Below are 140,260 nucleotides of genomic sequence, written 5' to 3'. Positions count from 1 at the left end.
GCAGGGTCCCAAGGATTTGGACCATCCTCAACTGCTTCAGGCCACAAGCAGGGAGCTAGATGGAAGCGGGGCCACCAGGATTAGAACTGGCGCCCACATGGGATCCCAACGCACCTTCAAGGAGAGGACTTTAGCTGCTAGTCCACTACGCCAGGCCCTTAGCTCCACTTTTTTATAGTCAAATGTACACCTAAATATTAGGAAATAGAAAATGTGCACAAAGAGTTTATACTTACATCAGAACCAAAACAAGTTATAATCAAGAATTATTATGTGCAGCATATAATATTTTTACAAATTTGACAGCACACTGAAATCAAGAGAAACATGAATATTTGGAAAGCTAAACTTGAATGCTATTTGGGAAGGCAGAATGTAGTACAGATAAAAATAAGTTTTTAAAAAAGAGTCAATTCAGTATCAATTAAAATGTTCACTTTATTTTTATGGAAGTGACATGTTGGATACAGGAGTAATCAGGCAAGCATATCAGAGGTTAGGGCCCCCGTTGTGGCTTAGCAAGTAAAGCTACTGAGACGCTGCATTCTGGAAGGGCACTAGTTTGTGCTCCAGCTGCTTCACCTCCAACCCAGTGCCTGCTAATGCTCTAGGAAAGGCAGTGAAGGCTAGCCCAAGAACTTTCGTCCCCAGCCACTTACTTAGGAGACTTGGATGGAATTCTTGGCTCCTGACTTCTGTCTAGTACAGCCCTGGTCACGTGGCTATTTGGGAAATGAACCAGCAGATGAAAGATTTCTCTCTCTCTACCTCCCACTCTCTTTCTGTGTGTGTGTGTGTGTGTGTGTGTGTGTGTGTGTGTGTGTCTATCTCTTTTTGCCCTCTCTCTGTAATCCTAGGTCTTTCAAATAAATACACAGACATTTAAAAAATATCAGTAGGGTTTTATAAAAAGTTATGAAGCAAACGAAGAGCTAATACCATTGTATTTACCCCAAATAATTTTTTAAAACATCAGACCCAAGTAGCAATTTTCAAAAGGTTAAGATAGAATCTGAAAACCCATCACTCACCTGACACCAATTTAGGGATTGTTAGTGCTCCAGTCTCTCTGTGCAGACGAGGTTCCAGGTCACAGTCACGCACAAGCCAGCAAATATTCCAGGGGCTGATGCCACAGCCATGCACAAGTCAGCTAAGGTTCCACGGCTGGTGCCAATAGCCATGCACAAATCAGCTAAGGTCCAGGGACTGAGGCCACAGCCATGCACAAGCCAGCAAAGGGTCTAGAGACCGAGGAACAAAGTCACAGACCAATGGACAGGGTAGTCTTGGGGGTTTCATGGGAGGGAGGCAAGACTTGGAGGGACTGCTTAGGGTTTGACCATCAGAGAAGGGTTTTCTAAGGAAGTGAACTTTTGAGCTAAGATATGTTGAACAGAATGAGTTTCTGGAAAAAAATTTTGGTTGATGTTTTTTCCAAAAAGTTGCTTTTGGGGACCTCCCATGGACTAGGCAGATCCAAGTGTAGTAGTCACATAAATGAGGCATGGATGAATTTAACAGCCATAATTTTACTTGAAACGTTACTTTATGGAGTTTAAGATCTACACTAAATGCAAAGACTGAGAGAAAACATTTACAATGTGTAAGACACAGGTTCCTACAAATCAGCAGGAAGACATGGGAAGTTGGGCAAATGATAAGAATGGCAACTCACAAAAATAAAGATGAAATATAGAAAGACCATAAATATAAGAGAAAATGCTGACATGGACAATACAGAAATATTATGTAAAATCGTAAGTCACCAAATCTCATCGATTACAAAAAAAAAAAAGATCAGGGTCATTGGTGGATCAAAGGCGAGGAGCAAGAATGTTCTTGCATTTTTGTTGCTGGGATATAGCTAGGTAAGGCCCTTTTAAAGAGCAATTGGCAGAATATTTTAAGATTTTAAATGAGTGCGCGCTATGATTCAGCAACAGGAATTGATTCTACAGAAATAGAAGCTCAGAGGCCTGAAGATACCTACAGAGATACCACTGTGGCAGGGGTTTGAATGGTGGAAACAGCAAATGGGAAAGTAGCCTATAAACGCATTAGTGGGCGGAATGCTTGACTACAACATGGTCAATGCAGAAAGCGGGATGCCCTGCAGCCACTGGACAAACGCGGCTTCAGTAAGAGACAGGTCACAGGTGAGAGTGGAGTGATGGGTAAAAGCCTAGGATGCACCTCCTGCCAGAGATCTATTTGTATCTACATAGAAAGAAGACCAGAAGGACTGCCGCACGTTAGCAGCAGTGCCTGCAACAGAAGGGAGTAGGACGTTCACTTTAATACATTTTTAATATAACAGAGAAATCCATTACATTAAAGAGATAGATTCACTTACCCAGATGAGAAGAGAACATTTCTATTTCTGAATATTGACGAAGGATCACATCAGCACCAGGACAAGTAGTCAGAGGCAGTGACGTTTTTAAGAAGCATGACCAGCCAAAATCAAACAACTGCAAGGGACAATGTGCAGGATGTGCACAAATGAAAAGTAAATGATGGATAGAAATACAGAGAGGCGTGTAGCCTAGTGACTAAAGTCCTCCCCTTGCATGCGCCAGGATCCCATATGGATACCGATTTGAGTCCCGGCTGCTCAACTTCATCTCCGGCTCTCTGCCTGTGGGAAAGCAGTGGAGGACGGCCCAAAGACTTGGGATTTTGCATCCAGTGTGGGAGACTCAAAAGAAGCTCCTGGCTCCTGGCTTTGGATCAGCTCAGCTTTGGCCGTTGCAGTCACTTGGGGAGTGAACCAGTGGATGGAAGATCTTGCTCTATGCCTCTTATCTTCTTTGTATATCTGCCTTTCCAATGGGGGAAAAAATAAATCTTAAAACAAAATAAAACAAAAACAGAACTGATTCCAAAAGTCCAATCTCTCTCTATTTTTTAATCATTTAAAAATTTTTTATGATATAATTCCATAGGCTCTGGGATTTCTCTTCTCCTCTTTCCAACCCTCCTCCCAGCCAACTGATTTCCCCTTTTTTTATCACAATAGCATAGTTCTTCTTAAGCAGTCCTAAGTCCATCATTCTGCTATTTAAGTGCATCCTGACATTATGGGTGTGGACAATGGCAGAAAGTCCAGCACCTTATTATCAAGATATATTTAACAGTTTGGGAGTCTATCCTTGATTTGGAAGTCGAGACGCATGCTGTATTTTATCTTCACATCTGGATATAATAGTCTCTATTACATACTTACTATATATTCCCTTAAATGAAAAGCCATAAAACAAAATCAACAACAGGAATAAAACTAAAAAAATATTTACAATGCCACGAAGTTAAATAACATGCTCCTGAGTGACTAATATGTTGCTGAAGAAATGAAAAAGAAAATAAAAAAACCTCTTCTTAGAGAAAATGATACTACTGTATGACCTATGAGTCAGTGAAGACTTAATAACAGAAAAGAAACTATTTTGAAGAAATGAAAATAAAAACAAAAATATCAAAACCCATGAGATGCAGCAAAAGCAACACTGAAAAGGCTGTTGATCTTGTATTTTGCAAGGAGGCTGCTTTATATCAGAGAAAACATATGATATTTGTCCTTTTGGGATTGACTTATTTCACTGAGCCAAACGGTCTCTAGTTGGGACAATTTTGTTGCAAATAGTAGAATTTCATTCTTTCTAATGGCTGAATGATATCCCATTAAATAGATGTACCACAGTTCCTTTATCCACACCTCTTTTGACAGGCATCCTGGTTGTTTCCATGTCTTTGCAATTGTAGATTATGCTGCTATAAATACAGAATTACAGATTCCGTTCTCCTATGCAGCCTTCACTTCCTTTGGATGTATTCCTAGAAGGGGGATAGCTGGGTCATATGGGAGATCTATTTTCTCTTAGCTCTCTCCATACTGACTTCCATAGTGGTTGTATTAGCCTACACTCTCAACAATAGCAAAGAAGGGTAACTTTCTCCCCACAACCAGCAGGTGTTGTTAGTAGAGTTCTAAACGCAGGCCAACCTCACTAAAGTTAGGTGGAACCTCAATGTGCTTTTTGTTTGTATTTCTCTGACAGCTAGGGAGCCTGAGCATTTTTTTTCATCTATTAGCCTTTTGAATTTATTCTTTTGAAAAATATCTGTTCATTTCCTTCACCATTTCTTCATAGTGTTGTTTGTTTTGCTGTCATTGAGTTTCTGAAGCTCTTTATAAATCCTGGATATTAGTCCCCTATCACTTGTGTAGTATGCAAAGATTTTCTCCCATTCCATTGATTGCTTCTTCACTTTATTGCTTCCTTTGTTGTACAGAAACCTCTTAGTTGGTTGTAGTCCCATTTGTTTATTTTGGCTCTGACTACCTGTGCTTTTGGTGTCTCTTCTGAGAAGCCTTATCCCATTCCTATATCTTAGAGAGTGCTTTCTACACTTTCCACTAGTAGTTTGCTGGTTTCTGGGTGCAGATTTAGGTCCCTGATCCATTTAGAGCTTATTTTTGTATAAGGTGACAGATGGGGTCTTGCTTCTCATCTTTACAGATTGCTAGCCAATTGCCCCCATAGCATTTGTTGAAGAGACTGGGCTTTTCCCCTGAAGGCCAGTATCTTATCTATTCAGCTGCTTGATCTCCTAAAATTATAAGATGAAACTCAATACTGCCCAAGAAGTGTGCCTCTCTGAAAAGCACACACACACACACACACAGAGTACCTGTTTTAGGTTTTGAGTCAGCCACCAGGGAGCCTTCTTGGCATCAAAGGAACCATACAAAGCATCATTCTAGTTCCACTCTTAGGCATTTATTCTGCAACAGAACCTGCCCCAGGCACCTGCAGATGCCAAGACTGAGACTGCCGGGTTCTCAGATGGAATTTTCCAGAGGCTTTTGTGATGTCAGACCAGGGCCATTGCTGTGGTATCCACGAGGCCTGGGGTGGGGACTCGTGGTGGCCTCCCTGTTCCCACTGAGTTTCCTACCTGCTGAGCACTGCGTGGCATCCTCACTGCCTGGGCACCTTCTCACCCCGTTCCCCAAGGCCCCCCTTCTTCATTCACTTCACTGTTCCTCTTCATTCTTTCGGCTTTCTCCTTAATTTCCCACCTTACACTCCTGACACTTCCTCCTGCCTTTCCCACAGTCCTCTGCTTCCTCATGCCTCTTCCCCTTAATAAGCCCCCTCACTCACCACCTCCAGCTGTCCCTTTCCTTCTCTCCACACTGCTCATCTCTCATTGCCCTCTCACCCTCACCTCTTTCTCTCTCCCCTCACTCTCTTCGCTTTCTTTCTATCGGTTGAGCCGGGTCAGCTGTATCTAGAGATAACTATGGGACTTGGAGGGAAGAAAGGAACTGTGACTCCTCATGAACGGAGTCCAAGCCCAAGACCTAAAAGGAGGCTAAAACCTACTCAGAAAAAGCAAGTGAAGAGGAAAAAAAGGAGGAAAGACTTAGAGGAACTGAAGAAGGAAGTGGTTCTGGTGAGAACATCCAACACAGACTGACCTCTAAATACATCGTCCAACCTTGATCCCTTTGACCCTTTTCTCAAGAGTTCACACTCCCACTCTCCACAAGCCAGAGCTGGCTCTTTTCCCCCAAAGTGTTCCATCATCTCCCACCCCCACTCCGTGGGAATGACCCAGCTCATGGTATCTCCTTCAATAATACTTCTGTCCTCTCAGGATGATCACAAATTAACCCTGGAACAACTGAGTGCCAAGTATTCCGTGGACCTGACAAAGGTGAGTCAGAAACTCCCTGGGGGAGGCGGGTGGTACCCACGCCAACTGTGGGGGTACCCAAAAGCAGAACCAGAAATCAGGCTTCCAAGTTCAAGCTCAATGTTCTGAACTCTTACCCTCCACCTGGTTAAGCCCCCACAGCACTTAAAAAAAAAATACAGTGATGGAATTAAGGACCCTAAGAGCAGTGTTTCCCAATTTTCTGTGCCCAGGAGGCCTGGACATGCCAATAATTTTTCAAAGACACTAAGAAGTATCCCACATAAGCAATGATCTATCTTCACATCTGTCTATATTTTAAAAAGAAGTTTTTTTTAAGTATTTAATGTATTGAAAAACAGCAAGAGTAAGCCCAGCATATATTATCATATTTGATGGATAATTCTATGTTCTAAGAGACCTACTATCTTTGTAAAGCTCTTTGCTATAGAAAGCTGGTGGCTTCGCATCTCTCTGGTGTGCTGCACCTGTTGTGAAATCCTACATCGCCGAGCCTTTGGGAAATCCCACTGCACACCCTTAGGAGGATGAGTATGTAACAAACACAGTGATTTGGTATCGTTAGGAAGATTGGCCTTATAAATGCCCCATCCTTTGGGCTCCTCACCCTTTGCACCCAGGTTTTCAGAGGGAGTTTTGGAGTGATTGGTGGGGACTCATAGCTTCTATTACTATTTGAAGGAACACGCAAGTAAGCTTATGCACAAGGTTAGAGTGAGAATCTAGGCGGATGTATCTTCAGGTGGTGTTTTTGCCTCTTCCTAAGGTACAGAGTGTGGGTGTATGCTATCAACATCACATATTCTAACTCATTGTTACACTGCACATTATCCTATAATTATCTGCATGCATTTCTCAACGAGCTCCTTAAGAGTAGGGACCCTTCTTGGTTCTATTGTTATACTCAGCAGCTAGTATAGTAAAAGGCTCTGGAACAGGGGTTCATGTTCTAAAGGCTTGTGAATCATTCCATAAACCAAAGCCCTTCTTATGCAAGCTTGGTAAATGATAGCCCTTCAAGACTGAGAATTTCTGAACCCTACCTTATCCAAGAAGAACTTCTGGACTGGCCCCCAGAGAACCTCGTCATCCCCTTCACAGCAGCTGCTTCTCTCTTCCCAGCATTCTAGCCCTGCTTTTCCTTCTCCATGCAGGGACATACTCCTGAACGGGCAAGAGAACTTCTGATACAAAATGGACCCAATATGCTGACTCCACCCCCCTCAACTCCAAAATGGGTCAAGTTCTGTAAACAGCTCTTTGGTGGCTTCTCCCTCCTGCTGTGGACCGGTTCCATTCTCTGCTTCGTGGCCTATGGCATTCAGGTGTACTTCAAGGAGGAGTCTAGCAAAGACAATGTGAGTCTGCTCGGTCAATACTCGCCCCTGATCTCCCTCTGGCTTAGCAGCCGGGCACTCTGGAGTCCTCCCACCCAAATCCCCCACACTCCCAGCACTTTCTAGGGAGGCTTTACACACACACACACACACACACACACACACACACACACACACAGAGTTTTACTTTATTTATTTGAAAGCTAGAGTTTAGAGAAAAGGGTAGAAATCAAAATCTTCTACCCCACTACCCAAATGTCTGCAATGATCAGATTTATAACAATCTGAAGCCAGCAGCTATTGCAGTCTCCTGCATAAGAGGCAGGAGCCCCAACACTTGGTCCATCTTCTGTTGCTTTCCCAGGTGCATTAGCAAGGAGATGAATCAGAAGCAGAGCAAGTGGCACTTGAACTGGTGGTGAAATAGGATGCCGTGTTGTAAACAAAGGCTTAACCTGCTGCACCACAGCTGTAACCGCTGCAGTTGCCCTGGAATTTAGGGTCTTCATCTCCTCTCCCTTCACCAGTACCCTCACCATTCCCCGTTCTCTGCAGCCCCTCTGATCTGCAACTCAGTCCATTGTTTTCTCTCACTGGGAGAAATGACTTATTCTGCTGTAGCAGAGGAGACGTACACACTGACAAACCATTTCTTTCTCACCTGCAGCTGTACCTGGGCATTGTGCTAGCCATTGTGGTCTTCATCACTGGCTGCTTCTCCTATTATCAGGAAGCCAAGAGTTCCAAGATCATGGAGTCTTTTAAGAACATGGTGCCACAGGTAGGACTGCTGAGTGAAGCTCTAATGAGAGGAGTTACAGAAGTACATGGTTATTAAAAGCTCTTTGGAGAATCGCATCCTGTGACAAGTGAGCTAAGAAGGCTGGTGATGTGGGGGCCAGGATACTGTATCAGGCTTCCAGAGCAGCTGGAAAGCTGTGAAATCCTGAGAAAGACGCAGCAGCCTCTATGAAGCAGTTCAGGCTATGAAGCACTGAATCTAATGCAGAAGCAGCATAAACACCTCAAATAGAACAAAAAGAAAAAGCAGGGACTGGTCGGGAGCCTGGATTGCTAATGTCAGTGCCATTAAAGACAGCAGCTCTGGAAATGCTTCCGACCAGCTAAAAAGGCACAACAAGTGGATGCAATGCTTAGTCCCAACCTAATCCTCCACTAGAGAAGAAACTAATGCTTTAAAGGATATTTTTGGTCAGTTGATGAAACTGAAATACAGGCAATGGAGTAAAATATCACCATAAAATTTAACTAAAATCAATAACTGTACTGCAGCTATAAAAGAGAATATCCCAGTTCTTGGGCAATGCATGCAGAAGTATTTAGGATAAAAGATCACGATGCATGTAACTTGCCAAAATACAATTAAGGGGAAAAATCGCACGCACACACACACACGTGAAATAAAGGACAATAAAAACTTGCAAAAATATAAATAGATGAATGTGGATAAAGACTACATTGATATTTTTCTTCCTGCAACCTTTTCTGAACATGCTAAATTATTTTCAAACAAAATGTTTTTTCAAGTTATCTGGAAATAGCATGACATAAACAGAGTCCTAGGCATGGGGCTGAAAGTTGTAAAGGAATGCACTCCAAAATTTTCCCACAAATGGATCCTGCTCTAACACTGTAGCTCAAAATCTTCCTTTCCCTTTGGCATCAACATGACTTAGTTTCGCCACACAAGCCTGTTATGTCTCAGCATATCATAGATGCTCTGTACCGGTCTGGCTGACCTCAGCTAATCCTGGATGGTCTAAGATGACCTCATTCACTTGTATGAGCCCTCAGCTGGGGTGACTGGGACAGCTGGGGCCTTTCTCCTCATAATCCTCGACCTGCTGGGAGTCTAGCTTGTGCTTAGGCACAGGCTGGCTGAGGACCTAATCCAATAGAACAAATTCCAGTATGATACACATTTTCAGCCTTTGCTGCTTGACTCCTACTTGCCAACGTGCTGTGGGCCAAACCTAGGTTTAAGGGTGAAAATTACGTGCCATCTTATAGTGGGAAGAGCAGTGGGTCACTTTGCCAAAAGCTCCCCAGAGAGCAATGACAGGAATTTGCAATCTACTAGAGACGCCTTCAAGAACATTGTGACTGGTGGCACAGTAAGAAAGGAGTCAGCAAGAAGGAGACCAGGAATATTTGTAGGCTAGAGGCAGGACAAAGGAAGAGGATAACTTCCTTTTTCTGTAAGGTTTTTCTTTATTTGGAAGGCAGAATTACAGATACAGCATGTGCACACATCAGAGACCTTCAGCCCCTGAGTTCACTCCCTAGTTGACGGCAACAGCCAGGACTGGGCCAGAAGCTTCATCCAGGTCTCCCATGTGGGTGTTGGGGCCCAAATACTTGGGCTATCTACTTTTTACATATATATGTAAACTTAATCTTTTTAAGATTTATTTATTTATTTTTATTGGAAAGTCAGATTTACAGACAGAAGGAGACAAAGATCTTCCATCCTCGGGTTCACTCCCTTACTGGCTACAACAGCCGGAGCTGAGCTGATCCGAAACCAGGAGCTTCTTCCAGGTCTCCCACATGGGTACAGGGTCCCAAGACTTTGGACCATCTTCAACTGTTTTCCCAAGCCACAGGCAGGGAGCTGGATGGGAAGTGGAGCAGCTGGGACACGAACCGGCTCCCATATGGGATGCTAGAGTTACAGGCAGTGGCTTTACCCACTACACCACAACGCCGGCTCCAGTGACAAACTGAAGACCACCCTGTACTGTCTTCCTTTAGAAAGCTATGGTCATTCGAGGTGGAGAGAAGATGCAAATTCATGTCGAAGATGTGGTATTGGGAGATCTTGTGGAAGTGAAAGGGGGAGACCGAATACCTGCTGATCTGCGACTTATCTCTGCCCAAGGATGCAAGGTGAGGGGTGTGGAGAGCCATGGGAGGGGGTTACCCAGGCCCTTTGAGACAGTGGGGACCTGGGCTCAGGGAAAGTGAGATTTTATCACTCTGAACCTAGAGATGTTACAAGTGTGAATTCACATTGGAGACCATGAGATGCTAGTGGGCAAATTCACTTTGGTATCAGTGCCAGTGTTGTTAGTGACTGATAAAGGCAGGTTGTCTTTACAAATGAATTTGCCTTTTGTCCTGTGCTCAGGACCTTCGTCCTGATGACCCATCCTCCCTCCCATGCCAGGTGGACAACTCGTCCTTGACCGGGGAATCTGAGCCCCAGTCCCGCTCCCCTGACTTCACCCATGAGAACCCTCTGGAGACCCGCAACATCTGCTTCTTCTCCACCAACTGTGTAGAAGGTGAATATCGTATCCCGGGTAGCACAGACTCAAAAGCACAAACCACAACAGAAAGACTTGAAGAGCTCTCCAGCGTCTAAGGATATGGGGCAGGTCAGAGCCAGGAAGCAGTCCAGTTCTCCATCACTCACAAGTTACATGATCTTCAGTGAAAAGTCAAAGGCACACAACAATAATACTCAAAGTTACTGCCCCATAGATTTTTTAGTAGATTAAATGAGTTAAGCGGTTTAAAACACTTAGCACAAGCCCTAATGCACTCTAAGTGCCCCATAATTATTAGGTAGCCCTCTAGCCAGAGAATAGACTGTTCTGTGTGCTGAAAATGGCACTGAAGGAACAAAATCTTTTTTTTTTTTTGAGGTCATTCTTTTCGTAAGTGAAGACCTAATGTCTGTTTGCCATTCACCTCCCTACGAGGAGGCTAGATATTGGTTGGCATTGGAAATGGGAGTTGCCATGGATGCTATCCAGACCCTGCCACTCAGATTTTGGCTTTGCTCCTAAAATCTAGGACATCTGCAATCTGGGAGCTGCTACTGGCCAAAGTGGCAACAAAGAGACTCAACATTATTTGTATTAACCTTTCTTTGCCCTGAGAGCATGAGTCAAGTGCTCTGGATACCGTTTCTGATTGCCTCAAGGTGATACAGCAGATATTATTCCCATTTAACGCACCAAAGACTAAGATCCAAAGAAATGAAGCACCAGATCCAACAACACAGCCCAACAGTAAAGAAGAGGATCAAGTAATCCAGTGGAGCCTGTCTGCAAATCCCGTTCATTCCCTGTCCACAGACTGTGCTCTGCACTCAACAATGGCCAGTGTTCTCACCCGAAACCAAACAAGTTAACTTAGAAGTCCCTTCCAGAATGAGTGATATAAAGATGAAATACAGACTGTGGAAGGCTCCACCAAAAAATACAATGTAGTGAAATTAAATTGCTGAAAAAATGAAGAGACAGAAAACCACAAGTTAGCAAGCTTTCCTCAAAACCACTAGAGTCCAGAGATGTGGGAAAGACATTTGTACAGATTTGCCCTTCCAAAGTAGGTTTCTCATTAGCCAAGCATAGACGTCAGGGAAGAGGAATGGGGAAAAGCTGGTGTGCTGTCTACTTGGAAAAAACCACGGTCTGTTCGGGTAGAAAGCCATGCAAGAAAAGACTGGTAAACCTGAGATGTGGCCAAGAGAGTGGAGCTAGAGTGAGGAAGCTTTTGACTTAGCACGGAGGAATCCCTGTAGCACTTATCTATAACCAAACTGACCATTAGACTTTACTGGAGATCAGTTTGCAAGTAGTAGTTGAATTTTAATGTTCATCTTTGCCCCTCAGCCCTCATCACTTTGGATTTATTTTGTTTTTATTTTTTTTAGAGGAATTGATTTGTCACCATTCTGGAGGTTGGGAAATCCAAGGTTAAGATGTTGGTGATTGAGTTCTAGATGTGAGGTCATTTCCTGCCTTGTGGACAACTGCCTTGTTCCTTGTCCTAACACAGAATAGAGAGAAGGGCCTTTGCACCTCCGCTTCCTTCAAAGATACCAGTCCCATCGATGGGACCCCATTACTTTGATGCAGCAGTGATGTCTTGGGCATCTTGCAGTGTGCCTGACCTCATTCTCTGATGAGATACAGAGGTAAATGAGGGAGCCAGCCTGCTTGAAGAATGGGATATTTGGCTATTTCCACCTTTCCCAAGTTTGATGTCAACCGACTCAATCTCTAGACCCATTGGGATGAGTTATTAAATCTTATCTCCCCAAGCACAGGGAAAGCATAACAAACAATTGGACTACACTGAAACACAAAATAAGTATAGAAGATACCATCCTCCACCCTCCACCCTTCATCTCCAAAATAAGAAACCATTTCAATAATTCTCTTGTATTTCAGTACCTTCTTTCCACAACACTCAATGAATACTTCAGTCAACCAGTTTTATGCTCATCTGTAGAGTACTTCATAACATTCCTCCCCAGGATGAGCATTTGCTTAACCCATGTGCCGTATGAGAAGAACCCTACTATCAGGCCATAGAGCTGACGGTGATCCTAGAAATCGGGACTGCCAACTGCTCTATGCTACCAGAATTTTGCAAGCTGCTAAGTGAGAGACACCACTACTATTTCACATGCAGTATTTTCTGTTAGTCCATCCCAAGACCCTAAAACCATCTGAATGAATGGGGATGGGGAAATCAAGAATCAAGAAACTAGTATGTGCCCAATCCTGTTGTGGCCTCTCTTAAAAGCATTTAATTCTCACAATTTGTAGGAATTTGCACCCTGTTTTAAACATGAGGAAACCCAGTCTCAGAGAAGTTATGTAACAAGCCCAGGGAAAAGAGTTAGTAATTGGGGAAGTTGAACTTCCTGCATGGAGTCTTTCAGCTTCTGAAGTAAGTGCTGTTGCTATACTATGTTTCTTTTCTGAGTACTACTGACTGTGACTTTGATGGTAGGCGTGTCAGTCGTTATGATAAAGCAGGAAGAATGATATTAAGAACCCTGCCATGCCCCTCATTTCAAGCCATGTGGGTAAGTGACTTGCGTCACATATGTATAAAATCAAACGCAATGTGTCCTCCTGACTCAGACTAGAGTTGATGACAAAGATTTGGAAGCAGGGAAGCCAAGCTGTCATGGCCCCTGCTACCCAGCAGAGGTCAGACCAACTCCAGCTGGTAAAGCAGGGAGGGGCCAGGATGGATCAGGATTTCTTGAGACATTAGGGGCAGGATCATTCTTTGTTGGCGTTAGGGGAGAAGAGAGCTTCGGGACATTTAGCACTAGCTGCCAGTACAGCCCCCATTCCCAACCTACTAGGCATTGCCAAACTCCCCAAGGAGGAGGAGACTGTCTGCAGTCGAAAACCACTGGGTTCCAGGCTAAGAGGTTGTTGGACACAACTCTGCAACTATTCCTGGGAATCTGGAAATGATTCATCTGTTGAGAGTAAAACAAGAAACACACAGGTACTGGAAGATATTTAGATGGAGAGCAACAATGACCTTGACAGTGAAGATAATTAGGCAATAAAATTGGGACTCTCTGGAGAGAACTATGAGACTTCAGAGCTTTTGGACCCAGAGATCTTTTAAAAAAATTTATTCATTTTTTGTATTGGAAAGGCGGATCTACAGAGAGATGGAGAGATAAAAATCTCAAACCATTATGAGTATAAATTAAATATGAAGAGAATGAGACATCACGGCCTCTCATAGGGCCTTGCATTTGCAACCTGTCTATGATCATTGCGAGCATTTTCTTTATGGAAACCAAGTCCAAGAGTCTTTTTAATTCAGGCTTGGCATATTCTGAGTGACCATGTGCAACAACAAATCAGAAAACCTAGTTTTCATTAAACGCAGAATAGTTCTGTGTCCAAAATGTGTAGGGATTTCTCCCTACCGACAACCACTTCTCCAGGACAGCAACTGATTGTCCCAGAATTTGGCTCGCACATCTTCTACCTGGAGACGGTGCCAGAGGCCACAAGCTGGGGACTCAGGTCCAGAAGATCACCTCCACTCAGGCGCCAATTACAAGCAATAGGTTGTCACCTATGCTGCTGACAAAACAGCTGTAAACCTGGGTTCTCATGACACCCCCTCTTTTGTTTGATTACTTTGCTAAGACAGTTCAAAGAACTCAGGATCTATTTATTTCAAAGGGCACAGATGAAGAGCCAGAAAGAGATCGGCAAAGGGCAAAGTAGGTGAGCAGGGGCACAAAGCTTCTGACCTATATGGTCAACAATGCTGAGGCTTTTGGGCCAACACAGTCCTTTTGGATCTTTATGGAAGGTTCACTATGTAAGCATAGTTTACATGACTGACTCTTTGGCAATCTACTCAACCTACCTCCAACCCCCTAATCATGTGGATGGTTACCATGGCAACCAGCCCAAATCATGCAGCAATCCAGGCATCCACCCAGAGTCACCTGTTAGACCTAAGATCTTGCTATCACACAGGAAATTCCAAGGATTTTGGAGTCCTGTGTCAGACATTCCATTCACTCAGGAACTCACAAAGGTCTTAGGAGCTGTGTCAGGAACTGAGTCCAGAGACCAGTATACGCATTTTGTACTGTATCACATCCGCCTTCTTGCCCTTGTTCCCCAGGGACAGCCCGGGGCATCGTGATTGCTACAGGAGACTCCACCGTGATGGGCAGAATTGCCTCCCTGACATCAGGGCTGGCAGTTGGCCAGACCCCCATTGCAGCTGAGATTGAACACTTCATCCATCTGATCACGATGGTGGCCGTCTTCCTTGGTGTCACTTTTTTCGGGCTCTCGCTCATCTTGGGCTACAGCTGGCTGGAGGCTGTCATTTTCCTTATTGGCATCATTGTGGCCAATGTACCTGAGGGACTACTGGCCACTGTCACTGTGAGTAGAAAGGGTGGAGGGTGGCCCCAGGGTAACCTAGTCACCCTAAGGAAATGAAGTCACTCATTTTCTTCTGTTGCGGATTGTCTCAAAGGACAGAGTATTTCTGACATGTAGATAGGAGTCAGAAATAACTTGGCTTCCCTCCACCCACAGTTTCTGCTGCCTTTTCTTTATCATCAGTAAGACAGATCTCTACTTCCAGGGGAGAAAACATTGTATTATAAATCCCAAAGACAGGGTCAGAGCTGTAGAGGGTTAAGCCACTACCTGCAACACCAACATCCCTATGGGCAGCAGTTCGAGTCCTGGCTGCTCCACTTCAGATCCAGCTCCATGTTAACACACCTGGGAAAGCAATGAAAGATGGTTCAAATGCTTGGACCCCTGCCACTCATGTAGGAGATGCTGAAGAAACTCCTGGCTTCTGGCTTCAGTCTAGCCCAGCCTCAGATACTTTGTAGTCATTTGAAGGTTGAACAAGCAAACGGAAGAATTCTCTGTGTGTCTCCTGCTCTGTAACTCTGCCTTTCAAATAAATAAAATAAATCTTGATAAAAAAATAAAATTAGTAAAAAGAAAATATAAGTCATCAGGACTGAGTTCAGGCCCTGAGCGTTCAGGCCCTGGTGATCCTGGTCAAATCAGTTATCTCCACGCCTCAATTTATTCATCCATTAATAAAGATTAATATAGAATTGCACAATCCTATTGATGAATATCTTCTATAAAATCAATGGAAAATGACTAATTTCTTGTCATGGAAGCACACCCCTTTTAGTACTGGCTCATTTCATCACTTGGTTGCCTAGTTAAATTTTTTCTCTTTTTTAAGATTTATTTATTTGAAGGGCAGACAGAAAGAGAAAGATTTTGCATCTGCTAGTTCCTTTCCCAAATGCAATAATACTCAGGTCAAGGTCAGTCTGAAGTTAGGAGTTTGGAACTTCATCCGGGACTCCCACACAGGTTGGAGGTGCCCAAGTACTCGGGGCATCTTTTGTTTGTTCCCATGTGCATGCGCAGCAAGCTGGGTTGGAAGCAGAACAGCTAGTACCTGAACCAGGACTAAGATATGGGATGCCACAAGACCGGTCCCACTCCAGTTTAATTTCATTGTGTTGAACAGAAATATGACTCTCTGGTCCTAGCTTTCCCTGCCAAAGAAACATAAAATTAATCAGTTGCCTCTCCTCGACAGACCAGACCTTTCCATTTTGCCAGTGGTTTGTGTGTGTCCTCAAGTTCTGCCCTAAAGGGGGAGGGTTGAAGTGATCCCATTTCCCTGAGCACATCTATGACATGGCCTTCCGTTTCCTTGTCTTGCTAATGACTTCTTCCAGGCATGCTCTGGTTTGCTAATATTCTTAGAATGGACAGAAGGAGTTTGTATCATGGCATAGCTGTTAAGCCACTACCTCCAGCACCAGCATCCAATATGAGCACCAGTTGAAGTTTTTTGGCTGTTCCACTTCTGATTGAGCTCCCTGTTAATGTACCTGGGAAGGCAGCAGAAGATGGCCCAACTGCTTGGGGCTCCTGCATCTACGTGGGAGATCCGGAAGAAGCTCCAGGCTTCTGGCTGCAGATTGGCACAGCCTGGGCCATTGCAACTATTTGGGGAGTGAACCAGTGAATAGAAGGTCTTTCTCTCTCTCTGTAACTCTGTCTTTCAAATAAATAAAATAAAACATTTTATATAAAAAAAGAATAGAAATGAGAATATTACTCAAGGTGGTTTGGGACTAATATAAAAACATTGAGATTCATGATATTTTATAAATAACTATAACTCCATGATTAGAGTTCTGTACTTACTAGTTTTTAAAATTTTTTTTATTATTTTTCTTATTGCAAAGTCAGATATACAGAGAGGAGGAAAGACAGAGAGGAAGATATTTCATCCGATGATTCACTCCCTGAGTGACCACAATGGCTGGAATTGTGCTGATCCGAAGCCAGGAGCCTGGGGCCTCTTCCGGTCTCCCACGTGGGTGTGGTCCCAAGGTTTTGGGTCATCCTCAACTGCTTTCCCAGGCCCTAAGCAGGGAGCTGAATGGGAAGTGGGACCGCTGGGATTAGAACCGGCACCCACATGGGATTGTGGGTGTGTGCAAGGCGAGGACTTTAGTCACTAAGCCACCACGCCAGGCCCTGTACTTAGCAGTTTTTAAAGCAACTTTGCCCCTTACATTGAATTTATTATCAACAAAAACAGTTTGATTTTGATGATTTCTTGAGTCCTTTCCAATGCCTTGACATTCCTTATTCGTGTCATCATTCTCTCAATTTTTTAAAACACTTGGTGGAATCCTTCCTGTACTGTTAGCATTGGATAGCATTGGATACCGTATTCAAAAATGAACAGTATATATGGTTTCCAGAAACACTGGACTCTAGACCTAGTCTGAACTTCATTGGGAAGAGGCTGCTGAGCAGAAAAGAATCCCGGGGGGGGGGGGGACAGGAGTATTCCAGGTAGATCCAGAGGATCCCTGACATTCCAGGAAGGGGATACATTCGTTTTCTGAAACTCCTGCTGTAAAGCACAAATGGAATCACACTCCTTATTTCGATACCACAGGTGGGATTTCTAAAGCATAGGTGTCAACAAAAGGGAAACAATCAACAACATAATAATAAGATAGTAAATGGCCATAAAAATCACATTTCCAAGAGGTATGGTGGTCTGAGTAGAGCTGCACCCTTTATTTCTTTACCTTCTTCATGGCTTTAGGTGTGTCTGACCCTGACCGCCAAGCGCATGGCACGCAAGAACTGCCTGGTGAAGAACCTGGAGGCCGTGGAGACGCTGGGCTCCACGTCCACCATCTGCTCCGACAAGACGGGCACCCTCACCCAGAACCGCATGACCGTCGCCCACTTGTGGTTCGATAGGACCGTGTATGCAGCAGACACCAGCGAAGACCAGATTGGTGACTAGTGGTATTGATATTGGTATCGGTGTTGGTATTGGGCCAAGAATGGAAGGATGACTGAGCTGAGAGAATGGCGAATCCCCACAAAGAGAAGAGAACAGGAAAATGGAGTGGACAGAGGGGAGGTATAGAGGAAAGGAAATGTCACCTCCACACAATATTTGGGTCCAAACGGGATGTGGAGAACCCTCGGCTTTGAACTTTCATGGCCCACTGTTCACAGTTCTTCCCTTCTTTCTCCCTAGGGAAAACGTTTGCCAAGGGCTCTGATAGCTGGTTTATCCTGGCCCGAATCGCTGGCCTGTGCAACCGAGCTGATTTTAAAGCCGATCAAGAGGACATACCTATAGCTAAGGTGTCAGGCCTGGAGGGGGGTGGGAGGCAAGGGTGTCTCAGGGTTCAGGGTGTTACCCTTTCTCGTCCCACAAGATTTTCTTCCCTGGTCCTCACTGACTTCCCCCAGGGGCCTCCTTCGCCCATCCTGCATCTTCCTTACTGACACAGCTCCAGGCCCAGGTGGTGTGCCCTGGGAACTTAGTACAAACCCTCCACCTTGGCAGCGATCTACAACAGGTGATGCTTCAGAGTCGGCCCTCCTCAAGTTCATCGAGCAAACGCACAGCTCTGTGAAGGAGATGAGAGAGAAAAGTCCCAAGGTGGCAGAGATACCCTTTAATTCTACCAATAAGTACCAGGTACGGAACCCCCAAAGACGGGGAAACGGAGGGTGGGAGGGCATCACTGAGCTTTGCCTTTGGCTCCAACTTCACCTTTAAGCAGTAAAACAGCACAGTAGAACCAGGATTGAGCGTAAGAAAGTGAGGCAGCAGGTGAAGCGGAACAGGCACGGAGTCCTGAGCGGAGCATGGAGCCTGCGCACTTGTGGAGAGAGCAGTTCACACAGGGCTGTCCGAGGCTGGCCAGTGCCCGTCTGGGAAGAGTGATGTGAGCTGTTGGGAGGTACCACGGTGTCTGCTATGGGATTTGCCTCCATGAAGTAAGCAAGATGCAAGACATCTTGTTTCATTTGCCATAAAAAGTTTCCTCTCACTCCATGCCTGTACTCCCAGTTGGGAGACAGCCATGAGGCTCTCCTCCGTGTCGGCCAAGTGTTTCTTTTACCAGGAGCGTTTTGGCCCACTACCTACAGAGGAGTAGATGAGACGGGGGAAATGCTGGGTGAGGGACACTCATGGAAGGGCAGGACGGGCAGCACTTCTTGCCCAAGCCGGGGTCCTGGCAGACGTTGAGTGGACACTGGAAAGCAAGAGCAGCAGCATTGTGTGGCTGGAGCCCGACGCGGGGGACGCTCTGAGCTCTGCTGGGTGAGGGTGACTTACTCAAGGAGCAGAAACCCCAGCACCATGCACCACAGTGCAGGCAGCCAAGGCAACACGAGGCTCACAGGCCAGTCTTGCTCTTCTGTCTGAAGAGCCCTTAGGAAAAATCACAAGCTATATGCACGCCTTGAAAAGCCAGCAATCTGTATTTTCATATAAAACACTGAGTAAGAGTTAAATAGGCTCCTACTTTTTCTGTCTCGACTGGTTTTTAGCCTGTGTAATAAAATAAGCCTCTAAGGCCTAAACTGTACATTTATTTCCATTTTTTTCTGACATTTAGTGGCCTCCCTAACCAGACAGGAATTTTGTGGCTTGGCAGGGCTTGAGTAAACCTTTGGAAAGAGTTAGGCACCTCTGCTTCCACATGGTTCGAAAGAAAAGCAAGATGTATTCACAGCATTTGCTGAGATGGCCAACAAATAGCGACATTCCCCTCCAAATGACTATGTCCGTGCTTGTTCTGAGCTATCTAAAATCAAGTTCACAAATGGCAGAGTTGTCCTCTGCGGCACACCAAGCGTGAGCAGTCAGCCCGCTGCCACCCTCCCGACCCCCACCCTGGCAGGCCTTTGCTCCAGGCAACAGGTAGTCAATCAGCTGTCACCCTCCCTGGCTTGCTCTTGGGTAGCAAGTCCAGGTTTGGCAAGGTGCTATTTAGCTGCTGCTTATTTGCCACACTCAAACTCATTGCCTCTCTGAAATCAAAATGGAGCAAAGGAAAGTCTTCATTCTGGTATTTGCAGATGTGTAATTGACGTAATTTCCCACCAAGATGTGATTTTTCTGGAACCCAGTCCCCAGCTACAGCGGGTCTTGCCACCCCTTCCAGGCCTTCCACTCATTAAGTAAGTATTTATTGAGCAGTCAGAAAAAGGAGCCTTCCAACCTTTTTACAGCTTTCCTCGTAAAGGAACTCAGGTTAGCCTCTTAGCTGCTTAGGCCGATTTTGGACGTAACTGGACAGTTTCTGGTGGAACACTTACATCCACACCCAATGCACTGGACTCTCACTCGGCCACTCGGACAGAGCCATCCGGCCTCCTCAGCGCTCTCACAGGTCCTCTCCGGGGAATTTGGTTCCTGGCCTGCATCTCCTACCAATCCCGAGAGGAATTTCACAGAGGACAGTGAGATAAAGAAATATTCCAAACCTCGGTCAGTCTTATTTCTATCGCTGTTGTTGGGGTCTCACTTGAGGAATACCCCTCCCCAGCCTACACCTACGCTGATCCGCACTCCCAATCACACCAGCCAGTTCCTCCCTGGGGCCTTCTGTCTGTCTAAGGTCCCTGGAACTGACTAACTTATTTTCGCATTCTGTTTCAACTTTCAAGGTCTTTTTTCTAGCTATCTCATAAAAAGCTAATGAAGCAGATAAGGCGGAACCTTTGACACTTTATTAAAGCAACAAAGTTTCTGCAAGGTTAACGGGATAGGCCTTAGGTCATAAAGCTGCTGAAATATTTGGGCTGGCTGGGGACACAGGCCTGACTGCTCGGCTGTCTGCCAGGTCCAGCTTGCCCTTTCTGCTCCCACACAGCCCTCCAGCCAGCAAGGCAGCAGGAGGAAAGTGGGACCACCTGGTTCTACCCTTCAAGCTCCCAATCAGACTGTGGCGATAGCAGAGACTTATTCTGCTGCAAATAATGCCCAGGCTGGGCTCAACCTGCAGTCAGGTTTCCTCGGGCAAGACAAAGGAAATGGCTGTATGCAGAGGTTTGCCTGCCTCTGCCTTCACAACCCTCCCCTATGCACTTGCTCTCTCTTCCTTACCCATCCCGGCTTTGTCTCTTCTGCCTAGGTGTCCATCCACCTCCGGGAGGACAGCTCCCAGACCCACGTGCTGATGATGAAGGGTGCCCCTGAGAGGATCTTGGAGTTTTGCTCTACTTTCCTTCTGAATGGACAGGAGTACCCCATGGACAATGACATGAGGGAGGCCTTCCAGAATGCCTACTTAGAATTGGGGAGCCTGGGGGAGCGTGTGCTAGGTGAGGAGCGCTGTGGGCAGGGAGCGTGGGGAGAATGTGATCCTGGCTGGTGGGGTGATAAGTCCAGGGCATTGAAGAGAACAGACCAGACGCACAGCTGCATGACTGCTGGTCCTCTGTCTCGCCAGGGTTCTGCTTCTTGAATCTGCCCAGCACATACTCAAAGGGATTCCCTTTCAATACGGATGAGATCAATTTTCCCATGGATAACCTGTGCTTTGTGGGCCTCATATCCATGATCGACCCTCCCCGAGCTGCCGTGCCAGATGCTGTGAGCAAGTGTCGCAGTGCAGGGATTAAGGTAAACACCTGTCCATTCCAGAAGCTACCACCTGTCACAAGTTGGAGCAGTAAACAGTCTTAAGAGTAGGTGCTTAGAATCTCAGTTTGACTGATTTGGTAGAATTGATTTCTACCTCCTTGAGCTAGACATCTAGTATTAACTTTGTTCAATGGTTAGAATTCTATCCTGCATTGAACATTAGAACCACCAGGGAAAGTGAAAAGTTGCCATCTGGACCACACCTGAAACCTATTAAATATGTCTCAGGGCCTCTGGATTTTTTTTAAACTTTGCTGGAGGTATGGGCATTGCAATGCATCCTTGTAGGGATGGCGTGGGCCACCCACATCCCATATCCGTGGGCCTGGTGTGAGCCTTGTTTCTGCTTCTGGGGCAACTTGTTGCCAACACGTCCAGGGGTAGAAGTACTTGGGGTTCCTACCATTCACGTGAGATTCAGATGGTGTTCCTGGTTTCCTGGTTCCTGGCTCCTGGCTTTGGGCTGACCCAGGTCTGTCTGTCGGCACTTGGGAAGTGAGTCGGTGGATGGAAGATTCTCTCTCTCTTTTGCAAATAAAACTTTCTGAAGACTTTAATGAACAGAGAAGTTTGAGAACAGTGTTCAGTGCAGTGCCTTTCAAATGAATGATTATGTAAATCACATGTAAATACTAGACTCAAACTAATGTACAAGTGTAGATCCCCAGTCAGGGTTTCTAAGGCACCTGGCGAGTCTGGGCTTTTGCAAGCTCCCAGGTGATGCTGTTGCCGCTGACCTGCAGATCATGTTAGACATACCTAACGCTAGCAGGTGTCTTATCAGCATGCTGCTGGGAGGGACTGTCAGAGGGTGAGATGAATGGGACTGGGGTCCTGAAGCAGGCCCTGGTGAGAACTGGGGGGATCTCACAGGGTTTGACTCAAACTGAACTGCTGCCATAGCAGGTTTCTCTGCCAGGAATGAAAGCCAGAGACTGAAATGAATTAGTCTGAGAGTGAAACTCGGCTACAGAACAAACTCAGAGGTGGGAGAGTGGTCCTCTATGGTACAGGTGAGCCTTGAACGTCAAGGAATGGCAGAAAGAAAATTATTCCAATCCTGAGATGTTTTATGCCCCAAGTTGCTCAAGTCAGATTCTCGACTCTACTGATTAGATATTGACACTCGCCCTGCTTACCTGCCTTATATTCTGGGTCACTTGCACCTTCCAGCCCCTAGACTTGAGATTAGGGAGTACAGGTCAGGCTAGAGGAGCTGTTTCTGGGGGGGCTGGAGGCACTGTGTGAGAGCTAGCTTTAGAGTAGACTTGTGGCATTGGCAGTTTGTTTGGGGATCCACCTGGCAAGGCTAGGCCCAGGGATGCATCCCTCGAGTGGGAACCAGGGCATGAAGTAAGTTGCACGGTCACACTGATCTGAGATGCTTGCAGGGGTCCAACCCTTCACCCACACAGCACTGTCACTCCTCATCAGCCTGTGGCCCTGTTCCTGCCTAGCTCATAAACATCCATGCTGTACTGGGAGAGAAGGTGTTCACATGAAATGCTCTGAGCTCTGAGGTAGGCAGGTAGATGAGAATAAACACTGAGGAAGGGGTTCCATACATCGCACCTGGGAGCTGATGAATACCTTCAGTGAGAAGAGAGTAACTATGTGGATAAATGGGGGAGGCCCCCAACAGGAATGAGAGAGGTTAGTTTTAATCAGGACACCTACCAAGCTGGAAGGTGCCACAGCCTGAGGCAGAGAGAGCTCATGATGGTCCTGGGGAGGGGTGGCTTTCAGAGGGCCCCAGGCCAAGAGTTGCCACCTGGAGGCCTTCGTGTCTTCCGGTCAGCCCCTGCTCCTGGCACAAGCTTGCAGGCACTTGATGCCCGTGGTGAAGCACTAGGTAGTAGAAGACACACATGGTGCCATCCTTCCAAGAACACAAACTAGAACAGACTCATGGGAGCTTGTCCTGTAGGGTGGGCCTTTCCAGGGCTAGCTCTGAAGTGGTGCTGGCACAAGGCATTACAAGGCTGCTGAGTAAAAGAAGTTGCAGAATCACTTTATGGCAGCTAAGGAATTCATCAAGGGACCAGGAGTTCCCAGGCATCTATGTGCTCTGTACTTTGGAGCGAATGTGATTTTAAAAAAAAGATGTCTAAACGATCCTATTCTCTTTGACCCTGAGGAGCTCAGTGGCAGCGAGGTAGTGGCTCCTGCTCTGCATCCGGCTCCAAGGACTGCTGTCCCGCTTTGAGTGCTGTCAGGAGAGCCTGTAGTTCCCTCATCGGAACTGCACAGTTTCTTTCAGATGAGTCCAGTCTGGGGGAAGAGGGCAGAAGGGAACAAGAGGGCAGCTTTGCAAGCCAGTGTGGGAGCGTCAGAGGTAGAGTCAGCACCAAGAAGCTGAAAGAGAAGTTCTTCTGATGCTTGATGAATTCTAGAAACTGCTAGCTGCCCTTTATCTCCGAGGGCGCATTGTCTGTATAACTGCAGTTCTATTGGATGGATGCATCTCAATGCTTGGTGAAACTGGGCCCTGGGAACTCACTCCTGGGGTGACCGGCTCTGTAATTTTGTTGGTCTAGTTTGGCATAGAGGTGATACTGCTGGAAGTTACCTAGAAGAGTCCATTTTGAATGATCAGAGTGGGTAGTGTGCTTGGAATGAATGCAGATGACACCGTGCCCTAACAGGTCCTATGTCACCATCCATGGGTCACTGAGAAGCTGTCCTGGAAACCTGTACTGTATCGCTAAGAGCCCAGGCAGAACTGTCTGTGGACGGCAGCCTCTGGGCAGTTCTCTCTGAATCCTCACCATTTACCAGGCACTCCCAGGCTGGGCTTAAAAGGATCCAGTGCCTCATATCGCAGCCAGAGAGCTCCAAAGCAGTAGTTGTAACAGCTCTGTGCAATTTTACAATGTCTCTGTTAGGCAAGGTTTTGTTAGCAATTTACTGTCTCCTTTTACCAGGTCAGGGGAGCCAGTGTCGCCTGAGGAGGGTTCAGAAAGCCCCGTAGTTCATACCCCGGCAGAAGCTTTTTCAAGGCTGATCTCCTTTCCTTCAGCTAAGCACACAGGTGCACCTCTCCAGGACCTCTGCTCTGGAAGCAACTGGATCATTTGCTCACAGTTTCCTTCCGCCTTCCAACAGAGCTGGAGCAGTGATGTGCCTGGAGAGCACTCCGGAACCTGGGGCTGTGGCTCCTGCAAACGGTCATTCCTCCACTTGATATGTATTTGCTGATGGTTTGATGTGAGGACAGGAAACTTGACAATGAGCACACCCTCCCAGAGCTCTCTAGTTCGGCGGGGAAGAGACAAGCAAGTGAACATCAAACATAAAAACAACTCTTGGAACACTCTTCCCCACACCAGAGTCTCAAAGGAGCATCTCCCAACTCCCGGTGTTGATGTAGTTTGACAGCAAGGAGCAGTCCTCTCTCCCCTTCCTCGTCTGTGGACACGGGAGAAAAAACACACACACACACACATTTACCCCACCTACTTTCCTACGTATGTGACCCTCCATACCCTAATCAGAAATTCACATGGGTGTGCATCCCTCTAAACTACGTAAACAATATCAAAGAGGAAGTTTAAAAATGTATATTGAAGAATTTTTATTGGAAAAGTGGATATACAAAGAAGAGGAAAGACAGAGAGAAAGATCTTTCATCCAATGATTCACTCCCCAAGTGAGCGCAATGTCCGGTACTCGCCGATCTGGAACCAGGAGCTCCTCCAGGTCTCCCACGTGGGTGCAGGGTCCCAGAGCTTTGGGCCGTCCTCAACTGCTTTCCCATGCCACAAGCAGGGAGCTGGAAGGGAAGCGGGGCTGCCGGGATTAGAACCAGGGCCTCCGGGATTAGAACCTGCTCCCATATGGGATCCTGGCGCATTCAAGGCAAGGACTTTAACCACTACGCTATTGCGCCAGGCCCTAAAAAATGTATTTTGAAAGCACAGAAGTTGACACCTGCTCTCTGTGTGGGAATGGGACAAACCTAGTGCCAAGTATCTAATGAGTTGGAATGGAGAGGCATCCGCACAGGTGTCAGGGGCCCGACTACTTCCCTTCTCGCCCCTTGCCAACTTAGGTGATCATGGTGACAGGTGATCATCCTATTACAGCCAAGGCCATTGCCAAGGGTGTGGGCATCATTTCTGAAGGCCATGAAACAGCAGAGGATGTTGCTGCTCGGCTTAATATTCCTGTCAAACAAGTGGATCCCAGGTGAGACCCCCAAAAAACTCAGCTCTGTCACTTTTCCGTCTATCCTCAGCCTGCCCTACCTAAATCCCACTTCACTGAACTTCTTGAATCACCATTTAGTAGGTAGAAAATGAGGGGTTTATACACGGCAAAATGAAGGATGCCAAGAAGATAACCAGCTCGATCTGTCAGGGAGGGGTTTGGCAAGAAGGAGAGAAGAAATGGAATGTGTTCGTGTGAATGCATGTACGGCTGAGGGCGACTGAGGACGCTGGATTTGCAATAGAAGCTGGTAAGAGGACTCCAGACTCCTGAAATTCTCTCCCTGCAGGGATGTCAAAGCCATCGTGGTGCATGGCTCAGAACTAAAGGACATGAGCTCAGAGCAGCTTGACCACATCCTCCAAAACCACGCGGAGATCGTGTTTGCACGGACCTCCCCGCAGCAGAAGCTCATCATTGTAGAGGGGTGTCAGAGGCTGGTAAGGGTGGCAAAGGGACCACAGGGCAGCGGGACCAGGCCCCAGCTCCAAATCCAGAGGGGAACACATGGGCTAGGTTAGAAGAGTCCCTAGAGAGTATCCCATCTTGAACCCCCCATGGCCATCAGTCTGGGGGTTCCCTGAGGCTTTAGGGAAAGGTCCAAAGTCTTTCGACTATCAAGCAGGGTTGTACCAAGAAATAAGTGATGCTGAGATCCAGCTGGTTTTTGGAATTGGTCCTGGGTGTTTCACTCCCTTGGTCTGGACTTCCCCAGGGAGCCATCGTGGCAGTGACGGGTGACGGGGTGAATGACTCCCCGGCGCTGAAGAAGGCAGATATCGGCATTGCCATGGGCATCACTGGCTCAGACGTCTCAAAGCAGGCAGCTGACATGATCCTGCTGGACGACAACTTTGCCTCCATCGTCACGGGCGTGGAGGAGGGTGAGGAAGGAGGGGGCCCAGGGATGGGATGTGACCGCCCACCACAAGCACAAGTTGGTACATGTTTTCCTATCACCTCACATGTGTCATAGTATACCTTTGCCTGTATATCCAACTTCCAGACAAAAATCATCACAACACAAAATGTGCAAATTAGATTCAGCTGGTACTAAGAACATCACCACGCGTATGCTTTCTTAGGAGATAGGGGGATGTCCAGACTTGCTAGGGAGACAGATGCCGATGTAGTATAGCATCTTAGTCCTCCCACTGGGATTCAAGTGGGTTTCATGGCAAGTTCCAAAATGCAGCCAGCTAGCCTCACCCCTGGGATGACTGTACGCTCCACAATCTTCAGGAAGTCCCCCAAGGCACCTGCTGCCTGATGATGATGACACCTCCAGGTCAGCTGGTACCTAACCTCTGACCTGAGCACATACACCCCCTTAGGCAGCCTCTTTCCAAAAGAATCCTGAGGAGCATGCCCATTAGTGAATAGAATTCTGCATCCCAATCTCCCGGCCTTTCACCTGGAGTTATCCTACTAAAACATTGTTACAGCCCACATAATAATGATAGTTACTGGTTTATTGAAACTCGGTATGGTCCTCCTCACAATTCACTCAGTATAGTGCATCCATCCAATGCAACAAATTCTTTTCATCTCACACTATGTCCTGGACACTGTTCTGGATGTTAGGGATACAACACCAGACAGAAAATAATAATTTTTAAAAAAGATACAAATCCCTGTTCTCTTCTAACTTATCAAGTGGGAGGGAGAGACAGTAGAATGCGTAAATTGCACAGTGTAGAGAAGCACAGCGGAGAGAAGTTCTATAGCAACAAGGCAGGCCCGGAGTGCAGGGAGGGAATACAGTCTCTTAAAGTGTAATCAGGGGAGGGCTCAGCAATTTTGCAAGGCAGGAGTGAAAGTCAAAGGAATAAGGCAAGCTCAAGGTCATAGGGTTGTTATTGTAGAAGACAGGTTTTGAACCCAAACCTATTGCAAGCCCAGGCTCTTTCCATGTCAGCCTAAGGTTTTTTAAGCAGGTATTCTCAGACATCTCAGGAGTAACTAGGCCAGATAACATCAGCTTTGTTGAATCCAAGAACAAAGAGCACACAGGTGGCCTGCTATGAAATTATCGCTCTAATTAAGAATCACACAATCTAGAAAGAAAGCTGGGACTTCCAGACCATTCGGTGGACTGTGGCACTTCCCATAGTGGTCCCTCTGTCCAGGAGTTGAGCTCTGGAAGCTGTGTTCTCGCCATGCTCCATACTCCCTGACCCCCACTCCCTGCTGCTAGGCCGCCTGATCTTTGACAACCTGAAGAAATCCATCGCCTACACCCTGACCAGCAACATCCCCGAGATCACCCCCTTCCTGCTGTTCATCATCCTTGGCATCCCCCTGCCCCTGGGCACCGTGACCATCCTCTGCATCGACCTGGGCACAGACATGGTGAGGACCAGCCTGGTTACCGGCTTGCGGAACCCCTGAGGTGGATGGATGGGGAACCAGGAAGAATCAGTGTTGTGGGAGGGGGCGACATTTCTGAGCTTCCTGCTGGGTTTTGTGGCTCTGTCGTGCCTCTCTCCCTTCTGCAGGTCCCTGCTATCTCCTTGGCTTATGAATCAGCTGAAAGTGACATCATGAAGAGGCTTCCTCGGAACCCAAAGACTGAAAACCTGGTGAACAAGCGCCTCATTGGCATGGCCTATGGACAGATTGGTGCGGCCAGAGGAGTGAGGGGGCGGCAGTAGGGGTGTTGTGGGGAGGGCCCTGCCTGGTCCTTGGAGCCACCTCAGCTGGGAAGCCAGGGAGACACTTTCTCTGCAAACTGTTAGGTACTAGAAACACAAAGAATCTGATGATCTCTGTTCTGCTCTTAAGAAAGTCCATTATAAAAACAAGCAACATATATAAAAGAACAGCCTCTTTCCAAGTTCTCAATAATGAGTTTAGACTGATCATGCCTGGAGCACAAGGCAATTAGGAAGCTGTCAAGAGACGCTTTATGGTGAGCACAGGACTTTCGTGTCAGAGGACAGGGCTAGACTAAGAGAATGGTCAGGTGTGAGGAACCAGTGGAGAGGAGAAATCCCCATGGCATGGTAAGAGAAGAACAAAGCCCCCAGTCTTGTGATTTCCTTAGTGTTGATTAAAGAGTAGTGGCCAAAAAGGCCATAGACGGAGGTATCGTTTACATGGAGGCCACGCTGGAAAAAGTTTGAAAGCCAGCAGAAGTCTTTGCATTTGAGTTGGTCAAGTGCAACTCTAAGGATGAGGATGCAGGCTGGGCTGGGAGGAGGAGGACAGGGACAGCGTCCTAATATCTAGGGGAGGAAACACCAACAAAAAAGTACAGATTTAGGAGTTGGACTCATGTTTGAACCCTAATTTGACTAACTTACTGCTCATAGGACCTTGGGCAATGACTGAATCTTTTTTGTGTTTCAGTTTAAAATATAAATAATTGTTCAGAACTATTGTGAATATCTACGTCCACAAAGTTCCTGCCTGGTACATAACTTTGCAGTTAACAAACAAACCTAATATCAGTGGTTGCTGTGGTCCAGGCATGGGGTGCAGACAGAACAGGACAGGATTAGCTAAGTGTCCAGATGTTAGAGGGAATGGAAAAGGAAGAGTTCAGCTGTCACTCCATATGAAAAGGGCATAGAATCTCAAGTCCTTTTTAGGTTTAAGACAACATAATTTCAAGGTGACTCAGAATTTATAAGAAATTGTCAGGGCTTGGAAATGCATGAGTCTCACAGAGAGAAGAGGATAGACTGTTGATGGCAAAAAATCTTCAGCCAGTCATCAACTTCTCTCTCTCTCTCTCTCTCTCTCTCACACACACACACACACACACACACACACACACACACACACACACACAGAACTATAAGTAATTTCCAGCCCCCATTGCTCCCTGATCTGCCTTTGGGGCCCTTGTCTGAACTAGGTTTCCATATCCTGCAATTCTGTCACCCACAGGAATGATACAGGCTCTGGCAGGATTTTTCACCTACTTTGTGATCCTGGCTGAGAATGGATTTAAACCTTTCGATCTACTGGGCATCCGTTTAGAGTGGGAAGATCGGTACTTAAACGACATGGAAGACAGCTATGGACAACAGTGGGTGAGGAGAAAGGGCAGGGGGATGGATAGCGCTGACTAAGGAGGGGGGTTGACAAATTTTTGAAGAGTTGAGGATGGAGGCATCACAGAGTACCTCATCTTCAGACCTCTGCGAGCATTCTAACACGGGCCCTCAATATCCAACTACTCCAGCAGAGAGTCTTCTGCTTCCAGTGATGGCATTTCTCCTCGTTGTTGTATCTTCTTGGAGCCTCCGTTTCCCTCGGACACGTGCAGGTGTTCTGTGCTCGCTTCAGCAGCACAGACACTAAACATGTAGAGGTGCTCTTTGTCACATCCACTTTCCTAGGCTTATTTCTGTTTTTCCAGGGTTAAAAGAAACAAAAAAACATTCTATTTGAAAGGCAGAATTACAGAGGAGGGAAGGAGAGATAAATCTTGCATCTGCTGGTTCTTTCCCCACATAGCTGCACTAGCCAGGCCTGAGTCAGAATCCAGGTAGCAGCAGCTTCTTCCGTGTCTCTCGTGTGGATGCAGGAGTGCAAGGACTTGGATCATCCTCCTCTGTTCTTTCAGGTGCTTTAGCAGGGAGCTGGACAGGAACAGGGTAGCTAGCACTCATGCAGTGCCCCAGAGGGATGCCATCACTGCAGGTAGCAGCTTAACCAGTTCATTACATCACAGCACCAACACTCGTATTTTCCAGATTTTCACCATGTTTGTCCCAGAAATGAATTCCAGATCCTCTCTTGCTACACCCTGTCCCCTTCCATGAGAATTCAAAGATACGGTCTAGCATTTAAAAACTTGTGTTAGTCCTTCATCATCACTCTAAACTTTGTAAATCTAGAGGATGCTTCTCTAGTAGTCTCCGTTGCCATTTCACATGTACAAGGCTCGAATTGAACCTTCTCCCTGACAATAGGTGTTCAAGAACCTTAGTGAACACACTAAGACAATGGGGGAGATGTGACACCAAATAATACTAGAGCCGTAGAGGACACATGGTCCATTATCATCCTCCTATAAACAACAAAACTGCACCTAGGAGACCAAATGACTTGCTGGGAGTTCCATGGTGAATCCATAAGACAGTTGGACAAAAGTCTGCACTTGTAAGTCCTGCTCAGCTCCTCCCTACTCCACCATGAGGCCTCCCAGCCAAGCTAATTGCAGGGTTCTAAGATGTAGGTTCAAATGTGAGGTTTTGGGAACATGCCCGCATACACACTTGGCTTTTGCCAACTGAGTTTCTGAGGCCATCGGATGCTAGCATTCCCAGCCACCAGTGCTATTCCAGGCTCCAAAGTCCTTGCTGTTGTTCACCTTGCCAATATTTTCTCAGTCCTCAACTGTAGCCCTTCTAGTTTTAAGATGTGCCCATTATTTTTTAATGTAATAGACAAGGCAAGAGAGAGATAACACAGGGGGAGGGAGATCTTTCACTCCCCAAATGGTCACAATAGTGAGGTCTGGCCCAGGCTGAAGCCAGCAGCCAGGAACTCTAACTGGGTCTCCCACATGGGTGGCAGAGGCCTGACTACTTGGGCTATGTTTTGTTGCTAAGTAGAGTAGCTGGGACTTGAACCAACACTCCAATAGGGGATGCCATTGTCTAAGGCAGAGGTTTAACCTGTTGTACCACAATGCCAGCCCCTAGCCCTTGTTAGTTTTACGGCCTGATTCTCTTCCCTGATACCAAGATGCATTGTGACATGTATGTATTTATACTAAACTAAAGATAATTTAAAAGTAATTTGAGGTAACAAGAATTCTTGCACACTATAGACACAAAATGGATGAGAAGTTGCTTTGAACAATAAACTGATACAGTTGAATCATTGTAATTTTCAGCTCCATCAATGATCCCTTATTCATTCATTCAACAAATATTTTTTGAGACTCTCCTACATACTCGGTACAGTTCTAGGCCCTGGGAGTACAGTAGCAAGCAATAATGACTACATTATTTTTGTGAATGTGGGCAAAGGGAGGAGAAGAGATGATAATCAAATATATATTTGGTCAATTAAATTCAAGTCCAATGGAGTTCCAAAAATGTTGGAATTGAGATCCTAGAATGAGTGTGATGTGAAAGTGAAGATGGTGGCTAAAGAAAAGAGGGGTTGTTCGCACTTAAAATTACAGAGAAATCACAAATAGTGGCGTGGATGAAAGGGAGACAGAAGCACTGACCGAGAAATGCTAGCGAGTGGCACGCCAGTAAGCGCAACTGATTGCAGTAAAAGATGACGGCTATTTCATTTTTTTTTAATACAGACTTTCCCCTCATAGTCTAATTCAAATACACCTCTTCAGTGCCCCTGGGCCTTATAGGGTCTCCATTTTATAACCAATTATTCTGATGTTGTTATTATATTTATATTCCACCCAGACCCTAAGGTCCTTACATGGAAAATGTGTATGAATGAATGCATGGGCAGATATCTCCTACCTACCACTCTTCAGGCATTCCTTTCTTCTCTAAATTCATATCACCCTCTGGCCCCATCTTTCTTTCTTACCTTACATATTTGACTCTGCCTTGCTTTTCAAGTTCACCTTCTCCTCCTTACCAACTTGATATTGACCGGGCCATGTTCCATGCCACTCACTGATCTAACATGGGGAGGAAAGCACCAACAAAAACAAGGTCCTTGTCCCAGATGGTTCTCAGTCAGGAAAGGGAAACACACGCAAATCACAGTGCAACGTGAGCAGGCAAAGGCAGGCATCCGTGTGAAGTATTGTGGTCACAGCGCATCGTGCAGGCAAAGGCAGGCATCCGTGTGAAGTGCTGTGAGAGCATGCAGATGAGCCGCCTCGTGCTTGTGTGTAAGCCCCTTCTGACACTCTCCTGCAGACCTACGAGCAGCGGAAGGTGGTGGAGTTCACCTGCCACACGGCCTTCTTCGCCAGCATCGTGGTCGTGCAGTGGGCTGACCTCATCATCTGCAAGACCCGCCGCAACTCGGTCTTCCAGCAGGGCATGAAGTGAGCGTCCATGCCCACCCTGTGCTCGCCCCCACACAGACACAAGCCATCCCTTCTGCTTTTTCTTCCTGCCCCCAACACATTCATAAATGCTTCATCCCAGAAACAAGGTCCTCATATTTGGGCTCCTGGAGGAGACATTTCTGGCCGCCCTCCTGTCCTACACTCCAGGCATGGATCTTGCCCTGCGAATGTACCCACTCAAGTGAGTAAGGGAAGGGGAGGTGATGCAAGGCAGGGGTTCTTCGGGCACGGGGGAGCAGGGAGGCAAGGCGGGGCTTCCTGGATAAATGTGGCTACACTCAATGACTCAAGGAGAGTGTCGCTGCTCTGATAAGTGAGTCTTCCCTAGGGAGGCCTTAGGAACCCTGCCAAGTGATTACAACCCACTATACATGCAAATGCAGCAGCCTTACCAGTGTTTCAGAGAGTGAAGCCTTTTGTGAGATGTGTGGGGTAGCTCTACAATGCATATTCTTTGGATCCAAAGTAACCATAAAAATAGACTAATTTAAGCTTAGCTAATCCTTTTGGATTTATGCAAAGATGTTTTAATGTATTTATGTGTGAGTGGGCATACTGAAATTCTTACTGTCTGGTACCTTGTCTCGTCCAACTCCCAGGTCTTTGTTTTGTCTAAACATTAGTTAAGCTTTGGGGGGGGGGGGGAGTAGTGAGAAATTCCATTTACAAATATACAGAGAAGAAAAGTGAAAGTCTTATTTCACTTTCTCCACTACTCCACCTCGCATAGGTAGTCTCTGAGACTGATTTAGTCTCCCAACTCGGTTCCCACGCATTTGCATACTTCTTTCACTTTTCCATGCCCTGAAGTGCTTTCCCTGATGCTTCCAACAAAGCAGTGAATGTTTAACAGACCCCGCCACTGGCCTCCAACACTGACAAGCCCCGCTTTGGATCCCAGCTCCACCTCTTACCCCGTGACCTTGAGCAAGCACAGAAGCACTCTGTGCATCAGCCTCACCTGCAAAGCTGCAGAGAGCTGGGGAGAATCCTACGGGCAGAAGCAGGGACAAAGCACAGAGGGTGCTGGGGCTATGGTGGATGCTCTGTTAATAGCAGCTTTGTTCTTGCTGCTATCAACATAGAAGTAACAATGAAGGCAATTGAGCGTTATCTGTGCTTCTAAACCCTCTATGCCCTGATCATAAAATCCTTCACCTAATGTTGTGACTCTTCATTTTGCAGTCAACTTCTTTTCTCCCATTCCTTGAACCCAGTGATGTCCAAGACCAAAATGGTTACATTTTTATTTCCCCCCCAAACCTAGCACAGACCCGGAGCAACCATACCCCTTACTGCTCAATAAATGACTATGTATAAATGTTTGCATTTGTTGTAAGCATACATGCAGAAGGAAGTGTGGCTCAGATCTTGTACTGTCCAATATGGTAGCCACTGCCTGTGTGTGACTGCTGACCTCTTGAAATACAGAGATTGACAAACTGAATTTCTCATTTAATTTGAATGTAAAGTTAAAGCCCAGCGTGGTAGCCTAATGGCTAAAGTCCTCGCCTTGAACGCGCCCAGGATCCCACATGGGTGCTGGTTATAATCCTGGCAGCCCCACTTCCCATCCAGCTCCCTGCTTATGGCCTGGGAAAACAGTAGAGGACGGCCCTCAGCCTTGGGACCCTGTACCCGCGTGGGAGGCTCAAAAGAAGCTCCAGGCTCCTGGCTTTGGATTGGCTCAGCTCCAGCCATTGCGGTCACTTGGGGAGCGAACCATCAGATGGAAGATCTTTCTCTCTGTCTCTCATCCTCTTTGTATATCTGACTTTCCAATAAAAATAAATAAATGCTTTAAAATGTAAAGTTAAAAACTAAAGCAAGTATAAACTATTTTTCCATTAAATACAACTCTCCACTTTGGTTGACCTATTTTGCTTAAACCATTGAGAACTCAATATTTGAGTTGAGACAGTGCTGTCAGCTTAAAATACTCAGGGTTTCTAAGATTGATGCTGGAAAGAAAACTGTAAACTGAATTATCAGCAATGTCTATTGATTACATGTTAAAACTATCATCTTTTGAAGAGACTGGATTACATTAAATTGTTGAAATTCATTTCATTTTTTTACACTCGTCTTGATGTGCTTAGTAGAAAATTTGGGACAGGGCTCTTGGTTGAGGCCAACTCTTCTGTCTCAACTGAGAGGAACAACCGTGGTTCTCATTGGGCCCCTCTTTGGGGTTCATCTCTGCCCTCTAATTAGAAAAGAGGCTCAGGAAGAAAAAAGTGGCCCCATTTTTTTGCAACATGGAAGAGTGGATTGTTTGAGGAGTGCCTCAGAGAGACTCATCCTTCACGGGTGCAGGCCTAGAGTGTGTGGAAAAGAAAAGAGGTCTCTCTCAGCCACTCTACCAAAGTTGGCAGAAAAAGCTCCACGAACACTACCTCTCCCCTACGATGTCATCAGCAGCACTGTGTGCTTCTGTCCAGTGCCTCCCCTATCTTCTGCCCCACCAATCCCTTCCCCTCAGGCTCTGACCACCTCACTGCTAGAGAGGGATGGAGTCGCCTTCACCGAGTTCTCTGTCGGGCACAGAGTGGACCCAAGGATTGTCCTGCTCAGTTCCCACACATCTCTCAGAGTTCCTCCCTCTCTCCACTCCACCCCCCCCAACTCTGGTTCTCTACAGGATAACCTGGTGGCTCTGCGCAGTTCCCTACAGCATCCTTATCTTCGTCTACGATGAAATCAGGAAACTCTTGATCCGTCAGCGGCCTGGCTGTGAGTCTCCAGGGGCTGGTTCTTGTGGAGTGGTCACCAGCCCCCTAAAAGGCTCTCCCATCTTGCTGACCTTCACGGAGACTGCCTGCACCCCAAGCCTCACCTCCCTACCTCCACCATCCTGTTCTTTCCACTCCTGCATGCTAGTGCCACTGCATGTTCCATACCCCAGGCTTCCCTTTTGGTCCGCGTTTTCCCTCCTGCCCTTCTTCCCATGCCACCTGCCCTCTGCCATCCCTTGTCCTAAGCTGGTGCCTTTTCTTCCACAGGTTGGCTGGAGAGAGAGACCTACTACTAAACTCTGCACACAGCAAGGGGCATTGGAGAGCCGGGGTATCACATTCACCACAGCACCAGACAGAGTATACGGGCTGAGGGCTAAGAGACACTGGGGTGAATGTCCTTGGATAAGAGAGAGAGACAGACCATCCTGGGCTGGGCTGTGGGGACTGTGGGAAGAAGTGGGGTGGGTGACGGGGAGCCCCGCAGCGAGAGACAGGAGCCATTCTGGAGAGTAAACATTTGTTACCACTCTCACCTGGCTGGATGTGCCGGCTCTGTGGTGGGGGATTCCGTGAAGGAGGGCAAGTCTGCCGGGCGCCTCGGTGGATGCTGGGAGGGAGTTAGAATTAAGTACCCTTGCCCTGTCTTAATGCCACCCCTTGGAGAGAAGGAAAAGGACGAATAACTGCCGCCAGAGTCCAGCTGGGGTCAGAGACAGGAGGATATCTGAGAGGGGGCAGCTGGCCAACAGCTGGGGGCTGGCAGGGTCACCCATGCTCTGGGAGATCCTTAGGTGATAGACCACAGGCTTGTAGTTCTAGAAGAGACCCCGGAAACTGACATCCCGAGAGGATAAGCTACACAGGAGCAGTCTCCCAGGCAGCAGGCATTGTCATCTGAGGAGGACTCCCCGGCAGACCGGGGGTGCCGCTCAGTCAGCTTGCTCTTGAATTGGAGGTTATAACAACGCTTCGGAACCCCCAGGACTTGACTTTAGTTAGGGAAGCCCCCCTGACCCCTCACTGTGGAGGGTGACGGACACTCCCAAAGGTTTGCTCTGCGGCCGGGGCCCGGGCACCCAGGCCACCTCTGTCAGGAATCTCAGGCAACCTTCCCTCCTGTCTTCCACCCTTCCTCTCCCAGCTTCCTTTGCTTCCTGAGCCCCCTTTTGGTGTTGTGGGTCGGCTCACCCCTCTCAGAGCAGAGGATCAGCTGTGCCCAAAAGTGTGGGTGTGAGGGATCTTCAGGAAGTCCATAGAAAATATTGTGGGGAAAAAAAAAAAAACCTGCGTAGATTTCAAAACTTTTTGCATTGAAATACCCTTAAGCCCATTCCCCACGAGCTTTCTGAAGTACCCTCAGACTCAGAATGAGAGAACGCTGAAGGAAACGGTGCCAGTGTTGTGGTATAGATGATAAAGCCATCATCTGTGATATTGGCATTCTGAATGGGCACCAGTTCAAGCTCCAGCTGCTCCACTTCTGACCCAGCTCCCTACTAATGTGCCTGGGGAAACCAGCATAAGATGGCCCAAGTGCCTGGCCCTGCCATTCATGCAGGAGGCCCTGAAGGAGCTCCTGGTCCAGAGCTGGCCTTTGCAACCGTCTGGAAAATGAACAAACACATGGAAGATCTGTCTCTACCTCTCTACCTCTCCCTGTGTCTGTGTGTGTGTCCTACTTTCTATAATATAACTTGGACTTTCACATAAATAAATATTAAATATTAAGTATTAAATATAAGTATTAAGTATTAATATTAAAAACAAATAAAGAGAAAACCAACAGCTCTTATGAAGCACATGGACACGTATGAAGTGGCTGCTCCCTACGCCTGGCACTGGGGCCGCACAGCTCTACAGACACCACTAGTTAATTTACACCTGCTTTTAACCATTGCCATGCACCAAGAAACCAGAACTTCCCCCTCCCTCCAGCACCCTCACCCTCGGCAAGGCCTGGCTCAAGACACAAACACCAACAAAACCAAAAACTAGCCAGTGGTGGTAGAAGGGCTGTGGCTAGGGCTGGAGGACAGGGGCTGGACCTGGCCTCCTCCGGGCCTCGCTCAGCAGTCTCTCTCCCCGGTGCCCCCTCCTTCTGTGAGGGCCCCAGCTGTCTGGGGTCTTTCCCCAGCTGCCATGGACAACGCAGCTGAACAAGACCCTAGAAGATGGAGGGATTGGGGTGTCTGTGAGTGAGGTGGGAAGGGGGAGCCCTGGGGGCCAGCTGCTCAGGTTTCAGTAACTTGGAGCTCTGGGTGTCTGGTGGGTTAAAAATACAGAGGCCCCAACTCGGGGTCATTTGATACCAATGACTGAGGCGTGTTAAGTCCAAAGGCCTGAAAGCAGGGGCTGGAGGGGAGGGAAGCGGGTTGATGGCAGACAGTAAGGCATCAGAGTTGAAGGAGGCACTGAGAGGGGCAGGTGCTAGAGAGGGTATGGGTGGGAGCCAGGAGAGCCAACGCGTCTGGGAGAGAGTAAGAGATGGAGTAGGCCAAAGTCATGTGGTGGTCCCCTCTCACACCCTTGGCAGTGGCCAAGGACAAAATGATGATGGGGCAAGAGTGCTGTTCCCATGTTTCTGTCCAGGTGTTTCCTGAAGACAAAAAGTGGGGCTGCTAGTCATCTGGGTCACCTACTTGTGGGCAGGACTGTCTGCCAGTCCCGGCTGGGGGTCTGGCCACGCCAGCTACCCTCCTGAGAGGGCAGGACATGGGATCCTGAGCTCTGGCCCCTCTGGCTGCAGGGACAGCTGTCTGTCTTGGACTCTGTCCTGCCATGTTGATGGGATTTTCTACGGCCTGCCCTGCTTGACTGTGTAAGGTCTGCCCCATGGGAGGGTGGAAAAGTTAATGTGCTTGCACAGCCCTCACCCCAGCATCAGAGATCCCACAGGGTAGGGGTGAGATGTCTGACCGTCGTCCTAGCCGCCTTGGGGCCTCAGTTTTCTCATGCATGCTGACAGGTCAGGAAGGCCACAGAGAGGACCCTTCTTTCTAGGTGTCCAAAGCCCAACTCCTCCACATTGCCCTCCTCTCCAGGTTGGGAGCCAGTGTGCACCTGCAACTCCGCTGTGGCCTCCAATGCACAGTTAACTGATACCCTCAGTTCAGGGCACAGGGCCCACCTCCTCCTGTGAATCCCCCTCACCCTCTACTACTTAGATCTGATCCATTCCATCTGCGATACAGGCATAAATAGCAGCTATTCACTCTCCTTGGAATCACGCAAGCCTGGGGAAGCTCCCTTCCCACTGTGCCCTAGAAAACCAAATCCCACAGGATCAGGGCAGAGAGCACGGACACAGCACTCCCCTTCTCACCGAGGGCCAGAGAAACCCCGAATCTGCATCTGCTTCGCCCCAGGATGGGAGGGATTGTAGCCAGGCCACTGCTGCCCCACATTCCCCAGTTACGAGTGTTGAGTGAAGCAAAGGAAACTGGCTGGACCCAAGCCAGATCGCCAGCCTTGGACCGGGCTCCGTCTTTTATTCAGGGAATGACCTCATCCTTGGTCCTGGCTCTTTAAAGTGAGGCACACGGGGGTCTGTCTGGTGCAGCCTGGACAGCCCAGTTAGTGCCCCTCCCCCAGCATCACAGTGACAGACCCCCTTCCAGCGGAGCTGCTGCCACCTTGGGTTGTCTGTTGTCACATCTCTCCCCCTCTGGTCACAGGTCCTCTGTCTCGCCCCTGACCCCAGCACACCTCCTCTCCACCTGCCTGCGCTGCTCTCTAGTCACCCCTGTCCTGCCCTGGGCTCTCCCTGTGGCCCCTGCACTCCCTCCCCCAGCGCCAGCTTCATTTACCTCCGACTCATCTGATCTTATTTTTAGCGGCGTGTGGCGTCTCTCCCTTTCCTTTCTTAATATGGCGATGAGCTCTGCATGGGGCCAGGGGCTGAGGAGCCCTGGGCCTTGGAAGAGGGGGAGGGAAGGAGCCCCGGGGGCCTGGGGGAGAGGTCCAGGAGGTGGGAGGACTCTGGCCTTCGCGGAGCGGGTCTTGGCCTCAGAAGGTTATCTGTCTCTCCTGCCAACCTCGGAGACATATTTAGACAGGACCAGGTGGGGCCTGAGTGGGGCCAATTTCAGGGGGCAGCTCCGGTTCCCTCCCCGCCCCCTGCTCCTATCCCTCCTCCTGACCCTTTTCTGCTTGGCTCTGTCTGCACTTTCCCCAAGACCTAGCAGGGTCCTCTGTCCCCTGCTCTGGGCCACTCCCAACGTCACCCCCACCCTGAGCCCCTAACTTGCAGATTTGGGACCCAGGGGCACCTCCCTACCTCAGCTAACCTCCTCTGGACCAGGAGTGCACGACCCAGATCTCACTACCTCCAGGAAGCTCCAAACAGGATGGGGGCCAGGGTGGTGCCGGGGCTGCAGCTGGCGCTGTTGTTACTGCTGGTGCTAGGCTCACCTGAGTCGGGGGTCCACGGGGAGGAAGGGTTGAACTTCCCCGAGTACGACGGCGTGGACCGTGTGATCAATGTCAACGCAAAGAACTACAAGAACGTGTTCAAGAAGTATGAGGTGCTGGCACTCCTCTACCACGAGCCCCCGGAGGATGACAAGGCCTCCCTGAAGCAGTTTGAGATGGAGGAACTGATCTTGGAGGTAAGAGGGGGGTGCCCGCAGACCCGCAGAGGCCAGCCCCTCTCCGGCAACCCTCTGCACACCATCTAGGGTGGCTCTGAGGCCAAGGGGCAGCGTGGCAAGGTCCCTGTCTTGAGCAACAAGACACAGGTGGCCTGTGTACAGCCTTAGCCAACTCCAACACACACTCGGGCATGTACAAGTACCACCGGCATGGTCAGGTCAATGCCCGAGGGAAGGTTGCAGGGTACCCCCCTGCCCTCATGCCATGGGAGGCTGGAAGTACTGGGTCTGACAAGAATGGGGACAAACCAGAAGAGAAGCACTTGAGGTGGGGGTGCATCGCAGTCCCTGCACACCCCCAGAACACACCCCTTCTCCATTCTTTAGGGGTTATTGCTCACAGATAGCCAAATTGAATATACAATCAAATACTATTGATACCTTACTCGAGTGTCACTTATTTAACAGCTAAATGCAGAAGTATCTCCTTGCCTCCTGCTGGCCTCCCGAACCCCTCTCTCCCTCTTCCTTTCTGTAGTTCCTCATCTGCCCCCATCCCATCAAGCTTGACCCCAGAACTGGGAAATTCCTAGTGGCCGAGGGAGGCTTCAGAACTCCTTCCCCATCTTCTCCTGGTGCGAAGGGTCCCCTCTCCCTGGGTCTGTAACTTCCAACCCAAAAGAGGGAACAAGGATTTTCATCAAGAAGCAAGCAAGCTGCGCCTGTTTTGGGGTGTAGGAAGGTGTGCTCCCATACAGTGCTCCAGCAGCCAGTATGTGTTCCATTTTCCTCGTTGCAGTTTCTGCAGTCCCTTCTCTCCGGTTTGCTGGTGCAGATAGACCCCAGCCTGTCCATATCTTGGAACGGTACAGGCTGAGATGCCAGGAGCATTTCTATGTGCCCCTGCTGGGCGCTGGAACCTGCCATCTGATTAATGAGCCGGGTATTTTTATCCTGAGTGCTCAGTATCCCCAGCCATCCACCTGCCAAGTGCCTCCCTGGCCCGTCCCCCTTGAGAATCATGGCATCTGAGTCTGGCTGAGTCGAGGGCGAGCTGGGTAGTGAGTCTGGGTGGAGCACAGGGCTGGGCAGCTGATGGAGACAGACACCACCCTGGACATGCCTCTGCAATGGGGGAGTGGGCTGTCTCGGGTCTGGCAGTGCCTCTCCCTGGAAATGTGGTAAGTGCCTCTGTTCTCAACTCTGGCTTGATCCAGTCCTCAGCACACCACCACAGTCCCTGCCCCTCGCCCTCCAGAATTCTTGCCACTGGGAGCCACTCTGAAGAATCCTAGGGGCTTCTATCCTCACGCCCACACTGGCTTGGCCTGGGATCAAGGTGTACATCAAGGGCAGAGACCCTCGGTCACGGTCACAGGGCAGCCAGACTCCCTAGCATGCCTCAAGACCTGGGAGGTGTCAAGTGCAGTGCTTTAAAGTTCAACATAAGAAGCACATTGCAAATGAGCAATAAATATTCATGAACTAAAAAAAGTCCAACTGAAGATAGATGTTGTCAGAGGATCTCAAGGGTTCTAAGTTGGGAATACACAGGATCTCTGCAAAGGATCAAGGTCAACTCCTATTAGCTGCACCCGCGTTAGCCTGAGTTGAAAGCATGAGATGGGAAATAGGGGTTAATGAGAATTTCCCAGGTTTTAATACTACCCCCTCCCTCCAGTTAGCAGCCCAAGTCCTGGAAGACAAAGGAGTTGGTTTTGGGCTGGTGGACTCCGAGAAGGATGCAGCTGTGGCCAAGAAACTAGGTAAGAGCGGAGAGGGAGCAGCAGAGAGGGAACAGCGGTCCGTGAGGCTGAGGAGGCCTTGGGGGAGGACGAGGCCACTCAAGCCACTCAAGCCACTCAACTCCTCTTCCAACTCCCCCCACCTCCACGGCAGTGACCAAGTGTTATAGAGTCCAGCCACCAGGGGGCAGCACATCTGTGGGCCTGGACTCCGGATACGGATGGGGGATGGGTGCTTAGTAATAATGAAGTCATCTGGTCAGTAATAGCCAAGTTAAAGGGCCGGACTGAGAATCAGCTACTGCAGTCCTCAGAGGAGATAAGCATGAATATTTGTCTATCTCACAGACAGAGGAGAAACATTGCTACAAATCAGTGTCTTCTGATTTCCTCCCTTTACCCACAGCCTTAGCTTCTCCCCTGAGAGGCCCTGAAGCCAGGCTACACCCAGAGACAGGAACACAGGGTACAGGAGTAAAGAGTAGTGGCAATGAGTGGGACAGGGGAAGGAGAGGTTGGAGATGTGGGGTCCCGGAGGATTTTCAAATGGGAAGGTTGGGATCCTGGCTCAGCTCCTGCTTCCTCCCTAGGACTAACTGAAGAAGACAGCATTTATGTGTTCAAGGGAGATGAAGTCATTGAGTACGACGGCGAGTTTTCTGCTGACACCCTGGTGGAGTTTCTGCTTGATGTGAGAGTCCCTGGACCTGACTACCTTGCTTCAGCACGCCACTGTCCATTGGCTCGGCTGACCCCGACACAGAGAGAGAATCAATATCTTATCTACTCTCTTGTCCAGTCCCCATCCTCCTCCTCAACCCCACCCCCCCCTTCCCTGTTTCTATCAGTGGGATAGAAACTCACTTCGATATCTCTGCCTTTCCAGGTCCTAGAGGACCCTGTGGAATTGATCGAAGGTGAAAAAGAGCTGCAGGCATTTGAGAACATTGAGGATGAAATCAAACTTATTGGTTATTTCAAGAACAAAGACTCAGAGCGTGGGTAACCCAGACTCCATGGTGCCTTCCCAGGGCCCCCCAACTCACCTGTCTGCCTGTCTTCCCACTTGACCTTCACTGCCCCTAACTCCCTATACCTCTTGCTGTTGCCATAGTCATCTCCATCCACTGCCCTTGGGAGGACTCCCGGACAGCTCCTCCCCGTTCCCTGTCCAGACCCCCTGGACTGGTCTCAGAGACAGAGCAGGGCAATATGCCCTGGGGACCCTGGATTGCCAGAGACTCACTGCACGTTCCCCCCCTCAGATTACAAAGCCTATGAGGACGCGGCAGAGGAGTTCCACCCCTACATCCCCTTCTTCGCCACCTTCGACAGCAAGGTTCTCTTTCTTGCCCATGGCTGGAATGGGTTTCCCTCCCCCCCTGAGCTGCCCCTTCTAGCTCTCTCTCTCTCTCTCTCTCTCCCAGACCCCATGGGATTTGGTCCCTGCTGCAGGCAGACTCCCCGTGCGTGCCTCAGCTCCTCCTGGGTCATTAGTTGATCCAATCCACCCCTCTCATGTTAAGCCCAGAAAAGACCCCTGGCAGGAATGGGGGAATGCAGGTTTTCTGAGTCCCTTCCTAATACGTGTTCCCCCATACTTCCCCTGCTCCTCTTCCTCCCCGCTGCTCCTCCTAAGGTGGCAAAGAAGCTCACCCTGAAGCTGAACGAGATCGATTTCTACGAGGCCTTCATGGAGGAGCCTGTGACCATCCCAGACAAGCCCAACAGCGAAGAGGAGATTGTCAGTTTCGTGGAGGAGCACAGGAGGTAGGGATGGGAGGGCCACCTCCCCCGGTGGGCTCGGCTGGGATACCAGCAGCTGGCCAGCCAGGAAGCTGGACGCCCCCCAACCCCCAAACACGAGGGCTCACTGAGAAGCTGCTCATTGTGCACGCTACAGTGCACCCCAACACAGAGGATCAATCACCCTCTCGTCCAAATGTGTGCACTTTGCTGTGAAGTTGGTCGAACCTGAAATGATCTGTGTGTCTGTGGTCTGCCGACAACTGCCAGGAGCTTGTTTTCTTACTGTATTTTATCCCTTTGACAATCTCAGTCAGAGAGGCTGCAGGGGGAGTGTTGGCGCTGTGGTTCTTGACCCTGGTCAGCCCCAGGTTCTATGTAACATGTTACCCCACACCAGTGCTTCTCACCGCAGTTGGTGGAAGGACTGGTGAGAGGAGGAGGAGGATTTTGCCCATCACATAATGGTGATGGGCAGTGCCAGTGATGTCCAGCAGCCAGAGGCCAGGGACACTGCCAAATATCTGACGGTGCACAGGACAGCGCCAACCCCACCCCCTCGCCCCCAAGCACCACGCAGACAACAAAGAATTATCTGGCCCCAAATGTCAGAAGTGCTGAGGTGGAAAAACCCTCCCCTAAGCTCACTTATAATTCTCTTTCCTTCACTGTACTCCACAACTGAAAATACCCACTCATCAGTATAAATACTACTTACTCTCTCCCACTAGATTATGGCCCCCTTTGGTCAGACAGTGACATGTTGGCCTGGTTCAGCTCCAGCCCACATCTAGTACAGTGTTAGAACACACCACTCAATGTTAGGGAAAGGCTGAAGGAATGAATGGAAAAAAAAAAGAAAATCTATGAAGCCCCAGATGCCCAATTCTTACCTTTTCCCCCAAAGCCTCTCTTTCCAGGCCTGCTGTCCCCCTCCCCTCTCCGCCACTTTAGCCACGCACTGATCTGGGCCTCCTGCCCAGACCTTTGTCAGATGGCTTTGTTCTGGGCTACCAGCTGTCTGTGCCCCGAGCCTGACCCACAGGCAGCCTGTGCTAGGGGGCTGGTGACCCTCTGTCTGCCTCTCTTAGATCAACCCTGAGGAAGCTGAAGCCGGAGAGCATGTATGAGACCTGGGTGAGTACCCCTGGCCAGGCCCTCGGGGAGCAAAGCTGGCTGAAGACAGGAGCCCTGGAAACATCCCACCCTGTTGCATGGCATGCCCACTTGGAGAACAAACAGTGTGCAGACCAAGTGGAGGGTCTTCTGAAGGCCTTATCAGGAGTTGGCAGGCAGACCCAAGTGGATGAAGAAGACAAGGGAGGAGCCCCAAGCTCTGGGGCAAAGGGGTTGCCAGAGGAGGTACAGGGCTCTGGAGCTGCAAGGGACAGTGCCACCAGGAAAGGGGTCATCTCCACAGACACAAACTAGGTCCAGCAGCTGGGTCTCCTCACAATCCAGTTCAAGGAACAGCTAGGGATTGTCTAGGCTCGCAGCTGTGAGGGGGGCAGTAAGACTCCTCCCCAGCCCTGTTCTCTCTCTTGCCCTCTTACAGGAGGACGATATGGATGGAATCCATATTGTGGCCTTTGCTGAGGAAGCGGATCCTGGTAAGGGAGGTGTCCTGGATTGGAGTGGGAGGAAGGACTTGGGAGGCAGGTCAGCTTGTTGGAACGTGGGACTCCACATTGCGAGGTCTCTTCCTGGGAGCGTGCAGGCAGTCTGGCTCCAGCCATGTGGAGTTGTGGGAGGCAGGGAGACACATCTGGACGTCTGTTTCTGCTGTGTCTCCTTCCTCTGCCTCCCCTCACACCTTTCCCTTGTGCTTTCTTCAAGATGGCTACGAGTTCCTGGAGACCCTCAAGGCTGTGGCCCAAGATAACACTGACAACCCTGACTTGAGCATCATCTGGATTGACCCCGACGATTTCCCTCTGGTAAGAGGTGGGGGCAGGCATGAGCATCCTAAGGCCAGGGCTTCAGGGAAGGCAGCTGCTGAACAGGGCACTTTGTTTCCGGGCTCTCATTCCCGTGGCCAAGCTTGGAGGACCTTGGGGAGGCCATGTCTGTTGCATACTCGAGGGCAGAGAGGACTACTGGAGGCAGAAGAAACAGGACAAGAAGAGAGCTGCAAGAGATAGCACACACAATTCCCAGAGCGCAGGTTGGGCAGGTGGCTCCTGTGCCAGGACTGAGGCCTGGAGAAAAACCAGAGTTCTGGTGAGGAGCCGAGCACAATTCCCCTGACCTTGGGTATACACACTCAGTCGCAGGCTCACAGCACAAAGACTCCATGTCTCAGCAGAATCCCCAGCCCTTAACATGCATTGTCGGGTGAGTAACTGAATGAACAGAAATGCGAGCAACATTGGTGCCAACCAAGGAAAGCTACCTTAATCCGGGCCGTTCCCTTTCTGTCCCGGGTGATGTTCCCATCACCCTCCTGCGGTCATATGCACCCAGATTCCGTTAAGTTGTCATGTTTGGATCTCTTTGCAGCTGGTCCCATATTGGGAGAAGACGTTTGACATCGACTTGTCAGCTCCACAAATAGGAGTCGTCAATGTTACTGATGTGAGTTTCCTTCCCGAATCCCTGGTTGACGCTCAATTGATCAGCAATGCCCACTCTAATGTCCTCTTCTGTCGGAGGAAGGCGCTCATGCTTCAAGGCCTGGTTCAGTTCCTTTTCCTCTGTACAGTTGTTCAGATCTGCCATTTGGAATCTTTCCTTCTGTGGTATTCTCAAAGCTCATTTGGCTGAGAAAATGACCTTCAAATGGCTCTTGATGTATCATATCTCTTTCAGTGGATGTTGAGCTCCTTGAGGGCAGTAATCTTCTCTTACGCACTTAGTAGGTGTTTCAAAATGGTTGAGTTGAATAGGCTATGATCTTTGCTTTCACTGTATTCCAGTGTGTGTGTGTGTGTGTGTGTGTGTGTGTGTCAGTGTGAGGTGGGGTGGTGGTGGTGGTATTCTATTAACAAGACTGGATCTGATCAAATTTAAAATGCAATGCTAAGATGGCACAGAGATCACATGATCTGTGCTTGAGATGATCAGAGAAGGGTTTAAGAGAGAGTGGCACTCAAGATGGAGGTTATACACTGTGTAGGGCCTTAACAAGTGATGATTAAAGGAAATTATTTTCAAACTGAGAAAAAAGTAAGATCAAAAGGTCAAAAGAAGGAAAATGAGTTATTAGGGTTAGGAAAAGGAAAGTTTTTTTTTTTTTTTTTTTTTTTAATGGATTGAGGGTCTAGGGAGCGTTAAAGAAGGAAGAGGAGCTGTAAAAAGCCTTGAGTGCTGACAAACTGTTGACTTGATTCTGTGGGCTGTGAAGAGCCACCCAAGGGGTTGCACCAAGGGCATGACACAGAGGTCTGTTTTAGGAAGCTGGGCATGGCGCGAGTAGGAAAGACAGATGGAAGACAGAAGGCCCATTTATCAATCCAGTTTTCCTTTCCATTCCCATCTGTCACTTTCCTAACCTAGGCCTTCCCTTGGCCAGTTCTCACTGCCAAATTAAAGGAAGGGATGGAGGATGGTAGAGAAGGACGTACCAAGCTGACGAACTGGAAGGACGGGCCCAAAGCCACTGATCGCTGTAGCTTCTGAGTCCAACCTTGTCGCCCTAGGCGGACAGTGTGTGGATGGAGATGGACGATGAGGAGGACCTCCCTTCTGCTGAAGAGCTGGAGGACTGGCTGGAGGACGTGCTGGAGGGCGAGATCAACACAGAGGACGACGATGACGAGGATGACGATGATGACGACGACGATGATGATGACTAGGTGCTGTGGCAGCCATCTCTCAGCCCCACCTGTCCTTCTCAAACTCCTTCCTACTCTCCTGTCCTTCCTGTAGCTCCTTCAGGGACTCCTGGTCTCTCTGCCCTAGGGCCCGTTGGGGGTCTATGGGCTGGGTGCTGCGACCTTGATCCCCCTCATCTGATGAAGAAAGGAGCTACTTTTCCCTAGGCCCCAGCCAAGCTCTCTCTCATCTGACTCTTGTTTCTTATTCCATAACTGACCTCTAGCTTTGATTCTTCCATCACTCCTTCCACTCTTCTCTTGTGATAGTCCTCTTAACAGATCTATGGGCCCCGACTCTTTTCTCTTCCTCAATGCCCAGCCTTCTCCCCCTAGCCCACGTCCTACGTCCTCTCAGTGTCCTGACCCTGGCCAGGGGGAAGCGAGGGCACCGTGTTTGGGGTTAGATCACAGTAATTTCTTGTTAATGTATTTGGGTCAAATGGGAGGCCTCAATAAAAAGATCTGGGGCAGCATAAGCAAGTGTCTGTTGATGAAGTCTCACCCCTTTGGCAGGAGGGAGGTGGCCAGAGGATGGAGGATTGAGGTGTGGGTGCTATGTGAAGAATGAGCTGAGGGGTGGGGTGGGCAGGTGTGGATCCCTCCCCCAACTGCCCCACCCCAGGCAGTTGTCCCAGAAAAACTGGATTATCTGTCTGCTTCAAGCCAACAAGCCTTTTTTTGCACACATAGAGTTCAGCTGGAGCTGCTGTTAGACTCTGGGAGAACAGAGAGTGCCAGGCCCATCCCTGCTCTGGAGCTGATTACCTTCAATGAGAAGTCAAGACAAGCAAACTAAACAATTGCCGAAAAACACAAAGCCATGTGTAATTAAGTGATTACATGCTGCTCAACAGCACCTCCCTGCCACTTCTGTTTGAACACCACGACCGAGCCCCCCCATTATTCCCTGAGCGAGGCCTTCCTGGAGGCTACCCTGCCTATAAAGTTCCCTCCTATGTGTTCCCACTGTCTTTCCCATGCACATCGCCATTCCAGAATTTAGAACATTCTACGGTAGTCCTTCATTTATATACTTGTCCTTTCCAGTCAACAGTGAGTCTCTGGAAGGCAGAAAGAAGGTTTCTTTTGTACCCACAGGGCCTACCACACAGAGATTCATTTGTAGTAAACATTTGTTAAAAGAAGGCAGGGAGCATGGCATGGTGGCCTAGCGGCTAGAGTCCTCACCTTGTATACGCCCAGAATCCCATGTGGATGCTGGTTCTAATCCTGGCAGCCCTGTTTCCCATTCAGCTCCCTGCTTGCAGCTTGGGAAAGCAGTCAAGGACAACCCAATGTCTTGGGATCTTGCACCTGCGTGGGAGACCTAGAAAAGGCTCTAGGCTCTGGCTTTGGATCAGTGCAGCTCCGGCTGTTTCTACTGCTTGGCAAGTGAATCAACGGATGGAAGATCTTTCTCTCTCTGTCTCTTCTCCTCTCTGTGTATCTGACTTTACACTACCAGTGTGGTAGTGTAGCAGGTAAAGCGGAGATGCTGCCATCCATGCTGACCGCTCCTCTTCCGGGATCCAGCTCCCTGCTAATGACTTGGGAAAAGCAGTGGGAAATGGCCCAAGTCTTTAGGTCCCTGCTTCCCATGCAGGAATCCTAGAAAAGTTCCTGACTCCTGGCTTTGGCCAGCCATGGCTATTGTGGCCTTTCCCTCTCTCCCTGGATCTCTGACTTTCAAATAAATTAATCAATTAAAAAAAAAAAAAGAGGAACATGTGAAGAAACAGTATAGACTTAGAAGAGAGGATGATAGTGGGTCTGAAGATTCCATAAGAGACAGGAGCGTTTACTAGCCTTTACACTGAAGAGCGGGGCGTTGCTGCAGGCAGCGGAGCTCAGGAGGAAACTATGCAGTCAACGGAAACATCAAAAATACTGGCAGAAGTGCTTGTCATATTGGGGGCAAATAGATCAAAGACAAGAATGGAAATTTGAGTCGTAGCATGAGACTGGGGAAGCATAATGAAGTCGGATTAGAGAGGTATTTGAATTTAACCTCGTGAGACAGGAAGGATGGGAAAAAATACGATAGCAATGAACAGGATGGATACAAAGAGGGGAGATGGTGCTGATTTCAGTGGCAGGGACAGAAATACTGAGACAGAACTTTAAAAAAAAATGTACTGGGTCCAGTGCAATAGCATAGCGGTTAAAGTCCTTGCCTTGAACGCCCCTGGGATTCCATATGGATGCCAGTTTTAATCCCGGCGGCCCTGCTTCCCATCCAGCTCCCTGCTTGTGGCCTGGGAATGCAGTTAAGGATGGCCCAAAGCTTTGAGATTCTGCACCCGCGTGGGGGACCCGGAAGAAGCTCCAAACTCTTAGCTTCGGATTGGCTCAGCTCCTGCCGTTGCAGCCACTTGGGGAGTGAACCATCAGACGGAAGATCTTCCTCTCTTTCCTCCTCTCTGTATATCCGCCTTTCCAATAAAAATAAATAAATCTTTTAAAAAATTATTTTTCTTTAAAAGGCAGAGTTACACAGAGAAGGAAAGACAGAGAAAGAGGTCTCCCGCCCATTGGTTTACTCCCCAAATGGCTTCAGCGGTTGGAGCTGAGCAGATCTGAAGCCAGGATCTTCTTCTGTTTTCCCATGTGGATGCAGGGATCTAAGCTACCCTCCACTGCTTTCGCAGATCATAAGCAGGGAGTTGGATCAGAAGTGGAACAGTCAGGACTCCAACTGCTGGTGCCACAGGCAGAGGCTTAGCAAACAATGCCACGGAATTGTTATAATAGACTGAAGATGTGAGAACCAGTTACAGTGGTGATGGAATAGTGATATAATGAGTTTCGTACAATGGCCTCCCACACCTGGGCCTGCTGAAGTACTTAGAGGGCAAGCCGGGGTCTCTCCAGTATAGTTCTCAGCTGGGGTAAGTAGAAAGGGATTTCACAGTATGGGGCAGGGGAAAGAAGAGACAAACAGATGAACAAATCCATAGATAACAGATGTATTTTTCAAGGGTCAAGAGTAAAGGGGTTGCAGGGACCTTTGAGGACTTAAGTCTGGATAAATGGGACCTGAGGTTAGAAAAGTGTTCACTTACCACAGACAAATCCAGGAAACACTCCAAGAAGAAAACAGAAAGCATGCATTCATCCAACGTGTAGTACCCCTTGAGCAAACATTCTCAGTGTGGGCACCAGGCTAACACAACTATTTTGTAGAGTTGACCATCTAGCACAGGATTGTGGAAGACCCTGAACTAAACACAGCTGCTCCTTTTTAAGTAACCAACTGTGTCAGTCCCTAGAGATTTACTATTTCTGAATCTGAGTAAAACCCTATCCAAGAGACTTCAGTGGGGCAGGGGCTTGGCAGAGTCGTCAACATGCTGCTTAGGATACCAAGATCCCATACAGATGTGCTTCTGGGCCCAGTCCCAGCTCTGCTGCCAAGTTCTGCTTCCTGCTGATGCTCATGCCAGGAGACAGCAGGTCTGACTTCCTGCCACCTGTGTGGGAGACCTGGACTGAATTTCTGGCTTCAGTCTAGCTCAGCCGGGCCACTGTAGGCAGCTGGGGGGATGAAGCAGGGGATACCGCTCAGCATGCTAGTTCAATTAAGTAAACAAAGTAATGTTTATAGGGCACTGGCAGTCCCACTGCAGCGGTGAGACACTGAGCTTTGGGGAGTGACTTGTCCATGGCCCTTGGGCCTGTAACCTCCAGGAGGTGGGAGCCTTGGGCTTGCACACTGTGTAGTCTTTTCTGTGCCTCCAGGGGTGGGTCAATGACACAGGATGAACCCACAACTGAGATGAGAACAAAAGAAATAGCTACAAAAAGACCCATCAGGAGGGTACATTCCTGTCAAAGGGTCAGTGCCAGGGCACACTGGGGGAGAGGAAAGCTGTCAAATGGGGCAGCAGCGGGAAGGGAGCCTGGTACAGAGCCAGAGCGGAGCAGCTTTCAGACAGGTCTCAGGTCTCCGCCAGGCTGGACAGACAAGGTGGGGCCGTTCCAGGGATGCTCCTGCCTCTTCCGAAACCTGGACCACATCAGAGTTGAGACCTTCTTGCAGTTGTTTGTTGGGGGTGAAAGCAGATGCTTCCCCAGTTCTCCCTTCCCCCATTCAGTCTGGCTGAGAATCTGGGGGAAGGAAAGTCCCTGAGGTGAAAGGGAAGTGAGAGCGACCATGCTAGGCCCAGTCAGGGGGCCAGAGCTAGGAGACCAGCTAAGAGTGGCTTTGTAAGTTGTCTATATTTGCATACTGAGCTCACTGCTGTTCTTTTTCTCCCCAGAAAATAAAATTACATCATGGTGGGGGATGGCAGGAGAGGGAGTGTATGGGGGAAAGGTGTGAAGAAAACAAGGGGGCCTGCTAGCATCCTCACCCTGCAGAGGACCCCCCCAAGCCCCCAATCACAGTTCCGGGTCAAGTCAAGGAGGGCCCCACGTGACTGCTCGCCCTTCCCCCACCGCAACGTGGGCAAGTCCGATCACTCAGGCTCAGTCTCCCTTTGCAAGGCTCAGGAAAGACCTTTTGTCAAACACCAAAGCAAGCAGCTAAGAGAACCTACGGGTCAAAGGCTTTCCACATTCCTAAGCCTCCCAGGGGTCCTAGGCTTTGTGGTCAACCCACGGTCACATGGGAAGGGTGTCCCACCAGGCAAAGAATGAAGACGGAGAACTGTTTGGCACTTCAGGGGGAAGGGGCGGCGACCCTGCCCCGGCTCCCCTCCCATTTCTGTCCCCCCGCCCCCCGTCCTGGGAGCCTTCCAGAACCCTGGCCCCTCCGTCCCCCGCCCCTCCGGCCTCCCCTCTCCGCCCCCTCCTCGCGCCCCTCCCCGGCTCTGACATCACCGGCCAGCCGGGTGGGGTGAGGCGGCGCTGGGCTCGGGCTCCGCGGGCGGAAGAGGCGGCGGCGGCGGCAGGAGCGGCGGCTGCAACCGAGGAGGAGGCTCCAGACGCTGCTCAGGAACCGGAGACCCCGGAGCGCCCGCTCCCAGAGCGCTCAGCTCCGGAGGCGGTGAGGAGATGAGTGGTGGGGAAGGAGCAGATTCGGGTCTGTGTTGAGAGGGGGTGATCCTTCGGGACCCCGAGGGACAGGTGGGGGAGCGTGGGGACCCCCGGATGAATCCTTTCCTGTCGGTGCGTCCCGGACCCCGAGCGTGTGCTGCGGGCGGCGTGGCTTGGGCCGCCCTTTCCACGCTGAGCGGCGGCGGCTTGGAGTCGGACCCGGGCCTGGGAATTGGGATGCAGCCTGCTTCCCGCCCAGCCGGCTCGGCCGGGCCAGCTCCCGCCCCTCCCTCGCGGCCTCGGCCGGACTCGCCCCCGCCGGCCGACTCCCGGCCGGGCCCCGCCTCAGTTCCGCGGGCAGCCGGCCGCCGGCGGCGCGTGCCCTCGCCACCACCTGGGGAAGAAGTGGGATTGGCGAAGGTTTGTCCCGAGGGACGGAGGAGGCGCTGGGGGTGTAGAGGAGTGATGATGTCTCTAAGCTAAAACCTCTAATTAATTCCGTACACTTCGTGTCGAAACTGACAGGGGCACGCGCACACCTACAGGAGCCAGCCAGCACACATAGTGACACACACCCATGTGACTCTTACACACATCGTCTCGCACACGCCAGATCACATTGCCACAACCCCGGCGGCTTCCATGTGGAGTACCCCGGACTATGGGCTCCAAGATGCCAGTTGAACAGGACCTCTGGGCAGTGGATAGAAGGGACCACTGTCCTCAGGACGACATTGATTTTTCAGGGCAGCTTTTTTGGCTCTGAACTTGAGGTCACTACTTTTTAAACAGTAAGAACACCTCTAGGAGGAGGAGACTGGCTCGTGAAGGCTAATGGGGTCCAGTATTCTTGGCTAAGTGGGAGTGAAGGGAGGGGCATCTGGTGGTCCTCTTGCTGGGCAGAGTGAGAACTCGGGGTGCTGGAAAGTAGCTAGTTTCCAGGCTTCTGAGTAGCCCTGGGATGATGGGGGAGGGAGTGGGAGAAAGGGAGAGAAGAAAAAGTGAGTCAGCCAAGGATGGAGAGAGAATATGAGAGGAATGTGTGTGTGTGTGGAAGAAGGGATAGCGATACAGTCAGAGGCAGGGGCAGGGGCAGAGATGGTCAGAGGAATGCAGCCTGCTGGAGTAAATTGAAGAGGCTTACAGGTTGGGGAGGAAGAAGGCAGGGGGTTAGTAGGAACATGCAGAGTGTGTGTGTGGCGTGTGGTGTGTCTGGCCCCCCGGGCTGTCAGAGCGATTAGCTTTAATTGCTCTTCCCTTTGTGGTTAAACACTCTGTTGGGGTGAGTGCCAGCAATGCCCTAGGCTGCTGGCTTCCCTGATTGTCTGCTTTCTGCGGCACCTGTGCCCAACACGTGTGCTTGGACTGTCATGCATAGAGAAGTGGGTCACACTGAATTGCACAGAGGCTCACTTGACACACGTTGTGGGGAGTCACCCAGGAGGCAGTCAGCAGCTGCATCTCCTTTGCTGAGACACCTGCTGCACAGGTAGCCCTCCTCCCTTCCACCACACCCCACAGGGGCTCAAACTCCTTCCTGACGGTGGCTCTGAGAGCTCAGGTGGGGACTTCAGGTCACAGAGGTCAGGAGTCCTAGGTGTTCATGGCCACCCTTGAATGGGGTGCAAGCCCACTGAAGGGAAACTAAGAGAAGAGACTGAAGGTCCAGGGGTCAAAAATGGATAAGAAAGAAGAACCAGAGAGATGGGAGACAGTTGGGAGCTGGGAGGAGTATGAAGATGCACTGGGCACAGGCACGGGCCTCCTCTCCCTGCCTGACCCGTTATCATCTGTTCTCATGTTGGCTCAGGCCCTGCTCTTTAGAACGCTAAGCCCTGTACCCACGCCCAGGGGCAACCCAGTTTGCTTCTCAAACTGAACATTTTGGGACGCAGGTGTCCTGCCTCCCCTCCACTCTGGCACTGACTGAAGTTTCAGAGCCCTTTTCCTCCTTTCTTACAGGAATAAAGATGGTCCTCCCTCGCTCCCCCTGCCCAAGCTGGATAGAAGCTTAGGGACAAAGTCAGTTGAGTATATTAAAGGAAATAAATTATGGAACAGCTTGAATTTGTGGTGCAGATGCCATTGAAAATAGGATGGCTGGAACCCTACTTTCCCTCCCATCTCATTCCCCCGCCTCTGTTGGATTACTGCACCTAACTTGGGGCCTCAGGACTTGAATGTTTGGAGTCCTTCCCTGCCCATTTCAGGGATCTCCGGGGTCCTCACAGCTGTGTGGGGTGGCCCTCCCCTCCGCCTTAGACAGCTGCAGCAGATGTGAGGGAAGGAGGGGCAGCGACTCCTAATCCGCTAGCCTCCTTCTCACTTGTTAAATTTACTGAGGATTTGGAACTGAATGCTGGGGAGAGGGATAATCTTCCAGGAATTAATGTCAGAATGCTCAGCATTTCCTTGGCTGCTGACACCTCCTCCACAGGTAGTTTTCCTGTTTTGCCCCGCGTCTCTGAGGCTTGCCTCTTCCTGCCCCAGGCTCACAAGAGCGCCCACCTGGTCTCCTCAGCACCTCTGGCCCCCTTCCGGCCCCCTTCCGCAGCATCATCAGCTGGTCCCACCTGTGCCAGGGTGCCTCCTGGGGTCAGCTTGGAAGGAAAGGGAGGAAGGAGATGGGGGAAGGAAGGTGTGAGGAAGTGGTGAGTAGGACACAGAATGAGCTGGGAGGGAAGGGGACTGACTTCCTGGCAGCCTCAGCTCCCTCTCCCGGGTTCCTGCCCTGGTATCCTGTCCCAAGAGTGGTCTACGCCCAGTCGGCCTGCTGTTCTCTGGGAAGGCCCCTGTGCTGCTTCAGAGCCGGGGAGGCAGGAGACTTCTCCACAGGCTCAAAGGGATTCTGAATCTGGTGAGGAATGCAAGACGGAGGATGGAAGAGCCACGTTCTGCCAAGACCCACCGTGGCCAGCTTGGTCCAGGCATAATAGTTGATCAGTGAGACTTGGGAGCCATGTGAGGAGATTCCATCTTTCACAGCCCCTAAGTTCCCCCAAAGTCTTCTGCTCTTGCTCCTGAGGCCACACCCAGGCTCAGACAGATGGAATCCCTCCAGAAGAGAGAACCAGAATGCTTTTCCTTGCTCCCTTTGGGGACCCCTATTCCTATCCTGTCCCTCCTTACTCACCACTCCCCAAACCCCTCCCATCCAGTGGTGTTATTGTCCTGGTGACTCGAGGGGGGGCACCCAGAACTGAGGTTGCTATGGTAACAGCTGAGCTGAGGCTGCAGCCTTCTTGTTGTGGACTCTGTGCTCCCTCTGCACGTCTCCTCCCTGTCTCTCCCTCTCCCAATCACATCTCTCTTTTGCATTTTGCAGGCTCTGCCTGCACCCCTCTGGATGTGAGCCTGTGGTTATATACCTTCTTACACACACGCTTTCTGCTGGTTCAGACACAAACACATCCCACGTACACTCAGAGCCAGCATACCCGCAGCCCCACATGTAGGCCCGACATGTACGCCTCCCTTAATCAGAACATCCAAACGTACTCACTGCCTCCTCCTTGCTCCTGGGCTCACACCCAAAGAGCAGCATCCGTGCATGGGATCCTGGCATGCACGCACGACTCCACTGCCACTCCCACCTCTGCTGGGGACTTCTTTAGGTTTGTCTCACTCTTACGAAGCTCCTTCCTGCTGCCCCCCAGCCTCTGTGGGTGGGTGTGTTACACATACTGATCCCTTCCCACCCACCTCCCCTGTAGATTCAGAGCCCTAAATCTTACTTAACTCCTCCCAAGAGATTGGCACATACACGCTCCCCTCCCACAGGATCGCTCGTATTTACTAACTCTTCTTCCATGTGACAGGAGAGCAGCATGACCCTGCATTCTGCCCTCTTTTCTAGATGGCGTGGCCCCAGTGTCTCCTCCGGGGAGGCAGTCTCTCCTTGTTACCTTCCCATGATGCCTTTTCCCTTCCAACTTTCCCTGTCCCCCCATCCTGCTGTGCACTGCTGGACCCCTTTCCCTAACCCACCTCCCCTGCAAACCCCTTCTGTCCTCGGATTATCAGGAGGGGTTGGGCTCAGTGCCTGCTGCTGTGACCTAGATTTCAAGGCGGAGATGGTTCCTGGTGCTGTCAGAGAGTATTGTTCCTGGCCCAGCCTGGCAGGGCCACCGCTGGGCCCTTCTGTTTGGTGGCACCTGGGTATGCAAGTGAGTGTGCCTGTTTCTCATCAGGGTTTTGCTTGCCCTTCTGTCTGGCTCATTGTCTGTCTGTGTCACAGTGCCTGCCACCAAGGGAGGTTTGTTTATTCTGGTCCAGGCAGGGGGCTGGGAATGGGCACTTTTGGGTCCATACCTCTTATTGTGTGATGGCCATGCCTCTCTGCTTCTGTTCTGCAGTAGAGGCTAGAGAAATGAGAATGGGGTTGTGTCAGCCAGCCCCCTTGGATCTGCCACATTTCCAGCCCAGTGCTGGGATGATCTATGGGCAGTTTGCAGAGAGGTAAGATCATCTGTCTACCTTGTACACACCCCTGGGTCTAGCTACAGAGTTTTTGTAGCAGGCTTTGCTTTATTAATGCTTTATTTTTCTGATTACAAAGGAAACATATTGTGGGAAACAGTCCCGTTTTGAGTTTGCCATTAGAGTTTCCCATTTTATCAAATCCAGAAATTTAATTCTGGAGCCCACCCTTCTTCCCGTTTGAACCACGGATCCTAGAGCTCAAGGAAGGTTGAATGTTCTGTATTTTCTCACCTCAGGTCATGAAAGGGAGATAGAGTGAAGGCCCAGATGAGCTCTGGCTTTGCCTAGCCTCTTATGGGAGGTCATGCTGAAGGTAGCGCCAGGAGGATGTTGCAAGAAGAGGTGGCAGCCCCTTCCTGCCAGACTCCCAAAGCCACATCTAAAGTCCCCTCCCCCTGCCACCAGCTAGCCTGGGAACTGGGCAGGGGGCCAGACCCAGCCGCTTGGTATTCTTGGGCGCGGGGGCTGCAGGCACAGCACAAAGACTAGGAGAGAGCACTGAGTAGGGGACTCAGTAACCATCAAGGCAGAAAATGAACCGCACAAAGATGGGGGTGGCCCTTTGCTTCTCTCCCCGACCCCAGCCCTAATGACTGAGTACAAGACTAAGCAGGGAAGGGTCGCAGAACCGTCAGACCCAGCAACTGGGCACCCATCCAAAATGAGTCATTTGAGAGGTGGTAGGGAGTTGAAGTGACGGTACCCCTTTGCCTCTGGGAAAGAATGAGAACAACGCTTCAGCCTACCCCACCAGCTCCCTTCCAGCCCCTAATTGCCACAGCAAGCCTCTCCCTGCTTCTTGTTTTGAATGTTTTGGCTTTTTTTTTCCCTGACAGGGGGAGGGGTTGCAAGTGGGTGGGGCAATTCGGGGGAAGGGGGGGAAGGGACTTGGAGACAGCACTGAGAAAGTCGGGAGCAGGTTGCCTTGGTAACCGCCTCCTCAGTCAGGGGAGCAGTTGCCAGGGTTACTGTTAGAGGGGGAACAGAAGAGAAAGATGGTAGGGGAAAAGTATGATTTGTCACTCCAGATCCAGCCTGGGTCCTAGTGAGTTTTTCTTCCTACCTACTCCCACCAACTCTAGGTCTTCCCTTTCTCCCACCAGTCTCATCCCGCCTCCACCTGCTCTTCTAGGTACATGCCTGGTTCCTGTCAGAGTCAGGGAGTGGGTAATTGCGTGAACCACACTCTGTACCTTTAGCTCAGCCTCCTGTACTCCTTTTGTTGTCTCCTAACCCCAGTCATGGCCGAGTACGGGACCCTCCTCCAGGACCTGACCAACAACATCACTCTTGAAGATCTGGAACAGCTCAAATCGGCTTGCAAGGAGGACATTCCCAGTGAGAAGAGTGAGGAGATCACTACTGGCAGTGCCTGGTTTAGCTTCCTGGAGAGCCACAACAAGCTGGACAAAGGTGGGGGAGGGGAGCACGCAGGGCCAGTCACAGGCAGGTCAGGCTCGGTCATTCCACAACGAGAGGAGTTGAGAGCTCTCCCCAACACAAGGCCCCTCTGTAACAAGGGAGAGTAATAGTGATGCTCCAGCAGAGTGTAAGGGGCTCAAAAGCAGCAGTCTTTAGACGTTTTCATTATGCCTGGTTAGTTAAAAAAAAAGTTACACAGAAGCTCTTGTGCTATTATTATATACATGAACATAAAAATTAAAAAGTAGTAACATCTGAAAGAGAACCGTGTTACTGACACTGCCTTATGCACTTTGAGTACTATTACTCTGAGGGGAGGTGTGTGGATTAGAGAATCTTACACAGTGGGGGACTGAGGAACTGGTCAAGGCAAGTTGGATTCTAAGGCAGGATCCAAAGGAAGACATGCTGGGCAGAGGAATACAGCTGCACAGGTATGTTAGGAAAAGCAAGCTTGGCTGGACTCTAAGTTAAGGCATAGCAGAAATGGCTGGGCAGGTAAGTAAAAAAAAAAAACCATTGTGGAGGGCCTTGAGTGACCTCTGGACCCTTCACATACACTGTATTCTGACTGTAGTGTGGCTAGTTGGCAGAAAGGCTGAGGGAGGAAGTGGGACAGCTGGACTGTTGCGGTTACCAATGGGAAGGAGCAGAGAAGGCACCCAGGCATCTGTCGTTGGGAGTAACCTTCCTACTAGAACTAGAATCCCTCTGGGGCTGTCTACAGACTCTGCCCCTCCAGGCCATACATTGCTGTTGGAGAGTTCTTCCTGCTGCTTACTTAAAGGAAAGTAGAAAAAGTAGAGTGCTTACTTAAAGGAAAGTAGAAAAAGTAGAGTGGCTGCGAGCTATTAGAAGCCACATTTTTTCTGTTGGTACCAGGTATCTCATCTGAATTCTTCATTCTAAATCCATAATCTTAGAAACTTTACTGACCAGGTATCTGCCCTTCTTGGGAACAAAGCTCTGTATTAACAGTTTGGATACCTTTCTTTTTCTAGCTTAGGTGGCTTCGCAGGTGCTTTTCTGATAGGCAATGTGAACAACTCAGCCTTGGTTCCATCCAGACACGGCTCTGACTGAGAGGGGCTAGAGCTCAGGGGCACAGCATCTGACCGCAGGACCCCGCTCTGTAGAGAAGGGCAGACTGACCTCTGTAGCCTAGCTCTGACCCACACTCGCCTGCTCTTCCCCAGACAACCTCTCCTACATTGAGCACATCTTTGAGATCTCTCGCCGTCCTGACCTACTTACCATGGTGGTCGACTACAGAACCCGCGTGTTGAAGATCTCTGAAGAAGATGAGCTGGACACCAAGTTAACCCGTATCCCCAGTGCCAAGAAATACAAAGGTAAGAAGCCATCCACAGCTGGAGTCCTGCCCCCTTTCATTCGTGATCCTTGTAATCTGAATTCGGGGACTGGCGGTGATGTTCACTGAGTCTGCTTCCATCCCTGGACACACCCTTTTTCCACCCCCAGACATTATCCGGCAGCCCTCTGAAGAAGAGATCATCAAATTGGCTCCCCCACCGAAGAAGGCCTGAGCAAGGGGGAGGAAGAGCAGGAAGGTTGGACCTTCATCGGACCACTCCCTTCCCTCATCCTCCATGGGAAGGGGCAAGGACAACCCCCCCATCTACCCACTTACTAACCTGGTCCTTAACCCCCTTACTGTGCGCGTGTGTGTGCGTGTGCGCACGCTCTGGCTGTTCGTCTTTATGTCTAGCTCATCTAGTTCCACCTCCTTGTGAGGGGATGGGGGTCAGGGGCTCGCAAGGGTGTGGGTTGGGGCTTGGTTTCCCCATGCTAGGGGGAGGTGGAGGCTATTTCTATGCAAATAGAAATTGGCACATTCCTCCTGCTTCCCTTTCACTCACCCCTACCCCCCCCATCTTTAAAATGTGGAAGCAGAAAGTACCTGCATTTTCCTACATTGAGGAGCTGAGATGGGGGTGAGATGGAAGAGGTGGGTGGAGCAAAGGGCTGGTGAAGATGCCACTATCCCCCATCTGGAAGGGGCAGAGCAGAGCTGGAGGTCTGTACTCCCATGCTGGACTGGAGTCTGGCTTTGTGCTATTCCCTCAGGCTGCATGCCTAGGTGCCAGCAGGTCCGTTTTTGAGCCATCCCATAGGCCTAGATGGGTCTGAGCTAGGGACCGGATGAGAGGGGACCACCCTTGTCCCAAGGATCACCCCACAGACAGCCAGCAGTAGCTGTGCCTGCCAACCTGTGCTCCGGAGAGGCTTTACTGAGAACATGCACCACTGAGCCTGAGATGGGACTGAGGGCAAAGAGAGGAAGGAGCCCCTTTTCCCCTCCTTATTCTACTTAGACTGTTGCATAAACTGACCCTGAGCCTGGGGAGGTTAGAGAATGAGATTCTCGTTGGACTTATTCAGGTCCCAACTGCAGGCAACCTTTCCTTTTCTCTACTTGGTCTAGAACATCCTAAGCCAGAAAAAAAAAAGTTAACAGTATTTTCCTTTGCACTGATCCCAATTCAGTCTAGGAAGGAACATGGTAATCACCCTTCTCACTTGATATCCAGGCCTCCTGGGCTTCAGGATGCTTCCTAGCCAAATCACTAGAGTACAGTGAGTGACCCCAGCCTCCTGCCTGTCCCAAGATGCCCTTCCTCACCCTGACCGTGCTAACTGTGTGTACATATATATTCTACATATATGTATATTAAACCTGCACTGCCATGTCTGCCCTGTTTGTGGTGTCTAGCATTAACTTATTTTCTAGGCCAGAGCAAGGGTGGGAGTGGAATGCCATGGTAAAAGGAGTAGCAGAGTCAAAATTGTTGCATAGTCTAAACAAAAAGTTTTTGTTTTTTCTTTAAAAAAAACATTAAACTTATAAGCAGTCTCAGAGGCTATTTGGAGAAAGTTGAAGTTAGGAGCTTTTAGGATGTGGGAGCAGTGGGGGTTGGGCTGGCTGTTGGAGAGGGAAGAAGCCAGACTGATGACAGAGAACCTTCAACTACTAGCCTAGCCTGGTTGGCCTGTCCCCTCTGGCCATTGCTACGGACACCTGCCTTAACACACACACCTTGAGGACTCCAGTTTTGCCTTAAAGGTTGTTTCAGTTTCCCCAGCCCTGTTTGGCTTCTTCCTTGAGAGAGACAGTTGTTGAATTGAGAGGGGGAAAATGAATATAGACTGTGCTTTCATTCAGGATATGTTATGTGTGTGAGAAGAGAGAGAAAAAGAAAGACTTCCTTATGACAGAAATGGGAGAAGAGAGACAGGGTTATTTTTAGCAGAGTCTAGTAGTTCCTCCATAAGGCAAAATAATCTCAAAAGACTAACCTGCCCTCCTTCAACCTTGTACTGCTGTGAGATTTCCCTTCTCCTGCACTCCTCTGTCTGCAATGTGCACGGCCTTGTTCTAACCCTGGAATAAAGGTGACTGATTGTACTGTACCTGGTTGATTCTAGAATTTCTGTGAGTGGTCAGGATTTTTGAATGACGGGGAAGGGCCTGGAAAATACCCTCAAATACTACCCACCTAATTTAAGTATCACTGAACTAAATGGTGCCTATTCTCAGTTGCTACCCAAGGACTTGAAGTATGATTATCCCAGACTAGACTTCCTAAAATTGGAATATGGGATGATTAAGAGGCCAGGGCCAGGTACCTACATGATTTAGGTATAATGTAATGTAGGAATAATGAAAATAGTTCCACCATGAATGCATGGACATATCACACAGAGAAGCAGTCAGGAGAAAAAAAAAAACCTTTACTGAGAGAAAATACAACAAATTCCAGAGTGCATGGTTTTCAGCTCACCCCACCACCCTGCTAGCAATAGAAACACAAACCACTCAGTCACCACACATTTCCTACCTCAGAGAGGAAGTGCAGCAGCTAGTATCTAGTTTGAGAGCTGCTAGAAAAGAGGGCAGAAGGAAGAAGTGTCTGGGAATATCATCTTCTCACTCTCCCACCCCCCGCCAACTCTCTTGACTTGGTTCAATAGAATCTGGCTGTTTAGGATGCAGAATTCCTAATGGAATCTTGTGGAAGTTGGGGACAAAGAAATAGCAGCAAAAGCATTTAAGAGCCAAGAATCCAACTGGGACTTTTCCTACTGTGTGACCAGTGACAAGACAGATATTTAAGTCCTAGTGACCATAATCAATCCTTAGACCAATGGACTCTTCCCTCATTCCCAAGAATTAAGAGGTGGACAGGGTATAAAGTCAGACCCAGGAAGTCTTTGCTTTCACGGTTTCATTTGGAGGGGGAGTTGGTTGTCACTGAATGGCTTAAACAATCAAGCAGCTAAATGTGTGTGTGTGTGTGTGTGTGTGTGAGAGAGAGATACACACAGTATTAGGACAGAGTCCACAGTGGCAGTGCCCTTCCTGAAGTCAGAGTGTGTGTGTGTGTGTGTGTGTGTGTGTGTGTGTGTGTGTGTGTGTGTGTGTGTGTGTGTGTGATATGCAGTATCAGGACAGTCTGCAGTGGCTGTGCCCTTCCTGAAGTTACAGTTCAGTCAAGTTTTAAAGACAGGCCAGCCTCTGGTGAGAAGAGCCATCCTGGGAACCCCCGAGAGACTTTAAGAGAGGTAGGAGATCTGAGGCAAAGAGTTGAGAGGAATTTCCTGTTTTTCTGAACCTTCACTGCAAGGCAGGTGAGCAGGGAAAGGCAGAATTGAGGATTCTTCCATATTCGAGCCTCCTAAAGTCTAAGGGGTAAGCCCCAAGCTCCAGTGGCCCAGTGGCTATTTCTCAAGGTAAGCTGACCGCAAGTGTCACCTCCACATCAGTACTCTTGCTCACTCTTTAAGTCCCTTTATTTCATTCATAAAGAATATATAGGTATTTAAACTTTGACAATAATTTTAACTTGATACATCCAAGTTTGACTTGCTTTTTAAACATATTTATAGATAGAAAATTAGGCCTCTAACAGTGATAAGGACAGGGAGACTGCTGCCACCAAACAACTTAAACAAAATAACAGAAGAGGTAACATCCTTCCTAGTTTTCCTCCACTGCCAGGCCTGCCTCCCACCTCTCCCCAGCCTCCCTCCCTCTATCTGTTTAGGGGGTGATGGGATGAAGAGAGTGAAGGATACATAATCAAGTGCAAAACACTGTGGTAAGTACAGGAAGTGAATAAGGTATGGAAAGTGAAGAGCGGGATGCTTAGGGGCTCTAGGTCTTCCTTGAAAAACAGGGTTCTGGGATGGGACTGCTCAGGAGGGAAGAAACAAACTGTCAAATACATAAAAAAAACAAAGGAAGAAAAGGTCAAAAACCTAAACCAAAGACAGAGTGGTCTCCTACTGCCCACTCTGGCCCCTTGGTTCAGTCAGTTGTTTTCCCCACCCCCTGCCCAAGAAACAAGGGAGAGTAAAGAAAAGGAAGCCCCGTTCCCTAGCCTAACCCAGTTAGCAAAATAGGACCCCCACCCCCACCCCTCAAAAGACTCTGGGTAGAGGCCGTTTCTGCTGAGTGCTATGCATAGCTCCATGGAACTCCATTCCAGGGCTCAATTCCCATTCCTAAATTCTCTCTTTTGGTTCATTCCCCTCTGGTTTGACCTTTTCCTGGGATGTCCTTCTTTTTTTTTTTTTATCTAAAGCAAAAAGTCCAAAGTGCTCTTTTGCTGAATGTAGGGGCCTGGGACAAGGAAAGGGTTGCCCAGGCAGGTTTGGGTTGGTAGTTCAGCCCAACCCTCCTAGGTGTGAAGCCTCAGGATGGCATACACTGCACCCGGTCAGGGCCCTCTTCCTCGTCCGATGTGTCTGAGGAGCTGGGAGACTCATCAGAGTCTGCATCTGTGGCCCCAACCCCAGGTTCTCGCCAGCGCTGTGGGATGGGAAAGGCTTGTTAGTAATTTCTCTGGATGGAACAAGTACAAGCCTATTAGGTTTTAGGTAGGCCAGGGATCAACAGAATGTTTCTTACAGGGCAAGACAGTAAATATTGTAGACTTCCAGGATGGTCTCTATTGCAACTATTCAACTCTGCCACTGTGGCATGAAAGCAGCCACAGGTATGCATATAATGGGTATGGCTACATTCCAATAAAATTTTATTTACAAAACCAGCAGGCCAACTGCCAACATATGGACCCCTGCCAAGGTCTCTGCTGGCATGAGAGGAAAAATAGAAGGGTTACTGAGACGTCTTTCTTCCTAATTCCTTCCCCACCCTCCTGCCTTTGCCTTTATGCATATAGCTCTATGCCTGTTTGGCAACAGAGAACACAAGCAGACACTCCTCATTTCTGCTGGTGGCTTCTTCAAGTCTATCTTAGGGCTCTGGTGGAGACGGGGACAACTGGACAGGAAATCCAACAAGACCACCTGAACCTTCCTTGAAGTGGGGAGGAGGCAAACACTGGGACTCAGCCCTCTCAAGAAGGCCACTGGCTTAGGAGCGCACCTCTGACTCCAGCTTACCCGGTGATGGCGTCTCTGTCTCAGGTGATGCATGAGGAACCACAGCATGTGGCTATCAAACAGGTCAGTGTGGTGCAAGCTATCTTCATCCCGCTCTCGCTTGTTCTTCTTGATCACCTGGACCCAAAAGGAACAGGGGAAGGAACCAATAATGAACAGGAACCCCCAACCTGCTTAAGAAAACTGATGGTCTGTTCCATTAAAAGTTTCTCTTAAGTGTCATTAAACTGTCCTTGAACTAGATTAGGAAAGGATGTCCTGAGATTCAGCTATTGAAGTAAAACCTTAAAATTGAGTAACTCTTCTGAAAGAGGTTCCTTATCCCCTTCCTACTGCCAAGGAAGGCACTTCAAGCTGTCCCCGGAAGCAGGAGTGTTAGGACAGAGGCAATGACAGGAATATAAGGGAGGCTATTAGAGCAATGCCTTAAGAACTGAGCACTAAGCTATTCCTTACCATGACAATGAAGAATAATGACTGTATATGAGTAAGTAACAAGAAAAGATCCCCCTTAGCCACTTACATCCTTTAACCCTGTCAGCTCAGTGGAGGATTCAGCTGTGGGCGCCCAGATCTTCACATCATGATCCAGGCCACTGGTAGCCAGCACAGGAAGGTGAGGGTGGGGCTCGAGACAGTTTACCTAGTCAGGAGGAAAGAAAAGCAGAGTCAAGAGTATGTGAAAATACAGCTTTAAAACCACTACTCACCTTGAGCCAAATAACTGTCCTCTATCAGGGTTGAGACAGCTGCTGTGAAGGCAGGCCCACTCGTCCTAAACCTGGCCCAAATGGCCTAGTGGATAGAGAAAGTACTGGACACAAACTGGGTGTGACTCCAGGCCCATCTGTCATTTCATATGTAGAGGTTATTCTGTGCTTCATCCCCAGTCAAGGGCCTAGAGGTAGGTGAGTGACTGCCCAAGCTTCCTGCTGGCTTCACAAGAAGGCAGTGAAGTCCAGGGGACCTCCCTGACTCCAGAGAGCAAAGCTCCAACTTGCCCAAAGCTGGAAAAACATCTCAGTGGCTTTCACCAAGTGGCAGATTTTCAAACTCAATAAAGCAGCATCTGCCAATCAGCCCCAGAAAAGAGTTAGAAAACAATTAATACTCTCTTGGCACTATTTACTAGAATTGGAGGACACCATAGGCTGGGAAGAAGAAAATGAGCTTGTAGGTTGAAGAGCTGATGAAGGCTCATGTTTGCTTGGAAAACTTAGGTATCCCAGAGGACAGCAGCTTAACCACCTGCTCTCACAGTACCAATAAACCCAGCCATTCAGCAGCATCACACACCAAGGCAGCTCTCTGGGCCTCCTCAGACCATCAGTCTCAGCTACTTTCTGAGTTTACTCCTTGAATAGGAGAAAGAACTATGGCAGGCATGCTTTTTGCCTTAGACAACTTCCTTCTGTTTGAAAAGACGCATGCCCCCTGCTGTCTGACTTGGAACTGTGAGCTTCTCCAACAGGGCAGGGCAGCTCCCATTCCCACCGGAAGAGCTAGTCCCAATCTAGCTGCTGAAGTATTTCAGGGGTTATAGCCAAATGAGGAACAGATAAGGCACTCTTCCTTGCAGCTGCCCTACAGTTAAAGAAAACAACCCTGATCAGAAGCTTCTTTAACTCTCTGGATAAACCTCCCCTTCCTCACATACATACAGCAGCCTCTGAGATGCAAGGGGCAGGCATGAAAAATAAAGCTGATCTGCAAACTTCTTTGATTTCATGAACAATCAAACATTAAAAAGGACTGACTCAAGTCTCAGCCTAAGGGTCAAGTTAAAATCCCATTCTTTCTTCTCCTTCCCCCAATTCCCACTTCAACTCATTGCAAAGTTTATATTTGAGCTTTCTTAGGCAGTGTGTTTGGAGCATGCACAGACACTAGAAGAAACTCCACTGCATGAAAATAGTATCCAAACATACATGACATCATATACAAAGAAACTTGAACATACTCTTTCATCTCCTGAGCTTTTGCTACAGACCTAAACTCTGAGTAAATAAAATAAAGTATAGGGGAACAGTTCCTTTGGGTGTAAGACTAAGGACCAAGCCAATGGCAAGAACAACAGGATAAATCACACACAGTACCTGAATTGGAGCCTGCAGGGGAAGCCGATAGAGGACTGCTGGGCCAAGGTACCTGGTCACTTCACCTAACCTGTCTGAGTGCCAGGCTTATCCTGTCAATAATGCCTGAGCAGAGCACAGAGCTCTGGCCTTAGATAACTTGGACTGGAGGAATGCAGGGAAGGGGATGAAGTACCAAAGTGCTCTTGAGAGAGTAAGAGATTGTCCTTCGACATCAGCCCCCACCCTTGCCCCGTGAAGCTGAATGGGACAAAGGACAGACCCCAACACTAGAGTCAGGAAACCTGGGCAAGGTGAATTTAACTCTTAAGATCCCTTCTGGGGCCCGGCGCGGTGGTGCAGTGGTTAAGGTCCTCGCCTTGCACGCCCAGGATCCCATATGGGCGCCGGTTCTATCCCGGCAGCCTGGCTTCCCTTCCAGCTCCCTGCCTGTGGCCCAGGAAGGCAGTCGAGGATGGCCCAAAGCTTTGGGACCCTGCACCCGCGTGGGAGACCCGGAAGAGGCTCCTGGCTTCGGATCGGCATAGTATCGGCCCGTTGCGCTCACTTGGGGAGTGAATCATTGGACGGAAGGTCTTCCTCTCTGTCTCTCCTCCTCTCTGTATATCTGCCTTTCCAATAAAAACATAATAAAAATAAATCTTTAAAAAAAAAAAAAGATCCCTTCTGATTCTAATACTCTGTGACTCTGTGACATAGAACTACCGCATAGATCACAATGAGGCTGGTGCCTGGTGACTTCCATTGCTAGGAAGTTTGGACAAAAAAAAAAAAGCAGGGAGCCAAGTGAGGATCATATGGATCATTCAACTCATAGAGGCAAGAACAAGTAAGAAAAATCACTTCTCTCTCTTGTTCTAGTCTCAGAACCACTAAGACCCACCCATCTGAAGTAGATACCTTCCCCACCTTGAGCACCTGGATTTATCATCAAACCCTGGTATTGGCTGAGCTAAAAGCAAACTGGCCTGCAGACTGCTTTTGGAGGACGAACAAGTGCTGGCCTGGGAGAGGGCATTCAACCCAGCATCTCTGGAACAGAATGCAAGACAATAGTTTATGATCAAAAAAGGATTAGATTATTGCATTGGTCCCTTTTGACTTCCTTCTGATTATCTGCCTATTGCAGAATTCATTAAGACTTCACCGTTTTGGGTTTGTCCAATGCAGATGGCTTCCTACGAAAGAGTAGGAAATGAAGCAAAGAAGAACGACATACAGGTTGAATTCTAGAATCCTTTCCTTCTTCATTCAGGTCCTTAATCTACACAGGTCCCAAGTCCCACAAATTTAGAGGAAACCAGAAGAAAAAGTGAAATACACTCATACCAGTGCAAGAAAAACTTGAGAAGGAATGGGATTCTGATCACAAAGTAACCATTCTAAATTCTAAAACTACTCTGGTAAACCCCATCTGCTGGGCTCTCGGAGCTCCCCACAGTTTAGAAGGAATGAAAATGAAGAGAAATCAAGCCATCTCAGTCATTCTTAGAGGCCTTGGGTTACCAGACTGTCTTGAGTAATCAGTGCAATCTAGTTACAGTTATCCAAACTGTCTCTTTCATATTTTTTGCAGTCTAAAAAGCTTATAATAGAAAGCTATAATTAACTGAATCTCAAAAAAAAAAATTATGGTTAACTTAGATACATCTTAGTAGCTGAACACTTTTCACTAAGTCAGTCCTTTTCCTTTTTGCCCTATCTTCACAGAGGTTGTCTGCAGAACTCAAAGGACAGTGATCTGATCCTAGGGGTTCTATAGCAGGCGATTCAGTCACTATTTGGAAAAATACTTTTCTACATTCCCATTCCCTCTATGTACACAAACTACACACACACACGTGCTAAGTGCTTACGTATTCATCTGAATGTAAGATCAAACTTGTCCCAATACTTTAACATGTATCTCATAAGTACAAAAATACTCTATTCTACATAAAATATTTTCATATCATATAGCTTCAGTATTAGATACCGCATTATCCAATTTATAAATCATATAATGATTTTCCCAACACTAAAAAACTGCTCTTCTCTACAGATCTGGGATCCAGCCAAGACCACCACGTAAGTGATGAGACAGAGATCTTTAGCACTATGTAGCATAGCACACCCTGAACTCTCATACTTTTTGTTTTGGAAAAGCTATATGCCTACAGATAAGTTATCACACTCAGGCTAGAGGCTACTGCCCAATATTCCTTTCTCTTTTCAGTAAACCACGACTTGAAAAGGTAGAGGATAGAAAAACAAAGCATTCCATCAAAACCTCAGCACCAGTACCCCTCCCCTCCAAACCTCTCAATGCCTTTTAATTTACTCAGCTGTTAGCACAGAGACAATTCAGTGGCTTGCTAAAACCTACCTTAATGACTGGAGAAATTAGGGAGGCAGCCAGCCCACCGCAACATACTCACCACGCCTCCCTTGTCCCCCTCCATGAACTGAATGATCTGGCAGGATGATTTCTCCCACAGGAAGATGTGCCCGCAGTCACTACCGCTCACCACAAACTCACTCTTGGGGCCATAGAAATTGACACCTTTTACTGAAATGAGAAATGAAGAACAAACCACACAAGGGTTGGCATCAGGCCGATATGTATTTACCTCATGGGAAATTGAGTTATTCACAAACTCTAAGTCAGTCAAGAGCCAAGGAATTCCTTTAATTTTCACAAAACAAATGAAGAATTATGCATGGATAAATAGGTAGTTAGAAGAAACACACTAATTCCAGAGACTGCGTTCTCCTTAAGAACTCCATGGGCAGAGGAGACTGCAGCCCGAGCAACAGCCTGCCACAGCCTAGAGCTTTTCAGACAGAAACCGACCTTCTAAGATGTTACTTGTCCCAGCCTGCACTGCCTCAGCTCTGACCGCGCCTATGAAGCCAGCCCTAGAATTATCCTTGGTATGTGGACTTCATCAGTGCCTTGTCAACACTGCTTGGGTCATCAGTCAGTCTGAGACTGATCAAAGTATATACCACGAACCCTATTTAAAAATATATATATATCTAGGGCCTGGCGCGGTGGCCTAGCGGCTAAAGTCCTCGCCTTGAACGCCGGGGATCCCATATGGGTGCCGGTTCTGGTTCCGCCAGCTCTGCTTCCCATCCAGCTCCCTGCTTGTGGCCTGTGAGAGCAGTTGAGGACGGACAAAAGCCTTGGAACCCTGCACCCACATGGGAGATCCAGAGGAAATTCCTGGCTCTTGGCTTCGGATTGGCACAGCATCAGCCGTTGTGGTCACTTGGGGAGTGAATCATTGGACGGAAGAACTTCCCCTCTGTCTCCTCCTCCTCCTCTCTGTATATCTGACTTTCCAATAAAAATAAATAAATCTCTAAAAAAAATCTGAACTGAGTTTGCAATCAGGACAAACACAGAAACACAAAGCTCCACTCTCTGGAACTAGTAAAAGCCAGCACTCCCAATCACCATGACCAGTTCTACACCAGCCATGAGACTGGCATCCTCCCTTTTGTCTGCCTGCAAACTGAGATTCAAGCAGATTCTCCCTCCCTTTTTACCAGGTCAGAAGAAAAAGAAAATCTAACTGCTGCCTCTAAGTCAAAATTGTGGCAGATGTAGTAGGAGGGTACCAACCAGCAAGAATTTTGATCCCCCAACTTTAATACTATAGAGTCACATGTGGGAGCTAAAGAAATCCCAATGCTTAAGGTGCAGCTGCTATCGATTAAATCAAAACATATGGGGGTGGGAACCAGACATCAGTATTTTTAAAAGATTATGAATCCCAATGCCCCTAAGTTTGGGAGCACAAACAGGAAACATAACAAAACATAAAAAGAGATGGAAAAAAAAGCTAATCTTTATTGTAAACTCTGGCTCCTCTTCCTCCTCCTTCCCTAAAGGTACAAGTTCCCTCCCCATTTTAATCATTGAGTACCACTAACTAAAGAGGGATCTCCCTGTCTACTAAGCCCTTTGTAACTACTCTGAAGTTACCTGAAATCACCACCAACAACCAAACAACCCTCAGTCTGGTTTCCTTACACTTAAGGCAATTCGTAGCAACATCACTGCAATAATGAGAAATATTTTGTGCCCTTTCTTCTTTACAAGAATCGAGAAAATAAGATAACTCTACATCAATTTAAGATAACTTCTCACGGTATCACCGTCAGCCTGGCTGCTCTCAAGGACCTAGACAGTTTCCACTTTCACAAATTAAATGAGATACTGTGCTTCTCCAAGCCAAAAGACTTGGGTCACAAAAACCTACACAAGACAGTCTCACCTGTGGCGTTATTTCTGTGACCCTTATATCTCTTAACATACTGAGCCCCGTCGCTGTGAGAGGAGTTGAAGAGGTAAATGTCTTCATCATTGTAACTGGCCAGGAGTTCTGCCAAGAACAAGAACACAGCAGTGAAGGCAAAGGCTGAAAAAAGCAGGGACCAGGAGTTAAGGGGTTGGGGTGGGGCTTCTTGCCAGTAGTGCCCCCTCCTAATACCCAGTTATAGCACCCATCTGACGTAGTTGGAACAGCAGGCATGTCAGATTGCATAGGGTAGATTAGGAACATACTGCTAACCGAGGGGTGGCAGAATGCTCCGGACGACCATTCCCATTACTTCAGGAATGAGTCAAAGGCGTAACAACCTGCTCAGGCAAATAACCTGGGCTTCAGGACAGGCCCTGCCAAAAATCACCTGCAGCATTCTGCAAATGGTGCCTGGCATCTACAAGGGTCACCTTCTGCGTCCTCCCACTACGTGCTCCCCAGCTGCTCCACCTGGAGCTATTGCACAGAGGTGAGCACTGGAGGGCACACGCCTCACTGGCTCAGCAGCTCCCTAGACAGAGGGGGCATGCCAGCCTAGGAGCTGGGCCCTGCTCACGTACCTGTGCCGTCGTGGCTGTACACAAGACAGGTGATGTTTGCTTTGGACTCACTGTTCACCTGCAATAAGGAGCAGATACTGACTGATGCCCCACCCCCCCACTTAGTATACCATCTTCAGGAAACAGGTTTTCCTTCACAACTCCCCTATATCTTCTCCCAGAGACTGAGAAAGACACACACAGACAGGAATAAAACTGATAAAAAAAAAAACAAAAACAAAAAAAAAGTCCACCTGAGGGGAAAGACTTCGGGCCTTCTCTTGGTTATTTTCTGTATGATAGCCGTTTTATATACACTGTCTCATTAGGCCTTACTACGACGGTACATGAAGTCATTGTTTTTTAATTGAAAACAGGCTAACAGAGGTGTAGTGCTCAGTATCACAGAACTGGTCACTGGTAAAGCCACGATTCACATCCAGGCTTGTGACTTCAGAGACCAAGCTCTTCCCATCATACTATCAAGTCCGGGGGCAGCCATGCAGCTGTGTCAGGGAAGAAAGGAGGCGCTGGCTCTTAATGAATCTTACCAGGTGATGAGGACAGAATTTCTTGAGTACTCCATTGTTCTCATTCTCATTAATTTTTCTCTGGTCATAAATCCTATGATGAACGAAGTAATAAAAACGTCAAAAAAAGAACATTTATAAAGTGAGATCCTGAATAGCTATAATTCAGCGTAGTGACATAAAACGTAGTGACAGTGCCAGCCGGATGCTTGCTTTCCCAGTGTTCCTTCTAAAAGGTCCTCCTTCCTCAATACGTTAGTGGGTCATCTATCTTTCGACCCCTCTTTGAAATCTTACTTGGCCAGTTCTCTCTCATACTCCATGGCTATTACAAAATCACTACTCCTCTCCTTTAGACTGCCTTCTCTTTTTTTCAATGCCAAAACAAACAAACAAAAACCTCCTTTAACCCTTCCTACTGTAATCAAAGCTCAGGAGAGACCCTGAGAAAGCTCCTGCTTCTTGGCTTTGGACAGGCCCAGCCCTGGTCATTGCAGCCATATGGGAAGTGAGCCAGCACATGGAAGATTTCTCTGTGTCTCACTCTCTGTTAATTCTCACTTTCCAATAAATAAAATAAATCCTTTTTCCTTTTATTATTAAATGTTTATTTTGGGGCCCAGTGCAGTAGCCTACTGGCTAAAGTCCTCACCTTGCACGTGTTGGGATCCCATATGGGTGCCGGTTTTAATCCCAGCAGCCCCACTTCCCATCCAACTCCCTGCTTGTGGCCTGGGAAAGCAGTCGAGGATGGCCCAAAGCCTTGGGGCCCTGCATCCGCGTAGGAGACTCAGAAAAGGGTCCGGGCTCCTGGCTTCGGATTGGCTCAGCTCTGGCCGTCATGGCTGCTTGGGGAGCGAATCAATGGACAGAACATCTTCCTCTCTGTCTCTCCTCTCTCTATATATGCCTTTCCAATAAAAATAAATATTAACGAAAAAAGATTAAATGCAGACCACCTAATCTTTGCTGCAACTACTGAGCTTGAAAATGGCTCTGTAGCATGAAAACAGCCACAGATAACAGATAAACAAATGGCCACATACATATTCAGTAGAACTTTACAAAAGCAAGCTGTTCAATTTATTGAGTCCTGTCCTAGACAGAGAAAAAGGAATATAAATTTCCCCCTTCTTCTGTCAGCATATGACAGACTCTTAACATTTTTTTTAAAGATTTATTTATTCATTTGAAAGACAGAGTTACAAGGACAGAGAGAGAGGGGTGTCTTCCATTCTTTGGTTCACTCCCCAAATGGTTAAAGCTAGCCGGTCCAGTCTGCAGCCAGGAGCCAGCAGCACAGGGCCCCTGCATGGGGGCCTTCCTTCACTGCCTTCCCAAGCACATGAGCAGGGAGACGGATCAGATGTGGAGCAGCTAGGGACTTGAACCTGTGCCCCTACGGGATGCCAGCCTACCAGCTTTACTCATTATACCATAGTATTGGTCCTATGGCCACTGAGATTATAAATCAAACAATGCTTTAGTAACTGATTTGCATGTCAGGCCATCATCCTGCCACCACAGGATTAAGATGACACGTGCTTAATGTCTTCACTTCTTTAAATACTTAAAGTAACGTCAACAGAGTTGGTAGCAGAGACTGAGACCTCTATCTCCTCTACTTACCTTTATTGTTTCCTTGTTATTGTTGTTTTGGTTAGAGGCCCAAAAAGCTTCCCTTTGAATATCCTTTCCTAATCTTAAGTTAATATTCAGCATTATCGATGCAAATGGCTTGGGGATGAGGAAGCTATTTCTTTGTACTCCTTTGAAAGAATTCCTTTAAACTAGAAATAAAAGCTAAGGGTAAGGGAGCTGCCATGGAGGCACAGGGTGCAAAGCTGCTGCACTAACACTGCCGTGCTCTAGCAGATCACGGGTCTGAGTCGCAGCCACTCTGCCCCGATCCAGCTCCTGGCTTTAGCCTGGACCAGCCCGACCACTGCACTCAGCTGAAGAGTAAACCATTGGATGAAAGAGTTCTGTTTCTGTGCCCTTCAAATAAGTAATTCTGAAAGCAAAGCAACAAAAAAAGTTATCTGTTCACACTGGATCAGTATGTTTCAAACTGCCTATTTGCCTCTTTCAACTAAACATCTTATTGTGTATTGAGAATTTGAGATTTAAAAAAGGAGGACAGAATACCGAGGCTGATAACGGATGGAAGATCTGCAAGACTGGGGACCAGAGAAGGGGCTGGAAGGGAAGGGAACCAGGGAAGAAGCGAGACAAGGCTGTCCAGGATTCTCAAAAAACAAAGTCATGCATGGCTCATGTAATTCTTAAAAAATTTATTCTTCCCTACAATTCTTACTTAATAGTTACTTTCCAACTACAATGTTGAAAATGTGCTTACTTCAAAATGAAGATGATGTTATTACCCACTAAAGTGATCTATTTTTTTAGTGATCCTGTCGTTTCTCTTCAAACTGCTGATTCTAACTAAACAGAAAAAACCAACTGGATGGGAACCACTGATGAGCACGAACAGGAAGTCAAGTTGTACATATGGGGATGTAATCTATCATGCCTGCTTTCCTTAGGCTACGCATCAGTAATGAGTATTACAGCAGATGTTCACAGTCACAAAGGTATCACAATGGATAAAGAAAATGGTTCAGCAGAATGGGAGGTAAAAACCCTCAGTGAGGACCCGGCGGCATAGCCCAATGGCTAAAGTCCTTGCCTTGAACGAGCAGGGATCCCATATGAGCACCGGTTCTAATCCTGGCAGGCCCCACTTCCCAACCAGCTCCCTGCCTGTGGCACAGGAAGGCAGTCGAGGATGGCCCAAAGCCTTGGGACCCTGCACCCACGTGGGAGACCCTGGAAAGGTTCCTGGATCCTGGCTTCAGATCAGCATAGCATCGGCCGTTGCGCTCACTTGAGTAGTGAATCATTGGACAGAAGATCTTCCTCTGTCTCTCCTCCTCTCTGTATACCTGACTTTGCGATAAAAAATAAACAAATCTTTGAAAGAAGAAAAAAGAAAAAACAAAACCCTCGTGCATACTGAGTGCTTCAGATTACTTTTAATCTGAAACTAGTATTCAAAATATCTGCTGCAAGGCTAATTTATAAATGAAAATACTAACACAGCACTTGCTTCACAACTTCAGTTGCTACATGGGGAACTTGGCCTACTCATTATAACTTGTTAAAAAGCCGACAGTCTGTAAATGTATAAAGCCCTCCTTCAAAGGGCTGTATGAGCTATATTACGAAGCTGTATTAGCTTCAGGAGGCACTTAACTCTCAAACTCTCAAAAACACAAAGAGGCCGCAGACTCACCTCACAAACTGATCTCGTCCTCCCACTGCAAACTGGTGGGTATTGGCAGGATTCACATAAATTGTATACAGCCCCACTTTCTTCTCTTTTTCTTTTGTCACCACCAGTTTCCTTTAAGAGTAGAAAACGATACAAAGTTAATATTCTCCACAAGATCCTGTTTGTAATGGCAAGCCAGCAGCAGACAAGGACTCAGAAAAAAACCAAGCAGATTCTCTTTTGGAAAGAAACAAAGTGGTTTTAGTGTATTCCGAACAATGGAATAAGAAAAAAGCACATATATTTACAATATGCTACTTTGAGGACTGGGGAAACAATGTGCAGGGAAGTCATATTCTAGCGACCCTTGAGTAAGACAAGCCATAGGAACGCATCATCCCTGGGAAGCCACGAATCAGCACAGTAAACACCACTAAACAGGCAATGACACTCACATCCTTCTAACCGCCTGGGAACAAGCAGCAAGGTGGAGGAGTAACTAGAGTCAGAGTCTATTTGCCGAGTTCCAGCGAAATGTCACTTACAATCTAGGTTTGACAATGACAAGCCATAATTTGCCAGCATAAAACAGTACTCGTCCCTTATCTGAAGCAAAATAAAAGAGGAGCTCTTATGAAGAATGCTCTTTGGAAGGCTGAAAAAGCATTTCTAAGCTATTCTTGTAATACAAGAAAGATGACTGTTTGCAGGGCAGGAAACCCTGTGGAGACTTCAGAAGTTAGTCTAGTTTAAGGGTGGCACCATGTTCACTAGTCGGATTAGACATCATGAAAATTAATACATTTAACAGGAAAGAAACAACACCAAGAAACTGTAAGAAGCTACCTTTTAATTCTTTTTTAAAGATTTATTTTTATTATTTTTTATTGGAAAGGCGGATATACAGAGAGGAGAGACAGAGAGGAAGACCTTCCGTCCGATGATTCACTCCCCAAGTGAGCACAACGGCCAATGCTACGCCAATCCGAAGCCAGAGCCTCTTCCGGGTCTCCCACCCGGGTGCACGGTCCCAAAGCTTTGGGCCGTCCTCGACTGCCTTCCTGGGCCACAGGCAGGGAGCTGGAAGGGAAGCGAGGCTGCCGGGATAGAACCGGTGCCCATATGGGATCCTGGGCGTGCAAGGCGAGGACCTTAACCACTGCGCCACTGCGCCGGGCCCAGAAGTTACCTTTTAATTCTAAGATTTTATTCATTGCTGACGCTACAGAAACAGAAAAATATAACCATGGCAATTATTTCCTCTGTAAAGAGACAATTTTAGTATTGTCTCTGCAAGTCAAAGGCGATCTAGCCCAGAACTGGCAAACAAGAAAGGATTTTGATTTTAGAATCTTTGTAGTGGGCTCGACGCGACCCAACGTGATAGCATGGTGGGTTAAATCCTTGCCTTACATACGCCAGGATCCAATGTGGGTACCTGTTCTTGTCCTGGCTGCTCCACTTCCCACCCAGCTCCCTATATGAGACCTGGGAAAGCAGTAAAGTATGGCCCAAGGTCTTGGGACCATGTACCCACATGAGACCCAGAGGAGCTCATGGCTCCTGGCTTTGGATCAGCTCAGTTTCACCTTTTGAGACCAGATGGAGAGCGAACCAGCAGACAGATCTTTCTGTCTCCCCTCCTCTCTGTATATCTGGCTATCCAACAAAATATATCTTTAAAAAAAAACACTGTAGTTTTCCATTAAGAAAATAGAGTACCGGGCCTGGCACGATGGCGCAGTGGTTAAGGTCCTCGCCTTGCACGCCCCAGGATCCCATATGGGCGCCGGTTCTAATCCCGGCAGGCCCCGCTTCCCATCCAGCTCCCTGCCTGTGGCCCAGGAAAGCAGTCGAGGATGGCCCAAAGCTTTGGGACCCTGCACCCACGTGGGAGACCCAGAAGAGGCCCCTGGCTTCGGATCAGCATAGCATTGGCCGGAAGATTTTCCTCTCTGTTTATCTGCCTTTCCAATAAAAATAAAATAAATCTTAAAAAAAAAAAATCCTAAAACTTAAAAAAAAAAAAAAGAAAATAGAGCACCAGACTGGACCAATCTATTGCTTAAAATAGCATGCATAGCAACCAGGGCTGTGGGCGGGCCTGATGAGCATTACTGGCGGTTGCTCTGACTGGGCTGCAGTTCTCATGGGTGCGCGTGAGGGCCAAGTGTGTGGTGGGCAGGGTTAGGCTGGGCTGCAGCATCCATTGGTTTGCATAAGAGATAGGGCTGGGGACAGAACTGACCAGGTAGCTAAAACCACCAGTGTGTGTGGGGGCACACACAGGAGTCAGGTTGTGGTCACCTCAGGTGAGGTGTCTTTGTGGACCCCCTGACTGGGTCACTGGACTTAGAACTCCAACCATGGTGAAAAATCACAGGATCTGTGATTTGACTGTGGAGTCCATGTGTCAGAATTGAGTCTACATGGTTGCTGTATGGTGGACACCATGCCCAGATGCTCATGCAGGACATGCCAACCAGTTCTTTAAGGCCTGCAGAGGACGTATAGTACCACAGGGGACAAAAAAATAGTACAGCTCTTCCGGTCAAGCTTTGACAGCGAGGATCTGGACAAACTGAGACTTTGAGGTGGACTATGTCAGCCAACGGACAACGGAAAGATTTCTTCAACCTTGGAGCAATGAAATCAACAGCATCTCAGAACTATCAGAACCACTTAAGCAGTACCCTCGGAACATGTTGCACACTGGCGACTCTGGGATGACATCAGGTGGCAGCCCCCATCCTCTCTTCACTTTCCCCAGATACAGGAAGGAGGAGCAAGACTGGAGACAGTTGTCTCATTTGCTTTCCCCTAATCCTCGACCTATCCCACTCAAGTCCACATGGGCAGGCATTCTTCTCAACTATAAATATCACCAAAAATCAAATGAATTTATTATTAGAAAGAAAGTAGAGTTACAGAGGTTACTGAAAAGGAATGTCATTTGGGGAAACTAAGCTCCCTACTTCCAAAACACACAAGCAGAAAACGTGCCAAAAGAGTAAGTTTGAGGAACGCTAGCTAAGAGGAAGCATCTCCAGGGCCAGTTTTGGACAGGAGAAAGGGAGTTAGGAGCTGCTGCTGCCCCATTTATAGGGCCAGCTTGTTTCCTAAACAATTTACATTTCAAGGTCCAACATTAAAGCACACCAAAGCAAAATTAAGAGACTAAAGGATATATTGGGAAGTACTGGCTCTACCGATACATAATTCTAACAAAGAGCTCAACCTTCTTTTTTTTTAAAAAAAAAAAAGACTTTTTTTTTCTTCATTTGGAAAGTAGAGTTGCAGAAAGAGATGGAGAGATAGCAACCCAGCTATCTCTCCATCTCTGCCTCACTGCCCCAATGGCTGGAGCAAGGAGGGACAGTCAGGAGCCAGGAGCTTCCGCTAGGTCTCTCATGGGAACAGGATCCCAAGCACTCGAGCTGTCGTCCACTGCTTCCCTGGGCCATTAGCAGTTGGCATCTGAAATAGTATATGGGCTGCTGGCACCACAGGTAAAGGCTTAACTGGCTATACCATGGCACTGGCCGCAGCTCAATCTTTCTATTTCTCAATTTATTTCCTTAAAACAAATTATTCTCTCTCACAATGGATAAATACAGAGTGCCTTGAACAGTTTGGGAAACATACAGAGGTGCTGGCCAATCATGTGAACAGGGGAAAAACGTTTGCACAGAGAAACATAGCCATGAAACCACACAAAATGAACTCACTGAATTTTGCACTGAAGTTAATGACAAATTACATCCCAGCAAAAAGGGAAAAATAATTATAGATTAGATAGACCAAAGGATTCCTTTGAAGATTATCACGAACTGGTTTCCATTGGCCAAGGAAACACCTTGCCCACAGTTCCAAATCAAACGCTTTTCTTAACACATTAGTCAATTTCACCAGTTTCCGAACATTCAGATGTCATATACACATAAAAGGAAAGTCCTGTTTTGCCAGTTTCACACAAAACCACTTTGTGCAAATAGCTTAACACAGATAATTTAGATTTTTCTGGCCAAGATCTTCCCATTCAGCCCTCTACCTCACTCCAGCTCATAAAAAAAAACTACTAGGGCTTGTGCTGTTGCATCGTGTGTAAAGCAGTACCTGCAGTGCTGGTATCCCATATGGGTGCTGGTTCATGTCCTGGCCACTCCACACTCCACTTCCTGGGAAAGAAGTGGGAAATGGCCCCAAGACCTTGAGTCCCTGTATCCATGTGGGAGACCTGCAGAAGAAGCTCCAGACAGGCCCAGTTCCAGGCACTGCATCCATTTGGGGAGTAAACCAGCAGATGGAGGATCTCTCTCTGGCTCTCCTTATCTCTGTAACTCTTTCAAATAAATAAATAAATATAAAAAATACAAATAAACAACAAAAAACATTACTTCTGGGCCAGCATTGTAGCATAATGGCAAAAACCACTGACTTATATGCCAGCAACCTATATGGATGCTGGTTTATGTTCCGGCTGCTCTACTTCCAACCTAGCTCCCTGCTAGGCCTGGAAAAATGAGCAAAATATACAGCTGAAGAGTTTGGGCCTCGGCCACCCATTGGAAAACCCAGAAGAGGTTCTTGGCTCCTCGATTTGGCCTGACCTGGCCCTGGCCTTTGCAGCTGCCTGGAGAGTGAATCAGTGCATGGAAGATCTGTCTCTCTCTCTTTTAATTAAACAAACAAATCTTACAACAAACAAACAAACAAAAAACTACATCTTTAACTGCTAAAGCAAAAACTTGTTACAGACTCACTCTTCTTCCTCAAATCTAGAAGTTGGGCTTCTTTTCATTCCATGTTCATCCATTTAGTTTCTATCCTACCTACATCAACTTGTATCTAGATCTACGACCAACTCTCAGCCAAACATTCTACCCCTACGATTCCATTCCAAACCCAATAACCTGCCAGTCACAGGCATCACCTGTTACCCAAACCAGACTCCCGCAGCTTGTGGCTGGCTGACGGCAGCTCCCTGAGCACCTGGCTCACAGACTAGCTCTCATTCTGCTTCACAACTCTCCAGCCCGGCAGATCAAGTTCACCGTCTTTTCTGGCATCCTTGTCTTTCCCTTTCCCTATGGAAACTTGCTAATATTTTATTACAATTCCCAAACCACAGGACCTCAGAGTTAGAAACAAAGAACATTAATCAGAAATTGATTTTTCTCTAAGCTGGCTAACTGCAGAGAGAGTACAGATGCTCCCTGACTTAAAACCCACAGTAAGTTGAAAACATTCTGTCAAAAATGCATTTAACCCCCTGACCACTGCAGCACAGCAACAGAGAACACTGCTGAGTGTCAGCTGTTCTTAATGACCGCGTGGCAGCCAGGGAGCTACAACTCGGTACTGCTGCCCAGTGTCAGGGGAGAATAACACACCATACATCACTGGCCGAGGAAAAGATCCAAACCAAAGTTTGAAATATGGCTCCTACTAAGTGAATATATATGGTTTTCACACCATTATAAATCTGAAAATCTTCCAGTTGAATCATTGTAAATAGGAGACCATCTTTACTGGAAGGCAGAGATCTTCTCACTTGGGTCTGTTTTCTTTCCAGTGTAAAGCTATTATCCTCCAACTTTTGTTCTCTTGATGATTATATAAATAACCAATATTTACCTTCCCCAAACTTAACACATTTTTAGCATGTTTAAGCTGCAGAATTTTTCCACTGTCTAGTTTTCTCTTTTCTAGACTTATCTTTCTAAAAACAAATCTAACAATAATTGTCTTTCATATTATATTTCAGAAATTAATTTACATTTTACTTGCATGTCATATAAACCTTAGTCAATAATGACCTACAAAATCTGTTATAATAACTTTTTAAGACTAATGAGAGGGCCCAGCGTGGTAGCCCAGAAGTTAAAGTTCTTGCCTTGCACACTCCCGGGATCCCATATAGGCACTGGTTCTAATCCTGGTAGCACCATTTCCCATCCAGCTCCCTGCTTGTGGCCTGGGAAAGCAGTAGAGGATGGCCCAAAGCCTTGGGACCCTGCACCCGTGTGGGAGACCTGGAAGAGGTTCCTGACTCCTGGTTTCAGATCAGCTCAGCTCTGGCCACTGGATCCACATAGGGAGTGAATCATCAGATGGAAGATCTTCTTCTCTCCGTCTCTCTTCTGTATATCTGACTTTGTAATAAAAATAAATAAATCTTTTAAAAAAATTATGCCACTTATGGTGAAAAATGAATGGTTCATAAATGTATACAAAAAGGGCTAGAAAAATGTTCAAAATTACCAGCAGTGATAATCAATAGCTGGAAAAATGGAAGCAGGGGAATTTGAGTATTTACAAAATCTTGTCCATGTACTTCACTCTTAGAATCCTCTAAGATACATTTGTCCTTATAATAAAAGCAAAAAAAAGAGGGGGAGGAAAGAAAGGGGCCCGGTGCGGTAGCCTCATGGTTAAAGTCCCTACCCTGCACATGCTGCGATCCCATAGGGGCACTGGTTTTAATCCCGACAGCTCCACTTCCCATCCAGCTCCCTGTTTGTGGCCTGGGAAAGCAGTCAAGTATGGCTCAAAGCCTTGGGACCCTGCACCTGCGTGGGAGACCTGAAGGAAGTTCCTGGCTCTGGACTTCAGATTGGCTCAGTTCTGACCATCATGGCCACTTGGGGAGCGGACCAGCAGATAGAAGATCTGCCTCTCTGTCTCTCCTCCTTCTCTGTAAATCTAACTTTCCAATAAAAATAGACAAATCTTAAAAAAAAAATAAAGGGTGTGGGGAAGAAAAATAATTTTAAAGAAGCTGTATCTTATTTCCAGCCATTGTGTTAGACTCTATATTGGGGCATCAAATATATATCAGTATACATCAATAATGCAGGGGAGGGCAACTGGCCCCACAGTTAGGACCCAAGACCCTGTATCAGAGCCTGGTTCAAGTTCCAAGACCTACACTTCTGATCCAGCTTCCTGCTAATGTAAACTTCACAAAGCAGTAGCGGCTGCCCCAGGTGCCGGGCTCCACATCAGCCACATGGAGACCCAGGACGGACTGCCGGCTCCTTCCTTAGCCTAGGCCAGCTGCAGCTGTGGAGGAGACATCGGGGAGTAAGCAACACATGCAAGTTTCCTTTCTCTCTTCCTCTCAAACAAATAAAAACCTACCAGAAGCAATAGAAATCGTTAAAGAGGGAGAGGAAAAAGGCCAGAGGAGGGTGAGTCCACGCCCAGAGTGAGGATGAAGAAACAGAGGCTATTGAAGTGACACAGGTCACAATTAGTGTCAGAGCTGAGACTTAACCTCCATCAGCCTGGATCCAACAAGACCGTAAGTTCTTCTTATGATCAAAAGGGATATAACCTACCCGTGAGTGTCAAATTCACTGATGTATGAGTTATAACTCTACGATAGCTACCCATATTTTTTTTTTCAAGATTTATCAACTTATCGCTTGCTTGTTTTTATTGGGAATTGAACTGAAAACTTACAGGACTGTTTCTCTAAGCTACCTGTAGGGTAATGTGCTTCTTGTGGGTAAACGGGATGGCACCGAAGTGAACAGAGAGCAGAAGATTGCCAAGTTACTAAAACCCACACTTCTCCAGATAACCGAACCTTGTTTGAGAAATGAAGGTAGACCGCACGGTGTTTTGCTGAGGAGACGACAGAGGAAGTAAAGAATTCCCATAAGTCTTCAACTGCCCTGTGTCACAGGCACAAGCATACTTTTCTGATGGAGCTGAGCATCACCAGGACACAGGAAATACTTTGGACCAACGTTCACAGTTCTGCGAAGGCAATCCTATACTTACGAAGCTGGCCGGTCTTGTCTCAGGTCAATGGTGAAAACTACAGCATCTTCACCTGCAGACAGGAACGTACAGGGAGAGTCCGGCTCCAGGGCCAACTAAAGGGAAAAAAATGGGAAAAGGTTGTTTCTGAAGGCTATAATTAGAGATAATCTGGCTCATTTCCTTTACCTCTAAGAAGGGCTGTGTCTAAAACGCCTCAACAAGAGAAATGTCTTTCTTGTTGAAAAATTCCAGGAAGGGAGGTTAAGCCAAAAGAACAGGTGATTTGTTGTTCCAACTAACTCACCAAGGGGTCCAAACAGAAATGCCAAAACAAAGTATGAGGTGTTAGTAATTCACTCCGACATAAAATCAACTGCATACTCTCCAGGTGTGGAGAGAAATGATGTCTGTCCCTTGCATTTTGATTCTATGAACTAGTGATTAGTGGGTTGGAGGCTAAGCTACGAAAGGATATGTGCGGCCCACCCTTGTGTCTGCTTAGGGTATTAAGGACAGCAGGGAAGAGCAAGCAGGATGCCTGCCCTCCGCCCAGGCTGTTCTCAGCTCCTCACTGGCTGCTACCCTGACAAACTGGCCTCTACTCCCAGTTCTAAACAGGCCTTCCAGAAATAGTGCTATTTACAAGCCGAAGAGCTGTGAGTAGGAAGGTTGGAGCTCTCACATATGAGGAACCAACTACCGCACATTGAAACTATTGCACTTTTCAAAAAAGAGAGTCAACTTAAGAGGTTTGAAAGACCCTCAAGGACCTCCAAACCAACCATGATTCAGCTTAACTGTGGGATATGATCAAATGGTATGTTCCAGGGATCTCTTGAAATATTTATCCAAGAAGTTTAGGATGGTTGCATTTGCTTCCTTAACTACAAACTGCAACTTCAAAGAGCTGAGAGTGGATGGTCACAACAAAGGGAAGACACTGGGCAGACAAGGCAGAGCTAGGCGAGATCCACGGGGACCTGGACTGCGCAGACGGCAGCAGGCGCTTGCTTACCTTGTGCGACGCTCCTTTGTGCTGGGCTACGCGCTTCGTATTCTTGCAGCACTGTGTGGCAGACAATTCTGCTACCCGCACCTGCCCATCTCGGGCACACATGGCGAGGGTGGAGTCACCACTGTTGGGCAGGAACTTGGCCTAGGGTGTTGATAATTAGAAAAGGAACACACAAAAGAACTTGAAGAAGTGAATTTGACAGAGAAAAATGTCATGATGATCTCAATTCACCCCCTTTTCTTGCATGACAGTTGGAAACTTAGCATTCCTACTCCTATATAGTTGGCCAAGCTCAATTTCGCCCAGGAATTAAAGGGAGAAAAAACTTCCTTTGATGTAAGCATTTCTGTTGTCTCTGGAAAATTAAACTGCTATATGATTAAGTGTTCATTGTTGAATTACAACTATACTTAATTAGGGAGAAAAATAGGAAATAAGAAGAAAAATCTACCTTGACTTAGAAAGCAAACATAAATATGCCATAAAGAAAAAAGAACTAGGGTGGAATGAGAGAGATAACTGGCTAATATCAATATGGCAGGTGGGACTGAGGAGAAAAATCTCCAAAGAATAATGACAATGCTAGCTAATACTTGTCACATGTTTATTAAGTACCAGCCACAGTGGTAAGTGCTGAGCTTCTGTTATTCCATTTTACAGATAAATAAACTGAGGACAAAGGTTAACCTACCTGCCTAAGCTCACACAGAAAGTAGAAGGGACATGTGTTGGTTAAAGAGCTTGTGCTTTCACTACTACGCTGCCTCCTGCCCAGTGAACTTAATCCCCCCTACCTAAAATGAGGATTCAAACAGCACTGATGTTCAGAAAAACAAAATGCCACTCTGAGTCTTTCAGTGCATGTAAACGACTGTGGAAGTCACAGCTGTCTAATTCCCACCGTGACTCACTGCCAGCAGCCAGATTCCTCTCACTCATGTCTGATTGTTAGGTGCTATTAGGCTGCCTTGCCTCACCTGGAAGACATTACTTTTGTGGCCGCTCTCAAAGTCCAGAACCGGCTGTCGCCGCACCCAATCCCATACCACCACCTTGAGGTCATCACTGCCACTGGCCAGCCAGGTGCCGCGTTGGTTAAAGTGCAGGGTATTTACACACCCGGTATGGCCCTCAAGCCCATGCTGCAGGCGGAAACGCTGCACAAAGACTCTTGCCCCACAGGCCTCATACACAAAGCGGGCACTTGAACCCAGCTCACGCTCCCGGAGGGCAGGAAGGGCTTGCCAGCGGGGTCGGGGCAGGGCTGTTGTCTCTGAGGACACCCAGTCCTCCAGGGCCCGCTCATCATCTGATGAGTCCTGATCACGGTTGGCCCGCTTGCGCTGTACACGGTGCCGAGGCTGCTCTTCTTCATCTTCCTCTTCCTCTGAGCGATCATGGGCTCGGTTCTCATCATTGATGGAGTAATGGCCAGTGTCCTCCATGCTGTCAGAGTCCTTGTCTTCACCTGAGCTCTCTGTGTCTGTACCTCGGCTTTCTGTGCTGGTGCGATTAGGGCCACCATCGTCCGCAGTCAAGCTCAAACTCAGATCTGAGGCCTCCACTTCAATGCCTGAGGATGTCTCCTTTCCCTCTTCAGTTCCTGACATCTCCTCTGGACTGCTGGACAGGCTTCCTGGATGGCGGTGAGATTGGCAGGGGGAAGAGAAAACAACACTGGTCAGAGGAGCTCACACTGTAGTCTAAGAAATTATATCCAAAAGACCATGAAACAAATTTTAAAGTGTATCTACTACAAATACTTATAATGATTACGTTCTGATGGGAAAATCTGGAAAGAAATGAAACTAAAAAGGTTAAAATAAAAGCCACACCCAAATAAAAGTACTTCAACAAAATATGAGAGTATATTGACATCCTCAAGAGTAGATGTCAGAAATCTCAGGGGGGGAATGAAACGGGACATGCAGGGAGCAAGCTTGATTCCGGGACTAGAAGCTGTACCTCTACTGCTCTACGTGACACAGCTTGTCTGCTTGTCAATCAAATGACCCCCCTCTCCATGCTGTACTGTCCCTCACCTGGAACTACAGTGTGGCTTCATGTGCCCACTCCCTTCCTGGGTTCACAAGAACTAGGAAGCGAGGAGGGGCACTTCTCCCTGTGGTCACACGATGAAAGAAACAGCTCTCTTGCACCTTTCCCTTCTTTGCCCACTCTGTCCCTGAATGTGTTTGTGATTTCCTCCTCTTTTAAATAAACCAGGGCAAAAAAAAGTACGTGGACATTCTCAAAGAATGAAGTACTGGCCTAGCATATGGAAGTCTGCCTGTTGCAACGACATCAGTCCCTGTTCTGCCAGACAGGCATCTACAACAGATGCCCGAACTGAATTAAACACAAAAACACAAAACCAGGCATCCCTACAGGAGTTAGCACAGCCATCTTCTTGGAGGAAAAAACTGATTTAAAGTCACTCCACCAGAGTTAGGTTAAGATGCCTGAGACCTATGCCAGATTATCTGGGTTCAATACGCAGCTCCAGCTCCAACCAACCAAGATCCTGGGAGGAATAGTGACAGTTTAAATCACTGCTTTGGAAGACCTGGATTGAGTTCCTGGCTCCCAGCACAGCAACACCAGCTGGTGCAGGCACTTAGGGAGTGAACTAACAGATGGAAGTTCTTCCTTGCTAAGTGCCTAAAATCCTCTAAGTCTTCTATGTGTCTAACATCTACTAAAAATGGGAGCTAAGGGGTGAGAACTGGGATTATATGAAAAGATCCTTACTCACCATTTGCTAGTAAATACATACTAACTCCCACCAGCTCAAAAACTAACAACAACAACAAACAAACAAAAAAACCCTTCTTGGGTGTTGGCGCCATGGCCATTAGGCTATCCCCCATACAGGCGCCAGTTCAGGTACTGGCTGCTCCATTTCTGATCTAGTTCCCAAACACTATATAAATGAATGGAAATGATTATTCCAATGAAACTTTCCAAAACAAATGACAGGCTAGATTTGGCTTGCAGTTTGTTGATTCCTGATCTAGCTAATGGCCGATCTCCAAATGAATATATTAAATCCCTCCAGAAATGTGCTTTTCAGTTAAATCCAGTAGAAAGGAAAGGAAGAGAAGGAACAGTAGACAGAAGAGAGGAAAACAGGAAGAGAACGACAGGGGGACTGGGCCCAATCCCAGGGAATGTAGCTTCTAACTTCATCTCTTATTTAGAATCTTTATAAAACTATATCAAAGAAAGGGATTTCTTGATGTAACTTGGGAACTTCATATTTCACAAAATTCCCACTTCCCAATGCCACTCTTATTTTTCTTTTATTAACAGCATTTCCAAGGTTCTGCCTACCCTTACAATCTTTCAGAATCCCAATCACTTAAGCACTCAGAAATACAGCCCTGTTATTAGTCTTCTCAAAACAATCAGATGAAATCTGAATGAACAAAATGCCAGATAGTCCAAGATGTTTCCTGTGTGGTTTCCTACACTCAGAACGACACAGGAAGGCTTCCTTCCCTCTATTAAAATCCAGCTTCCACTTTGTCTTGGTGCAGAAGCAGAACCTCAGTTGGTAGTAACAGCTTTGCTTTCATTTTGGCCTCTTACCATTAGCTAAGTCTGTTTTCCCATCCGTGCTGCTCCCTTTGCTGGACATCTTGAAAGACGTTTGCTTCAGCCAGCCTGAATTTGGGGAAAAGAAAGCAATTAACTTGAGAAAGACAAGAACTGGGATAAGAACAATGTAACAATGTCCAGGTTTTATCACTTTTACAAAAAAATTTTTTTTTCTTTATGCTTAATAAGGTTTCCCGGCTACCAAAAAACACATCAGATTTCTTTCCCCTGTGTCTCAGTTCCATCAAGGGTTACATATTGGGAAAGTCACTGCCATCCCTTGACCTTGATTCACTGAGCAGCTGGCAATTTTTTTTTTCAGATGGGGAAGAGGAAACTGAAATAAAATCTGAACCAGTATGCACAGATCAGTCATCAAGTACTGCCAAGCAAACAGCCTCAACTCAACACAAAAAGCTCACTTTCATTTTAAATAATAGTCACTTGCATCCATAAACGCTGTCTAGTATTTGTTTTCACAGCATGAAGAGGTGAGTCAGATTCTGAGTATCATTTTACTCAGAAGTGCACAGACTTACAAGAAATCAAGCTCCTGAGGTAAGAGCTTGGACTTGGTGTTCACTGAAACGCACAGCTTCTAACTTACAGGTACGAATACTAAGAATTAAAAAGCCGAACAAAAATCAGAACACAGGAGCATTCTACTCCAAGGAAAGAGTCTTAAAGTCATGGGGATGATGTTGGGGGTTCATTTTTCCCTTCTTCTTAGGACCAGCAGCCAGTTATCAAGTGCCAAGGTGAGGAAGGAAAGGGCAGGATTTCCAGCCCAATTTAAAATGACAAACAATATTTTGCCTAAATACACCAACTTTCACCAGACTAGTCTTTTAGTCAAAGCCCTAAGTAAGGAATTATAATATCTAGATCATTTCCTTTCATGCCACTATACCATATTCTCTTTTTTCAGGGCCTTCACTGTAACCGCCAGCAAATTCCAAAAATCCAATAAAGCATAGAATATTATTACTCAGACCCGATCTTGTTAAGCCCTTTCAGCGCCCTGGACAAAAGACACTGGTAAAAGACAAAGTAGGATTATGACCCCAGCCCTTGCACCCAGGCCTCTAGTCTCTCATCAACAGTCCTTTCATTCCCTAACAATTACCCCTAAAGCAGCCCTGTCTTTTGCCTTACTCCTTACAAAAATTAAAGCTGACTCAGAGAAAGTTATCTTCCTCTGCTGAGAGACGGCTGCTCAAATATTGCTCACAGTAGGTCAAGACAGGAGAGCAGAAATTCTGCAAGAGCAGATCTGAGGCTGAATCTGAAAAAAGGACCCCTGAAGAGTGCTGATGAAAAACACAGACATGTGAAGCCACATACAAACAGGGAGGAGCTATCACAGGGCAAGCAATTTTCTCTTCTTTTACTTAGTCTAGACGCATACACACATGTAAATATACGTAACAGCATTTCTCATGAAGCACTTGTTTCTGCTTTTCTAATAGTCCCTATTTATTTTTTTTAGTATCTTGGCAGTATCTTTTCCAACACTTAAAACCATAATCACTTAAAATTAATTGCAAAACTGTTATGAAGTGAGGGAAATGATCGCACTACTTTTGTTAAAATTAAACACCAGTGTTCATGTCCCAGCTGCCCCACTTCCCAGTCAAGCTCCCTGCCTGTGTGTGGGAAAGCAGAAGATGGTGGTTCAGGTCCTTGGGCCCCTGCACCCATGTGGGAGACCCAGAGGAATCTCCTGGCTCCTGTTTGGTTGTCCTGCAGTCATTGTGACCACCTGGAAAGTGAACCAGTACATGGAAGACTTTGTCTCTTCTTTGTAAAATCTGCCATTCAAATAAAAATAAATAAGTATTTAAAAAAAAAAAAGATTTAAAAAAAAGTTCAAGAGTTCAGCATTTTAGTGTAATGGGTTAAGCTATCATCTGTGACTCAGGCATCCTATATCAGAGACCCAATTTGAGTGCTAGCCACTCTACGTCTGATCAAGTTCCCTCATAATGTTCTTGGGAAAGCAGCAAAAGATGGCCCCCAAACACGGTCCTGGCCCTGCTGCCCCATCAGAGGCCTGAATGGAGCACCACGCTCCTGGCTTTGTCCTGGCCCATCACTGGCCATCACAATCCCCAGGGGGTGAACTGGTGCCTGGTAGACCTGTTTTTCTCTGTTACCTTTTTAAACAAATAAATCTGTAAAAAAGAAAAGAAAAAAAAAAAGAAAAGTTATAAGCATTGTAAATAGATCATTATATCATGGACAAGTAAGAGGAGGCGTTGTTTCCTCATCTCCAGAACCAAAAACTGTCCACCATACCATACTTCTATATCCATTACCAGAGAACCTTTCTCTCTCATTTTTATTTTTAAGATTTATTTGTTTTTATTACAAAGTGAGATATACTGAGAGGAGGAGAGACAGAGAGGAAGATCTTCCATCCAATGGCTCACTCCCCAAGCGGCCACAACGGCTAGAGCTGAGCCAAACCGAAGCCAGAAGCTTCTTCTGGGTCTCGATTGTTTTCCCAGGCCACAAGCAGGGAGCTGGATGAGAAGTGGAGCTGCTGGGATTAGAACTGGTGCCCAACTGGGATTCCGGCACGTTCAAGGCGAGGACCTCAACCACTATGCCATCACACCGGGCCCAGAGCACCTTCCTCAAAACGAACTGTCAGCCGCCAGAGGGGCCTGTGTAGCCTTTAGACTCACAACTGCTCTAGAAAATACATTTGCTTTCCAAGCCTGCACAACAGGCAGAATAAAAGCCTTAACTCCCACACAGCTTTGAGAAGTGGGAAAAATGAAAAAATAAAATTTAACTCAAAACCTGAGGCTGCAGAGTAGTTTTGGGGAAAATTGGCTGAAAGCTCTTCCAAGAAGTCATGTTCTTAAAGAAATGAGTTGACAGAATTTATGACCAAAATCATTAACAACAGTAAAATTTGAATGCTTTATGTTGACCTAGTTTAATCACTGAGTTGTTGGGCAAGTAACACTTTAGGAGCAACAGTTTAGCACAATCTTTTTTGTTTTTTAAAGATTTATTTATTTTTTATTGGAAAGGCAGATATACAGAGAGGAGGAGAGACAAAGGCAAAGGTCTTCCATTTGCTGGCTCACTCCCAGGTGGCCACAATGGCCGGAGCTGAGCTAATCTGAAACCAGGAACCAGGAACCAGAGTCCTGCAGGTCTCCAAATGGACGCAGGGTCCCAAGGCTTTGGGTCATCCTCTGCTTTCTCAGGCCACAAGCAGGGAGCTGGATGGGAAGTGGAACAGTCGGGATACGAACCGATGCCATATGGGATCTCAGTGCATGCAAGGTGAGAATTTAGTCACTAGACTATCATGCCAGGCCCTAGCACAACCATACATTCTAGTATGACAAGCCATTAGCAGGCTTTGTGTTCTAGATGACCTGATATTCTTTTCATTTTATTTTCTAATACAGAATGAGCATTCTTAACCCAAAAATCTAAACTCTGAAATTCTCTGAAATCTGCAACCTATTTACAAGCATGATGCTGAAAAAGCCTCAGGTTTCCGATTTTTTTTAAAGCTGAGAATGTTCAATTAGTAAAATCTATGCAAATATTCTGAAATCTGAAAATACTTTTGGTTAAGCGATACACAACCAAAGTAGAAATATGATAGAACTATATGAAAAGGGACTCTGGAACAATAGTCTCAAAACTCCGATTACAGTTTCTCTATTGGTGAAGGTGTTCAACATAAACCCCCCAAGTGTACACACACACAGGCAGCTCACAGCAAATATCAATTTTAAAAAAAGATAGTTCAGCATCATTTTTCTATACACCACTGGCTCATCTTGTGGATTCCTCTGAGTATATGCATTTCTACTATAGGAGACTTTTGTAGAAAGCCAAGAAACTGTGAAAACACATACAAGAAGTTTGAGAGTAAACTGTGGTTCTTACAGATTTCAGTCAAAATGTACAAACTTAAAGCCGATTCAACTCCAGGGCAGAAATTAAGACTAACCGCTTGCTACACACCGAACTGTTCCCTCTACAATGTTCTATGATGAAGGCACAGGTGCCAGCAGGACGATATTCAGAGAAAACTGGACTCAGCTGGAGTCATCAGCGCCCTAAAGATGCCAGAGGGCTCTTTCTGCCTTTCTACATACTTCCTGCAGCTGGTGAGGACAGACAACCCTCTCCCTACAAGCTGGGAATGACGACTTCATCAGAAACCACGCATGCTGGCATCCTGACCTCCACACTCCCCAGCCTTTAGGATCGTGAAAAGCAAGCTGCTGTGGAAGGCTTGTGGGAGGCCGAGCTGACGCAGGCAGCGGCCACTTCGGGGACATGCTCGGACTAGGCTCTAGGACCAGAGGACAGGAGCTACTCCAGCGCCGCCTCCTTCGCTACACAGTAAAACCTTACCTCACGCTTCCTGACCTAAGTGCCCCATGGCCTCGTCCTCTGCTGAGGAACTGCACAGAACGACATTTGAGATCCTGCTCTACTCAGTAACTCCTTCATTCTGTCATAGTCTTCGCAGAACGTCATCTCAACCTTTCAGCAAACCACAAATAAAAACAAATAAATGACACTGAAAGGAGACAGAGAAAGGGAAGGGCCTGCTATTTGCCAGCTTTAAACATGAGGACTTTATGCCAAGCAAACCACACTCAGCAGTGCTCCACTAAGTGCCGATTCTTTCAGAATGTAATCAGCTTTATAATAGCTTCTTTAAAAACATGTGACTACTGGGTCCACTGCAATGGCTCTACATCCTCCCCTTGCAAGCACCAGGATTCCTATGTGGGGGCTAGTTCACTTCCCATCCAGCTCCCTGCTTGTGGCCCGGGAAAACAGTAGAGGATGGCCCAAAACTTTGGGACCCTGCATCTACATGGGAGAGCCAGAAGAAATTTCTAGCTTCTGGCTTTATATGAGCTCAGCTTTGGCCAATGTGGCCATTAGGGAGTGAACCAGCAGATGGAAGATCTTTCCCTGTCTCTTCTCTCTGTAAACCTGCCTCTCCAATAAAAAAAAAAAAATTAATCTTCAAGTGTGAATATATGCATAACAATAATCTATTGAACTACAAATTTAAAAAGAACAAAATCGTAGTGTTAAGTCTGAGGTTAGGGACCATCCATACATGAGCCAAGGCCAAAGCAGCTCCTTCAATGCATTACATCACCAAAAATCTGGCTGTTTCAACCGCCAGATAAAATCCAGTTCAGATCAAGCCATGCTCATACGCCTGCAGAGCTGCTGGGCTCCAAGTGAGCCCAATGACTGCAAGAGTGAGATTGGGTCACCAGGGCTCCCTATATCCTAACAGTAACCAGCCCCATCAAACTGAGTTAAAGAGTAAACTACTCGACGGGGCAGAGATGGGGCGGAGGGGGTAAGGAACTCAAAGTATCATTTTAATTCGATTAATAATTTCTAGCAATCTAGATTTCTTTCCATAGTAAGAATAAAGCCCTAAATCTTTCTTTTTAATTTTTTTACTGTTTTTTTTTTAAATAATTTAGTTGGTGCTGGGGTCTCCCCTCCACCACCACCACCAAAAGTCCTAAACCTTTAACCAACCACATACTAAAAGTGGAACAGAAGAGTTAGTACACTGATCAAGAGCAATTTGCAAGAAGTAACTACCACCTTTTCTTTAAAAACCACTGGGGATGGGCCTGGCACAGTAGCCTAGCAGCTAAAGTTCTTGCCTTGATTGTGCTGGGATCTCATATGGGCACTGGTTCTAATCCCAGCAGCCCCACTTCCCATCCAGCTCCCTGCCCGTGGCCTGGGAAAGTAGTCAAGGACAGCCCAAAAACTTGGGACCCTGCACCTGCGTGTGGCAGACCTGGAAGAAGCTCTTGGCTTCGGATTAGCTCAGCACCGGCCGTTTGAGCACCTGGGGAGTGCATCAGCAGACAGACGGTCTTCCTCTCTTATCTTTCCTCCTTTATATATCTGATTTTCCAATTAAAATAAATCATAAATCTTTTAAAATTTTTTCATAGCTAAATATTAACCACTTAAAACCATACTCAGTATTACTAATAATGAAGGAAATGTAATTTAAAATCACAATGAGAATACATCAAGCATCTGTTAGAACAGTTAATGTTTTAGAAATAATAGAAACTATTTTATCAAGTAATAACAAGAAATGGAGTAACTAGAGCTTTCAACTCTGTTAACAGAAAAGCAAAATGGTATGATAAATTTGGAAAATGGTATTAAGTTAACCATAACTTAGCATACAATCCAGGAAGCCCAAGAAAAACACAATTACAAGCCCACAGAAATTAAAAAACCTCTGGATGTATACCAGATCCAGGGCTCTTGGCTTCGGACTGGTTCAGCTCCAGCTGTTGCGGTCACTTGGGGAGCGCATCAGCGCATAGAAGATGTTTCTCTCTGTTTCTCCTTCTCTCTGTATATCTGACTTTCCAGTAAAAAAAAAAAAAAATCTCAAACTAGATTAACTGATTTTATTGTTGCAAATTACACCTCAATGAATGCAAAATGGGAGAAAAGTGTTGAAGGGGAAAAACAATCAATACAAACTGTTAAGATAAATAATACCTCAACTAGAAACACTAAATGAATCCACAACTCAGAACAGAAGCTGGGAGGAGGGAGGAGATTTGGGGAGGGAGATAAGCGAGATCCCAGAGCCTGTGGAACTGTATCATTAAATAATAATTTTTAAAAAATGGAGAAGAAAAAAAAATCACATAGCAAACATAAAAAAGGTAAAAGACTTTCAAAATAGTTACAGCAATTGTACCATTTAATTTGCATGTTTCTATTTTTTAAATGTCTGAAGTTCATTTGAAGCCCTCTGCCGTTTGAGAAGACTGGTGTGGTAACTGCCTTAGCTGAGCCCAGGGAAAACGTCAACAGCCAAACACCAGTGCTGGTTCCGCCCTCTCGGCTCCCCCGACTGACACCTCAGCCCATGCCTCCTGCTGCTGCTCAAGTGCCTGAGCCTCCTACAGAAAACACCCACGCTTCAATGAGACAAGGTCTTAGAATTTACTCGGGTGCTGAACAGTGGTGTTAGGAAAGCATTTGAACGATTAGCTAGCTCTCTGAGAGCCACACAGGCCCCAGTGCCGTCAGGAGAACCAAACTTCACCCAGGCAGCTCTCCGTGCAAAGTACAAGGCGGCTTGTCTAGGTCTCCCAGTCTAACTGGTATCAACTGACTCTACCCACCTCCAATTTTTGCTTTCCACCTGAAATTACCTTTTTTTAAAAAAGGTTTATTTATTTACTTAAAAGTTAAAGTGAGACAGAGAATGGCAGAGACACCTTCCACCCTCTGGTTTCCTCCCCAGATGACTTGAAGGGCTGGGGCTGGGACAGGCCAAGGCCAGGAGCCAAGCATTCTCTGCAGCGGGGGCAGGAGCCCAGGGTCTCGGACCATCCTCTGCTGCCGTCCCACCGCATTAGCAGAGGCCTGGCTTGGAAGCGGAGCAGCCGAGACCTAAACTGGTGCCCGTGTCAGCATTCTGGGAAGCAGCCCAACTCATTAAGCCACACAACAGAGGTCTGAAATGATTCACTGTAAATTCTTTTTTCTACTTCACAAAACACACTTCTTGAGGCCTACTTTCCGGACTCCTGCTGCCACACACCGCTTACAGTTTTTATTCCTCATATAAAGAACCTCATCAGGTATCAACTTTCAAAGGATGGTCCTAAAAAGGTTGAAACATAACAATTCATGTGCTTACGGGGAGCAGATCTTGAGTTCTAGGCTACTTTCTGTTACGCATCTGGAGAAATTGTACACAAGACACTGTGTCTTCTGGCTGGCTGAATGGAAGAGTAGAAAGACATTCTAGATGTTTCTGCTCCAGGAAAAATAATGTCTTCCGTGCAGATTTGATAGCACCAGACAATACCACAGTGGAGAGGCCGCAGAGCATGCATTTTTATCTCAATTATAGGCCTCTGGCACCACCTAGTGGCCTAGTTGTTCATAAGCATGCTGGTTAATAACCAGGCAACACAGGAGCTACAAATAAAAGTCACAATCCCTTTTGTAGACAATTAGTCAATTAGGAAAATGAATATATAACTTTGATACAAATAGCAATATCACGCACACAAAAATAAACAATGTGCTACAGTTCAATGGAGAAAAAACATATATAGTTTCAAGGAAAAGCATCCCTGGAAAATGAGTTTCCAAGACAAACTATGCAGAAGCATAGGATTTCGAAGAGTGAAGAAAGGTATTGATCCTACAGGTCCAGAAGGAGAAAGCCATGGAAGTGAAAATGATGATGTGTTCGAAAAAATATGAGCAGGTTGGTTTGGCAAAGTGGTAACTATGGTTGACAAGCACTACAGTAGACTGCTAGGGAGATTGAGTGCACACGTACCTGTCGGCCAGGCCTCGGCAGATTACTTTGTGAGATGATAATAGGGACTGAAGAGGGACAGGAAAGGAAGAAGTTTAGAAGTAACTTAAGGGACCCCAGTGTAGTGGTCAACCGGCTAATCCTCTGCCTACAAGCTCAAGCACCCATACGGGTGCCAGTTCCTGTGACACTTACGCCTCTGGGCTACTGCACGCTTTTTTAAGATTTATTTTATTTTTATTGCAACGTCAGATATACAGAGAGGAGGAGAGACAGAAAGGAAGATCTTTTGTCTGCTGATGAAATCCCCAAGCGAGCACAACAGCTGGTGCTATGTCAATCTGAAGCCAGGAACCAGGAGCTTCCAGGTCTCCCACGTGGGTTTGGCATCCCAAGGCTTTGGGCCATCCTCGACTGCTTTCCCAGGCCACAAGCAGGGAGCTGGATGGGAAGTGGGGCTGCCAGCGCATTCAAGGCAAGAACTTTAGCCGCTAGGCCACCACGCTGGGCCCATGAGACCCTTTATATCTTACACAGTTTTTGCATGAAATATTTAATGCCATTTACTTCACCTCTTGAAATTGCAAAACCCTGTTTTTAAAGATAGGCTACGGTACAAGAAAGAGAGCTGGGATCAAAATCCAGGCTCTTGAGTTCCACCCTACCATCTACTTTTGTGTTGTTTCTTCTTTTGTAAAATGAAGAAACCAACTGTCTCTTAAGTTTTTCTCCCATTTAAAGATACAGAATATATTCTCAATGCAAGAGTGCAAATCAATCACTACAATAATGGGAAGGAAGGTGAAAAAGTTTCTTACTTTTGGCAACCAAACTATGCTAAAAAAGTTTCACTCCTTCTTTGGATTAATAACTGCACTCTGAGCCTAGCGCAATGGCTCAATGGCTAAATCTTTGCCTTGCAAATGCCGGAATCACATATGGGCGCTAGTTCTTAGGTCAGCTGCTCCACTTCGCACCCAGCTCCCTGCTTGTGACCTGGGAAAGCAGTCGAGGACGGCCCAAAGCCTTGGGACCCTGTACCCGCATGGGAGACCCAGAAGAGGCTTCTGGCTCCTGGCTTCGGATTGGCTCAGCTCTGGCCGTTGCGGCTGTTGGAGAAGTGAACCATTTGATGGAAGAGCTTCCTCTCTGTCTCCTCCTCTCTGGATATCTGTCTTTCCAATAAGAATAAAAAACAAATTTTAAGAAAAGGAATCAAGTTATAACTCAATCCACACTAATTATTAAAGACTTTCCAAAACTGTTATCTGAAAATATCTGAATTACTAAGCAAGAACAGGTAGCCTATTTTTCTGATCAATTTTAACAATGATGATGCTTCTTGAGCACATTCAGGAAAAGGTAGTCATTATTACTATAAAGCTGATCCCAAACTCACTGGCTCGTGGCTGTGGAATGAAGCATTAGTAGCACCTAATTCAAGGGAGACACGTGTGTACCAAAATCCCAGGAAGTGCCTACAGCCATGTATAGCACCAACTATTTCTTTTCATACATACGTTTAATTTATAAATCAGGCAGAGTAATAAAAATTATGACAATTAAAAATTATGACAACATATTGTATTAAAACTTCATGTGTTAATGCTCTTTCTCAAAATCACTCACTACAATGTAGGTGTTAGCCGACTTTGCACAGGATTTTCCCCCCTTAATAAGAACTCCATGGGTTCTCTTTAGCATATTCAAACATTCAGCAACACCACTCCTGTTAATTAAAGCAAGGATTAACCGAACACAGCACTGCCATTACCACAAGTCCATTTGATGACTGTGCCAGTTACCAAGTGACCAACAGGCAGGTGGCATGTGCAGTGCACATATGCTGGGCCAAAGGATGATCTCCAAGTACGTTGGCGCAGGAGCGAGCTCAGCACAAGCCTCACTGCTATGCACAACCTAAGACCCAGGAGGGCCGATGTTCCGCAGGCAGACACCTGTGCCTCCCAGCAACTCAGGCATTCAGTTTCTGCCTCTGCTTCCCGCCTTGAGCTTCCGGCTAACGCAGATTCCCAGCAGGATGTGTGACGGCCTAAGTAAGCAATGGGAGGCCTGGACTGGAAGGAGTTCCCAGCACCCAGCTTTGGCCCTTTCGAAGGTGAACCAGTAGATGAAAGCTAGCTCTCAAATAAATAAATGTAACAGTAAATAAGCAAAATGCATGAAGTATTTTATTTCTGGAATTTTCGATTTAATATTTTTAGACCACAGCTGACCACGAGTACTTCACACTGAAAAGCAAAACCACAGAAGAGAAGCCAACACATAGTCACCACTTCTCTGCTTTTCGTCAATTTAATCAATTCACTTGCCAGAGTTCCAAACAGGTGAGGGTCAGCAGCAGATTATATTCAGTGTTAATCTTCTTTTTAAAAAAAGCTAATCCAATCTCAGAGACAAAAACTAATAGCAATGCTATTAAGTCAAAAGCTCTGTTTGGAAATTCTGCTTCTCTTGAACACTGTCAACATTTCCTACACATTTTTAGAGTAACTTTTCTACAGTAGCAAGTATTCAACAATAAATCTACCTACAGCAAGCAGAATTTGAACAGCCTCTTCATGCTTTTAAAAGTCTGAAACACCTGATGGAATACAGGACCTATTGTGAAACCCGTCCACAATAGAATGCCTTCTGTTAGGGTCTGCTTACTCCTCACACATCAAGATTGTTTTCAACTGGCAACATAAAGGTTGGTTTTTTTCTTTTTAAGATTTATTTATTTTTATTGCAAACTCAGATACACAGAGAGGAGGAGAGACAGAGAGGAAGATCTTCCACTGGATGATTCACTCCCCAAGTGACTGTAACAGCCAGAGCTGAGCCAATCCAAAGCCAGGAGCCAGGTGCCTCCTCTGGATCTCCCACGCAGGTGCATGGTCCCAAGGCTTTGGGGTCATCCTCCACTGCTTTCCCAGGCCACAAGCAGGGAGCTGGATGGGAAGTGGGCCTGCTGGGATTAAAACTGGCACCCACATGGGATCCCAACACATGCAAGGCAAGGACTTTAGCTGCTAGGACACTGGGCAGGGTCGAAGGATTTTTTTTAATTCAGTAACAAACCTCTGCTTGGTTGGTCCTAGTCAACACTATGGGATATGGAAGGCACTGAACCTGAGTCTTATATTTGATAATTATATTATAAAATGTTATGCCAGATTGGAGGCGATACAAAGATGTCATCAGTATACTTAGCTTCCCAGTCCTGCCATCCTAGAAAATACTTCCACATACAATTCTTAGGTACTGAAAACTACTACAGAATTCTACCACAGAATTTAGGGCAGTGGCTAAAGTTCTCACCCTGAACAATCCCATAGGACGCCGGTTCTAACCCTGGCTGTTCCACTTGCTTTTCAGCCCCCTGCTTGTGGCATGGGAAAGCAGTGGAGGATGGCCCAAAGTCTTGAGACCCTGCAACCAAGTGGGAGACCCAAAAGAAGCTCCAGGTTCCTGGCTCCTGGCTTTGGATTGGTTTAGCTTCAGCCGATGTGAACATTTGGGTAGTGAACCAGTGGATGGAAGATTTTTTTCTCTGTATCTCCTCTCTGTAAATCCAATTTCCAATAAAAAATAAATCTTTAAAGAAAAAGTGAAAGAAAATTCAACAAAGTTTAAATTTCTTTATCTGTACTGTCACACTGTTTAGATAAGACTAAGTGTAGAAATGGAAAACAAAACAAACTTCTAGCTTCCTAACTGCCTACTCCTGATTCACTTTGGAAATAAAGAGGCCAGTACTGTGGAATAACAGGTTAATATGGGAAGCAGTGCATGTCACAGCTGCAGAAGACTGGCCAAGTGCTCAGGCCTCACCACCTACATGGGAGATTTGGAAGCTCCTGGCTACAGCCTGGCCCAGCCCTGCCAGGGCAGCCACCCGGAGGAGTGAATCAGCATATGGGAAGATCTTTCTCCCTCTGTAACTGTCAAATAAATGTTTACCACAGTCTCTTGGTGAGGCTCACTATGGAGACAGGCATCTTGGAAGACAGGACCCTGTACCCGCCTGAGAGACCCGGAGGAGGCTCCTGGCTTTGGATTGGCTCAGCTTTGGCTGTTGCGGCCGCTTGGGAAGTAATTCATCAGAGGGTAGATCTTCCTCTCTGTCTCTCCTCTCTATGTCTGCCTTTCCAATAAAAATAAATCTTAAAAGACAACCCCTGATGAGTGCTTATAAAGTACCAATTAGGAGTAGTGCTGTGGCACCGTATGTTAAGCCTCTGTTTGAGGCAAAGAGGATCTCTTATGGATACTGGTTCAAGTCCCAGCTACTCTACTGCTGATCCACCTCCTTGCTATTGTGCCTGGGAAAGAAGTGAAAGATAGCCCAGTCTTCGGGCCCCAAAACCCACATGAAGCTCCAGGCTCCTGGCTTTGGACTGGCCCAGACCCAGCTGTTGCAACCATTTAATAGGGAATGAACCAGTCAGAAACTGGAAAAATCCTCTAACTCTCCTCTGTTGTAACTCTTTCAAATAAGTAAATCCTACCAAAAAAAGAAAAAAAAAAATCAATCAAACAAACAAACAAAAACACACATTAAAGCTGACCAATGAAAAATGAAGTTGAGAAACTAGCCAGGAAAATGTGTCCTAAATCAAAACGCAAAGACGTGTAAGCCAATGTACAACTCTAACTTCTATGAAGTGCAAGGAGAACGGCAGGTGTGCTTTACATGGCTGCAAGCACGTGGCATCATCTAAGAGCTTTACAGGAGTTCCCTGATGCAAGGAAAGGGTTATTATCCCACCCTTACAGGTGTGGAGAGGCTTTAGCTATGGTTTGTGACACTTGTAGCCCATATCGACCTACAGGTTTGAATCCCAGTTGACTCTGCTTTGGATCCAAATCTCTACTAACACACGAGGGAAGGCAGTGGAAGGCAGCCTCAGCACCTGGCCCCACCCCCACGGGAACCAGGAGGAAGCTTCTGGCGTTAGCTTCAGCCAGGCCCCGCTCAAACCCCAGATTGTAACCAACTAGCAGATGAAGTGAACCAGCAGGTGGAAGATCTCTCTCATTCTTTTCTGTCTCTTCTTCTCTGTCACTCTGCCTTTCAAATAAACAAATCAACATAACCTTTTAAAAAGTTATGGGAATTAAGAATCAGAAAAGTGTAACTTGTGCAAGATCACATGGCTAATAAGTCTTAGTAGTTATTTAAACTGAGTCCATCTCTAAAAATTTTAAAAATTGCATTTTTATTTACTGATATCTATACAACATCGCTAATAATTTTAGTCCATAATTAGCAATTTTGAGTGTGAATACCATTACAATTAACTCTCACCAGTGTCACTGTCAGCTAGTTCTACTATAAATCAAAGACATTAACAAGCAGTAAATGTTACTCTTCTGTGCATACCACCATTCTCTGCTACCAGTAATCAAAACAGACTTCAAACACACACACACACACCACCCCACCCCTACTTAGGGACAGACACTGTTAGGAAAGTTAAGCTCCTACCTGGGACCCCCATAACCCACTTCACAGTGCCTGGTTCCAAGCCTGACTCTTTGTTTTGGATGAGTTAATGAAGCTGACAGGCAGCAGCTGAGACCCTAAGTGCTTCTGCCAGGAGACCCAGGTGAAGTTACAGGTGCCTGGCTTTGGCCTGGCCCAGCCCTGGCTGTGGCACACATTTGGGAAGTGAACCAGCAGCACATGAAAGATTGAGCTTGCTGTTATTTTGTCTTATAAATAAATACCTTCTATTAAAAAAAAAAGTTAGAAATAAAAAGTGAAAATTAAAAAAAAATCACACCTAACAAACATGTTCTGGCCTCAGCCGTCCCGCTGAACGCACAGCACACTCTGCGACCCGTCAAGTCCTCAGCCCAGGCACAGCAAGGGCTCCCTCACCGCTGCCCCCAGGCTTTGCCACTACCTCCCGAAAAGCTGAGATTCTAGGCTGGATGGGCTGCAGACAGCAACCAGGGGCAGCATCGCTCAGCACTCCTCAGCTCTGCATGATGAGTGGCTCAATGCTCTCCTCTAAATGGTAAGGGCCGAAAACCCAAAGCCCTGAAAAGGAAGGGACCCGCGTTACGGGGAGGCTGAGGTTTGCTCAGGCAAACTAACTCTCGGGGTTTAACAACATAAGCATCATGAGCCACACGAAGGCCATGCGTGGGGACTTGCCCGGACGTCCAGGTCTAACTCAAGTCATTTGAAGATATACAGCAATAATTCAGAAAAGAAAAGTCAAGATGCCCACAGCCAACCAAACTTATAAAAAGTCATTTCAGCAGCACCGGAACCCAGTCAACAACACTCAGCCTCTTTGGCAACTGCAGAAGCAGTTTTATGACTTCGGTGGTCAGCACTTAAGCCTGGGGGCTGGGGTGTCTTCTCCGACTCCCACTCACCTTTCCTCCTCTACCACTGCAGTGAGGCCGGGCTGAGCTGAGAAAACAGGTCTGGAGACTCACTGAAGGACCGAGAACAGTTAAGCTTACACGGAAAAGGTGTCTCTCGTACTACACATCATCAACAGACTTACAAACGCATTTCAGTATTTTTTTTTTTTCCTAGACCGCCTAAGGAACTATCTAAAACCAACTTGTCTGACTAATCAACAAATAACCCACTCCCCAACACACACACACACAGACACGGAAATAAAACCAACCAACCAACCCACCCAAGGATTAAGCAGCCAGGCCGTTTATCTCCTAACTCCACTAAGAACAACAGTCACCTAAAACCGTGAACATCTTTTCAACACTAAACCGTAATCAAACAACCTCTCAGCAAGAAGCCACGGAGCGGGGGTGGGGGTGGGAAGTCCCGCAGAGAATGCGATAGCGCGAGCGCCGGTTTGTTTACACAGACTCCAGCAACAATCCCAAGAGTCGGAAAGCCAAAGCCACCACATGCTTCCCAACCAACCGGGGACCAGACGGGACCGTCCTAAGGTGTCCCCGAAGATCTGCGGGGGTGCAGGAGGGAGTAAGCGAGAAGAATCCCGAAGACCGGACGGCAGCCTCGGACTCCCCAGCCTCCTGGACCTCGGCCTTCCGTACAAGGTGCTGCACCGGAGAACGGGGGCTGGGGGAGGGGGACACGGTGCGCGGCGGCCCCGGGGGGACAGGGACACGCCAGGGGAGCCGAGGGGGACACCTGGGGACACACTAACGGGTCAACCCGACCGAGCAAGACGCCCCTGTTTACTGTGGGGCTGCCTCCTGGGGACGACCCCGAGGCTGACCGGAGCAAACGACAACCAGTCGTCCCGGCGGTGATTCGGGCCGAGGAAGGAGAAAGACCTGAGCCCTAGCAGCTTGCGAAAGCGGTCAGACCCATCCTAATGGGGCGGGGGGGAATCGGCCAAGGAGAGGGGGGCAGGCCGAGCCGGAACAAGACACAGACCGGGTCTCGGTCGGGGGGGGAGGGGGGTACCCGGCTGGGGCAATTACAAGCACGGGAACCGGCCAGGCTCAGCGGCCCCCTTCCCGTCTCGGGTCATCCTTCTGCCAGCGGCTGCTCCGACTGTTCCAGGCCCAGCCGCCCCGTCCACTGCCGCCACCAACGCCGCCGCCATCTTACGCTGGCCAGCGGCAGCCACCACCGCCGCCTCCGCTCTCTGCGCTTGCGCCTGCGCTGCCACGCTTTCCGGCCCCGTTTGCGACGCCGTGCTCCAGAAGACTGAGGGAAGAGTGGTCGCCCGAGCTCGCGGCTCCCAACCCTCCTCGAAGGACGCAGGAGGGGCGGGGCCTACGGCCAACGGAAAACACGGCGAGGGGCGCGTGCGCATTGCTGAGGGGCCAAAGTTTTGTTTTCCCAGCGTGATACCCCAAACAAAGTCGTGTTAGGGGCTTCCCAGAGCCTCACGAGGACGTCAACTTCTTTCCCAAGAGACTGGCAGGGAATTTGCTGGGTGGCTTCCATTCTCGCCGGTTCTGAGCCCTGGAAACTAACAATTCTCGCCCGATTTCTTCAAGAGTTTACTTCCTTATATGGTTTCTGTGCTACTGAGCCCCGCTTTCCTCTGACAGGCTCCAGGTAGCCGTATTTAAAGAGGCACTGGGAAACTTGCGGTGCAGCTCATCTTTCCGAAGAGCGAGGGTCCCCCGGTGATGCAGGGTGGGTGGCTTTGGTGCACTGCGTGCGGGGCTCTGACATCTGGAGCAAGGGTGCCCCGCAGTATTCCCTGCTGCCAGGCCGCGGGACTAGTTATTAGAAGGTCAGAGCCCTGACCACCGCTACCACAACCATCCTAACCCACCTACTCTGCTACCATGCAACAGAGCGCAGCTGAGGTGTCTTGCTAAAATGTAAGGTCATTTTATTCCCTTACTCAGAACCTCCGGTTGCTTCCCATCATATGAAAATAATAAAATGATAGTAGCTTCCATGGGAGGCTCTACCTAACCTGGCACCTTTTTTTCCTGATTTTAACTCCCTAGCTTTTCCTCCACTCTTTCTGACCTTCTCACTCTCATTCCAACCAAAATATGTTTCAGCCCCTATGGTTTGCTCCTTTTTCTTGAAATGTCCATCTGCTCCATTTTTATTAGTTTGATCTCTCCCCATAATCATGTCTTGACTCGGATGCTGCTTCCTGAGGAGAGCTCTTGACTACTCCAACCAAAGTAAAATCACACATATCATTCTCTGTTCTTATTCTGCTTTTCATACCATTTTAATATTTATTTTACTTTTATTGGAAAGTCAGATATTCAGAGAGGAGACACAGAGGAAGATCTTCCTTCCACTGATTCACTCCCTAAATGACCGCAACAGCCGGAGCTGAGCTGCTTCAAAGCAAGGAGCCAGGAGCTTTTTCTGGGCCACTCCCCTATTTGGGTGCAGGGCCCCAAGGCCTCGGGCCACCCTCTATTGCTTTCCCAGGCCACAAGCAGAGAGCTAGATGGGAAGCGGGGCTGCCGGGATTTGAACCAGTGCCCATATGGGATCCTAGCACATGCGAGAGGAGGACTTTAGCCACTGGGCTACCTCTCCTGACCCTTTCATACCATTTTTTAAACCCGTAATATTTAAGCCATAATTGGGTTTGTTATCTAGGTATGTACTCTTTTTTTTTTTAAAGATTTATTTTTATTGCAAAGTCAGATATGTAGAGAGGAGGAGAGACAGAAAGGAAGATCTTCCATCCAGTTACTTCCCTAAGTAACCACAACAGCTAGAATTGTGCAGATCCGAAGCCAGGAGCCAGAAGCTCTTCTGGGTCTCCCATGTGAGTGCAGGGTCTCAAGGCTTTGGGCCATCCTTGACTGCTTTCCCAGGCCACAAGCAGGGAGTTGGAAGGTAAGCAGAACAACTGGGACATGAACTGGTGCCCATATGGGATCTCAGCATGTGCAGAGCGAGGACTTTAGCCACTAGGCCACCACACTGGGCCCTAGATATGCACTCTTAAGGGCAAGGACCTTGTCTTTTTTATCTTTGTAACCTCAACATCTACAAACAAGCTAGAGCACAAACTGGTTACTTAATGCCCTACCATCTTACACATTACACATTAATTGTGTCAACAGCTCTGTGTGTTGAATTCCTGTCACATGACGAGCCCATGTTGTAGATGCTGGGTCTGCAGCAGTGAATAAAAAACCAAGACAGACACTTGCAATCATGGAATTTATTATTGCAGGGACTGAGAGTGTAGTAAGAGACGGGCAATCCTATTAAGAGTTCTGTACATGAAAACAGAAAGCAGTGAATACAACTTAACAATGCAGGAGTTGTAAGTTAGGGGGAGGAAAGACACAGAGACTATAAAGTTAGAAGAAAAAAAAAACCCGAAAGGAGAATATAGCAGAGAAAAGTGGGTACCAAGGTGAGTGTGCTGCTTTACAGAAGAGTTTTAGGAAAGGCCCCTTTACTGAGATGATATCTGAGTAGAGATACAACATGAGTGAGCCATAGCCAATTGGGAAAGAACAGTCCGGGCACAGGGACTAGCAAGGTAATGACCCTGAAGGCAGCCAGCATGGAAAAGGGCAGGGGAAACAGCATGGGAGCCAGGTCACTTACACACTTGGGATTTTATCCTAGGGTGCTGACAAACCAAGACCTGAGGGCTCCGAGTAAAAGAGTAGCATGATGTGATTTATACATGAAGAGGCTCAGCCTGGTTGAGAACTGCCTACTGAAAAGCAAAATAAGGCCAAAGGAGCAGTTAGGAAGCGATTACAGATCTGCAAGACTAGTATTGCACAGAAACGGCAGGAAGTGGCTAGACTCAGGATGTACTTTGAAAATGGCATGGGGTGACTTGGAAATAGATTGAATATGAGGTGTAAAAGCGTCATTTTTTTAACTTGAATAACTGGATAAATAGTAATGCCACTTTTGAGATAGAGTCCATAAGAGGGCATTTGGGAGGAACAGTTGGCTCTAATTTATTTGTCAAGGAACACGCAGGCGGGCATTTCCATCTGCTGGTTCATTCCCCAAAGGCCTGTAGTCAGGAACTCTATCCAGGTCTCCAGCCTGGGGTGGCTAGGGCCTAAGCAGCTGGTGCCAGCTTCTGCTGTCTCCAAGGTGTGCATTAGCAGGAAGCTGGAATTTAGAGCGGTGCTGGGACTTAAACCAGGCCTGACCTTAGGCCAAATACCCACCCCACAGTTCTATTTTAGACAAGTGAAAGTGAAGATGTCTACTGTGTTTTCAAATCTACTGGGCAAATAAACAATGGGAAATGTGCATCTGGAGCTCACAGAAGGGGGTAAGGTGTTAAAGTTTTGGACTCCAAAGGTCAACATTTCAGCCTCCCAGGTACGATCGAGTTTCAGTTCCGGCTGTTTCACTTCTGATCCAGCTCCCTGGGAAGCTGTGCCTGGGAAGGCAGTGGAGGAGGGGCCCAAGTGCTTGGCGTCCTGCACCTGTGTGGGGAGACCTGGTTGGAGGCCCAGCCTCCTGGCTTCTGTCTTGTTCAGCCTTGACCTTTGCAGCCATTTAGAGAATCAGTCACCGGAGAGCACCATTTGGAGAGCTCTTTTTGCCTGTCCTTCTCTCTCTGTAAATGCCTTTTTAGTAAATAAATCTTTTTAAAAATTGAGGAATTAATAAGTTACAAATAGTATAGATAGCCATGGGGTGGGGACAGCTCACTTAGTGTGGAAGACAAGCACACTAAAGACAGACACCTGTGGTCCCGAGGCATCTCAGTTATTAGACATTAGAGGGGGGAATCGGCAGCAAAATGTAAAAAGAGGAACATCCAACCAAGGCAGCAAGCATCTTACACTGCAGCTTTTTTAAAGGTCTGAAGAAAGATACTCAACAGTGTCGCTCCTGCTTAAGATGACAGAAAGTTGACCAATGAATTTGGAAGCACGGAGGTTAAGACTTCAACAACTTTAATGGAGCTTTAGGGTTAAAGCCCCCACCCACACACCACTTTTTTAGTGTTTGTATCCATGGTTTGTGGATATCATTGCTATTACAAAAAAAAAAATTGCAATTACCATTAAATTTTCCCTTTCTTAATTGGACTTTCCTATTAAATTTGAGGTCGTGATGATCATTGTCCCTTCAGGATATTCAATCCCACTGATTGCTGTGATGCTGTACTCAGTGCTTCTATTTATATGTCTCTAGTCATTTATTTCAGTAGCTTCTCTTCTTTCCCTCCCCACTCCTCCCTTGCTGCTCCTCCTTTTTCCATTTTGAGAGACAGAGTTCACATCCACCAGTTAACTTCCAGGAAGTCAACACACAGGTGTGAAAACTAATCACTTGGTCATCACTGCTGCCTCTCAGAGTTGTTGGAGTCAGGTGCTGAAGCTAAATGTCAAAGCCAGTATTCTGACATGGGACTGGTCATCTTAACTAGCAGGCCCAATGGCCACTTCTTCCCCCTCATCACATATGCTCTTTCAAAGTGATCACATCCATTCTCACAGTTTGAACTACCATCCACGTGTTGATGGCTCCTATCTCTTTATTTTTTTTAATATATTTTTATTTTGAATTTTGAATGATATGGTATGATTTTGTATAGGCTGGGATTCCCCCCTCAAACTCCCACCCCCATCAGATTTTTCCCATTTTGTTACAATAGTGTAGTCCTTCATAAGGAATCATAATTCTTATGTCTTTATTTTTAACCCAGCCTTTTCTTTGAAGGTCTACGCTCACATACTGGATGACCAATAGCACTTTTTACGTTTCTTTAAAGGATTTATTTATTTTTATTGGACAGCCAGATATATAGAGAGGAGGAGATACCAAGAAAGATTTCTGTCCACTGGTTCACTACCTAAGTGGCTGCAATGGCTGGTGCTGAGCTGATCTGAAACCAGGAGCCAGGGGCTTCTCCTAGGTCTCCCAGGCCGGTACAGCATCCCAAGAATTTGAGCTGTCCTCTGCTGTTTTACCAGGCAGCAGGCAGAGAGCTGAATGGGAAGTGGAGCAGCTGGGACATGAACCGGCAAGCATATGGAATCCAGGCATATGCAAGGCGCAAATTTAGCCACTTGGCCATCACACTGGGCCCCACTTTTTACTTTTTAAACAGATTTGTTAGAATATAATTCATATGCAATTAACCTACTTACACTCTACAATTCAGCACTATTCAATCTATTCATAGACATATGCAACTATCACACAGGCAATGTTAGAACATTTTCATCACCCATTGTATTGTGGCACAGTAACTTAAAACGCTTCTTGGGATGACCACATACCATATTGAAGTACCTGGGCTTAAGTCTCTCCCTGATTCTGATCCAACTTTCTAATGTGCACCCTGGAAACTAGCAGATGATGGCTCAAATACCTCGATAACTGCCATCTCCATGAAAAGCCCAGTTGGCCCCTGGCTTCAATCTGCCCTATCCCAGGGTCCTTGGGGCATTTGGAAAATGAACAGAAGATGGAAGATCTCTGTCCATTGCTCTGCCTTTTAAACAAAACAAATTTAGGGCTGGCATTGTGGTATAGTGGGTAAAGCTGCCACCTGCAATGCCAGCATTCCCTAAGGATGTTGCTTCTAGTCCTGGCTTTTCCACTTCTGATCCAGCTCCCACTAATGTGCCTGGGTAAGCAGTGGAAAATGGCCCACATCCTTGGGCCCCTGAACCCACGTTAGAGACCCAGAAGAAGCCTTTGGCTCCTGGCTTCACTGTGGCCTTAGCTTGCTGCTGTGGCCACTTGGGGAGTAAAGTGGTAGATGGAAGGTCTCTTTCTCTGTAACTTTGCCTTTCAAATGAATACAATAAATATTTTTTTTAAAGATTTATTCTTTTTTTTTATTGGAAAGTCAAATTTACAGAGAGAGAAGGAGACAGAAAGATCTTCCATCTGCTGGTTCACTCCCCAAGTAGCTCCAACAGCCAAAGCTGAGCTGGTCTGACCAGGAGCCTGGAGCCTCTTGCAGGTCACCCACGTGAGTGCAGGGTCCCACAGCTTTGAGCTATCCTCTACTGTTTTCCCAGGCCTCAAGCAGGGAGGTAGATGGGAAGTGGAGTGGCCAGGATATGAACCAGTATCCATATGGGATCCCAGCCCATGCAAGGTAAAGACGTTAGCCACTAGGCTACTGTGCAGGGCCTGAATAAAATAAATTAAAAAAAATAAAAAGAAACCCTGGGCTTGGCGCAGTAACCTAGCAGCTGAAGTCCTCGCCTTGAATATGCCAAGATCCCATATGGATGCTGATTCGTATCCTGGCCGCCACACTTCCAATCCAGCTCCTTGCTTGTGGCCTGAAAAAGCCCAAGGCCTTGGGACCCTGCACCCCCGCATGGGAGACTCAGAAGAGGCTCCTGGCTTCGGATTAGCTCAGCTCTGTCCATTGTGGCCACTTGGAGAGTGAATCATCAGACAGAAGATATTCCTCTCTATCTCTCCTCTCTGTATATCTCACTTTCCAATAAAAAGAAATAAATCTTTAAAAAATAATAAAAAGAACCCAGTACCCATCAGCTGTCACTTCCCTATCTTCCTCTCTCTCCAGACAGCGCTAAGAGACCATTAATCTTAGATTTCCATCCTTGGACTTTGTTATGTACAGAATCATAAACTATGTGCCCTTTTATGACTGGCTCCTCTCCTTTAGTAAAATGTTTTCAAAGTCCTTGAATATAGTAGCATGTATTAGTACATTTCTTCTTAGGGCCAAAGTAATATTCTATGGACAAAACACTTTCTGAATGCACCACATCGGGGACCCTGGGATGAGGTCGGGTGGCCATTCCCCATCCCTGGGTACTGAGGCAGTTGGGAGGTTGAGTGTGGTTTCTCCCCTTGGATTCCCCTTCTCCCACATACAGCAAGGAGAAAAAGAAAACATGTAAACAATGATCTCACTTACTTTCCCCTGATCCTCGACCTTTCCCACCCTGATCAACTATATAAACATCATCAAAAATAAAATGGCACGTTCTGTTTGTGTATCCATCTGTTGACAGAATTTGGATTGTCCCCATCTTTTGGTCATTATGAATAATCCTGTGCATGAACATTTATATACAGGTTTCTGCACAGACATGTTTTCAGTTCTTTGGGTATATACCAAGGAATGAAATTGCTGAGTCATCTAGTTATTTCTCTATTCAACCATCTGATGAACTGTCAGACTCTTTTCTCAGGCATTTGTACCATTTACATTCACAGCAACAACATACGAAGATTCTGATTGTTCCCTATGCTTGTCAGTACTTGTTACCTTTTTTTTTTTTAAGATTTATTTATTTTTATTGGAAAGGCAGATATACAGATCTTCCATCTGATGCTTCACTCCCCAAGCAGCCACAGTGGCTGGAGCTGAGCCAATCCAAAGTCAGGAGCCAGGAGCTTCTTCCGGGTCTCCCACGCAGGTGCAGGATTCCAAGGCTTTGGGCCGTCCTCTGTTGTTTTCCCAGGCCACAAGCAGAGAGCTGGATGGGAAGCAGGACTGCTGGGATTAGAACCGGCGCCCATATGGCATCCTGGTGTGTTCAAGGCGAGGACTTTAGCCACTATACTATCGCGCTGGGCCCAACGATTAGCAATGTCCAGCATCTTATTATATGATTCTTGGTAGCTATCACATCTTCTTTGGAAAAATACTTATTTAGATCCTTTGTCCATTTTTACCCTCATTTGTCTTTATTGCTGAGTGTGTATTTTAGATACACTTTCCTTATAAGATAATGTGATTTGGGGCAGGCTTGTGATGTAGTGGGTAGAGCCATCACCTGTGACAACGGCTTCCTGTGTTGATGTTGGATCCAGTCTCACACACTTCATTTCTGATCCAGCTCCGTGCTAATGGCCTGGAAAAAGCAGCAGAAGATGGCACAAGGCTTTGGGTCCCTGCCACCCAGGTGGGAGACTGGGAGGAAGTTCCTGGCTCCTGGCTTCAGCGTGGCCCAGCACCATCCTTGTGGACATTTGGGGGACAAACCAGTGCATGAAGGATCTCTGTCTCTCCTTCCTTCTGTAACTTTGACTTAAAAAATCTGTAAATAATTTCGAATATTTTTCTCCCTCTAGTGCCTTGTCTTTTCACTTTCTTGATGGTTATCTTTTGACTGACAAAATGTTTAAATTTTGTTGAGATCAAACTTATCAATTCCTGTGGCTGATGCTTGTACTTTTGGTGTCATATTGAAGAACCCTTTGCTGAGCCCAAAGTCAAGAAGGTTTCCTCCTATTTTCAAAGGGCAGTTGTTCTTGTGTGTGGTTTCTAGATTTTTAAAAATGTTCTTTAAACATTTTTTTTTTAGTTGAAAGGCAGATTTTACAGAGAGAGGACAGATAGAGGTCTTCATCCACTGGTTCACTTTCCCAAATGGCCACAATGGCCAGAGCTGAGCTCATCTGAAGCTGGGAGCCAGGATCCCCCTCTGTGTCTCCCACATGGGTGCAGGGTCGCAACGACTTGGGCCATGCTCTGCTGCTTCCTCGGGCCATCAGCAGAAAGCTGGAGCAGAAGTGGAACAGCTGGAACTAGAATGGGTGCCCATCTGGGAGGCCAGCATCACTGAGTAGAGAATTGACCTGCCCTGCCACTGCCCTGGCCCCTAGTTTTTATTTTGCTTTGTTTTTAATTAGTCCTTAACATATTCAATGATTTGTAGACACACTTTAAAGAACATAACAACAGTCCTCCCTCCCTCTCTCTCTTCCACTTTCCTTTCCTTTTGGATTTGTGAGATAAGGTTTTAAATGTACATTATAGTAAAAAGGCTTAATACTTCACTGAATAAGTTTAAAAGTAAAGAGTAAAAAGATCTCAGTTTAGTGGGAACATAAGCAACAGCTATATACAACAACAGAAAAGTGACCATTTCATCTATATGTGGTACAATTTTAAGGAAATCTTGTTATAGTTCTTACAGATCTTTGATTCCTTTTGTATATTTTTCTAAATTTTTGTTATAGTCAGAACCAACCCTCATCCTTTTGCATTTGGCTAAGCAATTGTTCCAGTACTATTTTTTTTTTTTTATTGGAAAGGTGGATATACAGAGAGGAGAGACAGAGAGGAAGATCTTCCGTCCGATGATTCACTCCCCAAGTGAGCGCAATGGCCGATGCTATGCCGATCCGAAGCCAGGAGCCTCTTCCGGGTCTCCCACACGGGTGCAGGGTCCCAAAGCTTTGGGCCGTCCTCCACTGCTTTCCCGGGCCACAGGCAGGGAGCTGGAAGGGAAGTGGGGCCGCCAGGATTAGAACCGGCACCCATATGGGATCCCGGGCGTGCAAGGCAAGGACCTTAAGCACTACGCCACCGCGCCGGGCCCAACCCAGTACTATGTTTGAAAAGATATATTTTCCACCTTGTATGACCTTGGCACTCTTGTGAAAAATAAGTTGGTTATACTTAGATCTCTTTCTGGACTCTTAATTTGATTCCACTGTTTCTATGCCTGTGTGTGTGTGTGTGTGTGTGTGTGTGTGTGTGTGTGTGTGTGTGCTCGCGCACACGGCCAATATCACACTGCCATGATTATCATTACAGTGTAGAAATATTTGAAACTGAGAAGTGGGCCCAGAGCAGTAGCCTAGTGGCTAAAGTCCTTTTCTTGCATGCACCAGGATCCCATATGAGTGCTGGTTTGTATCCCGGCTGCTCCACTTTCCTTCTAGCTTCCTGCTCGTGGCCTGGGAAAGCAGTAGAACCTTGGGACCTTGCACTCAATTGGGAGACCTGGAAGAAAGAAACTCCGAGCTCCTGGCTTCAGATCAGCTCAGCCCTGGCTGTTACAGCCACTTGAGGAGTGAACTAGCGGATGGTAGATCTTTCTATCTCCTTCTATCTGCCTTTCCAATAAAAATAAATAAATCTCAAAAAATAACAACTGAGAAGTGAGTTGTCTTGCCTTATATTTCAGGATTGTTTTGGTAATTCCAGGTTCATTCCCATTTCATGTAAATTTTAGAATCCACTTGTCAGTTTCCACAAAGTCACTTGTCAGTTTCTACAAAGATAGTGACTAAATTTGAGTATTGATTCATGAGTGTTGTGATCTGAACAATTCAGTAGCATGTTATTTAACTTCATGGTGTTCTTTTTTTTTTTTCTTCCCATTGTTGATATTGTTTTGTGGCTTTTCATTTAAGGGGATGTATAGTAGCTGTGTAATGGAGACTGTCATATCTAGTAACATGTCATTTAACTTCATGGCATTGTAAATTTCTGTTTTTCTTCCTGTTGTTGATTTTGTATCATGACTTTTCATTTGAGGGGATGTACAGTAGTTGTAAAATGGAGACTAACATCCAGAGGTGAGGATACAATGCAGTATGCATCTCTACTTCCAGACAAAGATGGACTCCCAATGAAACTGTTTATTATATCCTGACAATAGGATGCTGGACTCTCTGCCATTGTCCATGCCCGAAATGATGGACATATGACTGTGTATGGGGAACTGCACTATGGTAATGATACAGGGGAACTCAGTGAGGGGGGAAGGGAGTTGGGGAGGGGATAAAGGAAATCCCAGGGCCTATGGAACTGTATCATAAAATGATAATAATAAAAGAAGTAATAAAAAAACAATGTGGCCCTGGTGGCGTGGCCTAGCGGCTCAAGTCCTCGACTTGAACACGCCGGGATCCCATATGGGTGCCAGTTCTAATCCCGGCAGCTCCACTTCCCATCCAGCTCCCTGCTTGTGGCCTGGGAAAGCAGTCGAGGATGGCCCAAAGCCTTGGGACCCTGCACCTGCGTGGGAGACCTGGAAGAAGTTCCTGGCTTCTGGCTTCGGATCAGCATAGCATCGGCCCGTTGCGCTCACTTGGGGAGTGAATCATCGGACGGAAGATCTTCTTCTCTCTGTCTCTCCTCTCGTATATCTGACTTTCCAATAAATAAATAAATCTTTTTTAAAAATGTAAAATCTTCTGATCCATAAACATGAATGCTTTTCCATTTTAGATATTTCTTTTAATTATACTTCATGGTTTTAACAGTACACATTTTTTACCTTTTTTTTTTGGTTGTTGAATCCTGAACATTTTTTCCATACTATTGTAAACAAAATTATCTTGATTTCATTTTTGTACTGCTCATTGCAAATATACAGTAACAGTTGATTAGTTGATTTCTGTGTACTGATTTTGGGTCTTGAGAAATTATTAGAATTTTTTAGTTTTTAGTTTTAATGTTTTTTAAAATGGACTCTTCAGATTTTCCTACATTTAAGATAGTGCCATCAGTGAATATAGTTCTTTTTTCTCTTAATTCACGTATTTTTTTTTATGATTTTTACATAGTTAATTAGGGTGATAAGGGTCAAGGGCTACAGGAAGCTGAGTGAGACCATTATTTCCACATTCTCTTTTTTTCCTTCCTGTATCTGGAGGAAGGAAGGAGATAAGGGGAGAAGCTATGTCCAGCTTCCCAAATGCCTATGTACCCTCGGATGGAGGACAATCACCTGACACCACCCTAGGGTCCCCGACATGGGGCATGCTCTGAGGGTTGTGCTCAAGAGGTTTCGATAGTTCAACAGTTTTGAATTACTGCCGATCTTGCCACTCCAGGAATGATAAAATCTCTCCAGAATCCACTGGTTGACACAGTCCAACTTAGAATCTGTGTTTGCCCAGACACTCACTGCCAACACTTGGCTGAGGAAGTTGATCAATTTGTTCTGTCATCCGTATTCTATTCTGCTACCAGGTGTCCTCTGGAGGCTCCAATGTACTGCCATATCCTCCATGTGCACCTGGATATGCTGTCCACTCTCCATCTGAGCCACTGAGAAAGCCCAGTTCTGACACATATACTCCATGGAACCTGCAATTCTCTCCATGTTTGGGGTTCTGAGTCCAGCATTTCAACTGGGGGGATCCCCACAGAAACTTCATCTGAGGTGATCCCAGATCTGATTTTGTGTGTGTTTACCAACAGAATCCTCCACAGTTCATCGCTCCAATCAGCTTATACACATGCTGGTGATTGCAATTGCTGGGTCAGTTGTCTCCTTCCCTATCTTCTACACAAACCAATGGGTGCAGCCTAATCCTGCCCACTGCACACTCAGCCCTCACGCAAACCAGTGGGAGCTGCAGCCTAGTTGAAGCAACCCAGAATAACCCCCACCAGGCCCGGCCCCTGCCCTGGTTCCCATGCTTGCCAGTATGTATAGCAGACTGGTCTAGTCTGTCCCACATACATGTCAATGGACAATGAAGCCCAATTCAACCCAACCAAGCCCACTATCCAGCCCACACATGGGACACTGGGCACCACTCTGTCTAGCCATGCCTGCCCGAGTCCTGGTTCTCATGCTCACCAGTTGGAGTGGCAACCCAAGAGGAAGGTGCCCACTATTTCTCTACTGGGCCACTTTCACTCCTGGATCTTGCATTCTCCAGGTGATTCTGCAGTTTAACTTGACAGAATTGCTCCCTATGCCAGCTGATGCTGCAGCAAAGCCCAATCAACCCATACCCACTCTGACTTATGCATGTACCAGTAGGTACATTCACCCCAGCCTGACTTTCCCTTGTTCCAACTTACATGAGGCCAACAGGTGTTGCAGCCCAGCCTGGTCTGGTCTGCCCCCATTCCAACTCTCATGCTCACCAGTGGACATGGTAGTCTAGCAGGGGAGCCCTCCACATCCCCCCTACTGGCTTAACCTCCCTCCCTCTCTGGGTCTCATGTGTGCTGATTGGGTGCTGTGGCCCAGTCTGGCATGGCCCACCAAATCTTGGCATTTGTCAGTGGGTGCTGTAGCCTGACTGGGCCGAGCCTGCCCCCAAGCTCATGTTGGTGGGGGTTAAAGCCTAGCCCAGCCAAGCCCAGCCAGCCCCTGATCCCAGTCCTCATGTGAACTGGCTTGTGTTGTGGCCCGGCCCGGTCTGACTTGCACTCCATTCTGGTGCTTGGATTCACCAGAGGGTGATATGAACTGACCCAGCCTGGTTCACCCCTGACCTGTGCCAAATGCTTGCTGTTGGGTACCGTTCCCTGGCCTGGTCTGGGCTGCTCCCTATTGTGGTTCTTGCACTCACCTGCAGGGACTGTGTCCCAACAGAGGAGTTCCTCAAGTTCCTTCATCTGAACCTCTCCCAATACCAGATCTTGTGCACACTGCTGGGTCCATGGCCCAGGCCTACTTAGTCCACCTCCTGTCCTAGCAGGAACAGTGGCCTTTCCTGACCGGCCCTCACCCAATCTGGTTTATACTGTTGGATGTTATAGCCCAGCCAAGCCTGGTCCACACCCAGACACAGTTCACATGACTCAGCAGGGGGCAGAGACCTAACCTAGCCCGTCCTGTGCCTATCCTGGTTCTCACGAGCACCAGTTGGTGCTAGAGTCTAGCCAAGTCTGTTGTACCCCAGATCCGAGTCCATACTTGTGCCGAGCAACACTGCATCCAAGTCCAGGCCAGACAGCAGCCCCCAGTCTGGTACTTGCACTCACCAGTGTGAACCACAACCTGGCCAGGGTATTCCCTTAGCTCCCCAACCAGGCCTGTTCCCAGCCACAGATCTTGTAAGTGCCAGTGGTTGCTCTGACACAGCATGGCATAGTCCCTCCCCTGTCTTGGCCTTTGCCTTTGGATGCTGTAGCCTGGCCTGCCCCTGCCTGCCCCTATTCCCAATTCTGGATGAGCCCTGCTCAGTCTACTCTCATCCCTGACTCATGTAAATCAGTAGTTGTGACAGCCTAGCCCAGCACAACCTGCGCTTCAGCCTGGTTTCTGTACTTGCCAGTGAGCTAAGGTTTGCTTGGCCCTGTCTGGTTCGCCCCTTTCCAAAACTAACCCACACACTTGCCAAAGGATGGAGCTACCTTGCCCAGCTTGACTTCCAGGCCTGTACCACATGCTCTTCAGTGGGAACCATGACCCACTAGGGGAATTTCCCAATTTCCTCCACTCGGCCCAATTCCAGGCCCAGATCTCACACATGCCAGTGGGTGCTAGGCCTTTGCCGGGCTTAGCCTGCCCCTCCATCTTGGCCTAGTTTGAGCTGATGAATGTTGCGGGCTGGCCTGCCTCATACCCTGTTTAGGATGCATATGCGGATGTTGCAGCTTGAGCCTGCCCAGACTATTCTCAGTCCCTGCACTGTGAGTGTTCGCAGGTTCCAAGGTCACAGATAGCTCAGCCCATCACCACAATTCTTAAGCTAACCAGCAACTCTTGAGCTAACCAGCAACTCTTGAGCTAACCAGCAACTCTTGAGCTAACCCGTCTTTCCATAGGTTTGGCCCATACATTCCCCTCAGAATCTATCCCCGGACCAGGTTCTCTCATGTGCTGGTTAGTGCCATGACCCTGCCTAATGTGACCTGGCCCCAATTCCAACATTCAGTCTGGTACTGGAATCTAGTCCTGCTGGACAGGTCCCCAGCGCTTTCACATGGACTGGCATGTGGTGGTCAGCAATGTTCCACTCTAACAAGCCCAACTCAGGACTCCCATGTGGGCTGGAGCATCAGTTTGACCCATACAGATATTCTAGTCTCTCCCCTCCAAGCCACCTATTCTCAGTCTCCTTGCTTACCTGCAAATACAGTGGCCCCATCATTGGGTGTCCCTCAGGATTCATTCCTCACCCACACATACCATGGCCTTATAAATGGATATCCCTGGACAGTAATTCCACACCTGCAAGACTCCAGAGCTTGCCACTGGGCGGCCAGTAGGCAAAATCTCTCAGGCCTAGGCAAGCCCAAGATTTGCCCACTGCTTGGCAGCAGTGGACAGGTGTCTAAGATCCCCAGCAAGAAGCCTGGCCCAACACAGGTTCTCTGTGGCTGGGAGAGTAAGGTACCCGCACCTCTGAGCAGATTTACCTGGACTCCACCCACCAACCTATTTTTTTCTTTTCTAACGACAATGCCTTTTACTTATTTTTCTTTCCTATTTACCCTGATTACAACTTTTAGTGTAATGTTGGCTGGAAATAATGAGCGTGGATATCATTGGCTTGTTCCTGATCTTAGGGGAAAAGCATCTGGCCTTCCATCATTAAATATGCCAGCAATAAGTTTTTAACAGATACATTTTATTAGCTAAAGTTGCCTTCGGTTCTGAACAACGGAACTTCAGCATTCTTTAAAATTTGTTTTTTTATTCTTTACATACTTGAGAAGATGTATGCCCAGTGGGCCTTTGATTGGAGGGTAGAGGTGTGGAAGAAGGGGAATGGGATGTTTTAGTTCTTTTCCTCCTTCTACTGGGGGGCAAGAGAGGGGACCACTCCTTGCTGTCACATTACATCAGTACTCAGAAATGGGGGACATCATTTGATCACATCTTAGAGACCCTGATGTGGGGAAGAATGTTCTGAGAGTGTTACTTGAGTGGTTTTGATACTTCTGAGACAATGTCAGCTTTGTTGATCTAGGGTCTGCTTTCCATTCTTTGACAAGGAATTTGTTGTCCTCTGCTGACTTAGATGAGCTGGCTGTCATGTTCCTGCGTGCATCTGGGTATGCTGTCCACTGTACAGACATCAACAACCAAGTGACCCCAGTTCAAATACATGACTCCAAGGTAAGACCACACATTCTGTGATTTTCCAGGGTCCAAGTCCAGCCATGTAGTTGAGGAATCCCCCAAGAAATCTCACTTGGGTTAACCACAGACTTGCCTCTTGCGAGGGTCAGCTAGTACAGGGTCAGGTTCAATGCACATACCACATGCCAGTGTATGCAGTTGCCTGGTCAATTCTACCTGCAGTCCTCTCTCACAAGAACCACTGGGTGCCCAGATCCTGTCCTCATACACACCAACTGTTGCTGCAGCCTAGTTATGGAGACTCCCAATAACCTCCCAGGCTTGCTCTCAGCCCTGGATTTTGTGCATACTGGCATCTGTTGTAACCTAACTCAGCCTATCCTGCGCCCCATCTAGTCCTCATATGTAACCATAGTTGCTGTGGCTTAGCTCATTCCACCCTGTCTCCAGACTTAGCCCACATATATCCTGTTGGGTGCTGCCACTTTGTCTAGTCTGGCTCACCCCCAGCCCTTGCTCTTGTGCTCACCAGTGGGAGCTGTAGTCCAACAGGAGAGTGTCTACAGTTCCCCTACCAGGTCTTCTCCCAGCCCTAGACCCTGCTATTGCTGGGGGTACAGCAATCTAGCCTGACAGGGCTTTTACCCAATTCCAGGACTTGTCGAGTAGGTTCTGTGGCCTAGCCCTGCTGACCTCCCATTTTGGCTCTGCAATGTACCAGCAGATTTAGTAGCCTAGCCCAACCTGGCTTGTACCCAGATTCAGCCCATATGCCAACTGATGGGTGCTATAGCCCTGCCCAGACCACATGCTCACCAGTGAAAGTAGTGGCCAATAGGGCAGTACCTGAAGTTCCCCTACCAGGCCTGGCCCTGGCTCCAGGTCTTGTGTATGTCAGTCAATGCAACAGTCAAGTTTGGCATGGCCTACTCCTAATTTAGCATTCTCCAGCACGTGCTGTAGCCCAGCTCGCCTGGCTCAACCCCAGACCCAGTTCTCACTAGTGGGTGCAGCAGCTTAGCCTAGCCTACTCCTAGCTCCAGTCTTCATGTGAACTAGCAGGTGTTGCAGTCCAACCTGGCCTAGCCTGTCCCCAGCCCTGGCTCTCACACTCAATAGCAGGATCTTTGGCCTAGCAGGGAGTTCCCCAAGTTCTCCTACCAGGCCTGCTCCTGGGCCTGGATCTCTCATATGGCCATCAGTTCTGCATCCCAGCCTGATATGGCCCACTCTTAGTCTTGGCATTCACCAGTGCGTATGGCAGCCTAGCTCCACTGGCTTACCCCCTTTCTGGTTCTCACTGGCAGGTGCTACAGCCTAGCTAAGCCTGGCCCATCCCATCCCAGACTTGGCTTTCACATGAACAAGCAGTGCCACTGCCTGGCCTGGGACATTCCACACCCATTTTGGCTTTCGTGAACACCAAGAGGTACTGGGGTTTAGCCAGTCTGTCCTGTCCCCAGAACCAGCTTATGTGCATGCTGACAGGTGCTGCAGCCTTGCTGGTCTGCCTCCAGATCTGATTCTTGCACTTACCAGTGGGAACTACAGCCTAGCAGGGGAGTCCCGCAAGCTCCTCTCCAGGCCCATTCCCAGACCCAGATCTTGTATGTGCCGGCAGGTGCTTTGCACCAGCCTGGCCTGGCCCATACTGTCTCTGCTCTCACTGGTGAGTACTGCAGCCTAGACTAGCTCAGATGCCCCTAGACCTGGCCCACATGCCTACAAGTGCTACAACACTGCCTGATCTCAGCCTTTGCATGTGCCAGTGGGTGCTGCAGACTTGCATAGCCCAGCCTCCTCCCAGCACTGGCTCCCATGATTGTCAATGAATTCCGTGGTCCAGTCTGGCTTAGCCCACCACCACCCCCAGCTCTCACACAAACTGGCAGCTGCTATAGTCCCATAGAGACACGCTCATAAAATCCCTATAGAATCTGTTTGCCAGATCTGGTTCATGTTCTGATGGGTGCTGTGGCTCAGCTTCATGTGGCCCACCTCTGCCCCCAGGTATGTGGAAGCCCCCAGAAGTCACTCCTCACTTGTCAAATATACTCTCAGAGATCCCTACTCCAACAAGATCCCATGTGCCCTCTCCTGGGCAAAATGCAGCCTTTCCCCCCACCCCCACCTGTAGGATGAGGTGACATATCCTGGCCTGGAATCCTCCACCCCCTCTGAGTGGCACACAGAGTTCCCTGCATGTTAAAAAAAAATCACCAACTATGCTGCACACTGGTATAGTTATCACAGAGTTGGCATTAACTAGGCCCAGAATGCCCGCCATCTATTGGCTGCTTTTCTCCCACAGTGTAACACTTGCCTAGGCACAAGGTAACCTAGGCAGTTGCCTACAGACAGGGGCACTTTTGCATTCTAAAACCAAACTAACCTTTACCGCGGACTGCTGACAAGCCCAAAGTCCTCCTATTCCTGTTTTCTCCTGGTGCCAGTATTTACCAATTTTAGGTTGGATTTACTGGAAGCAAAATCTAACAAAGAAATTCTGTGCAAATGGTTTACAGTGTGTGTGCTCTCAAGTGAAACCTATAATGAAGGGAAGCAAGACAGAAGTTAGGCAACTATATAGGTTAAGGTGTTAACTATTACTGTGAATACTTAAGGGGAGTATTGCTGCAGTGGGTCCTGAAGCTGTGATACTCAGCATCCTCTTTCTCCACCACCTATTCTAGATTCATCTCCTCTAGACTAGCATCTATGCTGATCTAGATGGCTTATCTGGCAGGGTGACCGAAGACTCGGAGCCCTGGTGACCCTGCCCATTTACAGTTAAAATGAAGTATGGGAGGACCAACAGAGATCACATTACATCACAGTTTTCTCTTTGCCCACTGTACAGCAGTTTTACCTCCTCAAAATGAACAAAGTGAACTGTACTGGGCGGTATGGTACGTTCTCTTCTTTGATGAGTCTGCTGATGTTAGAAACCCAAGGTGACAGAGAGCAACAAACATCTCAAGTACCTGACGGATGCACATCCTCTTTGGGAACTAGGACATCTAGATCTCCAAGGCTTAAAGCTGTAGGGACGAGAGATACGAATTCTTCCAGTAGACTGCTAGGAATTTGATCAAACAGGATACTCCTACTGCCACTCACTGGTTCCAGGGCCTAATGGAGATGAAGCACCCTGTCAACTACATTTAGACTGCATTGTGAAGCATGTTCCTTGCCAGCACTGTAACTGTTTCTTCCAAAGGTCATCCCACTGTCCTACCAGGCAGCACATCCTGAATGAATCTGGTAGGATTAGTGGGCCCTGCAGCCCATTACGTATTTGCTTTGCTTTATTCCAAGGCATCATACTGGACTTCATAACAGTAGACCAAATATTTACAATAAGTCCTTGAATGATAGCACCAACTTAGGCACTGTAGACAGGATAGGCTCAACAAAACGCTTCAACGCTACGGGGAATGACGTTTGCCTCTTTCAAACTGGAGTGTCAGTGTAATCCACTCACCACTAGCTGGCTGGTCATCCTGAAGAGCACTGACCGGAGACAGCGCTTGCCTGGATGCTCACAGGTTGGACATGTAGCATCACGTTGGTCTTGGGTGAGGGAAGAGAAATGCTTCGTAACTAGACACATGAGCTCACTGTGCAAGCACTGGATAGCTGTGCTACTCCTGACCACATCACCCTCGCCATCTGCTTTTCTGGCAACTGCTCTGTAACAGGTCCCAGCCACTGACCCATCCCAATGCTCTTCACTAAACCTTGTTGACCATCACCAACCAATACAACAGTGGGCTTATACATAACCTTACCTCTAGTCACCTTTTCTTCCAAAGTAATCAAGTATTACTTGAAGTCACATATAAGGGGAGGATTTCTTCCTCATTACTGTCTTTCAGGGCCACTCTCAATGGGACCACAGTGAGAAGCTAAATCAACCTTTCCCAAGCAGAGCAAACCAGTCCATTCATTAACTAAAACTGATTTTTTTTTTCCTGCCAGATGGTTGAAAGAATTCTCATGTGACCAGTGATGTGAGGTGAGATAAAGTTGGTCAACAGAGCTAGGTAGTGTGGGGGCCTGAGGCTCCTTGTTTCTTCTGCCACAAAATTTGCTTAGGCTTCTTCCTGAATGTGTTTGTAGCCACACAACCTTATCATTTGGCTGAACTGAGAAACAACTGATTAAACGAGTCATAGGTACGAGTCTCATGGTCATGTACTAAGTCTCTACCAGAGCCTGACAGCATCTCAGGAAATACTGTTCAAATGCTAAAAATTTCTCTGCTTAAGATAGCACACTTTTGGGCCTGGCACCGTGGCCTAGTGGCTAAAGTCCTTGCCTTGAACACGCCGGGATCCCATATGAGTGCTGGTTCTAATCACAGCAGCTCCACTTCCCATCCAACTCCCTGCTTGTAGCCTGGGAAAGCAGTCAAGGACAGCCCAAAGCCTTGGGACCCTGCACCTGCGTGGGAGACCTGGAAGAAGTTCCTGGCTCCTGGCTTTGGATCGGTGCAGCACCTGCTGTTGTGGTCACTTGGGGAGTGAATCATCGGATGGAAGATATTTCTTTGTCTCTCATCTTCTCCATATATCTGAGTTTGCAATAAAAATAAATAAATCTTAAAAAGAAAAAAGATAGCACTCTTTTCTTCAGAATCTTGAATTCTGGGCTGAACTCCTATGGGGTCCACCAGAGAAATCCACACTGCATATTCTCCTGCAGCAGATACCCCTAGTATTACGGAATTCTTAAGTTATATGGCTCCCTAGAGTGACTGCAGGATCTTGCATTTTAAATGCAAAATGTGCCTCTAAAACTATAAGAGGCCTGGGACCTGGAGTGGTAGCCTAGAGGCTAAATCCTTGCCTTGTACCTGCTGGGATCCCATTTGGGTAACTATTCATATCCTTGCTGCTCCACTTCCCTCCTAGCTCCCTCCTTGTAGCCTGGGAACGCGGTAGAGGATGGCGCAAGGCCTTGGGACCCTGCATCCCTGGGGGAGACCTGGAAGAAGCTCCTGGCTTCTATCAGCTCAGCTCCAGCTGTTGCAGCTACTTGAGGAGTGAACCAGATGGAAGATCCTTCTCTTTGTATCTCCTTCTCTCTGTATACCTGTCTTTCCAATGAAAATAAATACATAAAACTTTAAGAGGCCTGCAATAATCTGTCCTTTACTTTAGAGGGAATGTGCTGACACATACCTATACGAGAGGCTGTGCTAATCTGTCCAGTGAATGAACCACAATGGTGAACACTAAAATCAGGACTACTATTGGCTAAGTTTGCAGTAACAAACTTGTCATCCACCATCAGCCATGTGATTTTTGCAAGGGCCAGACAAGTCAAACAAAAGGAGAGCATGATCCTCTAAGTTTTTCATAAGTAATCTCTGCCAATTCTCAGAGTTCTGTTTTTTTTTTTTCATTTTAAAATATTTACTATCTTGGCATACATGGTAATGTTTTGAGGATACTTCTTGGTCTTTTTGCCAACTGCTAAATATATTCATTACAATTACACATTTGGAATCAACCTGAAAGTGGGATTTTCTATCTACTTTGAGACATATTAGGAGCAGTGCTCATTCCCTGACCCTGTATTTCTCTAACTTACGGAGATCACGGCAGGGAGTACTCTGAGGGGAAGCACTGTGCTGGTGTTTTGCATCCTTGAGTATTACTGGCAACTCAGACCCTACATCTGTTTCCAAACTTGAAATCTGGGTATTCTTTCACTATTATCTGATAAACCGAGTAAATGGTTCTCTTCAAATTGACAGTTTATGGGACTAGCATTGTGGTACAATATAATGGTTAACCTGAGTGCCTGCAACGTTAGCATACCATGAGTGTTGCTTTGAGCAGTGGTCACTCTGTTTTCAACCATTACCTAGATAAACAGCAACAACAACAAAAGATGACTGAAGCACGTAGGATCCTGTCAGCCACATGAGAAAAGACCCAGAATTCTATGGCTTCAGTTAGGTCATTTCAGGAGTGAACCAGTAGATCTAAGATTTGTCTTTCTCTTTATAACTCTCCCCCAAGTCTACCTTTCAAAAAAGAATATTTTGAAAATAAAATCTTTGATAGTTCATGAGTCTAAGAATGATCTCAGGCTTAGAAACTTGGTGAGGAGGCCTGGTACGATGGCTCAGTGGCTAAATCCTTACCTTCCACGCAATGAGATTCCATAGGGGCACTGGCTCATGTCCCGGCTGCTCCACTTCGATTCAACTCCCTGACTGTGGCCTGGGAAAACAGTAGAGGATGACTCAAAGCCCTGGGACCCTGCACTTGCATGAGAGACCCAGAAGAGACTCCTGGCTTCAGATTGGCTCAGCTCCAGCTGTTGTAGTCACTCAGGGAGTGAACCACTGGATGAAAGATCTTTTTCTTTATTATCTCTCTCTCTAAATCTGCCTTTCCAATAAAAATGAATAAATCTTAAAAAAAAAAAAAAAAAAGAGTGGGACCTGGCATGGTAGCCTAGCAGCTGAAACCCTTGCCTTGCACATCCTGGGATCCCATGCGGTTGCCAGTTTTGGTCCCAGAGGCCTCACTTCCCATCTAGCTCCCTGTTTGTGGCCTGAGAAGGCAGCTGAGGACAGCCCAAAGCGTTGGGACCTGCACCCATGTGGGAGACCCAGAAGTGGCTTCTGGGTTCAGATCAGCACAGCTCCAGTCATTGTGGCCCCTTGGGGAGTCAATCAATGGACAAAGGATCTTCCTCTATGTCTCTCCTCCTCTCTGTATGTCTGACTTTCCAATAAAAATAAAATAAAACTTAAAAAAATTATATATATATTACACACACACACACACAAACACAAAAGAGCAAAAGAAAAGACACTGGGTGAGGAATTGTGATTTTCACTGAAGTCACTACCTCAAGCCTCCTCTCCTTGCCTGCCTATTGTGCTGCCAGGACCACTCACATTCTATTGGCCATCTCTACTTTGACCTTGTTACCCTTACTGAAATACACCCATCTTACTCTCAGCAGTTAACCATTGTCCCTCTCACCTTCCCTGTCAGGTATGAACTTATTGGGTTCATTGTTTTTAAGGCAATTAGTTCCTGAAATACCCTACCCTGGTCTCAATCTACAGAGACAGCTACTTCTAATCTTCCGAAGGATGCTGATACTCCCTCATCAATGCCATTTCTATTGCATTAAAATAAAACAAGCAAACAAACAAACAAACAAACAAAATCTCCTGAGGCCTTCCAGAAGAATCTGGTCAACTGACAGCTTTTCCTGTTACAGGCCATTCATTCATCAAGATCAGGTCCGTTTCCTCTAAGTCTTTTGGGCTTTCTCTATATGTTTTGCCATTTGTACTTTTTAAAAATGGGCTAGTTTCTCCTAAGCTCCCAAAAGCCATCTAGACACAAATATGGAGCCCTTATAACATGCCACAGCATTGGAGGAAAATGTTTCTATGGCCATAAATTCTGATGGAATTCAATTATTAATGCATTAAGCCACACAGCCACAAATTTGCTACCTAACATACAAAACTGTGTAGCAAATGAACACTCTCTTTAAGCACTTTCAGTATGGGGCTAGTGTGGTAGTGTAGTGGATAAAGTCCTTGATTTGCATGTACCAGGATCCCATATGGACATTGGTTTGTATCCAGGCTGCTCCATTTTCCTTCCTGCCCCGCTTGTGGCCTGGGAAAGCAGTAGAGGACGGCCCAAAGCGTTGTGACACCTCACCCATGTGGAAGACCTGGAAAAAGGTCCTGGCTCCCAATCGATTGTTTCAGCTCTGGCCGCTGCGGCCACTTGGGGAATGAACCAGAGGATGGGAGATCTTTTCTCTCTCTGTAAATCTGACTTTCCAGTAAAGATAAATAAATCTTTAAAAAGATTAAAAAACAAAACACTTTTAGCACCAAAAATATGCAGCTTAAATCCAAATTTTATAGTGGTCATTTTTAAGCATCAAAAATGTTGTAATGTAATGACATGTTAGCTATGTCCTCAGAGTGACACATTTTTGCTGAAGAGCAAATTCTGTCAAAGTGACTCTTATATAAAAGTACAAAAATGTTACTGCCTTAGCTATGATCTATGCAGACACCAGGAACTGCCCAGTGCAGTGCTGTTCACGGACGGCTAGCCGACTTCTGCTGATCTGCAGCAGTTTTGGCTGTTGTTGATACCAGTACGTGGTATGAGGAATTAGAACTTCACAGTTCAGCGACTTCCTATCACTTGACATTGTGTGCATCCAATGACATGACCAGTAGACTCAACTTGCACAACTGTCTAGGGGGTTTTGGGCGCTGCCAAATTTTCATGTTGGGGAGCAGAGTACAAAGAGCATAAAGTATAAAACTACCATTGATACTGGAAACGAATATGGACAAAGGATTAGATTGTTTAAAAACAAGCCAAAAAACCTAGTCCTTTACCACACATTTTGAGAAGGACTGCTTAACGCTCCATTTTATGTCCTATAATCATTCAAATAACAGTTTCCACAAGTAGAGCCATCTGAGGTTAATCTGCTCATTTAATCAAAATAGAAATGAAAAGTAAATACATTGGGAACAAAGCCAGTGCCAGAGCACCTAACTAGCTTCCTGGGGTAAGCCCCAGGCAGGTCAGCAAAAGTGAGACTCTTGACAGAGACAGTGAACAAAAGAGGCAGGGTCATTTGTTACTCCTTCCTCCTCTCCATCCTCGCCTAGTTTTTGGCTATAGCTTTAAGGGAGAATTTTGGGGTTCAGACCCCATTACCATCACCACAAGCTTGCTTGTGTCACACCATCACTTGAAGAAGCACAGGAGTTCACATGCAGATCTGGGCTCCATTGTGCTCTGCTAAGGTACAGATACCAGACCTTCTCAAAACAACTTGAGGCTGCAAGAACATTTCCTTCTTTGCCCTTACCACAGAACATGTGGGATCACGGGGGGTGGTGTCTGAATCCAGGGGAAAAGGACATGTCAGAATGTGAACCAATTGCAACAAGTCATTTTCTGAATAAAAATAACTGGTCATCCATACACTGGACACACCAGAGCATCTATCAACACATGGCAGTCATGGTTCCCAGATTCATTGGGAGCCTCAGAAAAGGACAAGGTCAGCTCAGAGAGAAATAATTTACAATTTACCGTGTAAAAGCACACTGCTAACACTACTGTGAAATGTTGAAATACAATACCAAGTGAAGGTTTTCCAGACTGAAATATGCCTATTCAGTCTCCTTTACAAACTCGGGTGCAGTCTGAGCCCAGGAAGCAGTATTGGTGGATGCAGAACCACAATACTGTAGGACACTAGTCCCCTAACATTTCTCACTTTGCAGCTTACGGAAGCTAACAAGATCAGAAAAAGACCTGGATGAAAAACAGGCCACACTCCTCACTTAAAATATTTATTAAGACACTGTCCCAAAGGGTCTGCAGGGAAAGGGACCCAGGCTATATCCATCCCCCTTTCCCTTTCTAAACCAAGGGGCAGGATTCTAAGGGAATTCAGTTTATTAAATAAGTGAGAATGTAGTCTGGAAGAATGCTCTGTTTATTTCTCGGACCTGAGACTACCATCATGTTTTCAAAGAGAGAGGGAAGTCAGTGAGAGTGATGGTTAAAATCAGACGATGACAAAAAAAAAAAAAAAAAAAAAAAAAAAGGATGGGCCTTTTGTAATAGCTGGGCCTTACTTAGCAGGGTTGGAATCAACAAATATTTCAGAAAGAGGTGGTAAGAGGGTAGACAGGAGGCCAAAAGTGGCAGTTGAGGGCTGGGCTCACCCAGCTCAATAGCATAGTAGAAGAACCAGGGTAGTAACTCGAGTTCTCAGGCTGGAATGGGGAATGGAGGGCTCAGCACCTAGAGAGAAGAGAATCCCAGGGCTCCTCTTCCAATTCTACTGTGAGCAGATGCAAAAGCCCTTTCTCTTCATGGAATTCACAATAGTCTGTCTAAAACTCAGAGGACATGGTGACAGACTTACAGCCCCAGCCCAGGCCAAGTTTCTCTCCACTTTTATTCTGCCCAGGAGAAATAGAGTCCTGGAACTCTGCCCCCACTCCCTAGATCTGAGAGGAAGCAGAGACAAGGCACAAAGACCCTGGGCATACAAGTGGACATCAGTACAGCCACATACAGCACTCCAGGAGTGAGAGGAAGACACATGCCCCCAAAGGGATGCCTTCTTCATCTGGCAGGTAGCTGGACCTCTGTTAGCAGCAAAAACCATAATGGAGTAGGGCTCACAGAAGAGGCCCACAGAACAGATCCTATTCCTACAAGGAGGAAAAGCCTCAGCTAGTATGGCACAGTTCTGAATGGGATGAGGAGGCAGCGGGCAGACTGCTCCAGCAGACGACACTCCTGCCTCAGTTTCCAGTGGTTCTGCCGACTCCAGATCTTCCCCGTGGCTGGGACTCGGGGAGGAAAACGTGTTGTGTTTCACATGATCAGACACTGCTCACCACTGGCACCTGGTGGGCCCGAAAGATTGAGGGCATCCAGGTCAAAGTTGAGGCCAGGAGGCTGGAGAAGAGATGAAGGGACTCAGATAAGTGCTCATACTTCAGGTCAGAACTTCTGAAGGTCCATCCCCAGGAGCCACATTCATCATCTTAGGTACAATCACCAGAGGTTACAGATTTTTAACAACTGGGTCTGAGATTAACATTTAAAGGGAGAAAGCATACTCACCATCTCCCCTGCCAGTTCTTTTGGAGGATGACCCAAATCCTGTAGCTAGAAAGTGAGGAGAGAGGAATATGAGCTGGAGAAAAGCCCCCAAGGGTGGAGGAGCCCCAAAAAGGAATCTGACTGGCGCACTCTCTGTCACATGGTCTCTGATCACAAGGCCTCTCTGGTGCTCCTTCTTTCTGGCTTTAGTAGCACAGCATCATTCCCAGACACCTCCTCCAGCAGATACCTGTGTGGACAGTACCAGCAGGCAGATGGCCAAAGGAGTCCCTACCTGCTGCATGAGATCCAGCACCGTCTCAAAACGAGCCTTCTGAGTGGCTTCAGTGTCCGTCGGTGTCTCTGCCTCAAACTGCTCACAGATTTTGCCCATGACACTGTGCTGCTCCAGATATTTGTCATATTGCTCTGGAGGTATGGACTCCCGGTGGCTCTGCAACCATTCTGGATACTAAGGAAAGACAGAACAGGTGGGGGAAAAATTAAGACAACAGCTGACACAAAAATGTAACAACAACAAAAAACAACATATAGAATGTGAGAAGGAGGGAGACATAGAAGACAGAGCTAAATAAGCAATTCACTGTGAGAAGTAGGACAGATCCAGCCAGATCATCTGGCTGTATTATCACTTATGGTCACCACAGATTGGCAAAATGTTTCTGTGACGGGTTATCACAAAATACTTTGCTCTGTGATTGGTGGCCATGAGGTGCCTAACCACACACTGCTTTCAGTCACTTCTACATTTTATCTCTTCAGAAAAGCTATCAGCACTTTGATAGGACCATTATTTAAACCACTTTTAGATTATCCAAGATAAACAGGTCAAAACATCCTCAGTGAATACTTGCCGGAGAGATGAATGATGTCAGAACTCTAACAGGTCAACATGATGGTAAGGCAGGAAAAGGTTACAACACTGGCATCGTTTATTGGGGTGACAGTTTAAGGTCTGGGGTTTCCTATATCAGCTGCTCTGCTTTTGATCCAGCTCTCTGCTAATCTGCTGGGAAGGCAGCAGGTGCTGGCTCAAATACTTGGGCTCCTAATACCCACGTAGGAGTTCCTGGCTCCCAGCGTTTAGCTTGGCCTGGTCCTCATCATTCTGGCTGTTTGGAGAGTGATTGAGCAAATGCAGGAGTTCTCTGTCCTTCTGTCACTCTGCCTTTCAAATACATAAAGCTAATCCCAGAGTCTTGAACCAGAAAAATAGAACTGGAGGAATCTCTATTCCTCATTTTTCATAGATTTGTTTGAAATGCAGAATGACAGAGCAAAGAGAAGCTAAGAGATCTCCCACTTACTGGTTCACTCCCCAAGGGGCCACAACAGCCAGGGCCTGGCCAGCCCAAAGCGAGGAGCTCAGAACCCCAGTACCCAAGTACTTCCAAGGAGCATCAGCAGGGAGCTGGATAAGAAGCAGAGCAGTTGGGACTTAAACCAACTTTCAGATATGGAATGCAGATGTCACAAGCAGTAGTTTAACCCAGTGTTCCTCATAGTGGCCTCAGGATTTCCTCTCTACCCAAGACATTCTTGGTGTCTCATACAGACAATAATTGCCCAATCTCTAGTTCTTCCCATGCTAACTAAAGAAGGAAAAAATAAAAAGAGAGAGTTGTACACATCAGTTACTCTTTTCTAACAAGCTCTGAGCAAAGTATGAGCTGCTATACAGGGTGAGCAGAACAAGCACAAGTTCACAAACCTTTTCTGTGATCTCCTTCAGCGACGGGTACAGCACATCCTTGGATAACAGGTTTTGCATAATACTCTGCATGATGGGGAGAATGTTCCCTTCCCCATCCCCTTCGTCCATTCCCAGCCCTTCCATGGCCTTGGTCAGCTCCTCTTCTGACATGCCTGAGTTCTAGACAGGACGAGAGAGAGAGAGAGAGAGAGAGAGAGAGAGGAGTCGGGCCTTTCTGAGACGTTTGCCATTCTTTCAGGAGCGAAAAACACATCTAAAACAGCGAGCAGGGGACCAGTTCAGGAGGATACCCACAGGTGCCAGTGTTTCAATGACACTGCTGGGGAAGTGTCTGCCGTGCCCCCTTCCCCTCTCACCTGGAGGTCAGTGGCATTTTTGGCTAGTCCACTTAGTGTCTCCTTTAGGCAAGAAGTAAATTCTTGTTGGGAGGTAGCATCACTGCCTAGGGAAGATCAAGAGAGCAGAGATCATTCAGGATTCAGTCATCTGTTTGCCTGGACTGAATTGTTAGCAGCTTGGATATCAATGATATGTCACACGGACTAGTGAATTATTGTCACTTCAAATCTTGGAATATTCTACAGTTCTCTTCAGGTAAGTTCCTAAATCTACATGACTGTGTATCACTTTAGCCTCCATAGTGAAACCTGTAACATTGTGACTTTTCAATGGTTTAGCTTAAATACTCCTTTCCGTTACTTGCCAACCTATCCTATCCCTTTGCCCACTAGTGTTCCCTTCACCCAGGCCTCAGCCCACCCCTCAGCTGTGACATCGCCACTGCTATCAGTTTTACTAAGCATTCTGTGTTCCTGAGCAACAGTGACTTCAGAAATCTGCTTGGATAAGTCTACTTTCTCTTGGGGTCCTCTTCTCACCCACTCTCCCGGCAGCTTCTGAGAGCTTCTGGAACTGCTCCACCAGGTGGGGCTCTTCCTCAGCCAACTCTTTCATCGCCTTCTCAAACTCAGCTGTGGCTTGGGAAGCGAGCTCGCTGTCAAACAGCTCCTGGAAAAACTTCTCTTGGGAGGCAAAAAGGGCATCCTGTAGGGGAGGGGCAACCACAAGATCTGCTGTACTGTACATCACTGTACCTGGCCTCTGACAGAAGCCACAGGAAGTGTCTCCTGGAGATGCAGGGCCTCCCTCCTACCCACCTACAGAGGCCATTCTAACCACCTATCCTAGTGAGGACAGCAAGAAAGGCATGGAGCCAGTGAGCCAAGGGTATGAGCTAGCATACCAACCCAACCATGTTAACCTATTCTTTTCCCAAGGCACTTCCTTGAGATCCCTCTAGTCAGCCTCAAGTCCCTGCTGCACAAGGACTTTGTGAAGCAGCACTCAGCAGTGTGAGGCCAAGGCACCCTTCCCGCCTCCCCTCTGGCCCAAGGGGGCCTGCCCCGCCTCTGCTTAGAGCTGCATGCCCTCCCTCCCCCTCCCGTAAGGGACTGGAATTAATACTTTGGCAGTGTCTCCTGGCGATCTCTTCTGAGGCCCCGAAGCATCGGGAGCCGTGGTGGTAGAAAGGGGTGCTGGGGAGGGTTTGGCTTTATCGAAATCATCAAGAGCACCTTCAGAGACAAGAGACACGGTGTATATGTTGGGGATGGATGAGGTTGTAGGGCTGGGGGCTTCTGGGCAAAGCATGAGGAAAAAATTATCTTTCAAATTGTCAACCTCGTTCAGTTTTCCTTTCTGTTTGTTTGTTTCTCCCTCGCAGCCAACCCAGCAATAAACTTCCCACTCCCATCCAGATGACCTACTTTATAGAGACAAAAAGAAATCCCTTAAGGTGAAGCAAGTATTCCCTGAGAGCAGGGAGGAAAGGGCTAAAGCATTCTGCACAATCCTCTCCACGTACACACCCTAATGCTTCCCTGGGGTTCCTATACAGAGACCTGGGTGCCCTCACTCCCTGAAGTAAGGGGTCCTAAGGGGGATGACAGCTGGCAAGAAAGCACACGCTGCGCCCCCTGCTTCCTGTTGGTCTTGGTGCCAGGACAGACAGAAGGAGTCCAGGCTGCACCAGCCGATGCAACAGGGGCATCAGCACTTGCTGGTCCTCCCCTTGGGTTTCATGGATGCAGATAACCATCTGCCCATTCACTTGGCACTCCTCACTGCTCTTTTTTCTGCCTGCCCACACCTGTGATTGGGTAAGAGACGGCCCAGCTCACCTCTGCCCTGAAGAGCATGTGTTGTCAGCACCCTGTCCGCTTGCCAAGCCTAAGGAGAGGGCACAGGACCCACGCAAGGCAGCAAACAACAGGGAAGGGGCAGACGAGGCTAAGGAAGCACAGAACCTCCGTGCTCTTCCAGGAGGGTGATCCGTTTTCCCCCTGGGATCCTTGCACCCTCAGTTTCTCAACACAGAAGGAGCTGGCCTGAACTGCTAACACAGGAGGCCTGGGGAGGGAAAGGCCTGGGAGGGGCCAAAGTTCCTGCGTCCAGGACATACTGCAAGGTAACGCAGGCAATTCCTGCGTGTCCTTTTCACCACCCACCAAGGACCGAAGTTAGACTCCGAGAACTCAGTCCTCCTCCTCAAAAACACGCGCATAAGAAACCCTGACCGGGCAAAGCCGGTGACAGCTCCCCTCTCTTGCAGGGAGCTCCCCACTTCCAACCTACGAGAAAGCCGGCAGGGTGACTCCGAGATTTTTCTCTCAGGGGTCACAGTCAGATCCCCGCCCCCGTCCAAGCTTCGCAGAGTCTCTCCGGCTTAGTTCCAAATATCTCTGGGTCACTTAAAGCCCTGAATGGGTCGCCACTCCCGCCCTCTTCGGGTCATTCCCCTTTCGGGCTCTTACTTTCCAGAAGCTCCTCCAGTTCGCGGTCCGCTTCGGGCCCTGCACCACAGCCGTCCTCCGCCGCCGCCATCTTGCTGCCTCCGGCTTGCCGTAGCGGGCGGACACCGCGCGTACGCCCCGCCCCGCCTTCCCCGGCAGCCTATGGCGTCGTCGGCCGGCGCCCGGCCGCCATTTTTAAAGGGACAGGAAAGTTTGAGGTGGTTTTCCTTGCTGCCTGGGACCATTGAGCTGAGAAGGGGAGCCTAGAGTCATCTTCTGCTTTCAACTTCCCGGTTTACCTCCAGGAACGGGCGTTCAGTATTTCTTCCAAGAGCTGTAGATAGGCCAGTTTGCGACAAAGTGCCTTGGAATAACCAGTTGTAAATATAACTAAGTATTTCATTCAGATGTCATCTCTGCATTGCTTTTTGTGATTTCACTAAATAAAATTATACCTCATTAACTTTCTGTTCCCCTCCCCTTTTCCGCTAACACCAAATACGATCGGATACAGTGTTTTCCTTATATATTCTGTTTATTACCATTATCTCCACCCCGTGTGATGTAAGTAGCATGCGGACAAAGGTTACTGTCCGTTGTCTTCATTGTCGATCTCCACCTTCTGTGCCAGGGCTGCCAACTTAGTACTTTTTACCTTCCCAGATCCTAATCGAGCCCAGTCTCTGCTCAATCTAGTGGGTATCCTGTCCTTTAAAGCTGTCATTCTTGGAGTCAGGTGTTTAGCAGAGCAGTTAAGATGTGGCTTGGGTTGCACGCATTCAACGCAGAGTGCCTGGGTTCTTCAGACTCCAGATTCCTGCTAACACACACCCTGGAGGCAGCAATTTGTCAGCTCAAGCACAGGGGTCCCTGCCACTCAGGAGATCTGGACTGAATTTCCAGATCTGGCCTGATCTAGCTACAAGTGTTGTGGACACTTCAGTTACAAAACAACTGACAAAACATCCTTATCTTTTATCTCTGCCCTTTAAATAAATACATTTTAAAAGGTTTATTTATTTGAAAGAGTTATAGAGGAGAGACATCTTTCGTCTGCTGGTCCAATCCACAGATGGCTACAATGTCCAAGACTACTGTGGGGTCTCCCACCTGGATGGCAGGATCCCACCCTTTTGGGGCAACTTTTGCTGCTTTCCTAGGCCATAAGCAGGGAACTAGACCGGAAGTGGAGCATCCAGGACTCAGACTAGCACCAATATGCAATGCCAGCAAAGCAGATAAGTGTCTTAACCCACCAATGCTGGCCCCAAATAAAAATTTTTAAAAGCTTTATTTATTTTTATTGGAAAGGTGGATATGCAGAGAGGAGAGACAGAGAGGAAGATCCGATGGTTCATCCCCCAAGTAGCCACAACGGCTGGAGCTGAATCAATCTGAAGCCAGGAGCCAGGAGCCGTTCCAGGTCTCCTACGTGGGTGCAGGTTCCCAAGGCTTTGGGCCATCCTCTATTGCTTTCCCAGGCCACAGGCAGGGAGCTGGATGGGAAAGAGGGCTGCCGGGATTAGAACCAGTGCCCATCTGGGATCCTGGCATGTTCAAGGTGAGTTTAGCTGCTAAACTATTGTGTCAGGCCCCACCAAAAATAAATTTTAAAACAAACTTGTTAAACTAAAGGACACAGGGTCAGAAAAAGCAGTGTTAGAAAAAGCAACTTCAAGATTTTGAGTGAGAAGGAAAGCCACATATAGTAATGAGAAGCCCGTCTTCTCCACCGATCTCATTTTCTTTACACTGAACTCAGTCTCCAAGAGAATGGACAGCAGAGGCTCCGAAGGAGCAACCCCAGATATCCTTTCCCTCTTTTCCAATTGCTTTACTCAGCTGTCAGAAGATAGCAACTGTGTAAATCTGATTAGCACCGAAAGAGTCATCTTTTGCTAAAGTCTTGTGCTGGATACAGCAGATGTTGGCAAAATCAAACCAGCTGACTGGCAGTCTGCTGGGGGTAGGATTAGATAAACACAATTAAGTGTGTCTTAAAAGGGGTGAAGAAAATCTTATATGCTACTTTATTATTTTCACATCGAGCTTCCTAAACATTTTATGTTGGGGGCCAGCGATATTGCACAGAGAGTTAAACCTGTGACAAGAGCACACCACATGGGAGCTGGTTTGAGTACCAATTACTTCACTTGTGCTCCAGCTCCTTGGGAAAGCAGCAGAAGATGGTTTGAGTGCTTGGGCCCTTGTACCCATCTAAATAAAACTTGGTTCTTGGCTTCAGTCTGGCCCAGCCTCAGGCCCTTGCAACCATTTGAAGAGCATATCAGCAGATGGAAGATTCTTTCACCCGCCCCCCCCCCCCGCTTTCAAACAAATCTTAAAAACAAAGAACAAACAAACAAAAAAAATAAAAACAGAAGCCAGTGAGTGCCATGGCACAGTAGACTAAGACTCCACGTATAGCACTGGCATCTTACATGAGCACTGGTTCATTTTCCAGCTGCTCCACTTCCAATCCAAGTCTCTGCTTATGGCCTGGGGAAGCCGTGAAGGAAGGATCAAGCCCTTGTGCCTCTACACCCAAATGGCTTACCCAGAAGGTACTGGCTCTTGCCTTTGGATCTGCTCAGCTCTGACCATTGCAATCATCTGGGGAGTGAACCAGCAGATAAAAATCAGTCTCTTCTCTCTGTTATCTCTGCTTTTTAAAGTAAGAATAAACCTTTAAAATACGTAAGTACACTATTGAAGCACCAGACCAGGTACTCTTTGCTTCTTAGAGCATGGAATTGTAAACTCATACCCATGCAAAACCTGTTTTCATCTAAGCACAAGTGGTGTGTTTTTGTAGGAAATGTGATGAACTGAGTCATATAACCCAAGCTCTAGTCCCAACACCATCACTGAATCATTCTCCTCCCCAGCTCTCCCCCCACTTTTTTTTTTTTTTAACAAACAACTGATAGTCAATTTATTAAAGCAGTTGGTTCTTTAGAGCATCTGCAATGGTGGCTTCAACTCCTACTCCTGGTAAAATGCTGATGGAAGTAACCTGCTTGGCAATCTCAGGACTGTGCAAGTCAACTCATCTGGAACCAACCCCAGGTCATAAAACCTTCGCAAGATGTTTCTCTTGTTCCCTTTTTTAACTTATTTGAAAGGCAGAATTACAAAAAGAGAAGGACACAGGCATAAACAGATTGTCCATATGCTGGCTCACTTCCAAATAGTAGCAATGTCCAGGGCTGGCCTAGGATGGATCCAGGAGCCTAGCAGAGGCCTCAGTAGTTGGTTCACTGCCCACTGCTTTCCCAGATATATTAGCAGGGGGGCAGACTGGAAATGCAACTGCTTCGACCGGAATCACTACTTATATGGGATATTAGGAATGCAGCTGTGGCTTAATCCACTGCACCGCAATACCAGCCCCAAGGTTTCATTTATCTTCTACATGGAATCTTTACTTGATTGACTTCCTTTTTTCCATTGTATGTAACATAATTATTCCTGCATTTCTCATTCAGTTTCAAACTTCTTACATGTGTCTCTTATGGGGCTATGGCTTCTTTAAACATGTTAAAAATATGCTTGTGTAAATATGGGGCTGGCACATTGGGACTCAATTGACTGATCCTCCATCTTGAAGCTCCAGCATCCCAGATGGGTGCGTTTGTGTTCCAGCTGCTCAACTTCCAATCCAGCTCCCTGTTTATGGCTTGAGAAAGCAGTAGATGACGGTCCAATGCCTTGGGACCCTGCACCCATGTGAAAGACCTGGATGAAGCTCCTGGCTTCAGACTGGCTCAGCTCTGGCCACTGTAGGCATTTGCAAAGTCAACCAGCACATACAAGATCTTTTTGCCTCTCCTTCTGTAAATCTGCCTTTCCAATAAAAATATAAATATTTAAAATAAAATTATTGGGCCCGGCGGGCTGGCGTAAGTGGTTAAGGTCCTCACCTTGCACGCTCGGGATCCCATATGGGCGCCGGTTCTAATCCCGGCAGCCCCGCTTCCCTTCCAGCTCCCTGCCTGTGGCCTGGGAAAGCAGTCAAGGACGGCCCAAGGCTTTGGGAACCTGCACCCATGTGGGAGACCCAGAAGAGGCTCCTGGCTTCGGATTGGCATAGCATCGGCCGTTGTGCTCACTTGGGGAGCGAATCATCGGACGGAAGATCTTCCTCTCTGTCTCTCCTCTCTGTATATCCGCCTTTCCAATAAAAATAATAATAATAAAAAATAAATCTTTAAAAAATAAATAAATAAATAAAATTATTATTGACTTTACATCAATGTGATAACAGAAGGTTGCCAACAAGAAAAATACTAGATAGCAATGAAGAGTATGAATATTGAATCCAGGGCCTGGTGTGGTAGCCTAGTGGCTAAAGTCCTCGCCTTGCATGCGCCAGGATCCCATATGGGCAGCCGGTTCTAATCCCAGCAGCCCTGCTTCCTTCCCATCCAGCTCCCTGCCTGTGGCCTGGGAAAGCAGCAGAGGATAGCCCACAGCCGTGGGACCCTGCACACACGTGGGAGACCCAGAAGAGGCTCCAGAATCCTAGTTTCAGATCAGCTCAGCTCCAGTTGTTGCAGTCATTTGGGGAGTGAATCAACAGACGCAATATTATCTCCTCTGTCTCTCCTCCTCTGTATCTGACTTTCCAATAAAAATAAAATAACTCTTAAAAAAAAAAACTCCTTAAAAAAATCTTAAAAAATGGAACCCAAAAGAAGCATGGTTTGTGTCTTTGAATTACTTGTAAATTTTTTTTTCTGCTTTTCTATTTTTGTGCTTCTTTAAAAAGATGTATTTATTTGAAAGGCAGAGCAAGAGAGGGAAAGACATCTTCTGTTGGTTCACTCCCCAAATGGCCATGACTTGGGCCACATCAAAGTCAGGATCAGGGAATCCATTCTGGTCTCCCATGTGCATGGCAGGCACATAATCTGTTGCTTTCCCAGGCACATTAGCAGGGAGCTGGACGGAAGGGTGAACATTTAGGGCAGGAGCTGGTGCCCCATGGGAGGCTGCTGTCACTGGCCGTGTGCTTGTTACAGAGCGTCACCCCTTGCCTGCTTTTGCTGTTTGTATAGTCCACACCGTATGGTTTGCTGTAACTTGTCTCTTTGTAAAACCACACAAGGTACACAGCTATGAAAGTCTCTAAGATATGTTGAGAACAGAACACAACTGCCAGGTAGTATGCTTCCATTTATTGATAAGGTGGGAGGGGAAGATGCATTTATAGCTGCTTATTTGTACATAAAATGTACAAATACAAAAGGAACTAACAAGAGTGGCTACTTGTTTAGGGGAATGTGTTAGGAACTAGGTGACAGAGGAAAAGGGTGAAAAGGTCAGCTTTTCACATCTACTGATCGTTTAACTATATGACTGCAAATTGAAAACATGAGTTTAAAATGCTAGAAAAGTACCTATATTAACCCAAATGTACAGCAAGTCATTCTAATCAATAATTCTTAGCTTAGGACAAGCGAAATTCTGTATTGCCAATGTAGTCACTATACTATATATGATTACACACTTAACTAATCTTCCACATACAACATATAAAACATCTTTTTTTTTTTTTTTAGCAAAGTCAGGTTTAGTGTTCATTAGCCTTATCACCTTTTTTTTTTTTTATTGGAAAGTCAGAGATACAGAGAGGAAAAGAGACAGACAAAGAACTTTCATGTGTTGATTCACTCCCCAACTGGCCACAACAGCCAGAGCTGTGCCGATCTGAAGCCAGGAGCCAGGAACCTCTTCTGGGTCTCCCATGTGGATGCAGGCTCCCAAGGCCTTGGGCCATCCTCAACTGCTTTCCCAAGCCACAAGCAGGAAGATGGGTGGGAAGTGGAGCTGCCAGGATTAGAACTGGTGCCCATATTAGATCCCGGCATGTTCAAGGTGAGGACTTTAGCCGCTAGGCTACCACACCAGGCCTTTTTTTTAAAGATGTATTTTTATTATAAAGTTCGATCAGATTTGCACAGAAAAGGAAAACTCTTTCATCCACTGATCACTCCTCAAATGGCTGCAACAGCTGCAGCTGAGCTGATGTGAAGCCAGGAACCAGGAACCAGGAACCTCTTCCAGGTCTCTCAAGTACGTGCAGAGTCCGAAGGTTTTGTGCCATCCTCTACTGTTTTCCCAGGCCACAAGCAGG

General features: G+C 47.3%; 6 protein-coding genes across 20 annotated transcripts; 4 read left to right on the top strand and 2 right to left on the bottom strand.

The window, feature by feature from the left end:
• The first annotated feature begins 5,310 nt into the window (after positions 1-5,310).
• On the top strand, positions 5,311-35,626 carry LOC121171480 (sodium/potassium-transporting ATPase subunit alpha-4). Its single transcript, XM_041003185.1, has 22 exons — positions 5,311-5,463; positions 5,668-5,727; positions 6,882-7,085; positions 7,732-7,845; positions 9,840-9,974; positions 10,255-10,372; positions 14,505-14,773; positions 17,511-17,709; positions 17,958-18,067; positions 18,273-18,407; positions 20,857-21,046; positions 21,175-21,347; positions 25,420-25,556; positions 25,867-26,017; positions 26,293-26,461; positions 27,775-27,929; positions 28,076-28,199; positions 29,472-29,617; positions 32,441-32,571; positions 32,675-32,776; positions 35,237-35,328; positions 35,598-35,626. Exons 1-22 carry the CDS (start codon positions 5,311-5,313, stop codon positions 35,624-35,626), a joined length of 3,096 nt encoding a protein of 1,031 aa, XP_040859119.1.
• Positions 35,627-39,503: 3,877 nt separating this feature from the next.
• Positions 39,504-47,683, top strand: CASQ1 (calsequestrin 1). Its single transcript, XM_041003256.1, has 11 exons — positions 39,504-39,940; positions 41,604-41,688; positions 42,258-42,358; positions 42,554-42,665; positions 42,933-43,006; positions 43,307-43,437; positions 44,505-44,550; positions 44,969-45,023; positions 45,250-45,350; positions 45,913-45,987; positions 47,052-47,683. Exons 1-11 carry the CDS (start codon positions 39,680-39,682, stop codon positions 47,205-47,207), a joined length of 1,197 nt encoding a protein of 398 aa, XP_040859190.1. The 5' UTR covers positions 39,504-39,679; the 3' UTR covers positions 47,208-47,683.
• A 4,414-nt stretch (positions 47,684-52,097) lies between these two features.
• PEA15 (proliferation and apoptosis adaptor protein 15) lies at positions 52,098-61,541 on the top strand. 2 transcript variants are annotated; one of them, XM_041003327.1, is made up of 4 exons: positions 52,098-52,215; positions 57,927-58,100; positions 59,306-59,461; positions 59,592-61,541. In XM_041003327.1, the coding sequence occupies exons 2-4, from the start codon at positions 57,929-57,931 to the stop codon at positions 59,654-59,656; spliced, it is 393 nt and encodes a 130-aa protein (XP_040859261.1). In that variant the 5' UTR covers positions 52,098-52,215; positions 57,927-57,928; the 3' UTR covers positions 59,657-61,541. The 2 variants fall into 2 exon arrangements, with proteins under 2 accessions (XP_040859261.1, XP_040859262.1); XM_041003328.1 differs by having other exon boundaries at positions 52,110-52,215; positions 57,927-58,034.
• A 1,015-nt stretch (positions 61,542-62,556) lies between these two features.
• Positions 62,557-103,698, bottom strand: DCAF8 (DDB1 and CUL4 associated factor 8). Of its 6 annotated transcripts, none has more exons than XM_041003313.1 (14): positions 103,274-103,604; positions 102,422-102,506; positions 87,670-87,744; positions 85,056-85,714; positions 84,079-84,219; positions 83,082-83,176; positions 75,312-75,422; positions 72,038-72,110; positions 71,508-71,565; positions 70,900-71,007; positions 69,052-69,182; positions 65,062-65,181; positions 64,539-64,655; positions 62,557-63,942 (listed from the first exon to the last, which is right to left on the bottom strand). In XM_041003313.1, exons 3-14 carry the CDS (start codon positions 87,716-87,718, stop codon positions 63,826-63,828), a joined length of 1,779 nt encoding a protein of 592 aa, XP_040859247.1. In that variant the 5' UTR covers positions 87,719-87,744; positions 102,422-102,506; positions 103,274-103,604; the 3' UTR covers positions 62,557-63,825. The 6 variants fall into 6 exon arrangements, with proteins under 6 accessions (XP_040859247.1, XP_040859249.1, XP_040859248.1 ...); XM_041003315.1 differs by having other exon boundaries at positions 102,422-102,483; positions 103,425-103,588; XM_041003314.1 differs by lacking the exon at positions 102,422-102,506 and having other exon boundaries at positions 103,602-103,698.
• LOC121171586 (gametogenetin-like) lies at positions 102,817-122,960 on the top strand. Of its 4 annotated transcripts, XR_005886154.1 has the most exons (3): positions 103,059-103,081; positions 118,881-118,978; positions 122,924-122,960. XR_005886154.1 is itself a non-coding variant. In XM_041003326.1 (2 exons), exons 1-2 carry the CDS (start codon positions 102,929-102,931, stop codon positions 103,842-103,844), a joined length of 444 nt encoding a protein of 147 aa, XP_040859260.1. In that variant the 5' UTR covers positions 102,817-102,928; the 3' UTR covers positions 103,845-104,678. The 4 variants fall into 4 exon arrangements, 1 of the variants encoding a protein (XP_040859260.1); XM_041003326.1 differs by lacking the exons at positions 118,881-118,978; positions 122,924-122,960 and adding an exon at positions 103,554-104,678 and having other exon boundaries at positions 102,817-103,081; XR_005886155.1 differs by lacking the exons at positions 118,881-118,978; positions 122,924-122,960 and adding an exon at positions 113,775-113,806 and having other exon boundaries at positions 103,000-103,081.
• Positions 122,961-128,452: 5,492 nt separating this feature from the next.
• PEX19 (peroxisomal biogenesis factor 19) lies at positions 128,453-134,218 on the bottom strand. 6 transcript variants are annotated; one of them, XM_041003320.1, is made up of 8 exons: positions 134,143-134,218; positions 132,794-132,903; positions 132,208-132,373; positions 131,686-131,771; positions 131,327-131,488; positions 129,890-130,066; positions 129,616-129,660; positions 128,453-129,447 (listed from the first exon to the last, which is right to left on the bottom strand). In XM_041003320.1, exons 1-8 carry the CDS (start codon positions 134,210-134,212, stop codon positions 129,364-129,366), a joined length of 900 nt encoding a protein of 299 aa, XP_040859254.1. In that variant the 5' UTR covers positions 134,213-134,218; the 3' UTR covers positions 128,453-129,363. The 6 variants fall into 6 exon arrangements, with proteins under 6 accessions (XP_040859254.1, XP_040859256.1, XP_040859255.1 ...); XM_041003322.1 differs by having other exon boundaries at positions 128,453-129,395; positions 134,143-134,212; XM_041003321.1 differs by lacking the exon at positions 129,616-129,660 and having other exon boundaries at positions 134,143-134,212.
• Between the last annotated feature and the right edge of the window lie 6,042 nt (positions 134,219-140,260).

Source organism: Ochotona curzoniae, unplaced genomic scaffold, assembly GCF_017591425.1.
Source record: "Ochotona curzoniae isolate NIBS_2020 unplaced genomic scaffold, NIBS_Ocur_1.0 scaffold_2683, whole genome shotgun sequence".
NCBI classification, from domain to species: Eukaryota; Metazoa; Chordata; class Mammalia; order Lagomorpha; family Ochotonidae; genus Ochotona; species Ochotona curzoniae.
Note: the sequence above shows the minus strand (reverse complement) of the source record. Positions and strands in the feature narration are given on the sequence as shown.

Bases quoted from the DNA above. Each gene is read 5' to 3' on its own strand.
- DCAF8 (XM_041003314.1), bottom strand. From the start codon at position 87,718: ATGTCCAGCAAAGGGAGCAGCACGGATGGGAAAACAGACTTAGCTAAT. The intron at 85,715-87,669 runs GTAAGAGGCCAA...ACCGCCATCCAG, and splicing joins GAAAACAGACTTAGCTAATG to GAAGCCTGTCCAGCAGTCCA. The intron at 64,656-65,061 runs GTAAGTGGCTAA...TTTTGGGTCCAG, and splicing joins AGCTGACAGGGTTAAAGGAT to GTGATCAAGAAGAACAAGCG.
- PEX19 (XM_041003319.1), bottom strand. From the start codon at position 132,979: ATGCTTTGCCCAGAAGCCCCCAGCCCTACAACCTCATCCATCCCCAAC. The intron at 129,661-129,889 runs GTAGGGACTCCT...CTCACTTTCTAG, and splicing joins TGCTGGATCTCATGCAGCAG to CTACAGGATTTGGGTCATCC. The intron at 129,448-129,615 runs GTGAGTATGCTT...TCTCTTCTCCAG, and splicing joins AAGAACTGGCAGGGGAGATG to CCTCCTGGCCTCAACTTTGA.
- LOC121171480 (XM_041003185.1), top strand. From the start codon at position 5,311: ATGGGACTTGGAGGGAAGAAAGGAACTGTGACTCCTCATGAACGGAGT. The intron at 25,557-25,866 runs GTGAGACCCCCA...CTCTCCCTGCAG, and splicing joins GTCAAACAAGTGGATCCCAG to GGATGTCAAAGCCATCGTGG. The intron at 28,200-29,471 runs GTGCGGCCAGAG...TGTCACCCACAG, and splicing joins CATGGCCTATGGACAGATTG to GAATGATACAGGCTCTGGCA.
- LOC121171586 (XM_041003326.1), top strand. From the start codon at position 102,929: ATGCTTCCCAACCAACCGGGGACCAGACGGGACCGTCCTAAGGTGTCC. The intron at 103,082-103,553 runs GTGCTGCACCGG...CGACTGTTCCAG, and splicing joins ACCTCGGCCTTCCGTACAAG to GCCCAGCCGCCCCGTCCACT.
- PEA15 (XM_041003327.1), top strand. From the start codon at position 57,929: ATGGCCGAGTACGGGACCCTCCTCCAGGACCTGACCAACAACATCACT. The intron at 58,101-59,305 runs GTGGGGGAGGGG...GCTCTTCCCCAG, and splicing joins CCACAACAAGCTGGACAAAG to ACAACCTCTCCTACATTGAG. The intron at 59,462-59,591 runs GTAAGAAGCCAT...TTCCACCCCCAG, and splicing joins CAGTGCCAAGAAATACAAAG to ACATTATCCGGCAGCCCTCT.
- CASQ1 (XM_041003256.1), top strand. From the start codon at position 39,680: ATGGGGGCCAGGGTGGTGCCGGGGCTGCAGCTGGCGCTGTTGTTACTG. The intron at 42,666-42,932 runs GTGGGTAACCCA...TCCCCCCCTCAG, and splicing joins CAAGAACAAAGACTCAGAGC to ATTACAAAGCCTATGAGGAC. The intron at 45,024-45,249 runs GTAAGGGAGGTG...GCTTTCTTCAAG, and splicing joins TGCTGAGGAAGCGGATCCTG to ATGGCTACGAGTTCCTGGAG.